The 144,179-nt window shown below is 37.8% G+C and overlaps 7 protein-coding genes across 14 annotated transcripts; 5 read left to right on the top strand and 2 right to left on the bottom strand.

The window, feature by feature from the left end:
- The first annotated feature begins 3,193 nt into the window (after positions 1 to 3,193).
- On the top strand, positions 3,194 to 7,051 carry LOC107827505 (uncharacterized). Of its 2 annotated transcripts, none has more exons than XM_016654650.2 (3): positions 3,194 to 3,841; positions 4,803 to 4,947; positions 5,222 to 7,051. In XM_016654650.2, the coding sequence occupies exons 2-3, from the start codon at positions 4,809 to 4,811 to the stop codon at positions 6,661 to 6,663; spliced, it is 1,581 nt and encodes a 526-aa protein (XP_016510136.2). In that variant the 5' UTR covers positions 3,194 to 3,841; positions 4,803 to 4,808; the 3' UTR covers positions 6,664 to 7,051. The 2 variants fall into 2 exon arrangements, with proteins under 2 accessions (XP_016510136.2, XP_075112784.1); XM_075256683.1 differs by having other exon boundaries at positions 5,219 to 7,051.
- Positions 7,052 to 16,438: 9,387 nt separating this feature from the next.
- Positions 16,439 to 18,605, top strand: LOC107827508 (uncharacterized). The gene has a single exon (XM_016654654.2). It carries the CDS (start codon positions 16,700 to 16,702, stop codon positions 18,086 to 18,088), a length of 1,389 nt encoding a protein of 462 aa, XP_016510140.1. The 5' UTR covers positions 16,439 to 16,699; the 3' UTR covers positions 18,089 to 18,605.
- A 15,295-nt stretch (positions 18,606 to 33,900) lies between these two features.
- On the top strand, positions 33,901 to 37,729 carry LOC107827510 (SNAP25 homologous protein SNAP33). 2 transcript variants are annotated; one of them, XM_016654656.2, is made up of 6 exons: positions 33,901 to 34,059; positions 35,107 to 35,669; positions 36,108 to 36,201; positions 36,361 to 36,491; positions 37,156 to 37,253; positions 37,415 to 37,729. In XM_016654656.2, the coding sequence occupies exons 2-6, from the start codon at positions 35,175 to 35,177 to the stop codon at positions 37,512 to 37,514; spliced, it is 918 nt and encodes a 305-aa protein (XP_016510142.1). In that variant the 5' UTR covers positions 33,901 to 34,059; positions 35,107 to 35,174; the 3' UTR covers positions 37,515 to 37,729. The 2 variants fall into 2 exon arrangements, with proteins under 2 accessions (XP_016510142.1, XP_075112783.1); XM_075256682.1 differs by having other exon boundaries at positions 33,909 to 34,059; positions 35,003 to 35,669.
- Positions 37,730 to 42,759: 5,030 nt separating this feature from the next.
- LOC107827511 (heparanase-like protein 2) lies at positions 42,760 to 48,802 on the bottom strand. 5 transcript variants are annotated; one of them, XM_016654659.2, is made up of 10 exons: positions 48,446 to 48,802; positions 47,247 to 47,505; positions 47,083 to 47,119; positions 46,710 to 46,893; positions 46,000 to 46,148; positions 45,658 to 45,891; positions 44,533 to 44,725; positions 44,281 to 44,406; positions 44,045 to 44,144; positions 42,760 to 43,303 (listed from the first exon to the last, which is right to left on the bottom strand). In XM_016654659.2, exons 2-10 carry the CDS (start codon positions 47,454 to 47,456, stop codon positions 42,911 to 42,913), a joined length of 1,626 nt encoding a protein of 541 aa, XP_016510145.1. In that variant the 5' UTR covers positions 47,457 to 47,505; positions 48,446 to 48,802; the 3' UTR covers positions 42,760 to 42,910. The 5 variants fall into 5 exon arrangements, with proteins under 5 accessions (XP_016510145.1, XP_016510144.1, XP_075112780.1 ...); XM_016654658.2 differs by having other exon boundaries at positions 48,441 to 48,733; XM_075256679.1 differs by lacking the exon at positions 48,446 to 48,802 and adding an exon at positions 48,214 to 48,424.
- A 3,053-nt stretch (positions 48,803 to 51,855) lies between these two features.
- On the top strand, positions 51,856 to 71,728 carry LOC107811425 (uncharacterized). 2 transcript variants are annotated; one of them, XR_012711181.1, is made up of 9 exons: positions 51,856 to 52,426; positions 53,661 to 54,926; positions 62,517 to 64,205; positions 64,432 to 65,514; positions 65,854 to 65,958; positions 66,057 to 66,146; positions 70,249 to 70,384; positions 70,936 to 71,046; positions 71,118 to 71,728. XR_012711181.1 is itself a non-coding variant. In XM_075256677.1 (8 exons), the coding sequence occupies exons 1-8, from the start codon at positions 52,367 to 52,369 to the stop codon at positions 71,655 to 71,657; spliced, it is 4,944 nt and encodes a 1,647-aa protein (XP_075112778.1). In that variant the 5' UTR covers positions 51,856 to 52,366; the 3' UTR covers positions 71,658 to 71,728. The 2 variants fall into 2 exon arrangements, 1 of the variants encoding a protein (XP_075112778.1); XM_075256677.1 differs by lacking the exon at positions 70,249 to 70,384.
- Positions 71,729 to 72,314: 586 nt separating this feature from the next.
- Positions 72,315 to 88,183, bottom strand: LOC107811423 (uncharacterized). The gene is made up of 24 exons (XM_075256678.1): positions 87,728 to 88,183; positions 86,483 to 86,842; positions 85,689 to 85,818; positions 83,970 to 84,145; positions 82,592 to 82,665; positions 82,386 to 82,421; positions 82,194 to 82,284; positions 82,060 to 82,119; positions 81,077 to 81,341; positions 79,960 to 80,159; positions 79,714 to 79,815; positions 79,330 to 79,440; positions 78,069 to 78,134; positions 77,886 to 77,984; positions 76,793 to 77,026; positions 76,327 to 76,449; positions 76,085 to 76,171; positions 75,127 to 75,438; positions 74,790 to 74,977; positions 74,606 to 74,708; positions 74,381 to 74,526; positions 73,418 to 73,497; positions 73,028 to 73,203; positions 72,315 to 72,741 (listed from the first exon to the last, which is right to left on the bottom strand). Exons 1-24 carry the CDS (start codon positions 88,103 to 88,105, stop codon positions 72,586 to 72,588), a joined length of 3,753 nt encoding a protein of 1,250 aa, XP_075112779.1. The 5' UTR covers positions 88,106 to 88,183; the 3' UTR covers positions 72,315 to 72,585.
- A 17,282-nt stretch (positions 88,184 to 105,465) lies between these two features.
- LOC107811424 (uncharacterized) lies at positions 105,466 to 106,178 on the top strand. Its single transcript, XM_075256588.1, has 2 exons — positions 105,466 to 105,882; positions 105,978 to 106,178. The coding sequence occupies exons 1-2, from the start codon at positions 105,466 to 105,468 to the stop codon at positions 106,176 to 106,178; spliced, it is 618 nt and encodes a 205-aa protein (XP_075112689.1).
- Positions 106,179 to 144,179: the final 38,001 nt, after the last annotated feature.

Here is a 144,179-nt window from a genome sequence, read left to right as displayed (position 1 = left end):
CATGAACATCCCTAGCTAGCAACATAAACAGTATATAATCTATGTATACCATCTAAGAAAAGTGAACAGTGCATCCGACATAAAAGAGCGCAGGAACAAACATGTAATATGCCTAGGTTCACCTCAACATCTCATTTAATTGCTTAAGATATGGTTGAATTTTAGTGATTATAAACTCCATTTTTGTCTTTCATGTAGGCGAGGATTATAAATACTTAATTACTTGAGAATTGTGTTAATTCTTACAAAAAATAATTGATTTCTCTTTTCCTGGCGTTTTACTTGTAGCAATTAGCAAAGATATCAAGTATTGAACCTTCTTCAATGATCCATAACATACTGAATTTAATACAAGGACAAACCATGCAGTTCTAAGACAAGAAAAGCCGCTGCTATGATGTGAAATTTTGATGCAGATACTGTACAAGTTAGCAAGGTCAATTGATTTACGATTCCAACGTCATACATTACTCCATCATTGCCACGCTAAAATCTCTGCTTATATTTACTCTATATTTGCAACTAAGATTTAAATGATGGTCAACCCAAAAGAAAATAAAGGTGACAAAGAACGATATTGAATATTGTCACGACCCAAAATCCACTAAGAGTCGTGATGGCGCCGGACACTACTGTCAGGCAAGCCAACCAAATTACTTAATCAAAATCTCATTTTAGTACTATTGAAATCTAGGATTTTCCTTCAAATTTAGCAATTTTAAAGAATATAGTCTCAAGTCAAATTAAATGATAAGCAGTTAATATAAAGTACTTCAAACCATCCCAGTGTGACGACCCAAAGGGTCATCACTTGTTTCCTTACCCTTTCTGTGCCTTTGAGGCCTTGAAAACCTCATTTAGAATTGCCTCGATTTGCGTGCACAGTCCGAGCGTGTAGCTGGAAAACTTAAATATGAATTCTGTGAGAAAAATGTTAAATCTTGATGTTAAATGGATTAAGTTTGACTTCGGTCAATATTTTGGGAAAACGGACCCGGACTCGTGATTTGACGGTCCTGGAGGGTCCGTAGGAAAATATGAGACTTGGGTGTATGCCCGGAATCCAATTCCGAGGTCCCAAGCCCGAGAAATAAATTTTTATGTGAAATTATTTTCTGAAAATAATTAAGGAAATTGGAAATGAAATTTGATTAAAAGACTATAGTATCGGGCCCGTATTTTGGTTCCGACTCCCGGTACAAGCCTTATATATGGTTTAAGAGCTTTCTGTAAAGTTTGGTTGAAATCGGATGCCATTTGACGTGTTTTAGACTTAAAACTCTAAAATTGATGTTTTGTGAAAACTTGGGAGGAAATCAGGGGTCTTGAGGCCTAGTTTGATGTTTATGATGTTGTTTTGGTGATTTAATATCACGGATAAGTTCGTGGGATATTTTTGAGGTTTTTTGTATGTTTGGTTTGGAGCCTCGAGGGCTCGGGTAAATTTTGAGTAGGTTTCGGGAGGTCTTAGACTTAAAATACCAGGTGTTGCAAGTTCAGGAGAATTTTGAGTAGGTTCCGCGATGCGTGATGCGCAAATGCGGTCGCCTTAGTGCGGTCCGCGGTCGTCCATACGCGGTCCGCGTAGCTAACTTCAGAGAGCCAGCACTCTCCAGGTCTACCAGCGCGGCCGCATTCCCTTTTTGTGCGGTCCACGCTGGAGGATTCAGAGAGTTGTATTTTGTTCAGTTCTTCAGCGTGTCCACGGTCCATTTTTGCGCAGTCCGCACTGGGACTTCAGGGGGGGGGGGTATATAAAGACGGGAATTTCAGCTATTTTTCACTTTTTCAAAAATCCAAAACATAAGAGGCGATTTTGCAAACAATTCTTCTTCTTCAAAATGATTGGTAAGTGATTTCTAACTCATTTTCTTCACTCCTTAACATTTTTTTAACTTAATTTCAACTTCAACACAAAGATTTTAATGGAGAAATTTGGAAATTTTGGGTAGAACCTAGGTTTTCAAAATTTGGAGGTTTTGGACCTCAATTTGAGGTCCGATTCCAAAATAAATTATATATTTGAGTTCATGGGGGAATGGATAATTAGGTTTTGATTCAAACCTCGGGTTTTGACCATGTGGGGCTGGGGCATTTCTGACCTTTTGGGGAAAAATGATGAAAAAGCTATAATTAGACATTGGGTTTGATTTGTTTAGCACATATTGATACTACGAAGTCATTATTGTATAGATTTGATTGAGTTGGAGTCGAATTCGAGAGGGAAAGCTGTTGTTGAGGATTGAATTGACTGTGGAAGTTTGAGGTAAGTGTTTGGTTTAACCTTAGCTTGAGGGAATAAGAGTTGAGTCTTATTTGCTATTTGCTAACTGATCGAGTACGATGTATAGGCATGGTGATGAGTATCTATACATTGGTATCCAGCATGACCGTAAGTCTTAAATTGATAATCGTGTATCCTTAATTGATCCTAGGGAAGTTGTGATTGAATATTGGTATTAGTGGTGCCAAGTAGAAGTTAAATAATATTGGTTATAGCTGATTCTCCCTTGCCGAGATGTTTGACTTGTTGTTATTGTTTTCCCCTTGCCGGTAAGTGTTATAAAAATGTGTTTAAATAGTAAAATATAAATAGAAAAAAGGTTTAAATTTTGAAAACGATGAATGTGGATTATATTAGTTTTTTAAATTTGCAATGATTTTTTTACCTTTCACCAAAAAGAGTGAAATATTTGTAAATGTAAGTAATGATGACTTTATTGATCATCTTCAAATTTTGAAAATTCGTCGACGACAATTGTAAATAAAAGATCTATATTTATAATATTAGTAATATTTTGAAAGTTTTATGCTTTGTGCAAAGTTATCATAGTTATTATATTCTTTTTTCGAGCGATTTACCTATATAAATCGAAACGAAGAATAATCCGAACATAAGCCTAAAATGGATTAAATTGACCAATATTTATCCTATTTCGATCGTAAAAATAGTAATTCTATGCTCAAAGTAGTGTGGTATCCGAAAACTTCAAGTCCTGGATCCACCTCTGCACGTAAGTGACTAGTTAATTTCTGAACAAATTAGGCTAATGAATATTGGAAAAAGAATTAGGCAATAAATCATATTGGGAATGCAGCCGTTAATTATTATGCCTACTTAGCCTCGGTTATTTTTTCTAGTTACCAAACTAGCTCGGTTATTTGGCGCAATTTTTTAGATCACCCGCTTTACTATTTCCGGACGCGCCAATAACAGATTTCTCTACCTTTTTATCGTCAACGAATTTCCCCCAATTCCAATCCCTACTATTCTTCCCCTCAAATCGACCTCGATTTTTCTTCTCGACCTTCAAATCAAGTTTTGATTTGTCTAATTCGTTCTCTCCTCTATCAATCTATACTTTTTTCGGCTATAGCCGTTTTGAAAACCAAATTTCGATTTTAGGGTTTCGGATCTCCTCTATTTTCTATAGATCTGTTCAATTCCGAGTTCTTTTTGTAAAATTAATCGTTATTATATCTTAATTTTGTTTTTTCTCCCTTGATTTCTCTTGTTTTTTGAAAGAAAAATAGGGTTGATCTTCTCCCGATATAAATAATTTGCGGATTTGGGATTTCTTGTCCAGTTTTAAATTCTTTGAACCAATTTTTGGTTGATTTAATTAATTTATTTTTTTGATTGAAGAGTTGTATCTGAATTTGGGGATTTAGAGTTAGGGTTTTCATAAAAAATTGCAATTCATACTTTTACCTCTCAATTTTCCAAAAAAAAAAAGAAGAAAGAATTCTTTTTAAATAATTCTACCCGTATTTATATTGCTGTCCTCAAATTGAAAGATTGACTATCTCAGTTTTGACGAAGACCGGCTTCCCGTTCAAGGTACCCGAACCGTCCATCTTCCCCTATTTATTTTGCAGTCGTTAAGGTGCAAAAGTAAATTTGTTACTACATGTAATTAGACAAACTTATGGTTCTCTTTTCCAGCTTTTCGTTCTTTAGGGCCATACTATGATAAAACTAATTTAAGGGGCGTCAATGTTTCGTCCCCTGCCACGTGTCACTAATTGGAGATTTGGTTTGCCATTATTCTGTGCAGCCTTCTTTGCTCGAAAACAGAATGAGCTGTTCTATATGTTATCGCGCTTATCAGTGTGACAGTGTCTAGTCTTGTCTGTATTTGCTACTTGCTCAAACATTTATGTATGTGTTTCCTGTAAGCTGTTGTCTTGTCTGGTAATTTCTGGTCATTAAAGAAAAATTGGTGTTTGTATTCTTTTCCGGGTCAGTATCTTTTAGTGCTTGTAACCTTTCATAGTTAGATGGGTGCTCCGACTATGCTGGACTTACATTTATTAAACGGTGTAACTTATGAGATTGGATTATTTTTATCATGAATGGCTTAGCCTGACATAGCTCAGTTCTTTATTTTTGACAAAGTTGTGACTGTATATCCAAATGCTCTGAGCCTCTGACTAACAACATCATGTCGGTTTTTCTGTTTATTGAGAGTTGATGTGGTGTTTACCTTAGTGTCTTTCTTTTCAGCTAGATAATACAACTATATATTTAATTAGAATGCCTTCCTGTGCTGTATAGAACTGGGTTGGAGTGCTCATTGTTCAGGTTTTCTGTGTTGAATCTAGTGGTGTTCTAGTGCAATTCTGTGGTCTCTGAAGTATAGTTATTATCCCTTTATTTTCTTGAAGTTATTTTGTGGATGTCTTTTGTGATTATGAAATCATATGTATTGTTACATATTTTTAAACACATGGAACTTGAAGGAATTTCCCCTCTCTGCTAATCTTTGACCTTATCTCATATTTTTTAGTTCCTTGTGTAGCTAATTATGGTGCAAAAAAGGTCGTATGGTGAAGAGGAGTTGTATGAGGTTTCATCTAAGCAACCAAGACATGAACCTAGCTGTCAGATAGTTTCCGTTTTGGAACTTTCTCGTGAATCAGTGGCTGTGAAGGCTTATGCTTCAGGTAACAAGAGATTATTTTGTTAGTTTGAGATATTCTTTGCACTGCTTTTGCTGCTTTGTGTACCATATTTTAAAATTCTCAGTCACTGGTGGAGTGCAGCACCCTGCAAGACTTGCCAAGTATTTTTTGAGGTTGGAGCAGTTTTCTCCACACCTCTCTTTACAGGCTTGCTCCTTTTAGGAGCAGATTTGGGATGTTAAGTGAATCTTTTAGCTCCATACTCTTTATAGTGTGGGTTCCGATGGATTGATCTGTATCTCTATATCTTCAGTAGGTGGTGATGAGGAAAACTCTTCAAGTATCAACCCTGATGCTGACAACGAACTTGATAGTCACAATGTGGCTGAAGCTCTTTTTTCTTCTGGGAAAGAAACTGATATGTGCATTTATGGCTCTGCTTCTAACTCTTCCTGGCCCACCAGTTGCACCAGTGAGGAAGACATCAGGCCTGAGGCGCCTTTTCACATATTGATGTCTCCTGAATATTACTATTTTGATCATCCGTTCAGGGGCGCTGCTCATCACGGGGAGATGTATTCTTCTCTATTGAGTGATCCTCCTCAAAAGATGGTCCCTATTGGACCTGATTTTCAAGCAGAATTACCCGAATGGGGTGCATTTGTTAATCAGGATAAACCGTACATGGAGGGCATGCGCGAAACTATGTGTCCTTCATCGCAAGCTGATGAAAATAAACTTGCTGGTACGAGTATCATTCCAATGCCTGCAATGGAGCTATGTGCAGATAATGGGGAGAATATTGTGGAGAGAGGAGGCGAATGTTCATGTGAAGATATAGGTTCCATAAGATGTGTTCGGCTGCACATCATGGAAGCAAGGGAAAAACTAAAGCTAGACCTTGGCGAGGAGACATTTTTTAGGTTGGGTTTTTGTGACATGGGAGAGGTAGTGGCAGAAAAATGGAGTGAAGAGGAAGAGGAATTATTTCATGAGGTTGTATTGTCGAATCCTGCATCTGTAGGCAAGAATTTCTGGAACCATCTTGCTATTGAGTTTCCTTCACGAAGCAGAGAGGAACTTGTTAGCTATTATTTTAATGCTTTTATTTTGCGAAAACGTGCTGAGCAGAACAGATTAGATCCGCTGCACATAGACAGTGATAACGATGAGTGGCTGGAGATTGTTGGTGATGCTGCTCAGGAAGCTAATATGACGGATGAAGATGAGGAGTCTGTGGTTGAATCCCCAGCATATCATAATGATCTCATTGGCAATGGGATCCATGAGGAGCTCGATAAACATGATGAGGATGGTGGTGATGCCACCTGGGAAGATTATAAGGCTTTAAATTTTGGTAGCAGGAAGGTCTTCACTGATGTGCCGGAATCGTGTCCCGGTGAGCTGTTTGATAGTAACAGCAGTTATAAACTTAGTTTGCAGCCTCAAGACCAAGGCCTATCAAATAAAGTGGTTAAGCAAGAAGTCCAAGATGGCTCCTGTACCACTGTTGCAGCCGGGGTTACTTCAGAATCATCACTAGGGCAGACCAACAATGGTAAACGTTGGGCAAATGATATTACTGGTATGGGCAGTGGCATTGAGCATGATCGTGTGTTGGGGCCATGTGGTGGCAAAGAATGGGATGTTGGGTACTTGAGCTGTGCCAGAAATGAAGTTGATTTGTTACCAACCCGCACTATGATTGAAGAAGTCTTTGGGGATGGAGCCTGGATATACAAGAGTCGAGATGGTTAAGGGTTAAGCTATGTTTTGACATTTACATTCATGCTGTAGACAGGCTGGTTTTGTGTGGTTGAATCAATCTGGTGATGCTTCATTTGCAGGTTCCAGTTTTCCTTGTATATTCATAATAATGCTGGTGGAAGATAGTTTTTACTCTTTGCAAGAAATGACATTGCAAGGGTGTTACAGGAGCTGATGGATGCTTAGCTTTTGGAACTGTACAGTAGCCATTATTTGCTTTACTTAACTCCAGTTTCCTGGGAAGCTGTTTTGACTGACCGCAGGTTCTTAGAATTTATTTGTAAAGTTAAACTATGGCCAATTGAGCCATATTTCCAAAAAAAAGGGATGAAGATCCTTGTAAAAATTCTGACATACGTAAGTTTAGTTGTTTTGTACAGTCGCTGATTTCCTCTCTTTTTATGTTCCCTTGTCAGCCTTTGTCTATTTCTCAGCTCTATAAAGGGAAGACCTTTGATATGGGTTATAAGAAATTACCAACTTTAAACATAGCTTCACTGGATAATCTTGTTTCGTGAAGGTATTCGTACCAGAAGTTTTAATGATATAAGCTCTTAGCCTTTTAAAGCTCTGACTGATTAACAACATGCTGTTTTTGCTTCTGGTCGAGTAATAATAGGCTGTTTGGCCAAGTTTTTTCTTGGCCAAAAGTTTTTTTTTTTTTTTTTTTTTTTTTGTTTTTGTTTTGTCAAAAGCACTTTTAGCTAAAAATTGAAGTGTTTGACCAAGTTTTTGGAAGGAAAAAAAATGCTTTTGAGGAGAAGCAGAAAAAAATAGCTTTTCTTCAAAAACACTTTTGAGAAAATACACTTAGAAGCAGTTTTTTAAAGCTTGGCCAAACACTAATTGCTGCTCAGAAGTGTTTTTCAACTTATTAGCCAAACATAAACTGCTTCTTGCCAAAAGTACTTTTGAGAAAAGCACTTTTGAAAAAAAATACTTTTCAAAATAAATTGATTTTTGCAGCTTGACCAAACGGGCTATAAGACCCATCAAAATGCATTCTTTCATGGAAGGATGGTTTTTAACCTCTACACCTTGTGGCATGTGCCTACCAAGCTTTCGAGTGTATCATTAGACTTTTAGAAGAGTTGGTTGTGTTGAGAGTGAAGTATAAACTGCTTGATTGGCTTGACGGCATTAAATACTGAGAGTCTCTATTGAAAAGAAGAAAAGAGCATGTCATGTAATAAATCATCTATTAGTAATTTTTGTCTCTGGTTAGAATTTGAACCTTTCTCTTCAAAAAGTTCCACGCCGTTTCATTGACCACTTGGGCCATACCATATAGTAGAAGCTTTTATTATGGGAATATGGATTTACTCTTATCTATACTTTTAAAAAAAAAATTCAATAATATGTATAGGAGTAGTATATTATAATATGAGTAACAGACACTTGCACCTGTTATGATGATGCACATACACTCAGATGCAACTGTGGGCTATCACGCTCAATGTCAACATGTACATCGGCAGCCCTTAGATGCAGCCGCCGGGTAAAAATAGCACGGTATAGTCAATTTTCGGACTGATCATTCAAAAATAGTCAGCGTTTATCAAGTCAATGAAAAATATCCACTATTTTGCTGCAATAGAGACCGGTTCAGCATAATATACTGGAGTTCTGTGCACCTGTGTATGAACTCCAGCATATTATGCTGGACCGGTATACTTTGCTGGCTCCAGTATAATATACTGGAGACTGGAGCACCGATGCTCTAAACTCCAGTATATTATGCTAGACCGGTATACTTGTTGGAACTTCATCATATTATGCTGGAGTTCCAACATACTTATTCTGGAACCCCAGTATAATATGCTGAAGTTCAAGTATACTTATGCTGGAAAGGGGAAGTAGCAAGTAGTCACGGGTGCTCTTTACTTGGTTATATATAAGAGAAAAAATCTTCAATAATGTATCAAGTCAAAGAAGTAGTGGAAGAGTGCTCTACCCTAACCAATTTTAGTTTTGCATGATCCATCCAAAGGAACAGGTAAAGGAAAGGTCCCACGTAATAACTTCAGTTGTTTTTTTTTTTTAAAAATAAAATAAAATAAATTCATTGACCTTTTTATATGAGTATTTCCTAAGCATTGCTGGTGAGAACTTGCTATGAACACATGAGCCATTATTAGCTGTATAAAGCAACACATGCACCTTTATGATTATTAGCCTTTTATACCCACAAAAAACGAGAAAAGGACTTAAAAAAAATATGAGTGGTGGATTTCTAGTAGCTCCATGTTTCTTTATATATCTACTCTACTTGTGTACTTCTTTCCCGAGGAGAAATTAAAAAATAGCCAGATTTATAACTGGTCGTTCAAAAATAGCACAATTTCAAAAGTAATCGAAATTTAGTCATTTTTCATGTAAAGATAAATTTGAGCGAAAACATTGTTCAAAACCCGGAAAATATGCCAGTATATTATACTGGAGTTCCCGGATAAGTATGCTAGAACTCCAGCATAATATGATGGAGTTCCAACATAAGTATACTAGAACTCCAACATAATATACTGGAGTTCCAGCAAGTATAATTGTCCAGTATAATATACTGGAGTCAGCAAAGTATACCGGTCCAACATAATATGATGGAGTTCATACACAGGTGCACCGAACTCCAGTATATTATGTTGGACCGATCTCTGTTGCAGCAAAATAGTAGCTATTTTTTATTTACTTCGTAAACGCTGACTATTTTTGAATGACCAATCCGAAAACTGGCTATACCGTGCTATTTTTACTCTTGTCCCGTTGTTAAAAAAAGAGAGGCAAAAGCAGCCCACAGTTAAAAAGGTGCAAATTTCCTCGCGACCTATTATTAGGAAAAAAAGATTTTTTTTGTAAAAGTAGATCGTATGTTTATATATATGCGGCTTATAGTTAAATAAAATTCTGCAATTTCCTCTTCCCCTTTCCGTTGTTTTCCATTTCTCTGTAAACATATATGCGTATACGAGACATACAGCGGCGAGGTAGGATTTTCGCTAATGGGATTAAAAAAAAAAAGTTAAAAAAGATTATAGTTAGTGGGAATTGAACTTATGACCTTATAAAAATTTTGAATCCCCTTGACCACTAAGATATGCTTTTGAGCCATATCAAGGGATTCAAAGCTTAATATATAGATGTAAAAAACAGATTTTGCCTTATATATACAGTGTAATTTTTTGACAAAGGGGGTTACCCCTTCTGCCCCTCTAAATTCGCCACTGGAGACATATTTGCGATTTCTTATCAGCGCAAGTATTAATATTTTGCCATCAAGAAGCAAATTATAAAAAATCAAAATCACCTAATATTTTTTGTTTCTACTGAAATTTGAACCATGGTTTTTACTTAGCTCAGATCACTAAGCCACGCTCTTTCATGATTTTGCTACTATATGGGGGGAGGGGGTGACGCAGGGGTGGATGTAGGTATCTACGAGTTCAATTGAACCAATAACTTTCGACGCGAGGAGTAAATTTGTGTATAAATATTTACTAAAATTGCAACAAATTAAATAGTAGATATGAACCCATAACTTTAAAAATATAATAAGATCAATAATATTAAGAATCTTAAATATTAAACTCATAGAGTTTAAATCCTGGACTTGCCGGGAGAGGGGGAAGAGGTGTAACTGCTGAAATAACATGTTATCTAACTTTTCTCAACTTAGAGATACAGTTAAGCATGAACTCTCGAGAGCCTAACCACCAAAGAAATACTACACTAGCTAATTGTTAATATCTTTTATATTAATTTGTTAAAGGATTGACGTGCTTATCATTAATGAACTTTACTTATAATCCAATTCTTTATTAATCATGGACTGGTGTCACCTAGCTATAACCAGATCTCATATTCACATAATATAGTGGACCAATTAAGCTAAAGATTAGCTTTACTTTACTGGTATTAGTGAGTCAGTCTTTAGTTATATATATATCACATTAAATTTGTTTTTTGCTTGCGAGGAAGTGAAGCTCTTGCTTTGACTTGAGGTAAAAGGGATGTGTCACGAGATGGACAATTTTTTATTTTTTATTTATAAATTATGATGCTCGAATCAGTTTGAACACACGTAAACGTGATCATTATTTGTCCGATAATTATTATTTTCTATCTGCACAAATATCACGTAGCTCTATTCACCAAATTTTACATAAATGGGGAAGAAAATCTAATATTGTTTGTCTCTACTGGTATTTAAAAAAAATATTTACGTAATCTATTTCTTCTTGGGAAAAAGAAAGAATTAATTACAGTACCCAATTAGGAAATTCCAAAAGAGTTAATTGTCTTACATGTTGGCCTTTTATTTTATTTCATAACTTTAAATATGTGATATCAGAAACAATCTCTCTACTTTTATAAGGTAGAAGTAAGATCTGCGTATACACTATCTTTCTCAAACCCCATTTATTGAATTACATTGGATTTATTATTATTGTTGTTGTAACTTTAAATAAGTAATATGAATACTGGTTATGTTGCCAAAGAATCCCTATGAGTAGTATAAATAATCCACTGAAATTTTGTAAAATTGAGCTAATTCAAGTCCTACCGTAAATTACGTTAAGAAAATTAAACCTAATGACAAAATCTATGAAACTATGAATTCACTGTAATTTTGGATTTATACTCTATGACAAAAAAGGGGAATTAGTTGCTGAAATATACAGCCTCGACAATATTGTAACAAAGAGTGAAAGAGAAGACAGAAGAAGAGAAATATACAAGAGTTGTTAAAGCTTTAGATATAGGGAATTTTGGATTTTAGTTCCTAGTCTTTGTAGCCAGAGGAAATTATTTTTCTCCAGTATTAATAGTAATTCTAAAAATTCACCCGTTTTCCCTTCCCCAAATGTAGTGGGACACAAAGACGGAGCCAAATTTAAAGTTTATGAATTCTGAAATTTTCACAAAACTCGTAGCTTGTCTCAGTTATTAAATTTGTAATTAGATACAGATATAATATTTAAACAAAATTAAGTAGGTTCGATCGAACTCGCATATAATAAAGTGGTTTCAAGAATACATGAGTGAGCTTGACTGAACAAGCATGAAGCCAAAGTAGGCATCTTGATGTTTATAATGGGTATGGGAGAAAGACAAGGAGTGGCCAAATTAACTTTACTTGGAAGAGTGTCAGTTGTCATATATATATATATATATATATATATATATATATATATATATATATATATATATATATATATATATATATATATATATATGTAGCATCCACTTTTGGAAAAACAAAACACCCAAAAGACTTCTTCACTCTCAAGTGAAGTCACTTTGAGCAATAACATATGCTATATCTTTATGTGCTTAATCATTTATTTTTGGTTAAAAAGCTGTATTTCATTAAAAAAACTACCCATTAGGGTGCTAATTGACAGTAGCATTAGTTCGAGGGATATATCAATTCACCCTCATTGTGACTAAAGTTATCGATATTACAATCCAAAATTTGTCTTGATGAAATAGTTCGTGTGATGTCTGTCCAAAAAATATGTGCGGCAAACATCGGAAGAACTGTTGTTACAAAAATATTTTCAAAAAATCTTCTTGGCTCCCTCATTGGCTAGTATATCAGATACTCTTTTCGTCTCCCTGTAGCTGTGCTTCACCACCACGTTTCCTAGCCTTTGAACGATTGACCTACATTCAAAGATGATTGAGTCAAAAATAAAGTTTCCATTAGTAAGCATTTTACAATAGTCTTCTTTTGCTGATGCTGCATTATGTATATTAGCAGGCTTTTCATTTTTTTTTACACAAATAAAACCTTAATGTGGTTGTATAGATGACCTAATCTTTGGTCCATTGCTGCTACTAGCTATAGCTAGGTAGTCAAGTGGTATGTATATAGTAGTAATAAATTGAGCCACATGGTAGAAGCTCATCAAATTAAACTAGGAGATTCTAATTAATTTCTACAAGATTTTGCATCTCTTTGTCAAAATAAACAAGATGTAAATTAGGATATCAAATTAACATGTAAAATCATAGGACATGCACTTGACACCAGTTGGTTTGGTGCAACCCCTTAGGCCTTAATTAAGGAGAAGTGGTTGAGCTGCTTTCTCACCAGCTATATATATAGTAAGTCAGCTAGAGGAAATGGGGAAAACATTGAGAAAATGTTATTCTATTTAGTGCATGTTTCATACGAGTTACCAGAGACGGATACAACACATTAACATCCAGTTTAGATGAATTTATTACTTTCGATGCGAAATATAAATTTATGTGTAAATATTCATTAAAATTATGTGTCATATGACCAGGAGGTTACGGATTCGAGCCGTGAAAACAGTCTCTTGCAGAAATGCAGGGTAAGACTATGTAAAACAGACCCTTGTGGTCCGGTCGTTCCTCCAACCCCGCGTATAGTGGAAGCTTAGTGCACCGTGCTGCCTTTTTTTTTATTCATTAAAATTATAACAAATAGTAGGTCTGAACTCATAATTTTAAAAGTACGTAGGTTCAATGCTAAAACCTTAAATGTTGAAGGCATTTAATTGAAATTTTTGATCCGCCTCTGCGAATTACCGCGTTCAATTTAAACTATCTCTGATTGGAAGTAAAATAAACAGTAACTGTAATATTTTTATCTTTCTATAACTCCACAATGATTTCAATTTTTATTTTATTTTTGTTAAATGAAGAACCCCACTTCCTTTTATGTAGTTACCACATGGCTTAGCAAAATACTCTCTCTTATTTTTGCAGTGTTTCACACGAATTAGTCAAAATTTGAATTCTAAAACAATTTCACCCATGTCAGCCATATCTTTTGTGGTTATTTATCATTTAATTCAGGTTATCTAAGTATGTTTTATTCTAAATTTTTAATTAATTAATGGTACCTATCAATCTAGAAAAAAACTAAAATTTAGTCAAGAACTCGCCTTTTAAAATCCAAGATTCTTCGGCCAATCACAAGACAATTTTGCCACACAAAATCATCATAGTGCATGTATTGTGTATAGTTCACAAGCTAAAGTTAGGCACAAAATAATGTGCAAGCACATGTTTGATCTTTAAAAAATGTTTGTTTATTACGGTTTTAAGTAAAGAAGGAAATAAAGGGGGGTCTTTCTTGTTCCTCGTAATCACACACATATATTTATATTATTTATAAACGTATAATAACTACTACTCTCAATGTGCTACTGCTTAGCAAAAATCAAAGAAATGAATAAATAGACAAGTAATTCACAGCTAAAGTTGCACTAATATTGCCGGCTAAAATAGGCACAAAAGGTGAGGAACTTTCATCAAAATTGTGATTAGTTTGTCCTTAATATTAAGACATATTCACGTTGCGGTTAGTGCTATGAAAGCCGGCTTAATTAGCTGCTAACAACTTAATTAAGGCCGGCAACTTTTCTCACTTCATCTATTTAGCTCTCTTTGCTGTCAACTTTGTGCTACAACTTGGTTAAAATAGCACGGGCTAACCAGTTTTCAGACTGGTCATTCAAAAATAGCCAGCACTTGTCAAGTCATTGAAAAATAACCACTATTTTGCTGCAACAGAGACCAATCTAGCATAATATACTGGAGTTCAGTGCACCTGTATATGAACTTCCACATATTATGCTGGACCGATATACTTTACTGGAACTCCAGTATTAGTATACTGAAGTTCCAGTATATTATGTTGGAGTATTTTCCGGATTTTGAACAGTGCTTTCGTTCAGATTTATCTTTACATGAAAAATGGCTAAATTTTGATGACTTTTGAAACTGTGGCGATTTTTGAATGGCCACTTATAAATTTAGTTATTTTTGAATTTCTCCCTACAACTTAGAGTTATGATACTAAAATCAATGCAAGTACTATATGTTAAATGAAGCTAAATTCAAAAAAATATTCTGGGTTGGCCTAGAATTAATTAATAAGTAAATAATTAAATGCCTCCAAGGAAATTGTGAGTGCTGGTGATGCCTTTTGTTGCTCATGCTGTCACGCTCCATAGGTTCGATCTAAACTTGTGGTTGTGAGTCTGAATTTTTTTTACATAGAAAAATGTTTTAATTGCCAATCGAAGTAACAACAGTAATGGGAATTGACAGCTTGTTTGGATGGTTGTTCATGTCGATCGTTTAATAATGTATCGTATTGTATTGCATTGTTTAATGCATACAACGTTTAGATAAATTGTATTGTTCATTTCATAATGTCCCACACCAACAATATAAAGATTAAACTTGCAAAATTAGTAAGAAAAAATAGGATATGGAGTAGAATTACTATATAAAAATGTAAGGTCAAGGATGAAATGATTATTTAATAATAATAAGGGCAAGATGAAAAAAAAAAAAGTAAGGTAACGACGCCACCTTATGATCAAATTGGTTGATACATAAAGTGACACTTTTCGACGTTACGTAACTATGAATTTAACGATACAATATAACAAAATTTAAGTAACAATAAAATAAATATTATATTTAAAGTAACAATACGATACAATACAACAAGTAACAACCATCCAAACAAGCTACGACAGGACCATAATAAGGATCATTTCAAGTCTTTGGAAAATTTAACTTGTATATACTAACCTTGCGAAGGATTTTTGTACTATTAATACTTTAATATGTTGTAGTACATAATTTTTAGGTTACCGTTCTACTATTATTTGACAAGAGGGGTTGCTCTGATGGTAAGCAATCTCCACTTCCAATCAAGAGGTTGTGAGTTCGAGTTACTCCAAGAGCAAGGTAAAGATTTCTTGGAGGGAAGGATACCGAGGGTCTATTTGGAAACAGCCCCAGGATAGGGTCTGCGTACACACTACCCTCCCCAGACCCCCCTAGTAAAATTATACTGGATTGTTGTTGTGGTTACTTGTGATTTGACAATGTAAGAATTGTATTAGACCATGAATGTGTAGAAGAAGTTACACTCATAAAATAATGGAAATACAAAAGAAACGAAAAGTTTAATAGTATAAGCCTAAAAGAATAACAGCCAAAGAGTGGAACCTTTAATTTTTAATTTTGGTCTCACTTTGAGTTGTGGGCTTCTTTAATAGCAAAGACAAAGGAAAGAATAGTTATTGAGAACAGTTGTAATTTATTTTGAGCATTGTGTCACGTCCTTAGTTGCTAACTAAGTATACGTGCGGCACTTGACAACTCGCTCACGATCTTGCACAACATGCTCACGTTCTTACTATGTCAAGTTAGTTTCAAGATCGCTAAGAGAATGGACGAAAGAACACAAGAGAATTGCTAAAGGAAGTTTTGTATTACAGAGAACTTGAATTGTTTGCTTGATGAATTATAAATGAATGACCCCCTTTATATACTAGTCTCCTAGGGGCCAGTGTGTAAATATTAATTATTACACAAGTCTTTGATATTTACAAGATAAGGACTTTTTCTAGAATTCTCAAGCCTAGAAGATTCCAAGGACTTTCCTAGCAAATTCATAAGGATCTAGGTTCTTCCTAAGAAAATGTCCATACCTCTCTATAATCTTCTCACAAATACTAGCATTCTTCTTATGTAAGCTTCCACATGACATTAATATATGTTAAATGGCGCTTATATGGCATGATGATATGACGGGTCACGACAATTAGCTAGCTAAGCTCAGTTGTTAGCTCAACACAATAGAAATACTAAATGAGAGGATCAATCTCAGCCGTTGGATTTGGGTTGGCGTAATATTGTCAGTTGAGTACACGTGCTACTACTATCTTTCCCTTTACCACTTCTTTTTATCTTTGCTTCCATGCATGGATTTCTCCTCCAATTTGCCAAACATAGTTTTTTTCTAAGAGAGAGAAAAAACTTAAGAAAGAGAAAGTACTAAAACTACTCTTTCTTTTAAGCTTTTTTCCTTTTTTTTTAGCTTGTTCTCCACATCATAATTTGGATATTTTCTACATACAGAATTGTAGCATTTTGAGATAGGAAGGAACAAGACTAGGTAAAAGTTGGACTTTTTTCTTGATCATCTGATCTGATATTCTTGATTCTTGAATTTTTATTTGATTCAATTTCAATGGGAGAAGATCAAGAAATACTGAAACATGTATGCAAATTCTGCAACAAAAGTTTCAATAGTGGTAGATCATTAGGTGGTCATATGAGGTCTCATATGATTAATTCAACTGATGGAAATATTACAAGAAAAATGCTTCCAAATTTAGATATGAGCACTGAAGCAGGTAATCAAAGTGTTAATTATGTGCTGAGGGAAAATCCCAAGAAAACTTCAAAATTTACTGGGTCAAGTGAAGAAGATACTTTGCTTCAAAATCAGAAGAACAAAATATGCAAAGAATGTGGCAAAAGTTTCCAATCTTGGAAAGCTTTATTTGGCCATATGAAGTGTCACTCAGAGAGAATCTCATCAATAAACAACAGTGTTGAACAAGATTCTTGGAACAGTGCTAATACTAATCAGAAACAAGTTATGGATAGTCAATCTGATACTGAAACAGCAACACCAAATAAGAAGAAGAGATCATCAAGAAAGATGAAAAGGTACATGGCTACTACAACTTCCTCTTCTTTAACTATTGCTTATAATGCTTCTCCTTGTATCTCTGAGATTGAACATGATCAATTACAAGAGGAAGTTGCTATGAGTTTGATCTTACTTTCAAAAGATATGGGAAATTGGGTTGGTCAAAATCATGTCATTGAGTGTTCTGATAACAATTATCAACCCCATCAAAATGATAAAGATGGTGAATTGGTCAAGCTGAAAATGGTCAAAAATGGGAAAACAGAACAAGGTGAGAGCTCCAAGTCAAATGGTCAAAAAAGGGACAAATCACAAGTTCCAACTGATGATGAGAAAAAGAAGAAGATTAAAGTAGACAATGAAAACAGATTTGTTAAAGAGTCTGAAGTTGAATTTGCTATTAAGTTAGTCAAAGGGAGTGATTTTACTGAGGATTTCAATTCCAAGAAGAAAAAATTTGAGTGTACTATTTGCAATAAGAATTTCCATTCCTACCAAGCACTAGGAGGTCATAGGGCAAGCCACAAAAATATTGAAAATAAAGGTGTTGATCATATCAAACTCATCAAAAACTGCAGCAGTGAAAGTGCAATAAATGAAAAGATTGAGACTAATTCTGGATCCAAGAAGTTAAAGAATCATGAGTGTCCAATTTGTTTCAAGATTTTCTCATCAGGTCAAGCTTTAGGTGGTCATAAGAGATCCCATTTGATTGCTGATGCTAAAAGACACAATAACCAAGCAGTTGAAATAGTACAGAAACCAGTACCAGAAATCAGAAATTTCTTGGATCTAAATCTGCCTGCTCCTGTTGAAGAAGAGAACATGTTTGATTCTAGCAGTGAGAATATTGGTTTCCAGCAATGGTGGATGGAAAACAGTCACAAACATGAGCAGCTACTTGGCCTTATTTCTAATTAATCATTGGGAATTTCATCTAAGGTTCACAAGTGTACAGATTCATTGATTCTTTACATGATTGAAGTGTTTAAATTCTCAATAGTAACTTAGTGGTGGCAATATTCAACCCAAATTTGTTAATCTGCCGCAACAACAACTGCAACTCCAATAAATTCCACCGGGTTTGGAAAGGGTAGGACGTACATCGTCTTATCCCTACCCTGAAAGAGCAGAGAAATCTTATCCCTACCCTGAAAGAGCAGAGAAGCTCTTTCCGATAGACCCTCTTGATACTTATTCAACCAGCCCATTTAACAAACTCCATTTTGCTCATTGAACAAGTCCCCCTCCCCCGGGGGGGCTCAATTCTATTATCTTTTACCAATTTTAATTAGGGAATGAAAATTCATATGTACAAGATGTAAGCTTCTTTTTCTATATTGGATTCTTTTTTGTATACATTCTAGCTTCATCTTGAGCTAGACTTAATTGTAATGAAGAGTAATTTTTTTAATGATGTGATAATCTTTTCTTGAAATTGAAGGGGAATTGAGTGAGGTGTTGAAGATAGGACTATACTATGAAGTCATGAGGGAGAAAAAAAAAGCTCCATTATGTATTGTAAACAAAGATAAGTGAGCTCAAAGGTGGTTGTTTAGTGACCTACCAAATAACATGACAACCCATTCTCATTTCCCTTTCTTAGTGTCACAATATGCTAGTGCTTTTCAATTAGTGTCTTTAATGCTATACACAAAACTCTAACTTGAACGGTTATCACGCAACTGAAAAAGGAAGACTTAGTAGATTGGACCACCTCTACACTTGAAAGAAATAAAGAAATATCAGTAGTAAACTTATCTAGTTGATTGATTATATGCATTGTTAGAGTCCTTACACTCCACAATATTCTATATTGTTCATTTACCTAGTCACTTTAACTACTACACCTATTTCGACGTGCAATTTGTTTAATACATGTTGGAAATATATAAGACTTAGGATTGATTACATAATTTTCTTGCTAATCAATAAATAGCTTCTACTCTGCTCTGCTACTGAGTATTAGCTCATATGTCCTACTGAGTATTAGCTTATATGTCATTCCCTATACAGTCAAATCTCTTTATAACAACCTTATTTGTTTCGATATTTTTTGGTTGCTATAGTGAAATGTTGTTACACTGAACCAGTGGTGGATTTAGAATTTTAAAGTCATGGATGTTTGCCGAAAAAAATTCCATAAGAAAAGAAAAAATGAGTTTAGTTATGGGTGCTCACTCAATATTTATTTAAATATTTTTATAATTGTCTATGCAACTTTACCAAATATGATCAAAGTTAATGAGTGCTTAAGCACCCATAAGCGCCCATGTGGATCTGCTACTGTACAGAACATATACTATTGCCAAAATATTGGAGAATCAGTGAGCTGCAGCTTGAGCTAGCAAGCTCATCAATGGCGGAAGCTTCCAGAGAATATTCAAAAGAGTTGAGAAGAAAATGATAACCGCCAATCTTATTACACCCGTCAATCACTATATATACAAGCATACAACTAGTTAACCAACAAAGAATAATTATACAGCTAATGACAGCTAAGTATAACAAACTTAACTAACTTCAACTAGTTAAGCCACGTGTGTATATATATCATAAGACTCCCCCTCAAGCTACAGGGTGTAGAGTGTTGAGCACACCAAACTTGCCTAGCAGATGCAAATGTTGAGCTTGGCTCAACTCCTTTGTGAGTAAGTCTACTAGCTGATCCTTGGTGTTCATATACACAGTCTTGACCATGCCAGTCTTGACCTTGTCTCGAATGAAATGGCAATCAATTTCGATGTGTTGGTACATTCATGGAAGATGGGATTGGCAGCGAGCTGAATGGCTGACTTACTATTACTCAACATAGGGATATGAGCGTGAATAGTGACACCCAAGTCCTTGAAAAGACTAATTAACCAAGTGACTTCCGCAACTGCTGAAGTCATGCTTCGATACTCTACTTCAGCAGAGCTTCCTAGAAACAGTTTGTTGCTTTTTTTTTTTACTTCCAAGAGATAAGTGAATCACCAAATTTAATAACATATCAAGTGACAGACCTACGAGTGTTGGGGCAGACTGCCAAATCAGAGTCACACCAATAGCTGAGCTCATTTGTAGAACCAGGTTTCACCCAAATACCTTAGCCTGGTGAATTCTTAAGATATTTGACCACTCGAAGAGCAGATTCCCAATGAGACCTCTTGGATTGCTGCATGAATTGACTAAGTGTCTGAATGGCATAACAAATGCCAAGTCTAACGATTGTAACATACATGAGCTTCCCTATAAGTCTTTAATAAGGCCCAACATCAGGTAGTAGTGAATCTCCTTTGGCACCTGTTGCTTTGTTATGCTCTACAATTGTGAGTTTCAAGTTGGACTCTATAGGAGTAATGGCAGGCTTGGCTCCACTAAGTCTCAATTCAGAAGCCAGCTCAAGCACATACTTCCTTTGGTTCAAAGATAACTCTAGACTTAGAGCTCTGCACCTCAATGTCTAAGAAATATTTGAGCTCACCCAAATCCTTGAGTTTGAAATTCTGATGCAAGACTTGTTTTGCTTGATTAATTAAGGTTTCACTACTGCATGTAATTAGCAAATCATCCACATGCACCAAAATCACCACCATATCAGCCTATTTGCGCAGAGTAAACAAGGAGTAATCATGATTGCTTTGAGAGAAACCCGCTTCTAATAATGCATCTGTCAACTTAATGTTCCATTTCCTGGATGCTTGCTTAAACCCATACAATGACTTAGCAATCTGCAAACTTTCTTCTCCCCCTACTTCCTAAAGCCTTTTGATAATTCCATGTATACTTCCTCACATAGATCACCTTATAAGAAAGCATTATAGATATCCATTTGATATAGAGTCCAGCCTTTTGAAACTGCTAAGGCAATCACTGATCTCATTGTTACCATTTTGGCAACAGGGAGCAGGTACTAGGGCATCATATTTATTCCAAAGGCTCTTTAGCTTAGTGAAATAGACTAAGACAGAGTCTATACCTTGTGACAAATTAGCTATGGCTCTGTGTAATTGAAAAATTCTCATGCGATTCACCTTGTCAAATCTCTCTTTCAAATCTTTCCAAACAAGGTGTGTGTTGGATGCATAAGCAATTCCACTAAGAAGCTCTCTGGATACCGTGCTTATGATCCACGAAAGGACAATTGCATTACAAGTCTCCCATTGTTCATGTAATTCTGTCATGCACGATCCTTGGTACAGGTGTCAATCACAAAACTTAGTTTTCGCTTCCCCAGAGAGCAATCTTCATTGTCCTGCTCCAGAGATTGTAATTCTCAGATCCTGTAAGTTTTACTGGGATTAAAACTACTCTTGGAGTATAGATGGACCAAGGTATAGAGGATGTGTATAAGGAATCATTGATTCTTCCATTGCTGAAGTAAGATGATTGAAAAAGGAATTAACAATGGATTCGCAAATTTAATGAGATTGCTAATCAAAAATCAGTTAAATAGACCTTGGGCCTAACTCAACCCTAAAAGCTAGCTCAAGAGGTGAGGATTGCCCAAGTCCATATAAGGAGACCACCCATCCCCTTCATTGTCGATGTGGGACTCAACACCCCCTCTCACGCCCAGGACTGGACATCTGGAGCATGGACAATTATAGGGGCCCAACATCAGAAAATTGGGATGGGTTCTGCTCTGATACCATGACAAAATATTCGGGAATCAATGAGATGCAGCTTGAGCTAGCAAGCTCATCAATGGTGGAAGCTTCGAGAGAATATTCAGAAGAGTTGAGAAGAAAATGATAACCGCCAATCTTATTACACCCGTTAATCAACTATATATACAAACATCCAACTAGTTAACCAACTAAGAATAATTATACAGCTAATGACAACTAAGCATAACAAACTTAACTAATATATATATATATATATATCAAAAGAATTATAACATAACATAAAAATTTGTTCCGGAAAGATATATAACAATGTTGAAAGAGAAGTCTGGCAGTATTAGAACATGATAGATGGGCACTGTTTAACAAAAAACTTCAAGACTTTTGTCTTTAGAATGTTATGGCTAATTTATTTTAATCGCTTTATACCATGTTTGGTTGGAGTTAAAAGAGGAGCTAACTGAAAGAGTGAAAGAAAAAGTTCAGTGAAACGATTTATAATTCCTTTGTCTGGTAAGAGTAAAGTAAAAGAGAAAATTGAAATAAAATTGGAGAGTAAGGAAAAAACGTTGAGTGTAATGAGCTATTTCCTTTAAGCTTTATCTTGCCAAAATTGTACGTAAACAGGAAAGTATATCACTTTTAATACCTTTCCGATTACTAACAATTGGATGTAAGCCATCAGGTTTTACTTAAAGTAAGTAAATTAGTTAGTTTCTGTACTAGTGATTAGACGTAAACCATCAAATATTTACTTAAAATAAGTAAATGTTATATAATCAATATGGGAACTTTATACGGAGTTTTAATTTTTTATACATCAGACTGAATGACCCTTTGCAGTTTAAACGTGTAAGAGCAGTTATTTATGCAATTTCAAGCAGGGCCGAACATATATCGGGTAAAATCGATAACCCAAACCATTAATTATTTATTGGATTATCGATATCGAGTTATTGGGTTAACAATTCAATAACGATTTAGAATTTTTCACTATTGGGTAATCGGTTTGGGTCTCGATTTGCCAATTTTGTTAATGGGTTAACCGATAACCCAAGAATTAATAAAATTACGACTTTACCCTTAAGTTATACGTATGCTAGGGCTTCAGTTCATTCTCTCTTATTCTTTCTCAGCCGAACTCTTCAGTTGCTTCATCTTCATTCTTCATAGACCTTACTAGTTACTCCTACCGTAAGTCTTTAGTCTTATACATTAGGTTTTTAATTTCTATAACAAAATTCATCGTCATATTGGTTTTGACTGCTAATGATTCTTTATTTTTTTATTTTCATTTCTTAATTTTGTGAGCTCACGTTGTGTAGCCTATACCTACTACCAGTTTCTCTTCGCACTTATCAATTCTCAATCGACAATCTTGTCAGTTTTGGGTATATTTTTTAACATTATTCTTCTATACAGTACGTTGAGCTTTGACAACAGGACAATATTTTCTTGCCTTCGAGGTATTTTTTATTTCTGTGTTAGTATTGCCCATGTATAGATCAAGGTTTTGCTCTATGATTTCTTTTTTCAGGTTAGGCATTTGACAAACAACATCCAGTTTATTTGGTGAAGCCTATAAGGATTGAGTAGTTGTTGTCTTGTTAACTTGAATTTGAACAGTTTGTACTATATGTTTGGACTTGTTAATTTTAAGGTGAAATTGCTACTACTTTATATTATTATTAATGTATTTGGACAATTGTTGTTGAAGAATTAGTACTATTCCAGTTATGGCTACTCGACAGAACGCAGAAATGAGTAGTATACTATATGTGAATTCTTCTCTTTTTTGTTTAACTCCAGTGAATTGTCTTCTCTTTTTTGCTTAACTCTAGATTGTGCTATCTTATCGGGTAAAACGATAATCGAACCGATAATGATCGATAACCGATAACAGATAACCGATATCTTATCGGTTCGGTTATCAGTTTATCAAATTTATAAACCGATAATCGATATGCTAAACCGATAATATTCATAACCAAACCAAACCGACCAATGCCCACCCCTAATTCAAGGGGCATATATATATATATATATATATATATATATATATATATATATATAACCTAGGCCGAACCGACCGATGTCCACCCCTAACTTCAAGAGGCATTATATATATATATATATTCACGTCTGGGACTTTCATTGAAGTTATACATGAATTGCACAAAATTGCAAAGTGTACTTGCTCGGATCTGAAGTAGTTCAATCTCTTCGATGCAATTTCAGAAATCAAATCTGAAGATCGTCCATTATTCAGATGCAACTTCAGAAATTCAAATCTTAAGTAGTTCAATCTATTGAATGCAACTTCAGATTTTGAATCTTTAGTTCCGAAACATAAACTTGTTCTTCGAATTTCAACAATCCAATACACGATTTAATGCCCAAATCTACTTCAAATAAGCTTTAGTTGAAGCATAATTTTCAGATATTAACAACAACATACCCAGTATTATCCTACATCGTGGGGTTTGGGGAGGATAGCGTGTACACAGACCTTACCCCTACCCTGTGAGGATAAAGATGCTATTTCCAATAGGCCCTCGACTCAGAAAAACATAAGCATCATATTAATGAAAATATAGACAAGAAGGGGCAGTACCCAAAAGCCATATAAAAGGAGAATAAAAACAACAAGACAGTAAGATATTCAACAATGAAATAAAACAAAGGTTAGGTATAAAAATCACCTACCAACAGAAAGCGAGATTGTGTGTCAATACTACTGTTATGAACACTCTAGACTACCTACTCTACTATCCTAATCCTCGACCTCCATACCTTCCTATTAAGGCTCATGTCCTCGGTAAGCTGAAGTTGTGTCATGTCTTGCCTAATCATCTCCCCCACCTCTTCTTTAGCCTACCTCTACCTCTTCATAGGCCCTCAAATGTCAACTTCTCACACCTCCTTACCGGGGCGTCTATGCTCCTCTTCCTCACATGACCAAACCACCTTAGCCGTGCTTTTCAGATCTTGTCCTCAATAGAGACCACACCCACCTTGTCACGAATAACCTTATTTCTGATCCTATCTAACCTGGTGTGCCCGCACATCTATCTCAACATCCTCATCTCTACTACCTTCATCTTCTGGACATGAGCGATCATGAAGAACAAATCTTAATCATCAAAATGTTAAAACAACAACAAATTTAACAAACTAATTTTGTAACTAAGAAGAAAAAGAAGAAACTCTAAGCATAAAGAAGAAGAAAACAACAGTAAAGAAGAAGAGAAAAATTCATGTATATGAATTTATCCAGAAATTAGGTATCCGTTAAACCCTTTTTTAAAAGTAGATGCAAATTCAATGGGTGACGCAAAAATGCCACATGAAATTTTACAACTTCAAGCAATCTCACTTTCTATTTTAGGTAAATTACTTTTTCACTAATTTGGGCTTAGGCCCCTATTCATCCTAGGCTGATCATAGCAAAAATAGCAAGCATTTGCAAAGTCATTAACAAATAGCCACTATTTTACTGCAACATGGAAAGTTACAGCATAATATACTAGAGATTGTTGCACATGTGTATGAACTTCCAGTACATTATGCTAAAACTCCATCACACGAAAAGTTCTAGCATAATATACTGGAGATTGGAGCACCTGTGTACTGGAAGTCTAGTATATATGTTGGAAGTTCAGTATATTATGCTGGAAGTTTAGTATATTATACTGCAACTCTAGTATCTTATGCTAGAATAGTGTTTTCGTTCAAATTTATCTTTACATGAAAAATAACTAAATTTCGATTACTTTTGAAACTGTAGCTAGTATTTTAAAGGGCGTTCCTGGGGCGAGCCCTGGGGCGAGGCGTACCAAAAATGTCCCGGGCGATGGTGGGGTCTAAAGTCCCGTAAGGCGTACACCCGGGTGAGTTTTTTGGTTGAGGCGTAAGACCAAGAGACATCTTTTTAAAAAGGAACTAAAAACATTAAATTTAAAAGTAAACTTTTTAATATTGCTAAAAGCCCTAAATTAGAAGTCTTTCCCAATTCTTTCCTCTAGTCTGCCTCTACCAAGAGCAACAATTTATAACTTTTTTTGCAACAGAAAACTTCATTCTTCTCCGTATGTCAAATTCAACAAGTTTGTTCCTGCCTCCATGTAAAAACTTTATTATTTTGAACTCATTACTTTCCTCTCCTTTTATATTTCACTGTTAGTTTGTAAATATGTATGTAATTAGTTTTTTAAGTTCAGTGCTTCTCTTGCTCTCTTTCAAAATATAATATGGGATTATATGTATGCATGCTTTTATATGTATTGATTAGATTTATATATAATTTCACTTATTTATTTGGGATTTATAATTTCATTAGATAATATGGGATTTCACTTATATATAATTATTTGGGATTAATATGTTATTTCACTTATATAATTTCACTTTATTTGCGACTTCTATATAATTTTATTAGATAATATGGGATATATATATATATTTCACTTATTTATAGTTTTTTTTTCAAAATTTTATGCAATTTTACCTATTTAATAATATATTTTTATAATTATATTATTTTATAAAATATTAAAAATTAAATACTCATGGGGCTTACGCCCCGCGTCTCAGGGCTTACACGCCGCTGAGGCATATGCAAAATGCCTCGCCTTACGCCCGTACTTTTTAAAACATTGACTGTAACTATTTTTCAATTATCACTTGTAACTTTTGCTATTTTTAAATTTCATCCCGATCATAGCAAGGCTGATATTCATTAACTGGACTCTTAACTTGGGCAATAAAAGAGGAAGAAGTGCACGGTTAGCCACTAATAATACATGTATTTACTTTTAAGCCACTGTTTAAAATGTCTTTAGTCTTTAGCCACTGCTTTAATAAACTTTAACTGCCCTGGCGAAAATACCCTTCTGCTCATGTCCTTAACTTTTGAACTTAACTTCAGGACTACATGTCCTTAACTTTTGAACTTATAACTCTAAGTTCAGGACTACATGTCCTTAACTTTTGAACTTAACTTCATGACTGCATGTCCTTAACTTTTGAGCTTGTAACTGTAAGTTCAGGACCAAGTGTCCTTAACTTTTGAGCTTGTTAGTCTAAGTTCAGGACCTATTGTCCTTAACTTTTGAGCTTGTTAGTCTAAGTTCAGGACTTCAGGACCTATTGTCCTTAACTTTTGAGCTTGTTAGTCTAAGTTCAGGACCAAGTGTCCTTAACTTTTGAACTTGTAATTCTAAATTCAGGACCAAGTTCCTTAACTTTTGAACTTAGAACTCAAAGTTCAGGACCAAGTGTCCTTAACTTTTGAACTTGTAACTGTAAGTTCAGGATCCATAACGTAGCAGAAAATCAAACGTTATTTGTATCTCACAAAAAAATAATAATAATTACAATTTACATATAAGATTGATATCAAATGAAGTGCACAAAATTCTTCCAGAATCATCGTAGTTTGCTATTGATTGTTCCAATAAATAAAATAAAAATCGGTAGTAACCCATACTATAAATTTTAAGAACGTATATTTGTATCGATACTCTAAACTAAAGCACTTCTATCCAATAGATGAACCCATAACGAGATCAACATTGCTAAATGAACGTAACATCGTTTCTGTCTTTTGATATTTCTCAATTCTCGTCGATATAGAAGCAACTTGGTATTAGCTACGTTGTGGCGTCACCCAGAGAATGTGGAACTTGAGAAGGTGAAAGTTGTTCACTACTGTGCGGCGGGGTCAAAGCCATAAAGGTTCACTGACAAGGAAGAGAACATGGACAGAAAAAAGATAGAAGAAAGGGTAATACTGTCTTTTCATATTAATTTTAATAAACTAATAGTTACTTTTGCTCAGCATTAAAAATACCGGATAAAAACTAAATACCACTTTAAAAAGTGGCTAATTTTTACAATAAAAGAGAAGTGAAAGTTAGGCCCATTCTCTGAAAATGCAATAAACGCAAAACGTGGGCAAAGCAGCCATTGGCTAAATCCATGGCTTAACGTAAAACCTTGTGCTACTCGTTGATCTCCTCTTTTCCCTTTCTGCTTCTGCAGCTATGGCGTCTACAGTAACTCGCAGATTTACAAACAAACTTCTTAAAAATCCTTCTTCGTTTTCTTCTCCACTTTCATTCCTCAGGAATCCCAAAACAAACACAAAATTTTCAACCTTCTCCAATTCCTATATCAGATCAACTCCTTTTGTCCAGAGTCAAAGTCAGCTACCATTTCTTGGCACAATTCAAAACTCTATTAAACCCAATATATCACTTTCCCAAAATCAAATTAATTATAAAAACCCCAAATTTCATGCTCAGGGATTTCTACCGAGATACTTTTCATCTAGTGATGGTGGAAACCCTAAAACCCCCACTGAGTATCCAAGTCAAACCCCTGAATTTAAGCACCAGGAGATCACAGGCCCAACTGTTGAGCGTGATGTTACTCCACTTGGAAATGAGACCCGTGAAGTGCTTGATAAAATGCTTAAAACAATCTACAGTTTGAGCAAAGGATTTGCTGTACTTGGGCTTGTACAGCTTGGTTTAGGAGCTTGGATCACTTACAGGACTCAGTCCTCCCCAATTCCGGAGATCTCAATACAGAGTTTCTTGGCTTTTGGGTTGCCATTTTCTCTTGCATTCATGTTGAGGCGAGCGCTGAAGCCGATTTACTTCTTTAGGAAAATGGAAGAACAAGGTCGGCTGCAGATTTTGACTCTTACTCTTCAGACGGCTAAGCAATTGGACCTGTTTTTCGTTCGCGTTCAGGGTATTACTTACTCTTGTATTGCTGTTACTTCCCTTGGATTGATCCTTGTTGTATTCTCTAGATTCAGTAACTAATTCTATTCTGCGCTAGTAATAGTATTAATACATGAACAATAGTGAATGCTGAATAAGAGATGGCAAATTTGAATGTTCTGCTCTTTCCATTTGGAAATGAAGCTTTTATTTATTGAGAAGTTTTTGGTTGCTCCGCAATTTAAGTAGTTGCAAGAGATGTTTGATGTTGAATTTGTAAGCTGAATACTGATCAAGATTTTATGGGAAAGCCTTAGCAATGACGTTTGCAATTTAATGTTGGTTACTATAAAATATCATACTTATTCTTTTCTGTGGTATAACCATATGCTATGGAATAGTGAACACATTGGCCTGACTAATAAGATCCGCATCACGTAGAGCCCATTGAAGGGGAAAGCGTGCCCTACTAGGGTGTTCTCCATTCTGCACGCTCGAACCCGACCTCCGGTTAAGGTGGGGAGATGTGATCTCCCCGATCTATCATACTTTTCGATTTTGCTATGTGCCACTTCCATTGATGGAATATTTGGCCACTCCTAACAAAACTGGCAGTTCTAGGACCACCAGATGTCAATGTCATGGACAAGATGGAGAAAATGGTAGGTTCAGTGAAGAACTATGAATCGCTTGTAAAGCAGCTTAAGCTCTATTTGTATGTCAACATCTATGGCACAACATTTACATCTCGCATGCATTGAACAATTATCTTTACATAGCAAAGTTGGGAGCTCCAGACAAGAGGGGTTGTTCTGATGGTAAGCAACCTCCACTTCCAACCAAGAGGTTGTGAGTTCGAGTCTACCCAAGAGCAAGGTGGGAAGTTCTTGGAGGGAATAGATGCCGAGGGTCTATTTGGAAACAGCTTCTCTACCCTAGGGTAGGGGTAAGGTCTGCGTACACACTACCCTCCCCAGACCCCACTAAGTGGGATTATACTGGTTTGTTGTTGTTGTTGTTGTTGTTGTTGTTGTAGCAAAGTTGGGAGCTCGAGTATCATCCTTTACATTTGTGACTTACTATGTTCCTTGAGGAATGAATATGGTAGTAATATTTTTGAAGTTCCGGATGGAGATTTGTTATCAAGATTGAAAAAGAACAGAGAAATCCTTCTCTGAAGGACAACATGTGTCTGTGTAGGCGTAGATATTGGTGAAAATGTGTCCATTTCAAGCATGTCTTCTGGTGTTATGACTGTGCTGTATTATGCTGCAATTGTTGAGGTGAGGATTGCCCAAAATTATATCGGTAACAATAATCAGGATGAGCCTGGCTCTGATACCATGAAAAATGGACCTTGAGCCTAACTCTACCCCAAAAGCTAGCTTATGAGGTGAGGATTGCCCAAGACCATATAAGGAGACCAAGGACCTCAAATCCCACCGATATAGGACAACTCAACAATTATTATCATGTCTTATTCTAGCAGTTAATATAAAATATTCTATCATGAAGTAGGGAATGTATTATGAAATATTATCCAATATTCTCATACCTAAGTTCAATGAATCTAGACATGTAAATCTAGATGTTTATAGAATATGATTCCAGAAGAGCTGGTATCAAGATTGGACAGAGTAATTGAGTGATATCAAGCTTTGCATATTGTTTATTCTAGGTAATTACGAGCAATGTAAGTTGCTTGAATCTTCATTTCTTGCACAATTCTTTAGCGTGTAGAATGCACTATAGGTGATTCGTGCCTTGTCTCAGTGAACAATGTTAGGAGTATATTTTATATGGTAGTAATTTACAAATGGAACTTATCAGTAAAGAATTAGTGGTTCATGGTTTCTTGCTGGTTTCCTGGAAGGTGCTTGGAAGCTGGAAAAGTCATTTTTCTTGAAGGGTTTCTTCTAAATCGACAATTTAACGAGTGAAGTTTTTGTACTTCCTTCCAGTGCTTCCTCATTTCATCTCCAATCCTAATCAAATGTAATGTTTATTAGTTTGTGAAAAAACTAAAATCATGGAAATAAGAAAATTATAACACATAGATTTGAAATTTTCAATCATGGAAATAGTTTCTGAGGTCCCTTTTCAAAGTATAAGTTATTGCAATTTACAAAAGTCTCTCAGTCTTCAAAAAGGTAATGACTGTCGAAACATGTTCTCCTTTTGTACAGACTTTATTTTCAAAACTCGAAAGTTTTCTAATTTTCTTCCCTCAGAAAATGAAAGACTTAGGTCACGTTTGACCATGAGTTTTGTCAAAATAAATTGGAATTTATTTTCAAAACTCATGTTTGACCATAAATTTTGCTAGGGGTGTACAAAGAAAAACGACAAACCGCACCAATCTGATAATTCGAGTCAAACCGAAAAAAAAAACTCGACTATGGTTTGGTGTTGGAAAAAAAAACCCGACCATAATTGGGTTGGTTTGGTTTTAACTAAAGAAAGTCAAACCGAAACCAAACCAACCCGACATTACATATATAGAAATTTTAGATATATTTAATATATAAATATACTTATTGTGATGTAATTTATAAATATTTCTTAAAAAATTTCATAATTTTATCTTTTAAGGTATTATTTTAAGGTTGGACTTAGAACTTTTGATTGTTCCAATAAGTTTTATAGCCATTAATATTAGTAAATTAAATAATGCTAACAAAAGACATTCAATTTAATATTACGTTGAATATCTATTTTTTATTTTGCAATAATTTAGATAAAAATACATAATCTATTTTTATTTTTCTTTATGTTTAGTCATATAATTAATACTCCCTTATTAGTCTATTTATTTTAGCATGACTTAGTACTTTTTGATTATATTATTTTTATAATTGCTTTTTAATTAGCAATATTTATATTACATAATTTTATTGTCTTTATTGTTGAATATTTTAGGATAATGCCATGACACGTCTCATATTTTATATTATTTTATTGGAAAGTACTTTATATAATTGTATCTTACTAGGATTAAAGAAATATTTTGAGCATACGTTATATGTTTTGTTCTACGAAGATTTTACCGGAAAAAACCCCGAAAAACCCGAGAAAAACCGAGATTGAAAAACTCGAGTTTTATTGGTTTGGTTTGGTCTTTAGATTTATTAACCCGACACAATTGGTTTGGTTTGATAATTGTAAAATCCGAACCAACTCCGTCTATGTATACCCCTAAATTTTGCCCATATTTTTGCAAAATCCCAAAATCACCCAAATTGTTGATTTTGGGCCAAAATCCCAAAACTTGGAAATTATATACATGTTTTTCCAAAATAAAGTTGGAAAACATGTTTTGAAAACGTATGTCCAAACACATTTTCATCTTCAAACCAAACTTCACCCAAATCAAATTTTTCAAAACAAATTTGGAATCTATAGCTAAACGGGCTAGCTTACTCTATATGAACGTAATGGTAATAGAAAAATGTACGGTAATTTAACAACCAAAACAGTGAACGTTCAAATGTAACTGAGATTGCAAATTTGGTAATTTAGACCCTTTCTCAAGACTCCTTTAAAGAAAGAGTAAATGAAATGATAATTGGCGTTGATTGTTAAATGCCCAAACCCTAATGTGAATTTATATGCATAATTAGAATGTAAAAAAAAAGAAAACAAATTTAGTGAAAAAGATTCAACAATTTGTATATATACAAAAGAATTTGTATTTACACCGTATAAAGAGGATTCAATTGAACCTCCCCACCATTAATACGAGCTACACATGACACTAGTAACAAGGGTCCGGCACAAGGGACACGTCTCTTTGTCTTCTAACCAACGACTAACACAAGCAAAATGAAATCCATGGCAACAAGGGGAAAGTATCAAACACATCTCCCCTTTTTTAATATCTGCAATACAAATAGAACAATCACTGTTTTTTGCTTTAATTTCTTCCTCGCAAACATCTATTACTACTTCAGCAGCTGAATTTTCCGGCGGACATGGGTTTGTCCGAGCTCCGGCTGCTATTTCCTCAACATTATTCGAATCACAGCACCTAAACTTTTTCTTCAGTATGATAAATAATGGGACAAGCAAAAAGGCAAAGGTAATCAAGAAGATATAAGTCCCGTTGATTTTTGGCATCGGTTTGGTGGTGACAAATTCGCAGAATTTCGCACGTTGGGCCAAGGAGTTTGAAGATATAGAAGAAGAAAGCAAAAAGCTGGTTACGTGTAAGTATTATTAATGATTTAATACGTCATTTTAGCGAACTTAAACTAGTAATTTTTCTTTTTCTTTTTTTCTGGAAATTAAAAACTTTTTATTTTGACGTGGACAGAGACTAGAGGGGTTGTTCTGACGGTAAACAACCTCCACTTCCAACCAAGAGGTTGTGAGTTCGAGCCTACCCAAGAGCAAGATGAGAAGTTCTTGGAGGGAAGGATGCCGAGTTTCTATTTGGAAACAGCCTCTCTACCCCAGGTAGGGGTAAGGTCTGCGTACACACTACCCTCCCCGGACCAGACCCTAATAAGTGGGATTATACTGGGTTGTTGTTGTTGTAAGTGAGATTACCCTCCCCAGACCCTAATAAGTGAGATTATATTGGGTTGTTGTTGTTGTTGTTGAGTCAGAGCTTTGCTATTTATACATTATATGAAGAGGAAACGGTCCAATTTAGCCGAATTCAAAAGTCACCGTCTACGCGTTTTTTTTTTTAATTTTTTTTTTAATCTAGAACACATGTTTATTTATACTTTATTTTTATTCCTGTCAGATTATTGAGATGGGCAGAAGTTTGGTACTACTACTACTATTGTACCTCTTGCTACAAAATTTGAACGTTAATATTAAAATTTTAAGCCCAATAATATATTAGAATGCAAATAATTTCTCCCAAACGAAAGGTATGCTAGTGTCCGCAACATTTTCAATTATATCGGACAAAAAGAAGAATTTTCAATTACATACTTGTTCCATTTTATGTGATGCATTGACACAAAGTTTAAGAAATATAATTTTAAAAAAGATTTGTGATCTAAAACAAATACTCTATATTTGGTGTGTTTATAAATTATTTTACTAAAATTAAAATGAAGAGTCTAAACTAAATTATTAATAAATATAAAAATATTTCTTCCGTCTAAATTAACTGGTCCACTATTGACTTGTCACACTTCTTAAGAAATAATAAATAACATCACAATTTTACTATAAAGCTCCTAATTATTATTATTGAAAAATTAATTTTGACTATTATAAATCTAAACTGTTGGAAAGTAATAAGGGTAAATTATGTATAAAATGACAAATTATTTATTAGTTTTTTAAATTAAGCAAGTAAAAATTAAGTAGTAATTATTTTTAATATAAGGGACAATTGGACGGACTTAAAAGGAAAGTGTATTCATAAATTGCTAAATTAGACGAAGTACTATATTATATAGGCCTGTTCCCCACTTTCAAATTTAATACTCTCCTCTCTCTCTAGATCTTCTCCATATTGTGGTTCTCCGCAATAGGGGCGTTAATCTCGGTGCTCCTAAATCCTTATCCTCAGTGTTCCTTGGATTTGCAGGTAATTTTCATTTTTTTAATGTTTTAATTTATGCATTTTTGTTTTTATCCATGGATCTGTTCAAATCACTAAGCTTATTGTACTGATTTGTTTCTGTTACTTTTTTCTGTGATTTTTATCTAAATTTTCTTTCCGAATTATCACTTGCGGCTATCTTTTTCTACTCTATAGTGAAACAATCTGCACTTTTCTCTGTCGTTTTAATCTCGTTTTATTTCTGGGTTTTAAAGAATAAAGCAGTAAGCCAGATGAATTGGGAAACCAGATTGTTCATTTGATTGGAAAAAAGAAGATCAGTAAAAGTTTATTTCTATAAGAAAAGCTTTTCACTTTAAACTTTTAACGTGTGAGTTATGATGAAGATGCATAGAGAATCGGGCCTGCATATTCCTTGAATTTTTGATATATTATTGAAGGGCTGTTAAATGTGTTCTTGGATGCCCTTTTTCTTTTATGTAAGCCCCTTGAGAACCAAAAGAAAAAAAAAACTTTTTACCGTCCTTTTTCTTAAACTTTTACTATGTGAACCTATTTTCTTTTTGGTCCGTTCCAAAAAGAATGACCCCTTTCTAAATTTGGTAACAATTTAGCTTAAACTTACAATTCTACCTTAATGAGAAACTTTTATCATCCCACAAATACTCTGGACCCATTTTTTAAAAGTCTTCTTTTTCCTTAAATTTCATGCTCAGTCAAACAGGTTCACATGAATTGGAATGGAGGGAGTATTAAATACTAGTTTGTGTGCTTGAATCTTGGACTTGGCTACTTCAACTGACATCATGTCTCTGTTCCCTGTAGATAATTATTATTGTATTTTTCCTCTGCCTGCACCAAATTTAGCCTTGAGACCTATTTCATCCTTTCTGCAGTTTTTGATGATCTATTAGTCTATTGTCAATCTTATCGATGTAGAATACATTAACTTTCACTCTAAATGTAGGTCAGCAGGATGTTCAAGTGAATGTTCCCGTTATAGCTGATTCTTGATAACTAATGTGGCTGTTAAACGTACTGTTAATAGCTATCCCTTGCTTCTTTCTCCAGGTACAGCCTTAATTAGTTGAACACTTCCTAGTTCCTACTGAAGCAAGGTTACCTCTTATCCATTGAAAATGTTTGGGCTTAAGAAGTCACCCTTGCATCTGAATGCCAAAAACCACTCTGCGAATCCTGGATTTCATGGTTATTCTAGTTCAAATCCTTTTGATTCTGACAATGAATCTGATAGCAAGCAAACTATAACACCTGCACGGAGAACTTCGTCAGAGCCTTCTCTAATTACTCCACATTTGAGTACAAACCCTTTTGATGACGATGATGTTAAAGGTACTCATTCATCTGCTTACTCCACGACGTCAACAGCAAGAAACAGATACAAGAATGACTTCCGGGATTCTGGAGGATTTGAGAACCAAACTGTACAGGAGTTGGAAAACTATGCCCTACACAAGGCTGAAGAGACAACAAAGACTGTTAACAGCTGCCTGAGGATTGCTGAAGACATGAGACAGGACGCAACAAAAACTTTGATCACCTTACATCACCAAGGTGAACAGATTACAAGAACCCACACAACTGCAGCTGACATTGACCATGACCTTAGCAGAGTATGGTTTTTTTAGGTCTATTGCAATTTGTAGTTTGCAAAAGAACTTGTTTTGGATTAACATTACCCTTTATATCATCATGGATTGCCAATACCCATCTGTTTTTCTTGTTTCTGCAACTTTTCATTCTTTAGTATTTCATTGAATAACTCAAATATTGTTTGAAATTTATGCTGACTGGTAGGTTACTTCCTTGTTCAATTTGAGATGAAACTTTATAGTCTTTAGGAGGGGATATAGATTTTGTTTAGACTTTTATAGAGCATACATCACTAGTCTGCTTTAACCCGTTCCTCCTACAAGTCCTTAACCTACAGTTGCCCCAAAGCTACCAAATACTTTCTTACTATTTCCTTGATATGGAATATTTTGTATCTGTTATTTCCTTTCGCTGCTGTAGTTATCAATTGGAAACTAAAGCTTGAAATTTGATTACAGGGTGAAAAACTCTTGGGCAGTCTAGGGGGCTTGTTTTCTAAGACTTGGAAGCCTAAGAAGACTCGCCCAATTACAGGGCCAGTAATTACTAGAGGTTACTCATCTGATTTTGTTCTTGTTCATTTAATATGCTTTGGTGTTCTTGAGTAGGGAAATAAATAACTAACTGGACATTCAGATATAGAAGGCTTTAATAAACTGTGGGGAGGTTGTGGCTATTGAAAAAATTGCTGATTACCTGTTACTGTGGCAGATGATCCAGTTCAAAGAAAGGGTAACCACCTGGAGCAGAGAGAGAAGTTGGGGTTGAGCTCTGCACCTAAGGGACGCTCAAGTTCACGAACACCACCACCAGAACGTACAAATGCACTACAGCACATTGAGGTACATGTGTGTTACTTGGCACAAAATAGAGACGGATATTAAGAACTCCTTTATATCAATGGTTCAGAGAATTGATATTGGCTCTAGCCTGTTGCGTGATAGGAAGATAAACTTGCTCTCAAGTTAGTTTTATCACAGTGTGAAGAGTTGCGACCAATAAGTCAACTACTCGTGGTGAAGGCTTTCCTTTTTCTTTCCTTAACTGTGCTCCATCAACAAGTTGAAGTTGCGCAATATTTCATCTAAACTTTCTATCCATTTGTTTTAAAGGGGAGTCTTGAAGCAACGGTATAGTTGTCTCCGTGTGACCTATAGATTACGGGTTTGAACCGTGTAATCAGCCACTAACGCTTGCGTTAGATAGGCTGCCTGCATCACACCCCTTGGTTGTGGCCTTCCCCTTGACCCTGCGTTCTGCTTTGCACCAGGGCTGCCCCTTTTTTCTATCCATTTGTTTGCATTCTCTATCTTAGAACGGTGAAGACCCTTCTTCTGATGCATCCGCTATCTTAGAATGGTGAAAACTGCATGGCTTATTTTCTAAGACTGGGAAGCCTAACTGCCTAAGAAGACTCGCACCAGGCAGTCTTGGAGGCTTGTTTTCTAAGCACCTATGTGTTTTCTCGCATTCGAAACAGCGCTGATCATTTTGAAAATTTGACAGGTTGAGAAGGCAAAGCAAGATGATGCATTATCAGATCTCAGTAACCTGTTGGGAGAGCTCAAAGATATGGCTCTTGACATGGGATCTGAAATTGGGAGGTTAGTGTTTAAGATTGTGAAATTTTCTTTTAGGACTATGAGCTTCCTTGCTCTTTCCTGCCTCCCCCTTTTTCTTGTTATGTACTTCCATGATCATTGTACTAGTGTGTATTTCTCGAATCACTTCTGAACATTTCTGCATATGCTGTTGGATATTGCAGGCAGAACAAAGCCCTGGATCATCTTCAAGATGATGTGGATGAGCTCAATTTCCGAGTTAAAGGTGCCAATCAGCGTGGCCGCCGCTTACTTGGAAAATAACCAGCATTCATCTTTTGGACCTACTGCATTAGCACGAGATATTAACATGCTCTTTTCTTGTAGTTACTTTGTTATTTCAACTCCTCTAGAGTCCTTCAAAGTCTCTCATCTTCCTTCTCTTTTTCTTTTTCATTAATCAAATTCCTTCATCTGTTACTTCTGTAATTTTTGTACACGGTTGACGACGTCAGATCGAGTTAATCAATTAATTTCCAGGTAATCTGACACATCAACAAATTGCTATCTAACTATTTTTAGGAAATAATCTTGAGCACATTTAACATTTGTTTAGACATTGTTACGACCCAACTTGAAAGTTGCTACCGATAAAACTGCAGATTTTACCTCATTTTCTGGCAAAAACTTGCTTTAGTTACTTCAATATTTTTCCACGATCCCTTCTTTAACCACTTTTCGGTGCTAAGAGAACAGAACTTGTTGAGAATGGTTCTAGCCATTAAGGCCTTTTCTGGTGTTCACTAATGGCTTCCAGCTTTCTTAATTGCCAGGAGAAACATTTTACTGATTGTCTGTCACTGAACTGCACAAAAAGCTTTTACTTTCTGCCACTTTATCAATACAAACTTTTAGATTTCACTGCATCACGAAGGATACATGACTTTCTTCGCACGCAAGTTCATTTGCTTGAACCGAATTTCACCTTGAAGAAAAAGGCGATATCACTCGCCTTGAAACCGCTTAAGTATTGTGTGCACTGTTGCATATTCTTGTTCCTTTTTCTTTTGGTGGCTACAACAGCGCCGGTTTGGCCAAGTTTATTTTTGGCCAAAAGTGTTTTTTTTTTTTGCCAAAAGCACTTTTGGCTAAAAATTGAGGTATTTGGTCAAAGATTCTACAAGGAAAAAAAAGTGTCTTTGAGGAGAAGAGCATTTTTGAAAAAAAAAAACACTTTTCAAAATAAGTTGATTTTTGCAGCTTGGCCAAAAGGGCTATAAACCAGTTTTTTGAGGGTGCTACTGATTCTGGATTTTTTAGTTTCTCGCTGTTCATGTTTATGAGTCATTAACACTTGCACTCATTTGCTGTACGACAATAATATATGGAGCAGAGTAACTAGAAAAGGTTCATATAAACACCTAACTAATGTATAACTGAGGCTTATAGCCTGTTTGGCCAAGCTTTTTTTTTGGGCCAAAAGTGTTTGGCAAAAAATTGAGGTGTTTGACCAAGTTTTTGGAAGAAAAAAAAGTGTTTTTGAAGAGAAGCAAAAACAGTTTTCTGAGAAGCACTTTTGAAAAAATACACTTAGAAGCAGTTTTCAAAAGCTTGGTCAAACACTAATTACTGCTCAAAAATGCTTTTCTAATTAATTAGCCAAACACAAACTACTTCTCACCAAAAGCACTTCTCAAAATAAGCTGATTTTAGAAGCTTGGCCAAACGGGCTATTAATCCATTACTTGAATGATTAACATTCCCTGCACCATTCTTGCCATTTTATCACTCTGTTCTGGGGAAGACAAAGTTCATTCGTCTAGAGAACCTAACAAAATCTATGACATTGCAAGATACTTTGCCAGATGGTACAACAAAAAAACGCGTTTCAGAACATATTTTGCCGAGTAGCATTAAAAAACAGTTGCTGAACTGCACTCAAAGATGTGGGGACAAACCAAAAAAAAAACACTAAACTTTAAAGAGCACAACTGGGTTTTCCCCTTATTGCTTTCCGAGATCAGATGCCTTTGGATTCAAAGGAATCCCACTTGAATAAGCTCTCGCAGCTTCCAATATGCAACACAAGACATACGCAAAGGAACTCCCAGTAACAGGGCAAGCTGGACAAAAGAAATTAACTTCCATATAAAGAATTTCCGGTTCTAACACAGCAAGCTTTTCAGCTGTTAGGACTTTAAGAATGTCTTCATGGGTGTTGTATGTTGCAGTAATAGCAAAATTTGGATAAAGAAGAGGGAAGTTATGCCTCATTTGGTCCATTAGAAAACACGCAAAAGATGAGCTAAGTCGAGGCAAAGGTTTTCAGAGTTAGACTTCCCTTCGGTAGTTCCCTTAAACAAACAGAAACAGGAGGCTGAAAGCTTGAGAAGGAACAGGGAAAAAGGAAGTATACTCACCCAAAAATAAAACGAAGGAAAAGGGACGTTCTGGCCAGCATAATGTTAAGAGAGGATGATAAATGGAACTGAGAAAGAGATTCTTTTTATCGGGCTGAGAAAGATATATTATAACCTTCTCTTGACCTTGGTTTTGCCCAAAGTTCTTGAAAGTAGCCTTCCCCTTTCAATTGATATTCTTCCAACATCTCTAATCTAACTGAGGACTTACATATAGTCCCATCACAGAAAGATAACTCCACATGAAACTAAGTTCACTTCAGTTCAATTCTTCATGGGTCCAAATACCTACCTCAACAACATTAGCGAGTACTTCTTAGTGATAAACTTACAGTTTATTCTACAACATATTTAGCCTCAATGGTTTGTTGAAGCTGCTATTCCTATTCCCTAATAAATCACAATATCAACGGTAACAAACTTCTGCAAAAGATACTGCTAAATTCTACAGTGATTATACACCAAACAATGCAGTACCAGTCAAATCCGAATCAAGGTACTCACGCAGCCAATAATTTGAAGAACTTATCCGGATCCGCATACACAGTTACACACACACTCTGGAATCCAAAGAACTACAGAAATTGCCGGCCAACAATGTCATAAGGGCATACATTCCATTAACCAGCTATTCACCAGGCAAATAAAAACCACAATCTCTAATCTATCTAACAAAGTAATTGTTTATCAAGTTCAGTTTAGCTAACAAAATCATTCAAGTCAGAAAAAGGTTAAGCCTTTATACGAAAAATCGATGCTTCCAAATACAAAACTTAGGAGTATCAACGAAAGAACAATAATAATACACGGCAGTGCCTTTTATCACATTGGATATTAGATGCTATAAAAATACAAAACCCTAGGGCTTTCTACAAAATACCATTCATAATTCAAGGGATTCACATCGAACACTGCTGAACTCTTGAACGTTCATAAAATTATTCTATTGTTCAATCAAAAAGGATTAAAAATGACGAAATTTAAGTTACTAGTTCAATTCCATGACGCTCTTGACCTTGGGGGCGTAGAGGGAGTAAACTACGGCCTGCCTCTTGGCGACCTCGAGCTGGGACCTACCTTCGGAGAAAGCAGCTGCGACCTTTGAGGGATCCGAGAGGTCTTTGTTCTGCCGAAACCCATCGATTGTCCGGCGCTTAGTGTATTCCCGGATGTTGTAATCGGGGAACTGACGCGCCGTCTTCAGAAGCGAACGGAAAAGGGTAAGGACTTCCCCGCGTGACGGCGATGCCATCTTTTTTTCGAGAGAATTAACCAAAGGTTTTCAGATTCAGGCCTACGATTGTGTTTGCCGACGCGGCGTAGAGGTTTATCTAGAAAAGTCTCGGGTTTTAACACCAAACCAAAGTGGAATTCATTCTATTTTTCTCTTTCTATGGGGAATATTAAACTTTTGTTTATTTTTTCTAATAAAGACCAAAAAAGAAAAATAGTTTTTTTTATTTAGGGTCAAGAGGGGTTGTTCTGATGGTAAGCAACCTCCACTTCCAACCAAGAGCAAGGTGGGAAGTTCTTGAAGGGAAGTATGCCCGAGGGTCTATTTGGAAACAATCTCTCTACCCAGGGTAGGGGTAAGTGGGATTATACTGGGTTATTGTTGTTGTTGTTGTTGTTGTTATGGTCATGAAAAATAGCTTTAGTATTCCACATTTGACTCCTTACAGTTTGAAAAAATATTTTAGTTTCTTATCATTGTAGTGTACGATTATACTATTTAGCAATCAATTGATAGAGGTTTATTCCGTTAACTAATATTGTTTTAATTTTTTTTTTTTGTAAATTTTGATAAGTAATTATTATCCGACGTTTACACTTGCTTTTGAACTACAACATGACAATTTTATTTTTTATTTAAAGTTAAAAATCCGTCAAAAGTGTGAAATTTGTTGAGTATTATGGCACTCAAATTTGAAATTTAACAATAACCGAGACAATAAATAGTTATTCTTTCCTTATTTTTCAAATTAATCTTGATATTCTTGCGAGGGCGAAACTATGTGTGAAAATTATACTGTGTAGGGTAAGGTATTACTATTTGTTATTGATAAAAAGAATAAACTTTAAACACCCTTACATAGCTCAGTGGCAAACGATGCTCAACCCTTATTGAATTTTCTAGATTTTACTACTATAAAGGAGGAAAAATAAATGAGATACTGTATAGTCGTTCCTTCTTTTCTTTTTTTTTTCTTTCATTTTTTCCTTTTACTCCCTGCTCATGTCCCTGTATTTTGTTGGTGAACTGTGTTCAAAATCAACAACGTTAGTTTAATAAATAAATCGTAAAATAATTTCGAGCCCACAAGTTTCTTGTGTGTCCTTGAGAAATTTAATCCCTTCATTGTTGTCCAAGGTTATGGATTACTTCCTACCAGGATAGAACGGAAAAACTATTCTGTAATACTGGCAATCGAAATTACAGAACTTCAGCGAACTCAACAAACGGAGCAAATCACACTTGACACTTTATTTATTTTGAAAAATAATGCAACACTGTAAAAAAGAGAGGAGAAAATTTCAGATTTTCCATATCTAAAAAATGAGGCCAAACCTCTAAGTTTATAGACAAAGAAATGGTGAGATGAAGAGGTACAATCCAAGAGGTGTCTCTTCCATTTCCCATTCACACCCCTTAATAAAAACCGCAACATATTTTTCACTGGTATGTACATCCAAAGTGTAACACCCCAACCCGTTAGTGACATTGTCCGCTCTGGGCCTAAGCCCTTACATGAGGTGTCTCTTCCATTTCTCATTCACACCCCTTAATGAAAAGGCAACATATTTTTCACTGGTATGCTTAGCACTGAGGTTTGTCCCGCCTAACCGGGATTTGCCTAAACTCAGTTGAACGAGCCCGTTAGTGACATTGTCCGGTCTGGGCCTAAGCCCTCACGGGTTTAAAACGTGTCACTAGGATCTAAGGCTTGTTATCTTATATATCCAGCATCCCTTTTGTGTTTTGCCGATGTGGGACTCTGTCTAAAGTCTGGGGTGTTACACAAAGCTTCATTTATGCCAACTTCCTCTGCTTAATACACACGTACTCAGAGGCAAAAACATAAAATGCATAATCGAATTAATAAGAAGGGATAAAAGGAAATGTAAGTATCAATAGTAGATGTAGATGAGACAAAAAAATAATGGTGTATTGATTCTTATGAATTATTCCATATGAAGTTATAATTGACTATAGGGGACTGGTATTATTGTAGCCATATTAAGTCCAATGAAGGCATGAATATAATTTTTGCCAAGTATAATGTGAGCTTTCAATAGTACTTATCTACAACTAGGAGAATTAAAGTTGGGGAATACAATGAACTTGATGGACAATGGTGCAACTGATATTGGAGATTTGATATTTTCAAGAACTGGAGACAAACTTGGAATATCTCCTGTTTCTGTGAGTTGCAATGGTTTCCCATTGAGGAGCATAGTTCTGCTCTGAAGGTTGCCGCCTTCTGGAGTTAGATGATACTCTTCTCGATATAATGTAACATCTGATGATTTGCTTCCTACCCACGAAACAGTTTCTTTAAGACCGTGCACGAATGAACTTTTCTTGTGATTTTTTTTCTTACCGACTTGCAAGCTGGTATATGCACTGGATTGGATGTTGACCCCATACTGAATCTGGTTGCTTAAATTGATCAGAAGTAAAGTCACACCAGCCTGTACAAAGGCAAAATCAGTAAGTTAATATGTGGTTTGGTCTTTAGCAGTAGTATGGATATGCAAATAATCAAGTAGAGATTTGAAGACAAATAGTACATACACATAAATGAGAACAAAAACGATGAGAGGGAAGTGGACTAAGCGACACCAAACTGGGTCATTTGATATATGCACAGGAGGGAATCAACTATAACCCTTTATTTTTGATGATCCATTTTTCAGAACAAAGCAAAATATAAGTAGCATAGAGCATAAGTAGAGACATTGGCTGCAATTCTTATGTGCAACAATATGAAGGTTGGTTTTTGAACTAAGGCATATGCCTCGTGACAGAAAATATCAACTAAGGGAGATTGCATAGTCTACACTGGAGGCAGTGTAACGTATTGCATCTAGCTATAAGTCCCCCCTGCAGAGTTATAAGTCCCCTCTGCAGAGTTCACAAACCCAAATCATTTGGTTCTTATGTGTTAGAACTCTGAAATAATCCAAAACTATGTTAGAGAAGCACTTGAGTTGTTGCATCTTTGTAGTCTAAAGCAGCTCTGATGTTTGAGCCTTCAAAAATGTCAGATTGACATAATGGCTTATGAAGCAGACGAAAAAAAGAAGTCAGTTAAATGCAAGAATTCCTTATGGGGAACCTTCAAAGCACTTGCTATCAGGATAACTTTCCGACATAGTAATTAATGCATTTCAGATTACAAAAGTGAATCAGGATATAATCGGCACTCTTACTCTATCTTTTGTACAATGGGCATAAGAGCGCAAATATGGTGATGCTTTGCTGCTAATATCAAGAACTTCTTTTCCCATCAGTCTATGCCAAAGAAGTGCACTGTATTGAAGTGAAAATGAATGGATCAGATACTTTTAATTAGATTGTGAAGGACCTAACACAGAAATATAAAAAAATAACAGCCTGCCCCTTTAAATAATAGAGTGAAGTCGAATAAGGTTGTCAAGCACCTCACCTATAATAATCAGGATTTGGAACAAACGTGCTGGTATCAAGGAGCCCATAATTTCCTCCAATAAGAGTCTGTCGGCAGTATACTTTAGTATGGTGCTTGGCTGCTATCCCAAGCTGATCTAAATACCTACAATTCATGTTATCAGCCAGACATGAATGAAAAACCATACCACATGCCTCAATTATGGTCTCTGGAATTGCTTCACTCGACTGCTAGCTAATACTATAAATCAAATTAAGCAATAAAATTTACCAAAAGCTATCTACGAAGGCGTTAGACACATTAGGACCTCCACTGTTGTAGGCTCCACCAGATTCTCCAACCCAAGCTGAAGCCCAAGGACCCTTCATTTTAATGGTTTGAGTAAGATTGCCGAATGTGTCTGATATTTTATTCAAGTATTGAGGATTTAAAATTTTATCTACAAGCTTGCTTCCCTCGGACCCTGAAACAGAACACTTGACATTACTAACTTGATTAGTTCCTAAATCCAGATAATACAAGCAGTGATATCACACCAATCAGTAAAAAATCTACTATCCAGAGCTGTGAGTTTATGAATTTAAAATAAGTCTACAATTTTTTTTTTATGTTGACATTTGATGTCAAAGAAACATCAATTTGATTGGTAAAACTATATCTCTTCTATAATCATTGTGGTAAAACATATTCACATGCTGTATATTGAATATTCTCGTCTACTACTTCTTATAAAAGATGAATCCAGAAAGATACGTAAAAAAGTTAATCGAATATAAGGACTTACATATAGCTGATAAATGTCAGAAAAAGGCCTCAACTCTAAACAACGACAAAAACAATAAACCAGAATAATAACTTTATTGTCTAGAGACTATATAACACAGTTCTAAACAACTTTTCATATAAAAAAATAGATTGGAGAAGTTTCAATCTTCTAAGGACATATAATAAAGTATAAATTAGAAATGTTGAATTTCAAAACTAACATAGTTTAAGAAAAGCAAAAACATGACAAACCTCAATGATATGAGAATTAGAAAAATAATAATTTGAACTCTACATTATCCTCTTTCATTACTATTTACTACCATGTGCAGCGCAAGAAAAATTCAGTCTCTTTGATGATGTAACATGATTGATTCCAGTGTCAAGCCAAAAGTATTTGTATGCGGCTTTTCCATTATCTCAAATGCTATTGCCAACAAAGTAACTCACATGACAGCGAATGGAGACTAAGTGTCATAAGCAAAAGCATTTAAGATTTTATCCGTGATTTTATGAGTTTTATCTAGTGTTGAATATGCCTTAATTTTCCAATACAAATTATATTATAGAAATCAAGGGGATTCTCATATAGCTCCGTTCTATTAAAAAAACAGATTCACACTAGCTCACCTGGGCCAAGATTATAAATATGATGCGTCAAGATGTTGACTATGCCAGGCCCTGAAACCTCAAGGAGCTTGCTGAACCACTCAGGACTATAGAATCCTCCTGGTGCTAATAGAAGAGGACGTTGGTCAAATTTCTTGTATACTTGGTCTATGAGATTGTGCAGATGGATAACATCTTTTCCGTACTGTACAGCATTAACACTTGCACCAATTCCCTGACCACTCAATTCATTTCCTGCAAAATCAGAAAAAGCATGATTGAGGAAGGGAACCTTTCTGGTAAAGGAGAGATTTAAAATTTTAAATAAACTTGCAAGAAGAAAGAAATATGCCAGAAATATACCAAATTCCCATGAGTGTATCTGGTAGCCTTTGGCAACAGTGTATTTCATGAAATCGCGGGCATTGCTGGAATCCCAATTTCCTCCCCATGCATGCCTATTGATCCGTCGTCTCCCATACAACGCATTCAAACCAAAAGTCACAAGTGCTCTGCAGCAAAAGCAGTTGAACTTATATGAACTTCAAGGGAGAACTCTTAGAATCATGGTAAGTTTTTTGACAGTCCAAGAGTTATTTTTACTTTTAGTTTTTTGTATAGTCATAGTCTGCTGTATTTGAGGAAATGCAAATTCAACACCACTCTTCAAAGAATGGCAGTGTATTCCTACATCTTTAGGTTTCTTGAATAGTCATGGATGCACATTCAGGATTAAGAAGTAGTAACATCAAAGTCAAAGATACTAATTCAGGACGCGTCTCTGCATGGACATATAACAAACTACCTATATCTTAATTCACCTTGTATCCGTTCATCAATTAGAATATAGTCATTCATAAAGATGAAAGTGGTCAAATTTGGGAATTAACCAAATTGGAGACGCGTGTTTCCTCAATAGCATCCGTAGATTGGAAAAAGTTAAAGAAGAATAAGAATAGTATTGAGCCAGAACGTGCAGCCTAGGAGCAGATCAGATTATTAGCCAGGACATGGTTAGACACTTATATTGTTGAATGCAATAGGAGAAGATGTACAGAATTAGACAATCTTACCCTGTCTTCTTGAAAAGGTTGTTTAACTCATCCCATCTATGCATATGTAAGCATCCCTTGGAGAATCCAAACAACCCATCCTTCTGCTTGGTGAAGGGATGGCAAGAAGATTTCAAGTTGCCTACATCATATATTACTTGGTCCTGTAAAGAACCTCCAAGTCGTAATCTCAAACCCTTGAAAGCTGTATCACCAATAAATATAAATCAGAGAAGAGTAGAAATCTAAAAGACGAGAAAGAAATCTAGTTTGCTTATGCACTTCAGATTTTAAGGTGAAATGACAGCATGTTTGAGTCTCATTTGCTAACTATGGTAATAACATAAACAACTCAGAAATAGGTTAAAGTTATAGCATAATGGCTTGTGCAAACCTCGTATAGCATTTTCCAGAAAAGGGTGAGATAAATCCTGACAAATCAAAACACATTTAGTAATACTGACCACTCATTTCTTAATCAGAAACTCAATAAGATATATACATTTTTAATATTGGAGAACAACTTATCCCTTCAATAACAGGCTACCAGGATTTTACCAGATTTATAATAGATGCCAAGTCCCAAGGACATTGCTTATAATTGCACTTCTCTTTAGGCCACCAATCAATGGTAGCACAAATATAATTATCATCTGTCCAGGCAATTCTTACAGATGTATCAATCATAAGTTCAGTATCTTCAACTGTTTGCGCTGAAAATGCAGGACACAGCGCCAGAAAGATTAACAACAAGGTTCGGAAGTCCATTAGATGATTAAGCACGACGACTTCACTGTTGTTTGAACCGAGTCATATACTGGCAAGAGGAATCAAACAAATAAATGTTAAAGAGGCTTTTAAAGAGCAACTTATTGTAACTAAAAATGACAAAGGTACAACATATTCATTGGACAACATCATACAATAAGTTAGCAACTCTGTCCTTGAGCAGCTTTATAAAGTAGTTTAATTTTGTCAATCCAAAACCCCTTGGTATTTCCAGGAAGCTTAGATAAAAAAAATTATAAACTAACTTATATATTCCAGTAACCTTCTGGAAATTAAAAAGGGCAGCCCGGTGCACTAAGCTCCTGCTATAGTCTAGGACTAGGAGGTCACGGGTTTCTTGGATGAAAGGGTGCCTTGGCGTAATTGGTAAAGTTGCTGCCATGTGACAGGAGGTCACGGGTTTGAGCCGTGGAAACAACCTCTTGCATAAATGTAGGGTAAGACTGCGTACAATAGACTCTTGTCGTCTGGCTCTTCCCCGAACCCCGCGTATAGTTGGAGCTTAGTGCACCGGGCTGCCCTTTTAACAGTATAAAGAAAAAAATGACTAGAAAATAAAGAGGCGAACCAAATTGCTTTTCTTGCTCAGATGTAAAAGAACCTAGAATGCTAGGGTCAATCAAAGTATAGCCAGATCATGAAACTAATCTATAAGGACAACAATCATAAAGACAGAGAAGCAAATTTCAATTTTGAAGTTAATTTAGACATTGCAGAACCTATTAAAGACTTTTACTTTTTAGTTTCAGAAAAGTCTTGGCAAATTTTTTCTTCACGTCTAAGACAATTACCAGGCTACCAGCAGTACAAGTAAAGTCACTATGTCAGCCACATCAATACAAATATACAATACGCAAATTAACCAATTACACTCAGAAAGCAAGATCCAAATACTACAAGAACAGTCCTTTGAAACAATACACTGCAATATTAAAAACAAAAAGAATAAAGAACCAAACTCACCTCACCTCACAAAATCCAGCATAACGAAACTCACGGAGCGCAAATTCCGAGAAAAAACAAACCGACAATCAGCAGACAGTGTACTAAAACACACAGGTGAATGACAAGAATAGCGAGTGAAATGAAATGGGTTGGTCTCAGATTTCTCAGTTATTAGCTAAAAACTGAAACTTTTTTAGGTGAAGTGTCAGAATCAACTAACAGTCATTCATTCATTCATTCATTCATTTGTTTCACGGAGTTTTTGGTACATATGTACAGAACAGTGGCTCGTGTCAAATGCAGACAATAATAAGAGGAAAGATAAAATATGATGAGGTGGCTAAGACCATACTCCAATTATTTTTGTTGGATTCCAACTTGTCTTCACCTTAAAGTCATCCCTTACACCTTATACTTAGCTAATATTGTGCCAAAAGAAGAAAATTAAATATTTGTTGGTTTGACAAGGAATGACTCTTTTTATGTATTTTTTTATATTTGAGTAAGATTTGCTTCGGTCAACAGCAGCCGTCAGATCTATTTTCATTTAAAAGTAGTTTTTTTGATTTTTCATCCGGTGTTCGGTACCCGCATTGAAGCCCGATTATATTCGGATTCACGTTGCGCAAGGATTTTTTCGTATCTTGAAGGTTTTTAAAAGTAGTTCAAGCAATCATGATTTCTTGCACTAGTTGCATGCTGAAGAATATAAAGAGAAAAATATTATTTACAAACCTATTCACCATCTTCAACATTCCAACTTGCAAATAAAATTATAAACTATACTATTTCTTATTGTCGTAGTAGCGATAACATTTGTTTTGTAGTTTATAAAATTATGGTATATAATCTCTGATGATTTGGCTGCCAAAACATCAAATTAACTTGAAAGGGAGCCTCCGAGTAATAATAAAATTGTCTGTATGATTTATAAGTCATTAATTCGAGTCGTGAAAACAACTATTAGTGTTTGCATTAGAATAAGTTGTCTACGTCACATCCCTTGGGTCAGTGACGGACCTTATAGAAATGGGTGTCAAATCGCTGGAAAAATATTTTGACGCGAAAATTCTTGCTTCGCCATTGCTTGGGGCGCCGCCCTTCCCAAATCCTATGTGAACGCCACATGCTTTGTGCACCAAAACCACTTCTGCATATTTTGAAGTTAAAATAGTGAAGTATAGATTGGTGTTGAAATAAGATGAAAGAAGAATTTATAGGATAGAATTGGCAGCTGAGGAAAGTTAAATAGAAGAAAAATACCTTGCAGAATATAGCTGTTGTTCACTGATGAGGCAGCACAGTGTTAAACGATAAGTATTAGGAAGAAGAGTCTTTTTCTTTTTCTATATAATTGTATTATGTATATTTTTACTACTTTATTCTTTTTTACTTGTCATTTTAGTCAATAACAATTTAGTCCAAAATATTTGTCGCTTTAGAAAAATCAAGAAGCATTAATTGGTTCTTTCAATTTCAATTTTACTACACTAATAAGGCCTTTAGTTATAATTAATTACACATTTACTTATTTAAGAAAGATATAATGGTAAATTTAGTTAAATAATTAAGGCTATCAAATAATTTTCTTAATGATTATCCTTATATGATACATACAAAAAACTGAAACGAGTTATAAGATTTTAAGCATGGGGTATTGATTATATGTGAGTTGTATTTCAAAAACTTTGTCGTAATAGTTTTGGATCCTACCTATGGGAAAGGGAAGAATATTTAATCATTCATTTAATTAGATCACAAAATACTTTTGTATCTGCAGACTGCACATGGCCAAACACCGGAAAGCTTTCACATTTAATTTTCATATTCACCAACAAACAACGACAACAACGACCCAGTATAATCCCACAAGTGGGGTCTGGGGAGGGTTGTATGTACGCAGACCTTACCCCTACTCCAAAAGGTAGAGAGGCTGTTTCCAGGAGACCCTCGGCTCAAAAGAAGCAATAGGAGATGATACATTAGTTATGTAAAAATGCGTAATAAAACAGCAACAATATATAAGAGATATGAAATATGAAATACAGGATACGACAACGAAAATACGAAATAGATGGCTGGTATAGTACAACTAGAAGGTAAAGTCCTGCATCAATAGACGCCTAATGACATTCCTAGTCTAACTCCTAACTGGATAGTCTCCCTCTATTGTGCTGTAGAAATATTCACACTCTCCCCTAACCTACAACCCTAATGCTCGACCTCCATAAATCCCTATCAAGGGCCATGTCCTCAGTAATCCTAAGTCGTGCCATGTCATGTCTGATCACCTCTCCCCAATACTTCTTAGGTCTCCCTCTACCTCTCCGCGTGCCCACTACATCGAGTCGCTCACACCTCCTCACCGGTGCATCAGTGCTCCTCCTCTGTATGTGCCCGAACCATCTGAGTCTCACTTCCCGCATCTTGTCCTCCATGGGGGCCACACCCACCTTCTCTCGAATATCTTCATTCCTAATCTTATCCATCCTTGTATGCCCGCACATCCACTTCTGGGTTTCATCTTCATTCCTAATTTTCATATTCACCATGAGACTATATTGCAAGATCTTCAATTCGTATAGAACTAAATTAAAATCAACACGTACCTGAATTTTACTTTATATATAAAAACCCCTTAAAAGTATTTACTTTCTTCATTTTGTCATCTTGTGATGATTGCGAGCTGATTCCATTTTAGTTTTTTGATACTTTTTTTTTATTAAGATATCCTTGAAGTTAAATATTAGAATGTGTTTTTATTAAATTACTCTAGGAAGCAATTTATTATATTGTTAAATTATTAGTATGAGATAGTTTTTAATTCTCGCATTCAATGCTAGCTATTCAGATTAAAATTTGATCCTTGAAAACTAAAATTTCAATTGAAGCATCTGCTAGATATGAAAAGGAAGGGTACATTGTTCCTTTGGCATATCAAATCAATAAGAGTTGTAGACGGTAGTGGAGTAATAAATATTCATTCATCCTCAATTAGAGGTCTCGATTTTTTAAGCTATGAGTATAAAGTCGTTGGTTAGGGAGACTTTATCTCCCAATGTTGAACTTTCGGACATTAATTTAAATATCGATTTACCTCGTAATGTTAAACTTTCGGACACAAATTCAAACTGAAAATAAACCAAACATAAAATAAAATAAAAAATAAAAAAAAATTAACATAATACCTCGCTCATTTTCTCCACCGGCCTCGAACCCTAGACCATAGGGGCCAGAATTTCAGCAATTCTAGAAAGGGCCCCACCCAGGAACAAGTGGAACCCTTGTGATTGGCTTAAAGTTCAATCATTATGAAGATACGGAGTACTTTTGTTAAAGAAAAGAAATATAAAGGACCTAAATGTCAATATGGACAAAATTTGAGGACATATTAGTAAACAAATAAAGTCACGATGACACCATCTTCTTCCTCACAGAAAATCAATGCCCCCTGGAATAAAAAATTAATTTCACTATTCTCAGCACATTCTCTTATGCAGCTAGGTTCCTCAATGGAGGTCCTCACTCTCCCAAAACCCTAGAAAATTGAAAGAAAAAAGAAATTAAAGGAAGAAAAACACCGATTAAAAGTTCAGCTTTTTGGAGTTTCCAACAAAGTTCATTCCTGGTTGTTTCTTTTCGTCAAGACTCTTCCTTTATTACTCAAATTTCAGTCCCATTTATCGAATTTGGATACCCATTTTCCTCAAAATCATATTTCGATCGATGTTCTGCATCCTTTTTCTATTTTTTAAAATTTAAACATATTTAGAGCTTGTATTTCTTAATAAGATTAGGAAAGGCGTTATTTTTTGTTCAGAAGGATCGCGTTATTTATTTGTTGTGAGAAAAGTTGTTACTTTTTATGTTTTCCTGCTACTATTGCAAATTAGTGATTAATGTAAAGGTATTTTATTTTGGGGTTGGGAATCTATTGTTGTTTAATGGAGAGCAGTGAAGGAGGGGATGATCAAGAAGGCTCTGGTTGGATGCAAGTTAAAAAGGTCTGAACTTTTCACACCTCCATCTCTCAATATTAATTAATTCAGCTTTTAAATCATTTAATGTTATGTTTAAGCTGAAAGATGATGAATGAAAATGGGTTTACTATTTGAATGCAAATCATTAATAACCATGTTTGAGTTGTGTCATTGGCCTAATGTCAAGAGTGTACCTCCTGATAATCTGCTGTTTTAGGTATTCTTTTAGTAGAAAAGTATCAAAGGATTGAACTTTTCCTGAATTCATGTAGATGAATTAGTTGAATTTTAGTTATTTGAGGAAGAACTAATCATTTTCAGTATGTTTCTGAAAAATGGATTGGTGGATTACACTAGAATTGGGCATATTCACCGGCATTTAGTGAAGAGATGGTGATTTAATTGGGCTAGGTTTATATTTTCTTTCTTGTTATTGGTACCAAAGAAAAGCCCTATAGAGAAATGAAAGGCAGCTGAATAGGTTCTCTTTATTGTATTGCTGAAGCTGAAACGGAAATTTATTGAATGAAATACTCTTACATTTGAATTTTTCTATTGCGTGCTTCATCTATAATCTTCCACTTTCTCTTTCTGATAATTCCATTTGTACGTTTAGCGACCATAGTGGTGTGTACATGCTTCTTAAGTACTGGATTTATCTCATCGCAAAAACTGAGATGTCCCTCTATCCCTTCACCTCTTTTCACTGCATGGGGTGGATTCCTCTGTTCAGGGGTGAAAGGCAGATAATGGAAGATCAGGGGCATCTAAGATTCACGATATTAAGTGTTTATTGCTGAATTGTTATTCAAAAAAACATTGTTTAAAAGAACACGAAATGCGATGGACGGCGTCTTGCTTTATCATCCTTATGCCTTATAGCTTACTAAAGTATAAGAAAATTACTCCTTCACTGCAGCTTAAGTGGTTTGAATGGAGTAGAATGTGTGGCTAATAGCGATACATGTTTGCGAAATATGCAAAGAGAAGAACAAAGGAAACAGTAATAAGAGAGCAAAACATGTAAGTACAGTTCTGGCAATTCTGCGTTTAGGAGATTCACCAATAAATCAATCTTTCCTGGGATTTGAATTTTGAATGCCTTATTTCTTGTATGCTCTGTTTCTTGTCATTAGCAGATGCTATATGTATCAAGATTAAACTGCACTTTTCTCATCAACAATAATGTAGAGTGCCTCGCGTTTTTCCCAAATAAAATCTGTGTATTTGTTATTCAATGTGTGGACTTCTTGTGCAGAAGCACAGACACAGTTCAAAGTTTTCACTACATGGTTGGGTTGGAGGATCATCTCAAGGAACTGCTTCTTGCAATCCAGAAAATCGGCCTTCATTGAGTGTAAAAAGTGAAAATCTTAAATCTGTCGTTCAGCATTCAAAAGGAAGTGGACGCTGTATTAGACATGATGATGTTACTTCAATTCCGAAGGAAGATGCAGTGATTGTGCACGATAAATGTGTGGTCAGTCACAGTAGTAATTCTGTTAGTTTAGGTTTCCCAACAGATTCCAATCAAGGAGTCAGTCAGGAACATCCTCAAATAATTAACCATGACATCATACCAAAAATCAAGTGGGGTGACATGGATGATCGAGCTCTAACATCACATTTTGGAACTACTGTCCAAGCAGAAATTAAGTTCGGTGACATTCAAAATCATGATCTGCTTAGTACAAAAGCTGATCAAACAAGTGATCCGTTTGTACACATTTCTCCAACTGATGTAGAGAAAAATAGATTGGTTACTGAGGAAAGCCATCAAGTTGTCAGCTCGAATCCTTTGTCTCCCAAGATTGAAGCTGTTGAAAAAAATTGTGTGAAGTTGAAGGATTTATCTTCAGAAGATGTTAATGCTTCTGCTGCTTCTCCTCTTTCTGGAGGGCAATGTGGACATACCCAGCTTGAAAAAGGTGACACTTGCAACAGTCCTGGCGAAAAGCTTAAAATTGCTGCCAGAGAAGGGCCTAGTGGGGTAACTGTGCACAGTGTCGAATCTGAAGAAGCTTGCACCGAAATCTCTGAAGTGCCTAGTGTTGATCAGAATATAAAAACAGTGGTCGCTTCACAGGATTCTGAGCCAGTGCCACCTGATAAAGGAGGATCGAGAAACAATGGGCAGCCTTACCTGTCGTCTCCTAGTGAAGAGTTTAGGAACAAACGAGTTGATTCAATCATTGAGGATTTATCAAACTCTAACTTGAGCAGTATTGATGCAGAAGGCATTGGTGAAAGTAAAGAAAGGTTCAGGCAACGCCTCTGGTGCTTTCTCTTTGAGAATCTTAATCGGGCAGTAGATGAACTCTACCTACTCTGTGAACTGGAATGTGACCTGGAGCAAACACAAGAGTCTATTCTTGTTCTTGAAGAAGCTGCATCTGATTTTAAAGAACTGAGTTCAAGAGTGGCGGAATTTGAGAGACTGAAAAAATCCAGTTCTCATGCGACTGATGGAACACCTCTGACCATGAAGTCTAACCATCGCAGACCACATGCTCTCTCATGGGAGGTGAGTATTCTAGCTCTCATTTTTCAATGTTTTAAATTGGTAATTGTAAAAAATTAAACAACACATAAACAAATCAATCTCAGCCATTTGGAAGTTGAAAAACTGCAGTTTTGAATGCATGCATACCAAGAATATCTGTTGGCCAGTCATTATTATATTCCATCTATGCTAAAGAAATCATTCTGCATGTCTTTTACCTGGTTTTTTGGTACTGGTAGCGCCCACAGTTTGGGCCAGGGAAGTCCTTCAGCTCGTTAAACGGAGGGATATATTCTGTCTTTTCAAATACGCTTTCCCCAGCAGGCAACAACACAACACTGGGATTCTTGAATTTTCTTTTCATTTATTTTTACCTATTCGATAGTAATTGGATAAAAAATCATGACAACATCGCCCTCTTTGGAACCTTATTTGTGTGTGTGTGTGGGGGGGGGGGAGAGTTATTTTGTTCACTGAAGGCGGATCTAGAATTCGTAAGCTGCAGGTGCCACTGTCTTTAACGTAACCTACCACTAGCAATGGAGATCGAATTGGGGTGTACATTCGGTCAGTTTTATCCGTTTTAGGTTAATTCGGTTCGATTTACAAGGTTTTTGTTTCTTTAAAAAAATCACGCAATTTTGTCCAGTTCGATTTAATTCTCTATTCAAATTCTATTGACAAAAAAAGGTTTTTTTTAATGACCAAGAAATTCGTCTGAGGCCAACCAATTAGGAACAACCGCAACCTTCAAAACTCAAGGATAATGGGCCCGCCTCCCTAATATTCTCCACTTAAATGCTAGTCTTAGTTCGTATGGTGCTGGGCTCGAATCTGTGACCCAAGTCGCAAGTCCCTCAACCTCTGCCACTTGAACTAAGCCCTATGGGGAGTTATGGATATTTTTTTGGAGGTCACTTTTTTCGTAAATGGTAGGCTTAGTTCTTATGGTGCTGGGCTCGAATCTGTGACCCAAGTCGCAAGTCCCTCAACCTCTGCCAGTTGAACTAAGCCCTAGGGGGAGTTATGGATACTTTTTCTAGAGTTCACTTTTTTTGTTAGAAGCAGCCAAACTTTTTTTTGATAAGGTAAATTGTATTAATCAAAAGGGAGAGAACTCCCGTATATAGGAAGTATACTAAAAAGTAGAGTATTTACATCAGAACATGATTCTCTATAAAAGACGCCCGATCTTCTATACAAGTAGGGGCTATATGAGTGCATCAAAAAGCGATCAAAGATAAAAGACTATTCTTAAAATGTGAAAAAGTAGAATTAATCCCCTCAAAAGCTCTCCTATTTCTCTCCCCCCAAACTATCTACATGAGAGCTAACGGGGCGAACTTCCATGCCTTTTGCTTTCTTCTTCTACGGAAACCTGCCCAACTATATAACATTTCCTTTACGGTGCTTGGCATCACCCATTGAATACCATAAAGGTTCAGGATCGCCCTCCACAAAGCCGAGGACACAGGGCAATGCAGCAAAAGATGATCAACTTCTTCCCCTGAGTTTTTACACATATAGCACCAACTAACAGGTGTAGTTCCTCTCTTTCGCAGATTCTCAGCAGTCAAAATTACTTCCCTTGTCGCTAGCCATGCAAAAAGCACACCTTCGTGGGCGCCTTAGGAATCCAGATTGAGGAGTATGGAAAAGAGGCCTCCTCTCTCACCAACATACTCTGGTAAAAGGACTTTACGGTGAACAAACCATCGCCATGCAAATCCCATCTCCAAGAATCACAAGATGGCTGGGGCCTGTCTTGCCCATATAGCAGTGTCAATAAATCTTGGAGCTCCGCAATCTCCCAATCTTGCATATTCCTTCTAAATGAGAGGTCCCATACTACCCCCTTCATGCTCCTTACGAATCTGTTGGACCATCAATTCCTTCTGGTTTGAAACTCTGAAGGCGTGGGATAAGGAGACCCTCAGAGTTTCCTCTCCACACCACCTATGATTCCAAAAGCTGATTCTCCTTCCATCTCCCACCCTGTAAGTGATGTTACCACTGAAGGATTCCCAATTCTTCATGATACTCCTCCACATGCCACACCCGAAAGGTGTTGTGATTGCCTTGGTCCTCCAACCCCCTCCAGTGGAATCGTACTTTTCTACTATGACCTCCCTCCATAGAGCATGCTCTTCTAACCCGAATCTCCACAGCCATTTCCCCAACAAAGCTCTGTTGAATACCCTAAGATCTTTTACTCCAAGTCCACCCCACTTTTTTGGGGAAGTGACTGTCTGCCAATTCACTAGATGATACTTTCTAGTTCTATCTGCCGCATCCCAAAAAAAAACTCCTTTGAAGCTGTTCTAGTTTTTTTGTGATGCTCACAGGAACTTGCAATAGGGACAGGTAATAGGTGGGCATACTCGATAAAGTACTTTTGATAAACACTTCCTTTCCGCCTTTTGACAAGTACCGTTTCTGCCAGCCTGCTAATCTTTTTTCAACCCTTTTGATCACTGGATTCCAAACCATAGTATCCTTATGCAAAGCGCCCAATGGGAGACCCAAGTAAGTAGTGGGAGGGGAGCCTACCTTACATCTAAGAACATAAGACAAAGCATCGATGTTAGCAATCTCGCCCACCGGGAAAATCTCACACTTGTCGAGGTTGATTTTGAGACCTGATACTATTTGAAACCACTGCAGGACTTGCTTCAGGTAGGTCAATTGATCCATATCGGCATCATAGAAAATCAGGGTGTCAACCGCAAAAAGCAAATGAGAGACTCTTCGGGCACTGGGCACCCCGGTCGGAGCTGAGAATCCTCTCAAGAAGCCTTTGGCCGCCGCACGATCCATCATTTTACTCAGAGCATCCATCACTAGAATGAATAACATGAGGGATAGGGGGTCTCTTTGCCTGAGACCCCTGGAGCTGCCAAAGAAACCATACGGGCTACCATTAACCAGGACAGAGAATCTGACTGAGGAAATGCAGAACTTGATCCATCCCCTCCATCTTGCCCGAAACCCCATCCGCATCATAATGAAATCCAGGAACTCCCAATTGACATGGTCGAAAGCCTTCTCAAGGTCCAACTTGCATAGTAAGCTGAGATCTCTATTTTTTCTTCTGGAGTCTACAAGTTCATTTGCCACCAAAGCGGCATCCAGGATCTGCCTACCTTCCACAAAAGCATTCTAGGAAGACGAAACAGACACGTCAAGAACCTTCTAGAGTCTGTTGGAAAGCACTTTAGAAATAATCTTGTAAATGCTTCCCACGAGACTAATTGGCATATAGTCTCTGATACAAGATGCACCTTCTTTCTTAGGCACAATAGTAATAAAAGTAGCATTGATACTTCTCTTGAAAACACCATTCACATAAAAGTATTCAATGGTTTCCATCAACTCCCCTTTGATGGTGTCCCAACAGAGTTGGAAGAAGGCCAGGGAGAAACCATCGGGGTCGGGGGCCTTATCACCAGCACAACTCGACACAGCCTCGTGCACCTCCTCCTCCTCGAAAGCCCTTTCTAGCCACTCATTGTCTCCCTCCCCTATGTGGTTGAACTCTATTCCTTTCTTTAACTATAACGCCCTCGATTTTTGCCGCCAACTAGTCTCCTGAGCTATTGCTAACTCGATTATTTCCCTCTTAACCTCCCCCAATCTCTCTTTCTCAGATTCATCTAACTCCCTCGCCCCTTCCCCTCCCTCTAGTTCCCTAAATTCATGCATAAGCTCCCTCATTTTAACCTCTATCCTCCCAAAAACCTCCTTATTCCACCTAATAATATCTCCCTTGAGCAATTTAAGTTTCTTCGAAAGACGGAATGAAGGTGTCCCTGTTACCCCGTAGCTTATCCACCATTCTTTAACCTTGTCACCAAATCTTGGCACCTTCAACCACATGTTCTCGAATCGGAAGGGAGCACGCACCCCTCTCCCTCTGCATCCATCTAGCAAGATAGGCAAATGATCCGAAGTCAGCCTAGGTAAAGGAATCTGCAACACATTCGGCACCAGCTCATCCTAGGAGGGCGATATCAGAAATCTATCAAGTCTAGACCTTGAGTTGGAATCCTCCGCCTTGGCCCAAGTAAACCTTTCCCCTGACGGAGGAAGATCAATGAGAAAGTGATCATTGATGAAGTCAGAAAACTCCTCCATGGCCCTCGAAATCAGACTACACCATAATCTCTCCTCTGGGAATCTAATAGTGTTAAAGTCTCCCCCTAGAACCCATGAAATGTCCCATTCCCCCATCATATTGGCCAGTTCCTCCCAGAAGAATACCTTGGACCCTTCTCCTACCGGTCCGTATACTCTCCCAAATCCCCACTCGACCCACTCACTCTATCTTTGATAAGAGCTGCTAAAGATAAAACTCCCTTCTTAATTTCCTTTACCTCCAAGCTTCTATCATCCCACATTAGAAGAATGCCCCCGGCACTTCCTGCTGCTGGAACCCAGTCATATTTTACCCAACTACCACCCCAGACACTCCTCACAATCACATCCGACAAAACTTCCATGTTTGTCTCCTGAAAGCAAACTAGGTTAGCACCCCACTCTCTAACTCCCACTTTGATGATGACCCTTTTGTTTGGGTCATTCATCCCCCTCACATTCCGTGAAAGAATCTTAAGTTCCATAAGAAACAATATCCCCCTTCTCCCCACCCCCCTCTAATCGAGCTCCCTTCCTCCCCGTCACACACCCATCCCCTTCTCTGGTACACCACTACATCCCCTAAATTATTTTGCTTAACACCTTGACCTAACTCCCTCCCTGCACCATCATTAAAAGATTGTTGCTCAATCTCCCTCAACAGTTCTAACACCCTATCTTCCTTCCCTTCAAAAGAAACACCTAGAAACTTCCCAAAGTTTAGTAGTTTATCCTCCATCCAGAAAGACATATCCCCTCCTCCCATCCGTGACGAAATTGGACAGGCGTCTTCTATATGAACCCTTTCCTTGCTCCTTCCGGAGGAATACAAGATCATATCATTGGTAGCAATAGGAACTTTAGGTACCGAAAGGATCTCACCATTTCCTTGAGGGGTATCAGCCTCTGAAATTAGCACCCCGCTGTTATAGGAATGACCAGAAACACCAATAGGGTAGCCTGAAGGAGGAGAACATGGAACCCTTGGCGGCATCTTAACTGGGAGTACTGGTCTGACACTAATATCAGTTGGTGCATGCTCAACAATCTTCCCAGAAGAAGAAGAAGCTTGAAGTGTAGCCTCAATACAACTAAGCTCAGGAGCAGCTGAGGGAGCGATGGAGCTGGGTCCATCAGAGGCGGGAGGCTGCGGAATAACAGCACCATCTATAGTCGGTGCTGCCCCTGAAGCAGTGGCCATCGAAGAGGGGCACAGGTCACTAGAGCTCGGTAAAGAAATACCAGTGTGTGTAGCACCATTGGCAGAAGAAGGAAGAACGACTTTCCCATATGCTTAGGAGCCTTATCAGACGCAGCTTGAATAATCTGGGCCCCTTAGGATCAATTCTAATATAATTGAGAAAAGTTGCTGGGCCCATGTGAGGAGGCCCAGGCCTATACTTGCTGAAATCTTGCCTGGCCCTAGGATAATTGGAAGAGGATCGGGTCATTCTACCGTTCCAGCCCGCATCACTAACCCATTCACGTCTTTTCCTCCTGTTGAAATTTTGTCTTCTTCTCCCAAAATCAAACCTCCCGTCTCTTCTCGATCTAACGTCTGACTCCGACTTAGTCCACTGATCCGGTGAGCCCTCCCCTCTCCTCAGAGACTGATTTCCCCACCCCTCCCTTCTATTTGACCTTCCCTTTTCTTCCGCCACTATCTTTGGCATAAAAATAGGGCGAAATTCAGGACTCAACCAAACCCTGTAACTCAAGTAGCCATCTTCCACCACAGTGGAGACAGGGATTTTTCCCCCTTTCCTCACCACAATCCTCACTCGCGAGAGATTGTGTAAGCTGCAAGCGACATCAATAAAACCCCCATAGCTATCCCCAATCTTCTTGAATAATTCAAGACACCAACGGGGGACCCACCATGTTGACCACCAATGATTCGTCGGTGAAACGTGGGTCTAGACACCTATCGTGCTCCACCCATCTGTCTAGCTTTAAGAAGTTCCCATCGAACCACCTATTTCCTCTTACAAGAATTTCGGAAGCTTGAGACTCGTCGACAAAGCGAAAGAGATATTGTGTGTCCCTCAGTTGCGATATTTTCAGCCCGTCCTTGACGTTCCATGCCCCTGCTGCCCAGTTCCTAACAGCCTCTGGAGAACCAACCCATTTGGAGAACATGAGAGTGTGCTCCTAAGATAGCGAGAAATGCGGCTCTTGCCCTACGTCAAGCTTTCAATGGCATCTTCCCCCAAGTTCTAGGACTGGCCAATAGGCAACTTTGATGAAAGACATGTTTTCCAGTTTTCTAGATTCTAGAGAGAAGTAGGAGTTTCTCTCTGTAGAATCCATCATATTCTAGATGCGGCTGCCCCAAAAAAAAAGAGGTGAGAAAAGACCGAAAAAACCTCAAAGGTTAGAAAAATCAAGTCACAGTGGGTGGAAAACAGAACATAGGAAGGGAAAAGCTTTTCTGGTACTGAACAACGTGAACAACGGAAACAGACGCCAGATTCTGGGGTTTAATGGCCGGAAAAAAGAAAAAGTCATCGGATTTTGGTGAAACTGAGACGGGAAGGCTCGGAAAAGCCTCGAGAAGAGGCTGTCGGAAGAAAGAAAATTGAAAAAGTCACCGGAAGATGCCACACGCGCCGGCGCGTGGCTAGATCTCACCGGAAAATCCGGTGCATGAGGGCGCGTGAGATGTCAGATGCCGGCGGACTTTACTGGGGTTTGGATGCGGGAAGCATATCTTGGTGGGGGTGGTGGAGTCTTAGGAAGAAGAAGAGGGTTGGGAAGTCCATCATCTGTAGCAGTGTTAGAGTTGGGAAGTTCGAAACCCTTCAGATCTGCTAGTTACCTAACTTGTTTGGTGCAACTAACTTAGAATCTAACCATATTACCCAGCGAAGATTCACAAAGTCGTAGATTTAGGAGCCATGACAAGAAATAATATAAGAGATAGAACATTGTCAGTGGATTCAGTAAAAAGTGACCAATGATCTCAAGTAAAAGATCCTGGAAAACCAGCCAACACAGAATTTTCAATGGATAGCAACCTAGATGAAATTAATAAATGATTGCGTCGTACTCTATGTAGTTAACTTGCAACAAAGCCATTAAAAACAGATTAAGCGGACTAGTAACTTCCACATCTCAAGTGGCTCGAGCCTAACTTGTTTAATACTCAATAACTTGCCATTCAAAATCTGCAGTCAGTTGCAAGGATGTAGCAGCCAAACTTATAGGCCTAAACCACAAATCCGAAATAACCAAGCCTATTGATCCCGAAATTGAACTCTAAAAAACCTAACCAGTCTTTAGATTTGGATTGTAATATCTTAAATTTGAAAAGCGAAGATTCAACTAAAGTTTTCATAATCCAAACCAAACTACCTGACGCCCACCCTCGTTATCAATGTTTATTATACATACAGATATACATGGATAAATTGATTATCTACTCCTTTTTCCTTGTGACAAACTGTTAAAATGGTATGATCTTTCCTCTAAGTGCAGGTCCGCCGGATGACAACTTCACCACACAGGGCAGAAATACTGGCTTCATCTCTTGAAGCTTTTCGAAAAATTCAACATGAAAGAGCTAGTTTGTCAGCTACAGGGATGGAGAAAATGGCATCTAATTGTTATGATCATTATTGTGGAAGTTCTAGTGTTGTGGAGACATATAATGAGAAAGGTGACAAAAAAAGCAGTTCAAGTGAATCATTAGAGAAAAGTAGGAAGCAGAGTAATGCATCTAATTCTTCTCTGGGTAATTTGAGTAGAGAGAAGAGTCACGCTGATTCGGGAAAGTCTGCTTCTCATGCATCTAGATTACCTCCTAAGGAAGGGGTTTCCTCATCTGTCGGTGGAAAGAACAAGAGAGACAGTGAGAAAAATCTAAAGCCAATAGATCACTTGAAGAGACATTCTGAAAGAGACAAGGAAAAGCGAAATGGAAGCTCCTGGAGATCCATGGACGCTTGGAAGGAGAAGAGAAACTGGGAAGATGTACTCTCCACTCCATACCGAGTTTCATCTCGTTTCTCGCATTCACCTGGCATGAGTAGGAAAAGTGCAGAGCGTGCACGCATTTTGCATGACAAACTCATGTCTCCTGAGAAAAAGAAGAAGTCAGCTATTGACTTAAAAAAAGAAGCGGAAGAAAAGCATGCACGTGCAATGAGAATTAGAAGTGAGCTTGAAAATGAGAGAGTTCAAAAGCTTCAACGAACATCTGAGAAGCTGAACCGTGTAAATGAATGGCAATCCGTGCGTAGTATGAAATTGCGAGAGGTGATGCATGCTCGGCACCAGCGTAGTGAATCCCGACATGAAGCTTACCTAGCTGAAGTTGTGAGAAGGGCGGGCGATGAAAGCATAAAAGTAAATGAAGTTCGATTCATTACTTCACTCAATGAAGGGAACAAAAAGCTCATCTTGCGGCAGAAACTGCATGATTCTGAGTTGAGGAGGGCTGAGAAGCTTCAAGTGCTAAAAACTAAACAGAAAGAAGATATGGCAAGGGAAGAAGCTGTTTTGGAACGCAAGAAACTAATTGAAGCAGAAAAGTTGCAGCGCCTTGCAGAGACACAGAGGAAAAAGGAAGAGGCACAGGTAAGAAGGGAAGAGGAGCGTAAAGCATCAAGTGCTGCACGCGAAGCAAAGGCTATGGAACAGATGCGGAGAAAGGAGTTTCGAGCCAAAGCTCAACAGGAGGAAGCTGAACTCCTTGCCCAGAAGTTAGCTGAAAGACTCAGAGAAAGTGAACAGCGTCGTAAAATTTATCTGGAGCAAATACGGGAAAGAGCTTCAATGGACTTCAGAGATCAGTCTTCGCCATTATTCCGTCGTTCTGTGGCTAAGGAGGGGCAAGGTAGATCTACGCCAATCAGTAACTGTGAAGATAATAACGAAAATAGTGGTGTTGCTCCTGAAGGCTCTACGCTTGCTACTGGCCACATGGCTACCCAACATTCATTAAAACGAAGGATCAAAAGAATTCGCCAACGACTTATGGCATTGAAATATGATTTTCCTGAGCCTTCAATCGGCGGTACTGAAAATGCAGGTTTTGTGTATAGAACTGCAGTGGCAAATGCGAGGGCGAAGATTGCGAAGTGGCTCCAAGAACTTCAAAGACTTCGTCAAGCAAGAAAAGAAGGGGCTGCAAGCTTTGGACTAATAACAGCTGAAATAATTAAGGTGATATATTACACTTCTATGTGAAGTTTGTTTCACTTGCCTTCTAATTCTCAATGACAATGTAGTGCTATTAAGATAAAAAAGTTGTTTATCCTGCCATGAATAACTGCAACATAAAACAATGTTTTGGCTAGAATCAGTTTTTGAAAATATTGTGGCTTCAATAGGTCAACTTGTTTCATGAAATAATAGTAACTTATTGATTCTGGCATTTTTTTGTAACTAGTTTTTGGAGGGGAGGGATGCTGAGCTGCAGGCTTCTCGTCAAGCTGGTCTGGTTGATTTTATTGCTTCTGCACTTCCCGCATCTCACACATCAAAGCCAGAAAGCTGCCACGTGACATTGTACCTTCTAAGGCTTCTGAAAGTTGTACTTTCAGCGGCTGCAAACAAGGGTTATTTTCTTGCTCAGAATCTACTGCCCCCTATAATCCCCATGTTGGCGGCAGCTCTTGAAAACTACATCAAAATTGCAGCCTCATCAAATGGATCTGCTTCTGCCAACCTGGTTACCTGTAAGACATCAACTGACAGATTGGAGTTAATCTCTGAAATTCTGGATGGTTTCCTTTGGACTGCTGCAGCAATCATTGGTCATGCAAGTTCGGATGAACGTGCCCTTCAACTGCAAGATGGTTTGATTGAGCTTGTAATTGCTTACCAAGTTATTCACCGGTTAAGGGATCTTTTTGCACTTTATGATAGACCACCTGTAGAGGGTTCACCTTTCCCTTCATCAATCCTCCTTGGCGTAAATCTGTTGGCAGTTCTTACATCCAGATTCAGAAATGTGTCTTCAATAACATGTAAAAACATTCCTACTGTATCAACTCGAAGTAATGAAAAGAGCGACATCGAACTTGCTGAAGCTGCAGACTTGAAGTCTTCTTCTCCTTTGTGCAATTCCCAGAATGATGGTAAATTGGTATTTCCTGCAGTAAATGGAGGAGTAGCTTCGTCTTTGCCGGATGTACCGGAGGATAGGCCCCTGGATGAATTTTCTAAAATAAAAGAAAATGAGGGCTCAGTTGTAATTGATCGGAACTCTGACAAAGTTGACTTACTTGCTGCTAATACGGAAACTGCAGATGTATTGCAGGAATCTACAACCATCGTGACATATGATACCCTTCAACTGGACGAGAAGAAATCTCAAGATAATAGTAAAGGTCATATCAGTGGAAATGCATCAGTGTTGAAGCAGGCTGTAAAGTTTCTTCTTTCTGCCATATCTGAGACTGGATTAGTCTGTCTTCCGTCAATGTTGACAGCTGTATTATTGCAGGCTAACAATAGATGTTCTGAACAGGTGAACTTCGTGAATTTCATTAAATTTGTTTGTAAAATCCAGCTTTGAGGTTTTCTGCACGGCTGATTGTGTGCAATTTTGTAGTCCATGAATCTTACTGGGTTTTATCTGTAAGCATTAGGATGTAGTCGAACCTCATTTGTTTGCTACTTTGTTGTGTTCTTTACTAAACTTCTTTACCTTATGCATGTAACATTAAATCCTTCTAGTACGGGAAGTAATTGTTTGAAACTGTTCCTATGTTAAAGGAAGATGAAACCTAACCTTGAGTTTACTTGCGTTCATAGTCTGCTTATCTCTGTGTCTACCACTTAATCTTACTGAAACCTTTCTTTGCAGGCATCATTTGTCCTTCCATCCAATTTTGAAGATGTGGCAACTGGTGTACTAAAAGTGTTGAACAATTTAGCATTAATAGACATATCTTTTGTCCAGAAGATGCTCGTAAGTCAATTTGGAATTTTTTGCATCAAACAACTTTCCCTTTCTAAAAGTTTTAGATGTTAATAAAGTGACTCTTTATTCTCTTTTCTGGATCACAGGCCCGACCAGATCTGAAGATGGAATTCTTTCACTTGATGAGTTTTCTTCTCTCTCATTGCACGAGCAAGTGGGGCGGAGCAACTGACCAGGTTTTTTTCTGATGCTTTTGCTTTCATGTTTTGGCCTTCATATTGTAAACCTCACAAGTTTATTGGACTTAGAAAGGTGCTGTTTATGCTAGTCTTGGAAAGCCACCGTGCCTTTTGGTTGGAGGGTTGGAAAGTGCAAGAGAGATTGTCCATTTTCATTTGGAAAGAAATCCTAACTCACGTTTGCTTACCATTTAAGCTGACGGACGATAGGAGAGATTGTCACTGTGTTTCTTGATGGTTGTCATACGTTTCTTAGAAACACCGAATTTTCTTGTATAAATAATATTTCTTTGATAAAGGAGTATAAATTATATAATTAAATTCGCAATTCCTAGATATGAATTGCAACCATCTAGTAATGAGAAGACACAGCGTGAGGCTTTTACTCTGTGAAGGTCTACATTGATGCTCAACATTGTATAAACTTCGCGTTTATATCATCAAATATGGTTTTGGAAAGAAGGATTTCCAGATTTGGGAGTGTTAACGCCGAGTGTCACGTGGGCCTTCATATTCTTGAAAGGGCTAAAAGTAGCGCCTTTGCTTTGTTTGTAATGAAAAGGAAGGAGAGGATCTTAAGATATTTTTTTCCAGGGTAGGACTTTCTTGATCGCCTCATTCTGGATAGACTTGGTTTGTCTGGAACCTTCTGTAACTTTTCTGACATGTAAATATCAAAACAGCAAGTCAGCAATCAAACAGACCTGTGAACTTCTCCAATTAAGATAGATCTTGAGGCAGAAACCTTATGAAAAATAGCTCGGCAGATATTTACCCTCAAGTTGTAGATTCTCTACCTTTTTGGTATACCTGTTGTATCCGGGAGCTTTCCCATTGCTAATAATATCAATTAACTTATTAAAAAAAAAAAATTTACCCTCGCATAATACATAAAAGATCTTAAACATACAGGGTCAATAGCAAAACGGATCTTGGTGATTGGATGGCTCCCTGTTGTAGTTCTGTCCATAATTACCACCTGGCCCTTGTTCAAATAAGTTATGACTTATCCCTTGTGATGTTAAGGTATCTCAGTCTTGTTTGACTTTTTCTGGATTCCAGAATTGAATGAGAATGTTCTTGGATACAGCATTTTATTAGGAAAAATTGTAGTTTCCTTTTAGAGAGCAACAACAACAACAACAACAACCCAGTAAAATCCCACAAGTAAGGGGTTTGGGGAAGATAGTGTATACGCAGACTGTTACATCCCGTACCTTAATATTAGGATAAGTCATAGTAATCCATATGAGCTTGAAGGGACTAAGACCATTCACGAGATTATAGAGGATTTGCGACTATGTTCTTATAAGACCCCGTAAGTTTAAGGATTTGTGACTATGTTATTATAAGACCCCGTAAGTTTAACAACCTTGATACCATTATATACATTTGATATGGTATTTTGAGTGGAACATTTTTTTTTAAAAGTTTGAAAAATATGATTTTATATAGTTATTAATATTACTACTTTCGAATATGCTTTAAATTATACACATAATATGAGAAAGTTTATGAGATTTTCTTTATTGTAAAGATAGAAATTATTTTCTCACAAGAAAAGAAGGTTATCTTTTTACCATTTTAAGAATTAAGCGTACGAAAATTTGTACTCTTTATATGAGATTAGAAAAATTAGAAGTTGAGAAAATATATGTATTTTTTTCATGGATGTTTTAATGGAGTATTAGTATATGTATTAATTTTATATGGTACCATGATTTATTATTTTAATATTTTAATAGAAGTACTTTTGGATAAGGGAAAGATACTTGGTAAAGGTGCCATATACGTGTATGTATATTAGTATCACTTCCTATGACTCATCCACTCCAAAGGGTTGTTAAATTAAGTGGATAAGGATGGTTAAGGGGCTGCCACATGTATTAAGTTAGGCCAAGGGTGGCACTAATGTGCACATGAATCATATCTGGTGTGCTTTGCTTACACGTGAAAGGCAAGCCTTAAGCTTTCATGTTATTCTTTGGCAATTTGAGAGAGAGAAAGGAGATTGCAATCTTTCCTTCTATTGTTGGGGTGGATAAGCATTTACGTGGCAGCAAGTAGGGAATTTAACATTGACTAGGCAAGTTTTGGAGCTAGGTGGCAGGGAGTTTTAGTGTCTTAATCATCAAATTATTGGGGTGGATAAGTAAAAAATTTATTGTCCACATGGAATCATGGCAACTAAAGAAAGATATGACTAATGTGTATTAAAGGACCTTACTATAATTAGGTATGGGCACCTTTCCACGTGGATGTATAACACCAAATGAAGGAATGACTCATTCATTGTACATAGGTGATATGGTGGTTGTGTAGGAGGTGGACAATTCATATGTACTATACAGGAGAAGTGTACCACATGGTCTAAGAGGTTATGAATTATCTTAAAATATTACTTGAGATAGATTAGTTCCTTAGTTAGAATAGAGGCCGCAACAAAAGTTGGTTCTTTCCTATACTATGAAAAGTTCTTTTACTTGAATTGTGGCAGCAAATTCATTAATGGTAGCAACGTTATTCAATTAAGATACGAGCTTTCCTCATTGCTTTGACCTCGTTGTACATAGGTGATACGGTGGTTGTGTAGGAGGTGGACAATTCATATGTACTATACAGGAGAAGTGTACCACATGGTCTAAGAGGTTATGAGTTATCTTAAAATATTATTTGAGATAGATTAGTTCCTTAGTTAGAATAGAGGCCGCAACAAAAGTTGGTTCTTTCCTATACTATGAAAAGTTCTTTTACTTGAATTGTGGCAGCAAATTCATTAACCGTAGCAACGTTATTCAATTAAGATACAAGCTTTCCTCATCGCTTTGACCCCGTTGTTCCATTGTATCGCGTTATTGAATCGGGGCTTTATTCAAAGTGAAGGCAAAAGAAGAGGAGTTTTTGGTATATAAGATTGAGGTACTACGGGATGCATTGGATGAGTTGTCAAACGAATCGGCTCAGGTATGTTAAGGCTATCCCTTCTTTCCTTTTGGCATGATCCATACGATACAAACGAAACGAGTAGACGCACAACTTTCATAAATGACTCTATTCATAGAAGTACTAGAGGTGCCCATGTTCTTGATTCCTCACGTGTTTTAATGTTATATCGTTTGTTCATGGGTTTCATGACATTCCAAGAGATTGTATTGACTTACTTCATTATGCATTGCATTCATTTATACATGTGCATTTACCCATGACCAGAGGTTATGAGTTATCTTAAAATATTACTTGAGATAGATTAGTTCCTTAGTTAGAATAGAGGCCGCAACAAAAGTTGGTTCTTTCCTATACTATGAAAAGTTCTTTTACTTGAATTGTGGCAGCACATTCATTAACCGTAGCAACGTTATTCAATTAAGATACGAGCTTTCCTCATCGCTTTGACCTCGTTGTTCCATTGTATCGCGTTATTGAATCGAGGCTTTATTCAAAGTGAAGTAAGGTAAAAGAAGAGGAGTTTTTGGTATATAAGATTGAGGTACTACGGGATGCGTTGGATGAGTTGTCAAATGAATCGGCTCAGGTATGTTAAGGCTATCCCTTCTTTCCTTTTGGCATGATCCATACGATACAAACGAAACGAGTAAACGCACAACTTTCATAAATGACTCTATTCATAGAAGTACTAGAGGTGCCCATGTTCTTGATTCCTCACGTGTCTTAATGTTATATCGTGTGTTCATGGGTCTCATGATATTCCAAGAGATTGTATTGACTTACTTCATTATGCATTGCATTCATTTATACATGTGTATTTATCCATGGTCAGATGACGTTATATACGCGTATATTATATGTATATGGCGTATGGGAAAAGGGATGATAATTTTGTCCACAGTGGCTGAGATAATATGATGGGATGCCTCCAGAGGCTTGATGATGTTATGTACGTATAGACCTATGCATGATATGACATTCATACGCATATGCATGACATTATAAATATTTCATGATTTACGGAGCTATCCAGACTTATAGGTTGAGTCATTTTCTTCCATGTTCTTTATATACTTATTTACATGCCTTACATACTCGGTACATTATTCGTACTGGCGTCCTTTTGTTGGGGACGCTGCATTCATGCTTGCAGATATAGATAATCAGTTTGACAAGCCCTCATAGTAGACAAGGCTAGCATTCAGCGAAGGATCAGTAAGACTCCACCTCATTCGGAGTGCAGCCGAGTCTATAAGTCATCGTGTCGGAGTTTTGCTACAGACTTATGGGTAGGCCTGTACCCTGTCCCATTTGATGTCAAATACTTTTAGAGGCTTGTAGACACAAGTTCATTATGTACAGTATGTCGGAGGCCTTGACGGCCCATATGTACTCATGTTTTAGGAGCAATGGTTCATTGATACAGTGTTTGCCCACTTATAGTTATACATTACGAGTTGTGGCTATGTTGGCCCATGATAGTTGCAGAAGAAAAAATGAGTTACAGAGTGGTTCGCTCGGGCCAGTATAGCACCGGGTGCCAACCACGTCTCCCCAGGTTTGGGGCGTGTCACAGACCTTACCCCTACCCCGATGGAGTAGAGAGGCAGTTTCCGATAGACCCTCGGCTCAAGAAAACGAAAAAGATAATTTATCGGTACCATCAACGGAAACCATCGAAATAATAACAGTTAATTGTAGTTTCCTGTTAGAGCAGCATTAACGGTTAATGGTTTTTTAGAATTTTGTTGGGAGTCACTGTTTTCACATTTATTTGCTTGTTGTCAAAGTACAGGACTGATTAATATAGTCTTTTCTATTTGGGCATTCTGTGTCTCAGATTGGTTTGCTGCTGCTGGAATCATTGTCGCTTCTTAGTTATTTTTCATTGTTCCATCATGACAACCAAGCTGTTCTTCGATGGGGAAAGAGCCCTACAATTCTTCACAAGGTACGTGAATCTTCTGTTCAACTTAAGACTTCACCTAAAACACATATTTAATTGTGGATTGTGTGGCACAGGTATGCGACCTGCCTTTTGTGTTCTTTAGCGATCCTGAGTTAATGCCAGTCTTGGCGGGGACCATGGTTGCTGCCTGCTTTGGATGTGAACAGAATAAGAATGTCATTCAGCAAGAACTCAGCACAGATATGCTCCTTGCTTTGCTGAAAGCTTGTAGAAGTAATCTTCCATCACCTGATTCTTTTACAGTACCTAATAATCCATCACTAGATGAGACTGGTGCATCTGCTCAGCTGGTTCCTGAATCTAAAAGCCTTCAAGTTGATGTCCCACTGAGATCAAATCGCAACAATCAACGCAATGCTAGGGCCCTTTCCCAGAGAGGTGGTCCATTGCCAACTACTAGAACTGGCAGAATCCGAAGCTTAAGAGACAATAAAGTGTTGAAGCCTTGTGAAGGCAAGGGTCTGAAGAGCAATTCATCTGTACCTGAGAGTACTGCCGCATGGATGTTGCACTCTAGATTATCTACTGATGTACTTGATAAAGCAGAGCAGTTTTTTGCTGCAGTTATCTGCAATGAGAATGGAGAGTTATGAGTTTACTTACTGTATAGTATATCCATTCTTTTGAGTGCTTAATGCCAAATAAGCACAGTATATGACACTAATCTTCTTTACGGCGATATACTAGTTATCGCTTCGGAACTGGTCAAGAAAGATTTAGCCGTTCAATACTTACAATGTGGCAGTTGAAAAGTCTTCACTTGCTCTGCTGACACCCACTTAGAACAAAAATTGAGGATGTAGATTCCTTTAGGCACTAGTAACTAGTAGTAAGATAGATGCAGCAGCTGTTGCTTGGTTTTAGTAGTGATCTTAAAGTAATATATTACTGCGCTACTAAAATCCTAAAGCCTCTCCCTCATTTTCTCTCGAGGAAAGCATTTTTCGAGTGTCTGGTTACAACCATAACTTCCTATCTATGATAACGGTTATTGTATACCGAGTTCTTGGAATGTAAACAAAACAGTTTTGTATATGTTGCCAAGTAGTGTGTGATCAACCAACCCTTAACTGTAGTTTTCATGTCTACTGGGAGCATAGTTTCTCCATCTTCCAATTACTGTACCCTTGGATTGAAGGAACTTGTTCACAGTATAATTATGGACATTAGTCTTGGATGAAGCATGGGAGTAACAAACTGGAGATCTGGGGAGCATGATTACCATGGCAACCTGCGTTTGAGAGCTGGACTAATTATGGAGTGAAAGGTCGAAAGGCGCATTATTAAGCGCAAACAACCCCAATATAAGATCAAATTCATAGATACAGGTATCTCGATCAAGAACCGGTATGACAAGGATTATGATAGTGCAATTCATTTGCTTCTTCTAGTCTTATAATATACTAGCCCACTCACATTTCCTTATTTCTTCAAGAAGAATAAGTGTAACATCCCAAAATTTTTTACAACTGGTTCTCTTCATGACTGAGGTAAGTTATGCAGCGGGCAGCACGTCATTCATTATGACGCCTCACCTAAATCATCATTAGTGCTAGCCTTCAACTCTGAATTTCCTCGTTCTTGGCTTCCATTGCTAATAGAATATGAACTCCCTGGAACATTCACTAGAAGTTCATCCTCATCCTTGTTCTTTTCAATGTCAGAGTGCCGTGAACCCTGAAATACATAGCAAAATAGAAAAAGAACTTACATATGATATAAGTGGCAAAAAGCCGCACATAAGATTGTCACATCAATAGGCCAAACATGATTTAAAGGTTAATTAATTTGCAAATACTTCCAACTCATTTGGATAAATATCTGTACGTTTCCCCCATTATAATTTCCTCAGATCCTTACCTAAATGACAATCTAGCTGACCAGATGAGAGTTCTAATAACAAATGGAGCGTAAGTTAATAAAGCTACACATGATTTAACCAGTGAAATCTAGAAAAGCACACCTCTGCTTCATCCACTTTCTGCTTGGGTTTCTTAGTACTTTTGAGGTTACTCATGACAGCTTTGAGTTTCTTCTTTGCCACAAGTCTGGTCAAACGCCGTTCTGTATGTTGCGCGGCAGTGATATCAGCATGACAAGCAACACATAGTGTCCTCATGTTCTCTAGCCTACATTCACCTGCAAGAATTTCAAAAGACAAGAAGCTATGGGTGTGGACTACAGTGGAAAGAGGAAGCTGGAGGGTGAGGGGAAAGAGAGGAAAATTTGCTACCACAGAAAATAGAAATGAGAAGAGAGAGTTGAAAGAACCAGAGATTATCTGGGTAAATCTATCAAGAACTCCAAGAGGATGACCCTCGAACAAAAAATTTGCAAGTGCCTAATTATTTACCTCCCCCTTGATATACAGGTATTATGTGATCCGCATGCCATGCATTGCCATCAATAGGGTCCTGAACAAGTTTTTGAAATCTGCAAAGTGCAAGAATTAATTGGTATTCCAGCAAATACATCGAGTGCAGCAAAATGGAGTAGATAGTTCTTTTGTGTATTTGCACTAGCCCTCCCACCCTTTTTCAAACTTTCTAGTTTGACCAAGGGTATTGTGATGTACAGGGGACTGTTTAAACAAACGAGAACTGTTCAAGTAGTTAAACTCCCCAAAATCTCCCTTAGTTTAACATATATGCTTGAAGTTAATTATATGTTATATGTGTGCGTGTTTTGGGGGGAAGGGGGCAATTTAAGCACATAAGAACTGTTAGGTAATTAAACATCTCAAGAGCTCCGTTTGTTTAATGTGTAGTATTAAAGTGAAACTGTAAACCATCGAGGTATGTAGTTCCTAGATCAGTAGACTGGCATTACTTTCTATGTTCTTGAAGAACAGAATGTCTTAGGATAGATCCTTCCCTCTAACAAAAACCGATATGTATGTTATCAATAGCTGAAGATATCCATGATGAATTTATACCAAAAACTCAATATACAAATAACATCAGAAAGGAAAAAGAAATAAAACAAAATGGTTGAATAAGGACTAAACAGACAAAGGGAAGAAAATGAAACTAGTACCAGGAGGAACACAAAGAATTAACTTAAAAAAGAAGGCACAGGAAAATGGATTGTTCCTTGTTACGCACAAGCTACACATTTTGCTTAAACATAAAACTGACACTGGCTCGTCAATTTCTCTTTCTTGAGATGGTTAGTAGAAATTTAAATCAAGCCAACGACTGCCTCGACACACATGTATTAATTTTACATACATGTACACACTGAAAAGCAAGCTATTTGATTTAAAAAAACTAAGACCTTGGCATGTAAACCATGTAATTCTAATCTGTAAACTTACAATTTCTTACGCTTTGCCAAATTTGGGGCTACTTTGGCAATATACTCTTCACGACTCTCAAATGACAATGGTCTGATGCGCTCCACAAGTTTGTGGCAGTCTAGACGGCAGTTTGTGCAAATGCCATGCTCAATTTGGAAAAGCGCCTAAAAGTATCAGGGATCAATTAAAGGGTTTCTTGCAAGTGTAAAACTCGTTTTAGTAAAAATACAAGTAAAAACATACATTACGAATTGATGATTTATTAGTTCTAAGGTGATACTCCTCGCAGCAGTTCAAGCTACAGAAGAGATCCTCAAAGTAGTCCGGAGTTTGGGCATTGCTATTCCTGAACACGAAAAGTCAATGAAGCATTAGTGACCCAAAAATTGTCCTCCTCATGTTTTCCAAAATGATACTTTGAACTCACCTGCAAGGAGTTTGACAAAGCTTGCAGAGTGGTTCATCCTTGTCAGACCACCCCTGCATGTATATCTTCTCTTGCTTCCCTTTCCCAGTACAAAGATGGACCTTCCTCCAGACAGCGTTTGGTGGTAACGGATAGCTAATTTCGTCCAAAGGTGTTGTCCTCCTCTTACTTCTACCTTTCAGCAGTCCCTGAAAGAAAAGCCCATTACATGTTAAGCACAGTTCAAAACCTTCCAACCCTGACGAGTCAAAACAGATGTAAGCAGAGGTAGGTCACTAATGAAAGGTCAATGATTGGTGAACAAACCCAAAGACAAAGAAAGAAGCAAATAACATACCCCATTATCGTGGTTAAGGTTTTCATTTAAATAGGACAACTCAACAGATAATGGAAGTTGCAAGGCCTTTCCAATTAATTTCCTTCTTTCGATAGCACTCAACTTGCTCCATTCTTTGAGAAATTCCACTAAAGCGTACCGACAACTCATATCATCCTTGATATTGTTATAAGCTGTTTTCTCGGCTTCCTTTAGAGGAGGCAGTATATGATGAACTTCCTCTGGCCGGAAATTTTTAAAAAGTGGTTTTGGCCTGGAATCAATTCCAGGAATACATGAGTACAGGTGAATCCTTCCTGTATATTGGCTGACCTGAAACCATAGAAGTCCAAGCACACAACAAAATCAAAACTAACTCAATTCCAACAAAGCAAACTGCAATTTACCAACCCCCCCCCCCCCCGGGGGGGGGGGAAGAACTGCTTGTTACCAGTATGTCCGATTAACAATGCATTGTAACGCAATATCCTAAAGCAACATACAATTTCTTATTCTTTTCTTATTGGCTGACCTGAAACCATAGAAGTCCAAGCACACAACAAAATCAAAACTAACTTCTTATTCTTTTCTTACCATTTTTCAAGATCCAAGCAGAACTAAGGCGTTCAAAATACAAACCTTCACCTATGTCAACACCAATTTCTTATTCTTTTCTTATTATTTTTAAGAACAGAAATGATCTTAAAAAAATGCAAAGCAACATAAAGAGTTTAGGAGTCCAAGATAATAACCATCTGCCACGCAAGAAAAGTGAATAAATTCCATTCATATCAAGCAGTAAGCACTCTATTACGAGGGTAATGAGCTTTATGCTGATCTGAAATTTATCAACTTGGAATATTGTAACTCTCGTAACAGCCAAACCCTCCCCTGCACACCTTCCCAATTTCAGCTGGTTTGGAGGAAAAAATAAGTGATATGGAGATAGGAAATTTAGATAAAATCTATATAATTTTACCTCAAAACGGAGCGACTCTACTTGGACAGAGCTGCTTGTTACAAGTATGTCTCCATTTACTTCTAATTCAGGGGATGCACCCTTTCCCTACATTCTCAAATTCATGAGTAACAGAGTAAGTGTGGTTCCACATAAACATCCAAAAACCAAGAAAGGAGTTAGAGTTGTGGGTGCAGAAATAAAGATTAAAAGTATGATAAATTTTTCGTATAAAACGAGAGATCCAGCCATCCAGGTAATACCTCCTCATTAAAGTCCTGATTTCTTGCTTCATTAACATCTATACAATGTGAAGAAGTAAAGTCATCATCCGAAACTTCAGCCCCACAAGAAGATCCTTCATGCCCTAAGGTGGAAGTAGTGCTCTTCCCATTATACAGACAAGCCAAAGAAGGCCAGATCATGCAAAATCAGAAATAAGAGGCATGTCGAGTAAACCAAACAGTAGATTGGTCACATAAAAATGCAATTGAAGCTCTTCAGAGCATGCAATTTTTTGGACTAATTCTTTGATATCACTTAAATCTTAAGCTAAATCAAAGCAAGTAGCTTTCAAAAATCTTTTCAAGCCAAAAAAAAAAAAAGGAGAAGCTAGTGAGATCATGGGTTAAAAATGAGGTGCAGAGTGGACAAAGGTAGCTTCTGTAGATTGTTGGGGCTTTAATGTAGTATAGATATTAATAGGCGCCTGGCCGATGCAATACCTACCGTATAATGGAGGTCTAATTTCGATAAGAATGAACTAGTTCCATCCTGTTTATCATCAACCCAGTGTGTATCACAATGAGCTTCAACAGGATCTGAATCTAGATGAATGCCTTGTCTTTCAGTTACTGTTGGTTTTGCTCGAGCAACTTCACCATTTCCTGCATTCTCAGTTGTTAAATGCTCACTCTTCTTTTCTCTGACATCCATTTCCTCAAGGTAAGAAACATCAGCAACCTATTTGTCAGACCAAGCTTACCATCAATAGACAACAAAAGCATTCGCACCAAAGTTCAAGGACAAAATTATGCTAATAACGCCAAACTGGAGGAATAGACCTTACTGTCACTTTTCAAGAGAAATACAGCTAACAATACTGTCAGGATTACACAGTGTAGGTGTCAGTTGCATATACATTTTGAGTTTTATAAAACAGTACCAAATAACGCCCCATTAAAGGCACCTATATAAGGGGACTAGAGTATGAACAAATACCTTCAGAGGATAAAACAGTCTACAGATCTAAATCTCCACTTGATTAGAGAAATAAACTACATGTTCAGGTTGCCCTGTTTACCTAAGTAGATCTAAGAATATGAGTCTGACTACAAGAAAATAGAGGGAGACCAAGTCCTCCCTCAGCCAACCCCAACAATGAGAAAGTACCAAAACCAAAAAATTACCACTTTCACCAATATGCGTGATTATCTCGCATTTTCTGCACCAGCTTTGTGAAATGATTAAATGATTACTGCCTTTATCTTCTATTTGATATTAGGCACATACAGATTGTATCTTGGCAAAGAGAAAATGATCATTCAAAGGGTTCTTGGTAAATCCCCATATTGTGCTCTTGATTGAAAACTCTCCACCTGCAAGTGTTTGTTATTGAGCTTCCCCACCTCAGTTGACTTATGTCATAAGTTAACTTCTAGATTCAATATTTTCTTCTGTTAAATTGTAGGCTTTTAAATTTAAGTAAAGACAAGAGCATGGCATTTTGCAAGGCTTGTTATGATTGTTAGGGACAACCATGCAATGCACAAAATGAATGAGCATGAAAGTGATCTATGATATTAATCTTTTCCAAGAATACCTCTATTGCCTGTACAGCGTCATACTTCCCATCCATTGTAGATGAAACTTGACGCAAACTCTTATTAAGATTTTGCCATCGAGACTCATCTGAAGTATCCTGGTTACAAGGCATTAAGAAAAATTAGCAAAAAGAATTTCCCAAGTGAAACTTTCACAGAATATATATTAAACAGAAAGTCACCTTTGCAATAAAAATATATACATTTACTCCCTTTGTTTGCCCTTGTCTATGAGCTCTGCATTCGGCCTACAAATGGTTAGACTGCATATAAGCATCAACCAATCAGACAAGAACTAACTACTTCAATCTTTAGAAGATCTTGCAAAAAGAACAGGGCACTGGATGTTGGTATTGATAATGGAGAATAATCTGGAACCCAAGCATGTGACCAACAACAAGGGAAAATCGAAATTGAGCATGGAGATCCATGTTAGGAACATTCACTATCGACAAAAGTGTCTAATATTGGTACACGTCAGTTATGCAGAAAATTTTAAGGGCTACCTTTCCTAGGATCATCATGTTTACCTTGGTGATATAAAAGTTTATGCTCTGGCTTCATTAATGTGCACGAGCCCTGTGTGGCATGCCATTCATGCTTGAGAACAACCTATGTTAAGACAATATGCTTAGTGGGATTCCAGTTCATTGTCTGTAGTATTCAATTGGTGATGGTACATCACACAATCGCAATTTTGTTTAATTCTCAACTCACCAGTTAGAGAAGTGTGCAGGATAAAGTGAAGTATTAGGTTCCAAGGGAAATTATAAAATCGTGGATCAGTTCACTCATTGCCAATAGTCTTAAAGTAATGCTTTATGCACTTTTCTGGGTTGAGCATTCCTGGGAAAGATGTAACGAAGCATTCACTACACGGAAAAGAATTCACACAACTGCCCCAAAGGGTTACCACAGAGATTCATCGCACCAGACAAAACGGGTGTTAAGAGCATTGGTCAGATATACAACTCCATTTATCCTTCACTAGACAGGCACCCAATGTGTGTGCACCATTTTTGAATTCGTAAAGCAGTTCTAAATCTGCTGGAGAAGAAAGAGAAGTTGGGAAAAAGCAAAACATAGCGCAACGGAGCAGAAATAGAGATCTCACTTTTCAATAGGATGACCTATCTAATCTTCTTTCCTTGGGGAGGTGAGATAAGGATACGATTGGAAATAAATGAAAAACAGGGTTTCACTGAAAGAGTTTTACCGATTTACACCTCTGCCTAATAGTAGAGATGGCTCAGTAACGATTTGAGAGCAAAATTCAAGTGTTAAACAACTTAGCCTCTTTACAGAAAAGTTACATATATATTCAAATGCAACCATTGAATTGAATGAGAGCAAAAGAAAAAGAGTAACAAGTAGATTAGACTTCTAAGTAAATAATTTTCTCCACTGATACAATATATTGATATTGGGGTATAACAGATTCACCTGTTGCATGTGAGCTGGTTTTGTTGGCAACTCCAAGAACACCACATGTTGCGCTGATGTTAAGTTAAGTCCAGATCCACCAGAGAGTATTCCAACAAGCGCAATCTTAACCTGGTAATCAAAAACAAAACAACTCAGCCAAACTGTCTTCCTTTCAAGTGCACAACTCTATCCAAATTAATGGCAAAAACACAGAGCAAGCAACACCAATATCCAAAAGAAAGAAACAGACTTGCATCCAATGATAGCCATTTCATCCATGAGATTATAAATGCTGCTTACGCTTTTGATTAGTATCATATAGGCAGGCAAAGCGATTTGTTTCGACTGCCTAAGTTACCAGTAATAATGAACTCCAAATTATCTGGAGCAGAATATACGAACCTCATTTGCTGATTGGAATGATTGAATAGCTAACTGCCTATCACTTGACGATGCATTTGCATCAACGCGAATATAATCAATATTTTTTTGACAAAGAAACTCCTACAAAAGTGACAATAATAATGGGAGCAAGTCAAACCAAGAGAAATTTGATGAGTTAGTTGATACAGCAAAAAGAAGTGTGTAATTTGTCCATGCAAATAGACATGTGAAGTCTATTTTAACATGCATTTCAAGGGATTTCACCTGTACACCATCAAGAACTATATGGTGATGAGCAAATATTATCATTTTATGACAACTGCGGCTTGCTTCCGTTGTTTCTTCACCATCCAATTCTGTAATGATAGGATGTATAGAGAGCCACTCGAAGAATCCTGGCAATTTTGCAATGCCAAGCGCTTCGTCATAGAGCTCTCTTAAAGATCTGCAAGAGCCAGTATCATCTGACAAAAAGACAAAAAGAGCAAGTATATTAAACCCATTAGGAAATACAAATGTCACAAGTAGCTCCTTTTTTATAAGGTAAATAATTCTATTGATATTGGGGAAATCCCCGTACACAAGCAATATACCAAAGAGTAGAAAGTCCACATTAAACATGATTCTTTACAAAAGCCACTTAATCATCAACACAAACCGGGAATTCAAGGGTGCACCAAAAGGAAACTAGAGAGAAGAGGCTATTCCTCAAATATAGAAAATCATTCCCAGCCCCCTCAAACACCTTTCTATTTTTCTCCTTCCATACCACAAAGAGCTAGGGCTGCGACATCCCATGCTGAGGGTCTTATCCATGACGCACACTCAAAAGCTTGTCAAAATAGCCCTAGTTTTGCATCCATTTGCCTCTATTGCAAAAGGTGCTGCAATCCTTTGAGAAACTAAGGTCCTCATAGTTACTTTACCGTCAAAAGGTCCATATAGTACTGTGCATGATGTCTCATCTTCTACCTATGATAACATTCTTCCAGTTGTAATTCCTCCACTTAGCAAATCCACATCAGTTTCAACTGACACTGACATTATTTTCCCTCTAGAAAGTTCAAATTCACCAGAGGACTTAAGTTACATTTAATTTATTTTATTTTTGCTTATTATTCTCTTTGGATATGTCTAATAGGCCATATGTATCCATATTTTAGATTTGGTGACAAATTGTGTTCTCTTCAGTCTTCCCCATTTAAGGAAGCTGACAGATTCATGTATAAGGTACAGATTAAGCCTAATAAACAATAAATTGACTATTGCTAGTTGTTTTTCTCACAAAACGTAACTACTGGGAAAATTGGATGAAAGGGACCAAGGAATACCACCAAACAACAGAATCTAGTTTGAACATCTAGGGTCATTTATAACATACCATCAACTCTTTCAGGAGTTTCCAGTTGCACATCTTCAGTAACAAACTTTAAATCCTCAAAAGCTTTCCCTACATCTTTAGCACATGAGTCATCATTGATTACACCTTCAGCCTCGTTGGCACCACAGTTCCCAGAAGCTCTGCCTTTCAACAAGTCAACGGTAGCCACTGCCTGAGAAATATCTGATTTTTTTAAAGTCAAACTTATAATTTGGCGCCGCAAGGGTGGTAACTGCAAAAGCACATGCTCCTTCAAACGACGTATCTGGATGATACAAATAAATGAAGAATAAGAGCTAAGTCTTCAATATCTGGAGGGAAATAAAGTAGCAGGGAAAAAAGGAAATAATAGTGCAGCATATCTAATAATAATAGTGCAGCATATCTAACTGCAGATGCTGATTATCTCAGCATAGAAAGCATTCTGTAATAATAGCTTGTGTACATGAATACATAATACTCCCTCCGTGCCAAACATGACGACCCACACACTGTCTTGAGAGTTAAAAGGCTATTCCTCAACCACAATTTTTTCAATTATTCTTTGTATTTTTAAGGTCTATGTGTCAGAGAGAACATCACATACATTTCTTACAGAATTTAATGTATTTATGCATATTGAGGAAAAAAATAATCAATAGTTCAGGTTGTTGAGAATTTTAAGGTAGAACTACATCCAGAATCCTTACTTATTGGTTGTCATCAGCAACAACCTGAACTTCACATATTGGAAAAATATTATCAAAAATTACACACTTTACCAAATGAAAGTGCCATCATTAGATATCAATCTCAACTGTACAGCAATCTTCTGTTTGTCAAAAATGAAATAGTGGATAGTAAACCTACTGACAGCAGCGTGACATGAGCAGTTTGACATCATGTACTTACAAGTCGCTGAGAGATTGAAGATGAGGACAAAAACAACGTACATCACGAAATATACAATGAATTGAAGCAACAAAGGAGCTACAAGGCCATACCATTACAGTTTGCTTCAGCAACACATTTAACTCCTCCAAGCGAACCCCCTTTGAGAAATCCTGTGAAGACCAAACCATGAACATTTTCCAGTGGGATTTGCCTCTCATTCAATATTTGAAGGAACAAGAGTCACCTGGAAAACCTTCCCTTGGCAGCCATGAACAAATCTAACCGAACAGTAAGTCTTTGCAAAGTCATATTTAGTCTTTCCAAGTAAACCGGGCCTAGGTGAAACCAAGAAAGAAGTATGAGAAGAGAATTAATGACCATCGAAAATCAACAGAGTAAAAGGAACTCAGAGAAAATGGAGAAACAAGTAACTCACCATAAGATATTTATCTGATGAAAAATGTCATAAGGCCTACGAGCATTTAGGGAAACAGGAAACAGGCATCAGAATGCAATTGACATATGCAGAAAATTGCCATAATCGAAAAGAAACAAAGTACATTAGCAAGTTAAGACTGCCCTCAAAGGATAACTAAACTTCAAAGATCATGCATCAATAAAAGTGTCAATACATGCTACAACCTTGACAAAGATGGAGTCCCAGATAATAGAATTACATGCTTGGCCTTTGTCGCAACATCAAGAACAGTTGTTATCTGTCAAACAACAAAAGAGAACTCATATGCAGTAAAACAAACAAGTATTGGCTATGCACAGTAACTGATAATGAAAAACGTTGATAATTGGAAGTGCATCCGCTAAAAACCCGAAGTTCCAAATTCATGCATCATGCCTCATAAACATCTTGATCCTTTAATGAAGAGAAAGCATCACCCCTTCTTTAATTGAGAGTTTTGTGCCTCTCAAAAGTTTGTTCTATATATGCATCTCTAAGACTCTAACCTACCATAAAAATTTATTTCTTGACAAATGTCGTATCTGATACAGAACCAAGATGGCAAGTCTGAGACTTCTACCCCAAACTTGACAAGGGCTCTCCATTTACTTCTTTATCAGCAAGTATACAAAAGTTGTGGCCTTGTAGTGGGTTAATTCGTTGCTTATGAGTCCATCAAGTCGGTCTTGAGGCTTGTGGTGTAAATGTCCATATCTATGACAACAACAATATACCCAGTAAAATCTCACTAGTGGGGTCTGGGGAGAGTGAGTATATGCAGACAAGGGTAGAGAGGCTATTTCCGGAAGACTCTCGGCAAATTTCCATATCTATGACAACCTCAAAATTTTGGAGTGGAGAGTAAGCAGCTGATAAATCTTTGACCCATCAGTAAAAACTGAAGAGCTTTGACGGTCTTCATACACCATTTTTGAAAAGTATTCAATTAACAATTTTTTCTCTTTAATCTATTTAGGGGTTTTGACTCCGCATCACCAATATCTATCATCACTAGAAAATAGAGCAACTCTTAACACAAATGATCCTGTGTTCAACCCTGATAAACTGCAAAGTGGATTTTCAACTCAGTTTTATGTTTGATTTAGAAAAACCTAAACTGGAAATCAAGAATATAAGCACATGCAGTATAAAGGAAGACTATATGGGTAATAACGTCATAGCTTTTCCCATGTTAACCAAAAGATTTTTGTCTTTTGCGTCCCACTTCAGTCATGTTTTTCGCTTCTAATTCCTAAGTCTTTTCTATTTGATGTTGACTAATTGTTTTTTTTTGAAATCAAACACAATTTCATCCTTTCACCAACTAAGTGACTCGTGAAAAATTAGTATTTAGTGGAAAGGTTCTAATGCCACTAATCAAATGTTTAGAGATCAATACCCCAACTTTTTACACCTCAACCATCAATTGGTATTATCGTAATCAGTAAATGGTTAGACAAAGAGCTAAATATATTGAAGTAAACACTTATTTGACTAGTTACTTAAAAAATAACTTGATCTTAGTTATCTAAAGATTATTTTTTCTCAGAATGGACTTTGTACCTCGTCATTTTCACATGCTTTCTTTGTGCAACGCAAATTATGTGATTCATCCACAACCAAGGTGGCCCATTCTTGTTCCACTATGTTCCTCCTCAAGCGACGAAGCATCGTATATGATATCACCACAACCCTTGGACATTTAGGTAAACGTGCAGGATTGTCTTTGTGACCAAACACTAGATGAAAAAGATGAATACATAAAAATCGAATGTAAGACATAAAACTAGAAAAGGCAAAAAGCCTAGAAGGACATCCTAGTTAGTCATGCTAGCTCTAAATGAATCAATTTACAGTTAGATAATTCCTAAACGAGGAACTCAGCAATATATTTGTTGTTTATATTCAACTCAAATATAGTTAACAACAAAGTTGTTTTCCAGCAGAACTTGATATATAAAAAAAGACCCACAGAACAAAGGGAAATAAATTATTATTTTTAATCAGAAAAAAATCCATCGAAACAAGGGGGAGAAATAGATTCCATAAAGATAATAAAGAAATGATTTTTTTAATGACAAGAGAATCATGTTCAATGCTTTCTTTAGGTTGGGATCAACAAATGATTAATTTTTGTACACAGAAAAATGAGAAGAGGTCTGTTCATGCAGCATAGAGTCTGATTAAGGGTTCAGTGTTTCATTTATAGTCCCTAGAAGCTTGCCTTTCGATACGACCATTCAAAGAGTTAAACTATCCAAATAAGGGTGAGAACGCAACTCTTATTCTCCCAATGAAAGTAAAGTAGGTAAACTAAATGGATAAAAAATTTGCCTAACTAAACCTGCCACCCGGGCCATAGAAAGGGTGGTATCTAAAACCATTCACTGCCATTCAAGACTCAGCCTTTTTCGAAGAAACAATCCATACAACTCATCCAAAAGTTACTCAAGAAAAATATACTATAAGAGCTATATACCCGTTAGATAACTAAAAAGAACTCTACCTGCGGCAAAACTGAAACAAACTTCCATTAGTTCACTCCTAGAGATAAAGGACAGTGGTCAACAGTAAAGGGAGCGGACTCTTCAATTTTGATGTCATACCCGTGTCGATACGATGTGGGTGTAGGTGTGAGTGTGGGTCTGGGATCTGGTCAACTAATTTTTGGGTACTTTGACCTAGCTCAACGGAGAAATTCTAGACAGATACAATGATTTTTGAAATCAAAACAAAAGCTAGAGTGAAATTGAAGAAAATGCAATATCTTGTATATACAAATTTCTATGTCAATCCTTTTCCTTTTATCTCCTTCTCGGATTCTCCTCTTGATTGATATATCTCCTTCTCGGAGAATACCTTGTAAGTTTTTCACATAATTTTTCATAATTCAGATAATTTTTATAACTTTTAGATATTTGAATTATCTTTAGCCGAATACCTGCACCCGTATCCGTACTCGGATGTCTATCCCCGAAGTTTAATATTTAGATCATGAAGTAACCCATATCAGATATGTGCACCTGAGTCCGATCAACTTAGGGTCACTAAATAGACTTACATCAATTCCTTCTTCACTAGTATGTTCCCTCTAATTATCATACACCACAAAGTCCTACTTTAGGATTTGTAAATCAACAAATACATGACAACAACTTTTATATCGTTAATGACTATAACTTCTCCATGCACTCATCCCTAGTCATCACTTTTCATAGAGAGAAAAAGGGGAGATAAAGGAAGAGAATGGTTATTAGTGATGGACAATTTTGAAAACAGTACCCAGATGGATATCAGAAGGTAAACAAGGAAGCCAGCGCTCCAGTTCTTCAGCCCATGGATATCTCAAAATAGCTGGGCAAACTATGAGCATAGAACCTTCATCCATGAAAGAACTTGCAATGGTGATAGCCTGAATACAAAAATGTGAGTTAATATTCGAGGAGAAACTATTTTGTGAAATATCAACCTACAGAAGAAGGTATTGAATTTAGAATATACTAGATTCAAAACACTCAGTTTAAGGCAAAAATGTGCAAGGAGACGCTCACACATTAAGACACATACAAAAAAGAAAGAGAATTGTAGAATTAATTCAATAGATCCTCCGAAGTACAAAAGTCTACAACCAATATAGAAGATTGATTTCATTGACGACCACAACAAGAAACTTAGAACTGAGAGCTTTGGCAACCCAACCCAATCTATGGCACCAAGCGCCATACGGAGGAATTTGCCATAGCCCAGAAGTTGTCATCTTTAGTATCAGTCAAGAACATACTTAAGTATTCCAGTTATTTCTTCCTTAATTTTAGCGTAACTTCTACCAAATTTATTCCTGTCAAATTTGAGTTAGTTGAGTAACGATCAAGCCAAATCAAGTATCAGAACTTGAAAAAAATAGTTTAAGACTATAGCTTTTCATATAATAGCTGAATGGAGAAAAATCTATCCTACAATGAGTTACACATGTTAGAAGTGCACTCAACAACAAAGGTCGCCCGTCTTCCTGAACAGCTAGTTACCTCAGATATACATAGACAGTAATATTCAGTTATCTATTTCAGCAACATTACCTGGATCGTTTTCCCTAGTCCCATCTCATCTGCAATGAGACATCGACCGCCCCTTCTCAATCCAAACCGAACACCTTCAAGCTGAAAAGGATGAAGTGTATCCAACAATCTTTTAGGAAGTTTGCTGATCAAATCATCAACCTTCTCATCAGGAAGATGCTCCGGCCTACAAGGTATCCATCGACCTGCAGCGGATGAATGAGAAAGTCTCTCGACTACATTGAATGTTCCCCAAGGGATCTCTTCACATTCAATGCTTCTAGAGTTCTTTAGAGACTTCAGAACTGCTTCATAGTCTCTAACTTGATAGACACAAGCCTTTCCCCCACTAGTCGTTTGAGTGTAATGCGACAGCGCCACCTGATCAGATAAACTAACATGGTTGAGTTCCTGGATTAATATCTTGGACTGCTAAAAGATAAAGGCTTCAGACAATTTCACAATTTGCAACAAAGGAAACAGATTACCAGTAAAATTACTCAATCCATCAATTACTAGATCAACGGCATAGAAGCTTTGGATTCAATTAAGAGTTAAAGAGAATGTTCCTTTAAATAACGAGAGAGAAATCCTACACCCCGAAATTTGACAATGCTTTCAAAGGGCAAATGAGAGATGATGATGTCATGTCCTACGTCGACCTACATATGCATAGGTCGATAGGCGTGAAACTATGGTGAATGAAGGTGTTAAAAGGAGACGAGGTAGACCTAAAATTACATGGAAGGAAGTTGTCTCGAAAGACTTCTTTAGATCAATGCATACTTAGCTAAAAATATGGCACAATGGAAGAAAAAGGTCCATATAGGTTGTATCTAGTGGAGAATATGATCTAGTCTTGTTAGAAAACTTCTAATATTATTGCTATTATTACAATTATTTATATATATCTAACTTATTTTTCACTTTCACTGGTATGATGATACATGAGTTGAGCGTAAAGGGACAAGTGAGGATTCATATAGCCGACCACAACTTGTTTGGGACTGAGGCATAGCTGTTGGCCAATTATTTGAAGGAATAAATGAACATATAAGCCCACAAAAAGATTAAATATCGACTTACACTAGATGTCAAATAAACAGAAAAAGATAAATCAACTTGGCATACATCAATCTAACACAAAACCGATCCTATCAGTTGAAAGTCTTGCAACCCAACATAGGATTTCACATGAACTACGAGTCCAATGAAGACATAAATGTAGGCTATAACTAACATAGTATTGTGAGAAAAAGTTCTTACACATGAGAGGCAATCTCTGAGTTTTTCCATACATTGTTGTTCACCGGGATAAGTAAATCCTTCCAGGGGCGCGGGAGTGACAGAGAATGAGTCCGGTGAGCAAATTTCAAGCCTGGCCCTAAACTTTTGTGGTGGAGGACTAGGGGTGCAGGGCATGGGAGGTGGGTTGAGGGGAGAGGGAGTTTGAGGCTTATGGAAAGAAACATTACTGGGCAAAAGGGAGATCTTTCTGCATTTGAAATGCTTCCAAGAGTCTTGGTTGGGTTCAGTGAGTCGGGTTCTGCGCTTCGCTAAGGCGGCGAGACGATTGGCTTCGGCTCGCTTTCTCTGCTCTTCAGATATCTCTTCTTCAGCTTGTTCTTCTTCTCCCTTCTCCATTTTTCTCTCCGATGGGTGAGAGGAATTAGTGAAGATGAAAACCGCGCGGCATTCTTGTTTCTTGATTTCTTTATTTCTTTATTTGTTTTCTTTTTATAATAATTTGAACCGCCTTGCGTGGGTTTGGTCATTCAAAATTGGGGAAGTTACATGATATATCCGTTTATAAAACTCAATATACCTAAGTTTTGAAATTATATTAAATATTCTAAAAATATTATACGGTATAACTCCATATATTCTAAAACGTATCACGATATTCTACTTTGGAATACAATTCAAACCTAACTTACTATATATTCTAATTTAGAATAAAATATTCTAACTAAACAGACCATAATATTTTAATTTGAAATATATTATTTAAACTAAAGATACCACAATATTCTAATTTGACAAATCTAAACCTAGCTTACCCTAATATTCTAATGAAGAATACAATGTGTTTTAATTTGGAATATATTATTTAAAATAAAGATACCACAATATTCTAATTTGAAAAATCTAAACCTAGCTTACCCTAATATTCTAATGAACAATACAATATCCAAACTAATTAACATACCATAAGATTCTAAAAAAACATACTACAATATTCTAATTTGGAATATAGTATCCAAACCAAATATACTACAACGTTTTAATTTGAAATACAGCATTCAATGCAAATATACAATAATTTTTAATTTGGAATATAATATTCAAACTAAACATGCTACAATATTCTAATTTGGAATACAATATCCAAATTAAATATATCACAATATTCTAATTTGGAATATATAGTATTATATTTTAGAATACAGTAGGTATACATGGTAAAATAGTTTTATAAAACAGGTATACAAAGTAAAATAAATATTTTAATTGTATATGGTATTAACTGATGTTTTCAATAGACATACCGCGTAGATTATTCTTCAAAATTTTTGATTGGAGTAATGGGGGACAAGTGCACAAATAGCCGCTTGGAGGATCGCAATTTAAGGTATAGCCAAAAATAATAAAGTACTCCTATTTAATATTTAACTACTTCGGAATCAACTTCCAATGTGCGGGACTAATAGCCTGTTTGGCCAAGCTTCTCAGGAGGCCAAAAGTATTTTTTTTTTTTCAAAAACACTTTTTTTTCCTAACTTGAGGTGTTTGGCCAAGCTTATTTGGGGGAAAAAAGTGCTTTTGGGAAGAAGCAGAAGCAGAGAAGCAAAAAAAAGTAGCTTCTTTCCAAAAGCAGAAGCAGAAGCAGTTTTGGCTTTTCTTCTTACCTAAAATACCCTTAACAAAATATAGTATATACCAAAATAACCCTTAAACCTAATACTTAGGATATTAATTTATAAATATTTCTTCTTATTTTTAGGAAAACTTTCTAATATATAGTGACTTTAGGGATGAATGCTTTTATATTTGTTGAAGGAATTTTAATATATTTAACTTATATTAAAAGAATTAAGTACTTTTTAATTTTATTTTCATATTTTACTTGAATAAAATGAATTTTTTATTAATTATTGCATGTAATAACAAAATTTTGAGATTATTTATTTACTTATAATATTAATTATTAAGTAAATCTATTCATGTCCTTATTCGTAATTTGACACTTAAAAGCACTTTCTAAAAAGTTTGGCCAAACACAAATTATTTCTCAAAAGTACTTTTCAGACTGATTAGCCAAACACAAACTGCTTCTCTACAAAAGTACTTTTTTCAAAAGCACTTTTGAAAAAAACACTTCTCAAAATAAGCTGATTTTTCCAGCTTGGCCAAACAGGCTATAATATTGAAAGTCAGGTATGAGATTATAAACTTCAAATATATGTTTGAAGTTTGATGTAACGGAAAAGGGTCTAAAATGCCCTTTTACTATATGAAATAGGACAGGCTAGCCCTTCGTTAAAAATTGGTTTCTATTATGCCCTTGCCGTCAACAAATGGGCTCGTATATGCCCTTCATCACTAACGGAAGACTCATAAAGCCACGTGGAATATATGTGAGGGCAAGTTAGACCTAGTTCGAATTGTACAGGGGCATATGTGAGTCAGTTATAATAGTCATTTCTCAAACACTTCACAACTCCATATCAGTTTACTTAGACACCTATTTGACAACACCTAACTAATTATCATAGCAAATAAACTCAGTCATAGACACAATAAATGAACGACAACGACTTTATTAGATCCTTGTATAAAAACACAAAGCTTCATTACATAATAAAAGACAACAATTAAGCCACAATATCACTAAAATTACATATCATTTCGCACTAATCCAAAGAACATAATAAGACATCCCAATATTACACACATGAAAATCCACATCTTCTTTCGAAATTTAGTATCAAGCACAATTGAGTACTCTAAATCGGTCACTTTCTCCATTAGAACATTTCTTTCCAATTCTAAGGCTTTTATTCTTCCATGATCGACGAGCATCATAACATTCTCAAGATCAAATTTTCCTTTGGAGAGCATTTCTTTCACGAATTAGAGCTTCATTTTCCTTCTTTAAACTGCACATGAGATTTGAAACTCTAGGAGGAAGCTCTTCATCTTCCCATTCCATGAATATTTTCATCCTAGAAACCAAAAATAAATAAAGCAAATCGGAATAATTAAAAGAACCCATCAAAAAATTTACTTACCTCATGCTTCGGACACTTGAAAAACCTTCTCCTAGCATTTAAAAGTGTCCATGCCCTGAAATAATTGGCAGTAAGTCCGTAATGACACCTCCTATTCGACCCATTTGAGCTACTAGGACATTCCGACATTGTCTTTTGTTATGATTCGACCCCTTTGAGCTACTAGGATTTAATGAAGTCATTGTCGTTCATTTGAATGTTTGTGCCTATGACTTAATTTATTTGTTGTGATAATTAGTTTGGTGTTGTCAAATAGGTGTCTAAGTAAACTGATATGAAGTTGTGAAGTGTTTGAGAAATGACTATTATAATTGACTCATATATGTCCATGTACAATTCAAACTAGGTCTAACTTGCCCTTACATATATTCCACGTGGCTTTATGAGTCTTCCGTTAGTGATGGAGGGCATATACGAGCCCATTTGTTGATGGCAAGGGCAGAATAGAGACCAACTTTTAACGGAGGGCTAGCTTGTCCTATTTCATATAGTAAAGGGGCATTTTAGGACCTTTTCTGTTGATGTAATAGCGCGGGCTAACCAGTTTTCGAACTGGTAATTAAAAAATAATCAGCGTTTGCAAAGTCATTAAAAATTAGTCATTATTTTGCTGCAGCACAAAAAGTCCCAGCATAATATACTGAAGATTGGAATTTGGAGCACTTGTGTATAAACTTCCAACATATTATACTGGACCGATATATTATACTGGAACTCCAGTATATCATACTGGAGTTCCAGTATATTATGCTGGAATATTTTTCGGATTTTGAACAGTGTTTTCGTTCAGATTTACCTTTACATGAAAAGTAGCTAAATTTTGATTACTTTTGAAACTGTGGCTATTTTTCAATGACCATTTGTAAATTTGACTATTTTTAAATTTCTCCCAAGTTTGATTTGCCAGAGCCCATCTTCGAACTTGTACATATTGGTCCAGGAGTGTATCTCGGGAGTTTTATAGTACACCTGAATCCATACTCCCTTCCCTAGATCATATATAGTAATATTATATCTTAAAAAAATATATTTATATAAATATGTGTGCATCCAAACTCAAAATATCATATAATGTGATAGTTATTACGTGCACCTCTTCAATTTTTCTATAACACTACTTCGATGGTGATGAGTAGTTATTGGAAAAATTTCTTGAGTATGATCGTACGTAATCATTACATTGAAATTTAAATTTTTATTGACTGTTCTTTTCGTTTTAAATAATTCAAGAATCCTGAAAATAGGTTACAATGTATGGTTTGTACGTGATCTTTTCTCCTTTGTATTCCAATGGAGTGGTAATTTGGAAATAATAACTACCAAAAAATTCAAATTATTGTATCACATATGATATAACCAACAAATACAAGATTAGGAGGAGAAAGAAAATTTTAAAAAACTAAAGATTTTGTAGTTGTGGCAGTCTAAATAAAAAGGAAATTAGAGGGGAAAAAAAGGGCAGAATAAAATAGGTGCTGATCGATAGAACATTTGATTCAACCACATCAGTTCATATTCTACTTCTTTGCCTAAAAAGTTCTATCATGTATAGCCTCTGAAACAACTAGGAAAAGAAGTGGATAAATAATTTTTAAACCGAATAGGTGTACAATTATAAATCACAAATTGAAAAGAAGGTTTCATAAAGAAGCAATCAATTTTGTAAAGCATAAAGGTTTTTTATGTTCCTTTAGTTTCATTCAGGTTTCTGCTTGTAACTTGTTTATTACTATTAATTTTTTTGTTTAATTAATTAAAAATTATAGAAATATAATACTTTTTGGGGTGATTTTGACTCTCACTTGTTCCATGGACAAAACTGGAATATCAAAAGTTAAAAGTGTTTTTAATGAGGCAAATAAGGAGCAACACTTGTTAAACTTAAAGTTCTGTCAATGGGACAAGCGAGATAAAATTTAAGACTATCTACTTTGAAAGCTATTTGTGTACTTCACAGATTTTTACGTGATTCGTTTGTAATGTTATGTCTTATGGGCCAATCAAGCCCGACTATTGAGGTCAGTGGGCTATTTGGAGCTGACTCAAAAGTCCCAATTTAAATGGGCTGTAAAAGTTATAGCGTTAACCTAGATAGTCGTCTACCTAATCTCTTAAACTGTAACGATCCGGTCGGTCATTTGAGAGTAATAGCCCCGATCCCCTATTTACTGCCTTTTCCGTATCTTTTTCTGCTTATGTGACTTGCCGGGAGGTTTTGTTTGTGGTTTCGGAGTGATTTAGGACACTTAGTCCCTAAAATAGAAGCTTAAGTTATAGGATTTTGACTATAATCGGAACTATATGAAGACGACTCCAGAATGGAGTTTCATCGGTTTCGTTAGCTCCGTAGGGTATTTTGGACTTAGGAGCGTGTCCGGATTGTGAATTGGAGGTTTGTAGCTAAATTAGGCTTGAAATGACGAAAGTTGAATTTTTGAGAAGTTTAACCGGGAGTGGACTTTTTGATATCGAGGTCAGATTTCGATTCCGAAAATTGGAGTAGGTCCGTAATGTCGAATATAAATTGTGTGCAAAATTTGAGGTCAATCGGACGTGATTTGATATATTTCGTCATCGGTTGTAGAAGTTTGAAGTTTTAAAGTTCATTGAGTTTGAATTGGACCGTGATTCGTGTTTTTAGCGTTGTTTGATGTGATTTGAGGGCTCGACTAAGTTCGTATAGTGTTTTAGGACTTGTTGGTATATTTAGTTGAGGTCCCGGGGGCATCGGGTGTGTTTCAGATCATTTTTGGATTCATTTTTGACTTATGAGAAATTGCTAAAGTTTTTGAACTTCTGGTGTAATCGCACCTGCGGTAAGGTTGACCGCAGTGCGGACACGTACGTGCGTGAGGTCAAGCGCAGAAGCGGGATTTGAATGGGTGGCCGGGGGCGCATGTGCGAGGGAATGCCACATCTGCGAGCCCGCAGATGCGCTAAAGGATCCTCAGATGCGGAGAGTGAACTGGAAGGGGAAGTCCGGAGAAGCGAACAATTGTCCGCAGGTGCGCACACACAGGTGCAACCACTTGACTGCAGAAGCGAGCCTTGGTGTCTTAAGTCAATTTCGCACCTGCGATGGAAATTTCGCAGGTGCAGCGTCGCAGGTGTGCCTGAGGGTCCGCATGTGCAAGATCATTGGGCAGAAAAAGGGAAATTACGAGGGTTTGATCTCATTTTCACTTTGGGACTTTGAGAGCTCGGATTTGGGCGATATTTTGGGAAATTTTCAGAGGAAGCTATTGGGTAATGATTCTTAACTCATTTATGGTTATATTCCATTAATCTATAGTTGAATTCATCATTTAATGCAGGATATCGGGGTCGGAAAGTCGTAGAAAAGGCATTCTTAGTGATTGTTTGAGCTTGGTTCGAGGTAAGTGGCTTGCCTAACCTTGTGTGGAGAAAATCCCCTTAGGATTTTGTTACCGTTGTGATACTTTTGTGATATGTGAGTGCTGTGTACACGAGGTGACGAGTGCGTACACGGGCTAATTATTGTAAAATTCGGTTATTACTGAGCAGTAACATGTTTTATCTTAAATGAGTTATTCCAGCATGTGTAGTTATCATGTTTAGCCTAATATCACATGTCTACGTGTCTTAAATGCTTATTTGAACTCTCTGCAACATTCTTAGTTGATTTCCTGCTTTTTTCCCTTGACTTGTACGTAGTCTTAAAATGTAGGATTTCTTGCTGACATTGTTATTTTCATTGATTTCGAGCTTTGTGTTTACTTTTGGGACTACGAGGCGGTACCTCGGGAGATCCATTGTCGCATATTTATTTTTGGGACTACGAGACAGATCTCGGGAGATCCCCCGCTGTATGTTTACTTTTGGGACTACAAGGCGGTACCTCGGGAGATCCCCTATCGAGCATTTACTTTTGGGACTACGAGACGATATTTCGGGAGCGCCCCTGTCGTTATCTCTATGTGTTGTGTTGTTATTTTGCTGTAAGATTCTCCTTGTTTGATTCTCAGCCTTTTCACATTATTATATTACTGTCTTACTTATTATATACCAGTAGGGCCCAAACCTGACCTCGTCACTACTCTACCGAGGTTAGGCTTGGCACTTACCGAGTATCGTTGTAGTGTACTCATGCTACTCTTCTGCACAGATTTTATGTGCTAATCTAGGTACCTCTTATCAGCCCCGCTATTAGATGCGTGCTTGCTGCTGCTCCGGAGACTTCAAGGTAAATCTGCCAGCGTCCACAGACCTCGGAGTCCCCCTCTATCCCTTTTATATTGTTCCTTCTTTATTTATTCCAGTTATCGATGTATAGAACAGTTAGACAAATTCATAAATTTTGTGACTTGTGGCTACTGGCTTTTTGGAATATTGTTTTACCCGAGTGTTGGTTATTGTATATGCCAAGCGGTATTTTATCATTTTATAGTTATCTGTTGCAGTGTAGTTGTTGAATTATGTTTTTATTTTTGTTATTCCGCAAATTGTTAGGCTCACCTAGTCATAGGGAGTAGGTGCCGCCACGACATCTTATGGAGGGAGATTTGGGTCGTGACAAGTTGATATCAGAGCTCTAGGTCCATAGGTCTCGTGAGTCACAAGAAAGTTTAGTAGAGTCTTGTAGATCGGTATGGAGACGTCTGTACTTAACTTTGGAAGGCTATGGAACTATTATGGAAATTTCATTTATTTTGATTCCTTGTCATGTGAAATTGTTGACTTCAGAATTCTAAATTTTTGTCTTCTATTCTCTCACAGATGGAGAGGACACATACAACCGTATTAGATGACCAGGCACTCGCGCCCCTGCTAGAGCCTCGAGAGGCAAGGGCCAGGGTAGAGTCCGAGGAAGTCCACATGGTGTAGCCAGAGCACCCGCACGAACTCTTACAGAGGAGCCACTAGTAGCTCTAGTTGGAGCGCAGGCACCTGAGACGCCTGTTACTACACCAACTCTTCAGGAGACCCTTGCACAATTCTTGTGCATGTTCGGTACTCTAGCTCAGGCAGGGTTGATTCCACTTGCTCCTACCATATCTCAGGCCGGAGGAGGAGCACAGACTCCTGCTGCCCGCACCCTAGAGCAGCGGGTCCAGGTCGACTAGGTTTTAGAGGTTATACCAGTACGACCGGTAGCCCCAGTTTGGCCCGAGGGTAGGGCAACCGTTTCTGAGGAGGAGTAGCTCAGGCTCGAGAGATATAAGAAGTACCACCCTCCTACTTTCAGTGGCTTGGCGTTAGAGGATGCCCAAGGTTTTCTTAAGGATTGCCACTGTATTCTCTGTACTATGGGCGTAGCAGAGTCGAGTGGGGTTTCTTTCACTACGTTCCAGCTTAGAGGAGCGCCTATCAATGGTGGCGTGCTTATGAGTTGGGTAGTACGACCGAGGCAGCTTCACTTACCTAGACTTAGTTCTGGTGCGCAGAGTTTGAGTAGTTGCGCCAGGGTTTTATGACTGTGTCAGAGTATGCAGTTCATTTCAGTGATTTGGCTAGACATGCACCAGCCTTGGTTGCTACAATTCGAGAGAGGGTCCGTCGATTTATCGAGGGGCTCCACCCCAGTATCTAGGAAAGTGAAGGGTATGCTTGTTCGGGAGAGAGAGGAGAGGGAGGCCAAGAGGTCTCGAGAGTCGAGCACTTATAGTGGTACTCGTGCACCAGCTGTAATTCGTCATGGTAAGGGCTATGTGAGTCGCCCTCTTCATTCAGCACTTCCTGCCGCCAGTGGTATTCCGGATACTCCTAAGCCCCATGAGCCTTATTATGCACCGCCAGTGTCTAGTGTACCTCTCGCATATGGTGTTTTTAGTGGTCAGTCCAGCCGACCTAGCCCGATCCAGTCACAACAGACACGCCCTTCGAGAGCTTGTTTTGAGTGTGGCGACACTTGCCATATAGTGAGGGATTGGCCCAAACTTTGGAGGGGTGTACCTCCATAGACTTATTAGGCGTCGCGTGCTCCACCGGGTCCTCAGGCACCCCACCTGCTCAGCCAGCTCGAGGTGGAGGTCGGGCAAGTAGAGGTCACCCTAGAGGGGGAGGCCAGATCAGATATTATGATCTTCCTGCTCGTACAGAGGCAGTTGCTTCCGACCCTGTCATTACAGGTATTATTCCGGTCTGTCATAGAGATTTTTCGATTTTATTTGATCCAAGATCCATTTATTCCTATGTGTCATCTTATTTTGCTTTGTATTTGGGCGTGTCCCATGATTCTATGAGTTCTCCTGTTTATACGTCTACACCTGTGGGAGGTTCTATTGTTGTTGACCGTGTGTATCGGTCGTATTTGGTTGTTCTTGGTGGTTTTGAGACCAGAGCCAATTTATTATTGCTCAGTATGGTAGATTTTGATATTATTTTAGGCATGGACTACTGTCGCCCCATTATGCTATTCTTGATTATCACGCCAAGACCGTGACACTTGCTATGCCAGACTTACCATGGTTAGAATGGAGAGGTACCTTAGATTATACTCCCAACAAAGTTATTTCATTTCTTAAAGCTCAACGAATGGTTGAGAAGGGGTGTGACATGTATCTAGCTTATGTGAGAAATGTCAGTATTGATACCCCTACAGTTGAGTCAGTTCTAGTAGTGAGGGATTATCCCGATGTATTTCCAACTGATCTTCCGGGCATGCCGCCCGACACAGATATCGACTTTGGTATTGATTTGTTTCTAGGCACTCAGCTCATCTTTATTCTTTCATACCGCATGGATCCTTCTAAGTTGAAGGAGTTGAAGGAACAGCTACAGGACTTGCTTGAAAAGGGCTTCATTTGGCCCAGTGTGTCACCTTGGGGTGCCCCAGTCTTGTTTGTGAAGAAGAAGGATGGTTCTATGCATATGTGCATTGATTATCGCTAGTTAAACAAAGTTATAGTGAAGAACAAGTATCCATTGCCTCGTATTGATGACCTATTTGATCAGTTATGGGGTGCCAGAATATTTTCCAAGATTGACTTGCGTTCAGGCTATCATCAGTTGAAGATTTGGGATCCAAATATCCCGAAGACTACTTTCAGGACTCGGTATGGTCACTACGAGTTCCCTGTGATATCATTTGGGCTGACCAACATCCCAACAACATTTATGCATTTGATGCACAGTGCATTCCGGCCCTACCTTGACTTATTTGTCATTGTGTTTATTGACGACATTTTGGTGTACTCTCGGAGTCGGGAGGATCATGAGCAGCACCTGAGGATTGTGCTTCATACCTTGAGAGAAAAGAAGTTATATGCAAAATTCTTGAAGTGTGAGTTCTGGCTAGATTCCGTGGCATTTTTGGGTCACGTAGTGTCGAGTGAGAGGATAAAGGTGGATCTGAAGAAGGTGGAAGCAGTGCAGAGTTGGCCCAGACCGTCCTCAGCTACAGAGATTTGGAGTTTTCTCGATTTGGCGGGGTATTACCTTCAATTTGTTGAAGGTTTCTCATCTATTGCAGCACCTATGACCAGGCTGACCCAGAAAGGTGCTCCGTTCAGGTGGATAGAGGAGTGTGAGGAGAGGTTTCAAAAGCTCAAGACAACTTTGACTACGACCCCAGTATTGGTATTGCCTACAGGTTCAAGGTCTTATACTGTATATTGTGAAGCATCGCGGATTGGTCTCGACGCAGTGTTGATGCAGGACGGTAGGGGTGATTGCCCATGCGTTCAGACAGCTGAAGGTGCATGAAAAGAATTATCATATCCACGACCTTGAGTTAGAAGCTATTGTTAATGCCTTGAAGATTTGGCAACACTATTTGTACGGTGTCTCTTGTGAGATCTACACCGATCACTGGAGTTTGCAGCATTTGTTCAAGCAGAAACATCTTAACTTGCGTCAGTGGAGGTGGTTAGAGCTACTTAAGGATTATGATATCACTATTCTATACTATCCCGGAAAGGCCAATGTGGTAGTTGATGCCTTGAGTCGCAGGGTGGAAAGTTTGGGGAGCTTAGCATATTTAGCATCAACAGAGAGGACATTGGCATTGGATGTTCAGGCCTTGGCCAACCAGTTTGTTAGATTGGATATTACTGAGCCGAGTCGAGTTTTGGCTTGTGTGGTCTCCCAGTCTTTTCTTTATGATTGTATTAAGGAGCGTCAGTATGATGACCCCCATTTGCTTGTCCTTAAGGACACGGTTCAACATGGTAATGCTAAGGAGGTCACTATTGGTGATGATGGTGCATTGAGGATGTGGGGCAGGCTATGTGTGCCCAATGTAGACGGATTGGGTGAGTTGATTCTCCAGGTGGCTCACAGTTCGCGGTACTCCGTTAATCGGGGTGTCGTGAAGATGTATCAGGACTTGAGGCTATATTATTGGTGGAGGAGAATGAAGAAGGATATAATGGAATATGTAACTCGATGCCTAAATTGCCAGCAGGTAAAGTATGAGCATCATCGACCGGGTGGATTTTTTTAGAAGTTAGAGAATTCGGAGTAGAAATGGAGCGGATCACTATGGATTTCATTGTTAGGCTTCCACGGACTCAGCAAAAGTTTGATGCAGTTTGAGTGATTGTAGATAGGCTGACCAAGTCAACTCATTTTATTCCTGTGAAGACTACTTATTCTTTTGAGCGGCTGGCTCGAGTTTATATTCGCGTGATTGTCAGGCTTTATGACGTGCTGGTATCTATCATCTCTGACTAGGGTACATAGTTTACATCACGGTTTTGGAGGGCCGTACAACATGAGTTACGTACTCAAGTTGAGTTGACCACAATTTTTCACCATTAGACGGACGAACCGTTTGAACGCATTATTCATATACTAGAGGATATGCTCTGTGTGTGTATGATGGAGTTTGGAGGTTCTTGGGATCAATTCTTTCCACTTGTAGAGTTTCCCTACAATAACATCCTCGAGCATTCAGATGGCCTCGTACGAGGCTTTATATGGTAGACGGTGTCAGTCTACAGTGGGTTGGTTTGAGCCGGGCGAGGCTAGACTATTCGGTACAGCCTTAGTTCAGGATGCTTTAGATAAGGTTAATATGTTTCAGAATCGACTTCACATAGCCGTCCAGACAGAAGAATTATGCAGATCGGAAGGTTCACGATGTTGCATTCATGGTTGGAGATCGGGTCTTGCTCTGCTTTTCGCCAATGAAGGGCGTTATGAGGTTAAAAAAGAAGGGCAAGTTGAGCCCAAGGTTTATTGGCCCATTAGAGGTGTTGCAGCGAGTTGGGGAAGTTGCTTATGAGCTTGTCTTGACTCCCAGTCTAGCAGGAGTTCATCCAGTATTCCATATTTTTACGCTCTGGAAGTATCACGACGATCCGTCTAATGTGTCGGATTTCGGCTCAGTCCAGTTGGTCTATCTTATGTTGAGGAGACGATGGCTATTTTGGATAGGCAGGTTCGAAAGATGAGGTCAAAGGACATTGCTTTAGTGAAGGTTCAGTATAGGGGTCAGCCGGTCGAGGAGGTGACTTGGGAGACCGAGCATGCTATGCGCGGCCGTTATCCTCATCTTTTCACCACTTCAAGTATGTGTTTATGCTCATTAGAGGACATACGGTTATTTTAAGAGGAGGAGGATGTAACGACTCGGCCGGTCGTTTTGAGAGTAATAGCCCTGATCCCCTATTTACTGCCTTTTCCGTATCTTTTTCTGCTTATGTGACTTGCCGGGAGGTTTTGTTTGTGGTTTCGGAGTGATTTAGGACACTTAGTCCCTAAAATAGAAGCTTAAGTTATAGGATTTTGACTATAATCGGAACTATGTGAAGACGACTCCGAAATGGAGTTTCGTCGGTTTTATTAGCTCCGTTGGGTGATTTTGGACTTAGGAGCGTGTCCGGATTGCTAATTGGAGTCTGTAACTGAATTAGGCTTGAAATGACGAAAGTTAAATTTTTGGGAAGTTTCACCGGGAGTGGACTTTTTGATATCGGGGTCAGATACCGATTTCGAAAGTTTGAGTAGGTCCGTAACGTCGAATATGACTTGTAAAATTTGAGGTCAATCAGACGTGATTTGATATGTTTCGGCATCGGTTGTAGAAGTTTGAAGTTTTAAAGTTCATTGAGTTTGAATTGGAGCATGATTCATATTTTTGGCATTGTTTGATGTGATTTGAGGGCTTGACTAAGTTCGTATAGTATTTTAGGACTTGTTGGTATATTTGGTTGAGGTCCCAGGGGGCCTCAGGTGTGTTTCGGATCATTTTCGAATTAATTTTTGACTTATGAGAAATTGCTGAAGCTCTTGAACTTCTGGTGTAATCGCACCTGCAATGAGGTTGACCGCAAGTGCGGACACGCACGTGCGTGAGGTCAAGTGCAGAAGCGGGATTTGAATGGGTGGCCAGGGGTCGCAGGTCCGAGGGAAATCGTAGATGCGCTAAAGGATCCGCAGATGTGGAGAGTGAACTGGAAAGGGAAGTCCGTAAATGCGGTCAATTGTCCGCAGGTGCGCACACGCAGGTGCGACCACTTGACTGCAGAAGCGAGCCCCGGTGTCTTAAGTCAATTGCAAGCCTGCGATAGAAATTCTGTATGTACGGCGTCGCAGGTGTGATTAAGGGTCCGCATGTGCGAGATCACTAGGCAGAAAAGGGGAAATTACGAGGGTTTGATCTCATTTTTATTTTGGGACTTTGAGGGCTCGAATTTGGGCGAAAATTTGGGGAATTTTAAGAGGAAACTATTGGGTAATGATTTTTAACTTATTCATGGTTATATTCATTAATCTATTGTTGATTTCATCATTTAATTAAGGATTTGGGTTGAGAAATTTGGGTAAAAAGTTAGAAAGTTGTTCAACCAAAATTTTGAGTTTTGATTGGGATTTTGATATCAGATTTGAGTAATTTTGGTACGAGTGAACTCGTGACGGAATGGGTGTTTATATTTTGTGACTTTTACCCAATACCGAGACGTGGGCCCGGGTCGACTTTTGGGGCGATTTTCTAATTTCTTGCTAAAGTCTTTATTTCATTAATTAGATTAGTTTGTTATAGTTATATTTATGGTATGTAATTGATTTGGCTAGATTTGGGCCATTCGGAGTCGGAAAGTCGTGGAAAAGGCGTTCTTATTGATTAATTGAGCTTGGTTCGAGGTAAGTGGCTTACCTAACTTTGTGTGGGGGAAATCCCCTTAGGATTTAGTGATGTTGTGATACTTTTGTGATATGTGAGCACAGTGTACGCTAGGTGATGAGTGCGTACACGGGCTAATTGTTGTAAAATCTGCTTTTTACTAAACAGTAACATGTTAAATGAGTTATTCTAACATGTGTAGTTATCATGTTTAACCTAATATCTCATGTCTACGTATCTTAAATGCTTATTTGAACTCTGTGCAGACTTGTACTTAGTCTTAAACTATAGGATTACTTGTTGAAATTGTTATTTCCATCGATTTCGAGCTGCGTGTTTACTTTTGGGACTACGAGGCGGTACCTCGGGAGATTCCCTATCACATATTTACTTTTGGGACTACGAGACGATATCTAGAGAGATCCCCTGCTGCATATTTACTTTTGGGACTACGAGACGGTATATCGGGAGATTCTCCTGCATATTTACTTTTGGAACTACGAGGCAGTACCTCGGGAGATCCCCTATCGAGCATTTACTTTTGGGACTATGAGACGGTATCTCGGAGCACCCCTGTCGTTATCTCTATGAGTTGTGCCATTATTTTCCTGTAAGATTCCCCTTGTTAGATTCTTAGCCTTTTCACATTATTATATCTACTGTCTTACTTATTATATACCAGTATGGCCCTGAACTGACCTCGTCACTACTCTACCGAGGTTAGGCTTGACACTTACTAGGTATCGTTGTGGTATACTCATACTACTCTTCTGCACATATTTTGTGTGCAGATCTAGGTACCTCCTATCAGCCCCGCTATTAGTTGCGTGCTTGCTGCTACTCCAAAGACTTCAAGGTATATCTGCCAGCATCCGCAGACCTCTGAGTCCCCTCTATCTCTTTTACGTTGTTCCTCCTTTATTTCTACTAGTTACCGATGTATAGAATAGTTAGACAAATTCATAAAGCTTGTGATTTGTGGCTACCGTCTTTTGAGAATATTGTTTATACCCGAGTGTTGGCTATTGTACATGCTGAGCAACATTTTATCATTTTATAGTTATATGTTGTAGTCTAGTTGTTGAATTATATTTTTATTTCTGTTATTCCGCAAATTGTTAGGCTTACCTAGTCGTAGAGACTATGTGTCCTCATGACATCTTACAGAGGGAGATTTGGGTCGTGACTTAAATTAAAAATATCCAATTTTTATATAACAATAAAAGAAGAAGAAGAGTATTGAAGTGAAAAGTAGAGAGATAGAGAATTCTTATTGATTTAAGATGAATTACAATGGAATAGAATCCCTCTATTTACAGGGAAAAAGTGACTTAGCCACCAAGTAACAAACCCTAATATCTCTCTAAAATATAAACATACACCTTAAATATAATTCTATTTATAACACTCCCCCTTGAATATCTATTCAACATATAATGTGCTTCATTAAAACCTTAACTAAAATATAACCTAGTGGAAAAAAATTCTAGTGAAGGAAAAAGAGTACACATATTTAGAAATATGCCTTTTGGTTAAAAACCTTGCAAGGAAAATCTAGTGGGACGAAACCTTGTAACGGAAAAAAGAGTACAACGTGTATTAACTCCCCCTGATGAGAGTATTAATTCACATCCTTGAATCTTGTACACTAGCTTCTTGAAAGTTGACATCGGTAGAGATATGGTGAACAAATCAACCATATTAACTTGAATGAATATGTTGCACATTGAAATCATTCCCTATAGATATGAATTGTCTTCATATGATCTTGTTGGATCGTCATTTAAATATCATCACATAGGGGCAAAAACTCTTGCTATCATATTATCATGCATATAGTTATAGCAGGATACATTTATGAACAAATTGCACTGAGGATGTGGTACTTCAAGATCAAGAATTGTATATTCTTTAAGCAATTTAAATCCTTTGGGGATTGTATAAGTATAGTCAAATAAGACATTTAAATAGACTTTAGATGCATATCAACTTTCATGCCATGCTAGACATATAAGATAAATATTGCACACACCATTGACTTTATACTTTCAAGTGTTTGAACTGCATAGCCAAAACTACATGTCTTTCATATGAAACCAATTCTATTTGAATTGTGTCTCTTCCATTTGGCCAATATTTTTGTGTCTGTATTCTACAGACTTAAGATCCTCATCTATACTTAGTGCTATCATAGATGTCGTCGACGAATATTATATATTGGTTCCAATATTTTTTCGTAAAGACATAACATAAAGATCTCTTTATTCATATTTTCAAGTACCTGAACCACTCCTGAAATTTTATGAAGTATTATGTCATCCAATCTTTTAGATCACTTGCCTCATTGTTATGATCATTTTGATCACTTTCTCATCTTCTTTATCAAGAATTTTATTTGAAACCGATTTGTCTATATGCTTTAAGCATACTACAGACTTTGTCTTTCCAGGACTTATTCTAATAGGAGCATTTGCAGTGAGAATATAGTTACTTTCTTTGCGTTAGCAAATGCGTCAGGCATGCTTTGTAATATATTGCAGAAGAATTATTTTTTTATGAATTTTAAGTTCATATTATTTAATTCTAGGATCTAGATGTACATATGATAATTCATTCCACGTAACTTTTTCTCAACTGTTTATCCTGTCTCCCCCTCATATTAGAAAAACTAACTTGCTTCGTCAACTTTGGAAACCCACCTTTGTGCGTTATGATGTTAATCAAAATATACACCGCACATTAATAATAATAGAATGCAATTATTCGGTTCTGACCCTGAACCACTTGTGAGGGGAGAATATAATATACTTTCGTATATAACCTATATCAAATTGATAAAGAAACATATGTTCTCATAAGCAATCGTTTGGATATTAAGTGGAGGCACTCAATAAATTATTTTGCTAAACCAACTGTGATGTAAACCAACTTATCAAGATGAACTGTCTTTAATAGAAAATCTGAAAATTATGCTCTAAATTAAATTATTGAGCAAGTTACCTCACAAACACCAGTTAGCGGGTTAATAATAACCGCACGTGTAACCATCTCATAGATGCATCTTATGTGGTATACATGGCAGGTGAATGTGCCCATATTCACCTTTGATATTTCCAGCATTCATGAGATTCAATCCCAATTTTAGTTGGTGTATTAATTAATGAGAGCAAGCAACATAAGAGAATTCATAAAGAACTTTCTAGTTCTTTAATATTTACCCATGTGAATTCTCTTTTGTTTTTGCACATCATACTTAAATTAATAGGGCTAATCGAATTATGCCAACTGAATAAATTATCAATATTGATAAACTTTAGGATTATACTATGACGTGTGCAATTATTAATAAACTCTAAGTTTATTATGATATGGGTTTTTATATCAATAAACTTCTACTTTATTGTGGCATTTTTTTAATTTGCGTTGTATAAATTGGAGAATAAAGCGGGTAGATTTTCACATACATATTACCCCGCTATAAGTTGTAGTAATAGAATATATTAAATTGTTCCTTTATTTATATTCTCAATATAACCAACCGCTTTTGCGATTAATTTAGAAACTAAATAATTTTCTTTGAGACTTACTATGACACAATATTTTATTGATAATCAATCCTCCTAAATAGTAATAATTGGCTCTTCTAGAGCTTTCAATTAATTTTGTACTACCACATTGGAGCGATGTCAGGGGGGTATGATGATGTGCATGGTGGCTTTGGTTTTGGAGATAGAAACGGAGGAGGAACGTCTCTTCTGGACTTTGCTAGAGAATTTGATTTGGTGATAGCAAACTCGAGTTTCTCGAAGAAGAGGGAGCACTTGGTCACCTTCCGGAGTTCGGTGGCTGAGACTCAGATTGATTATTTACTATGTAGGAAGTCTGATAGAGGTCTTTGCACGGATTGCAAGGTCTTCCCAATTGAGAACCTCTCGACCCTTCCTAGACTCCTGGTTATGGACCTTGATATCATGAGGAAGAGGAGGAAGAGGGTGATGTATAGCCAACATAGGATCAAGTGGGGAGCCTTAGCGAAAGCTAAAGCGCAGGAGTCGAGGGTCAAGCTGGTGACTATGGGGGCTTGGAGGAGTAGTGGGGATGTAAGTTCTATGTGAACCATGACTGCGCAGTGCATTAGGGAAGCCGCAGGTGAGGTATTAGGGATCTCAAAGGGTTACTCTGGTGTTCACAAGAGAGACTAGTGGTGGAATGGAGAGGTGCAAAGAAAAGTGGAAACCAAGAAAGCAGCGTATATAAAGCTAGTGGAAGTGTAGACGAGGAGGAGAAGAGAGCAAATATGGAGCATTATAAATTGGCTAAGAAAGAGGCGAAACTAGTAGTTACGGCAGCCAAAAATGCAGCTTTTAGTTGTTTGTATGAGGAACTAGAGGGCTAAGGTCGGGATAAGAGATTGTTCAGGTTATCCAAGGCACGAGAAAGAAAGGCGCATGACTTGGACCAAGTGAAGTGCATCAAGAACAAATAAGGTAGAGTTTTGTTAGATAAGGGGCTTATCCGTCTGAGATGGCAGACCTGCTTCTATAGTCTCTTGAACGAGGAAGGGGACATGAGCATTGTTCTAGGTGATTTGGAACTCTCGGGGAGTCGTTGTGACTTTGGGTATTGTAGGCAGATTAGAGTTGATGAAGTTGAGGGGGCTATGCATAAGATGAGTAGGGTCAAAGCGACCCAGCCATATGAAATCCCAGTGGAGTTTTGGAAGAGTGCAGACAAGGCAGGCTTGGAGTGGCTCACTAGGTTATTTAATGTCATTTTTAGAACGAAGAAGATGCCTGAAGAGTGGAGGTGGAGTATGATGGTTCCTGTATACAAGAACAAGGGTGATATCTAAAATTTCAATAACTATCAGGGTATCAAGCTGCTTAGCCACACTATAAAAGTCTGGGAGAGAGTGGTAGAGCTAAAGGTGAGGAATAAGGTGTTTATTTTCGAGAACCAGTTTGGGTTTATGCCTGGGCGTTCGACTATAGAAGCCATCCACCTTGGTAGGAGATTGATGGAGCAGTATAGGGAGAGAAAGAAAGACTTGCATATGGTATTCATCGACTTAGAAAAGGCGTACGATAAAGTTTCGAGAGAGGTTTTATGGAGATGTTTGGAGGCTAGAGGTGTACCTATTGCCTATGTAGGCTGATTAAGGACATGTATGATGGAGTAAAGACCTCGAGTGAGGACGGTGGGTGGGGACTCGAACCATTTTACGTTTATGATGGGGTTGCATCAGGGGTCGACACTCAGCCTTTTTTGTTTGCTCTGGTGATGGACGTACTGACGCACCACATCCAATGGGAGGTGCTGTGGTGCATGCTATTTGTAGATGATATTGTATTGATTGACGAGACGCGAGACGTTGTGAACGCACAATTAGAGGTATGGAGGCAGACCCTGGAATCTAAAGGTTTTAAGTTGAGCAGGACCAAGACAGAATATTGGAGTGTAAGTTCAGTGGCGAGACTCAATGGGGGAAGGGGAGGTAAAGCTAGACTCGTAGGTCATCCCTAGGAGAGGAAGTTTTAAGTACCTTGGGTCGATTATTTAGGGGGATGGGGAGATTGATGAAGATGTCACACATCGTATTGGGGCGAGATGGATGAAACGGAGACTCACTTCCAGTGGTTTATATGATAAGAAGGTGCCACCGAAACTTAAGGGTAAGTTCTACAGAGTGATGGTCAGAGCAACGTTGTTGTATGGGCTGAGTGTTGGTTAGTCAAGATTGCTCATGTCCAGAAGATGAAGGTAGCGGAAATGAGGATGTTGAGATGGATGTGCGGGCACACCGGGTTAGATAGGATCAGAAATAAGGTTATTCACGATAAGGTGGGTGTGGCTCCTATTGAGGACAAGATACGGGAAGCGCGTCCTAGGTGGTTTGGTCATGTGAGGAGGAGGAGCACAGACGCTCCGGTGAGGAGGTGTGAGAGGTTGACATTGGAAGGCCTACTGAGAGGTAGAGGTAGGCCAAAGAAAAGGTGGGGATAGGTGATTAGGTAAGACATGGCACAACTTCAGCTGACCGATGACATGCCCCTTGATAGGAAAGTATGGAGGTAGAGGATTAGGATAGTAGAATAGGTAGTCTAGAGTGTTCATAACAGTAGTATTGGCACACAGCCTCGCTTTCTGTAGGCAGTAGGTTTTTATGACTAACCATTATTTTCCTTTATTGTGGATTACCTTATTACCTTGTTGTTTTTATTCTGCTTTTATATGGCTTTTTAGTACTGTCCTTTCTTGTCTATATTTTCATTAATGTGGTTCTTATGCTTTCTTAAGCCGAGGGTCTATTGGAAATAGCCTCTCTATCTTCACAAGGTAGGGGTAAGGTCTGCGTGCACACTACCCTCCCTAGACCCCACGGTATGGGATAAGACTGGGTATGTTGTTGTTGTTGTACATATTCATCAACATCCATATGGTAAATATCTCTTTCAAGGAGAAAGTTATACCATTATGGTCATGGTCAAAATAATTATAGGCAAAATATGTTGCTTCTATTACTTTTGCCATGTAATAATAATACTTTGGCATAATCACAATATGTACGTGATCAATGACCATTCATGCCATAATAATAAAATTATTTTCTTATTTCGTCTCAAACCTATTTCTAGAGATTAGTGTGGTATATTCACTACCACTAGCACATTCATATTCTTCCAAGAATAAATATGTATTCATAAATCACATATTGTCACATACACATTATGAATAGACCATAATCATCTATATGTGCTTTACAAAATCTCATGTCAAATCGATGACACATATTATTTTCACAAGTGAAGGATTATTTTGAGAATCCTTATTATTGTCATTACCACAATGATGATGATTATAATTTCGTCTATTGCCACGTCCACATATATTGATACCTTTACGGTAATAATTTTGTCTCTTTCAGACTTATCACATATTGGTACCACATTCTCTTAAGGAAATGAGAATGAAGCAAATTCAATGGGACAGATTTCAACTTCTTGTGCCCATAACCATATATGAATTTGATTGTCACGATCCAAATTCTCCCTCTATGAATTATCATGACAGCACCTAGTCTCTACAACTAGGTAAGCCTAACATTTGCGGAAAATGAAATGAAAACATAAAAGTTAACAACTAACAATAACAGATAATTTAAATAAACATTTGATATATCGTTCGGCATATACAATAATCAACTCTCGAAATATACACAAACTCTCCCAAGACCCAGAACACCGTAAGTCATAAGCTTCTAAGAATTTCTAAATGTTCTATACATCAGTGTTTAAAGAAATAAGAGAAGAATCGAAATAAGGGAATAGAGGGGGACTCCGAGGTCTGCGGACGTGGACAGATGTACCTTGAAGTCTCCGAAACAACAACGACTGTGCAACTAAAAGCGGAGATGGTAGGAGGTACCTGGATCTGCACACGAAAACATGTGCTGAAGAGTAGCATGAGTATACCACAACAATACCTGGTAAGTGTCAAGCCTAACCTCGATCGAGTAGTGACGAGGTCATGTCAGGGCCCTACTAGTAAAAGAGTGTATATATATAATAAGACGGAACAAAATATCATTGTAAAATAAAGACTGAAATTTATGGAAGGAAATCACAGAAAGGATAATAGTACAGTATACAAAATAGCAACAGGGGATCTCCAGAGATACCGTCTCATAGTCCCAAACATAAATGTGCAAGGGGATCTCCCGGAATACCGTTATGTTATCCCAAAGTAAATATACAAGAGGATCTCCCGGGATACCGTCCCGTAGTCTCAAAGTAAAAGTGCATGGGGGATCTCCCGGAATACCGTTCCGTAGTCCCAAAATGAATATGCAGCTCAAATAATGAAAATAACAATTACAACAGAGATCCTACAGTTTATACTAAGTACAAGTCAAGAGAAAAGCAGGAAAATTCACTAAGCATGCTGCACAGAGTTCAGATAAGCATTTAAGACACGTTGACATGCTATTCTAAGCTAAACAGGATAATTACACATGCTGATATATCTCAAATAAGAAGAAATAGGTTATTAACTAGTAAAAATCAGATTTTACAACAAATAGCCCGTGTACGCCCTCATCACCTCATGTACACGACGCTCACATATCAAAATAATACCAAATCCTAAGGGGAGTTCCTCCACACAAGGTTAGGCAAGCCACTTACCTCGAACTGAGCTCAATCAATCGATAACAATGCCTTTCCCACAAATATCCGACTCTGAATGGCCTAAATCTAGCCAAAATCAATTACATATTATAAATACAACTATAATAGACTAATCTAATTAATAAAATCAAGACTTTAATAAGAAATTCGAAAATCGCCCCAAAAAGCCTCCCCGAGCCCACGTCTCGAAATATGGTAAAAGTCACAAAATATGAATACTTATTCACTCACAAGTCTAACTATAACAAATTTACTCAAATCCAATAACAAAATCCCATTCAAAACCTCGAAATTCTAACTCAAGAGTTCTTCCTTCCTTTTCCCTAAATTTTCACTCCAAATCACAAATTAGATGATGAAATTAAAGACATAATCATGGGATTTAGCCAAAACCAAGTAAGAATCACTTACCCCAATCAACTCCACGAAAATCCCTTCAAGAATCGCCCAAATCCGTGGTCTCTAGATCAAAATATGAATAATGGGTTCAAACCCTCATTTTTGAAATTTTATATTATGCCCAGTGATTCCTTAATCACGATCGCGGAAATAGCCTCGCGATTGCGAAACACAACTTCACTGCCCCAGAGATTAACTCTATATGAACACGAAAAATAGCACGCGAACGCGATATACTGACTGCTCACACCTACGCGATCGTGTCTGTCCTCATGCTACCGCAAAGAGTAACACTTGAACTCCATTGCTGCCTCACTTCCTCTTCGCGAACGCGGCCTAGCCCATGTGTTCGCGATGCACAACCTGAAAACCTTACTCTTAGATGCCCTACGCGATCGCAATGAAGAAAAAGTTTACAAAACAATTCCAGAAAATCTGCTATCTTTCACAAGTCCAAAATGATCCGTTAAGCATCCGAAACTCACCCGAGACCCCCCGGTGTCACGACCCAAACCGATGAGCCACGACACGCACCCGGTACCTTACTCAACCGAGTACCAACATAACATATCTTTTCATGCTATACTATCATAGATAACTGAGCTTGAAGGCTGCAGTGAAATAGGTAGAATACAACATGTAATACAACCTTATACATAAAACATATGGGCCTCTAAGACCAAAATAACCACTTGTATACTAAACATAGGCCGACAAGGCCATACAATCTTTTAAGTACATGACATCTGTCTACAAGTCTCTAAGGATATATCATTATCATAAAGGTCGGGACAGAGCCTCGCCATACCAAACAATACACATCTAAATCATACTGACCAAACGAGCAACTCCGGAGCAAATGGAGTGCACCAACATCTTCCGCTGAGCTGATCGCCCACTTGGAGGACTCTCGACCTGTCTATTAAGACCTGTGGGCATGAACGCAGCATCCCCAGGCAAAAGGGATGTCAGTACGAATAATGTACCGAGTATGTAAGGCACATAAATAAGTACGTAAAAGACATGGAAGAAATATAGAGTAAATGACTCAACTTATAAGTATGGAAAACTCTATAAATCATGAAATAATTTTAGTGTCATGCATATACGTATGAATGTCATGTCGTGCATAGGTACATGTGTTCATAACATCATCAAGCCTTTGAGGGCATCCCATCATATCATCTCAGCCACTGTGGGAAAAATCATCAACGTATACCAGCTGATCAGGTGGTGGTGCGTATATAACGCCATAACCTTTCCCATATCCCATATACATATATATACATATATATATATATATATATATATATATACATATATATATACGCATATATAACACCATTTGGTCATGGGTCAATGTGCATATGTAAATGCATGAAATGCATGTGAAAATATGTTAATAAAATCTCTCGTACGTTATAAGACCATTATGCCTCTGATTAATATTATGAAACAAACTTTATCAACTTACGTATTTTTTGAGACCCATGAGCAGACGATAGAATAAATAGACTTATGGGAGAATAAGAATATACAAATCTCTAGCATTTCTACGAATAGAGTTATTTATGGAAGTTGTGCATTTGCTCATTTCGTTTGTATCGTATGGATCATGCTAAAAAGAAATAAGGAATAGCCTTAACATACCTCATCCGATTCTATTGACAATCCCTCTAACAGACGTTGGTTGCGACAAAACATGTGATGGCGGATCGAAGTAGAAAAAAATCCGTATGATATTCTTTGAGAAAGATTGCACCGTACTCCCTTAGAATCGCATAATCCTGTTGCTATAATATTACATAGTCTCGTATGATTTTCTTCTGTATCAAAATCACGTTGCTAACACTGTAAGGGATCATATAAATCCTTGAATTCCATCCGTTAGTTTGTAGTCTTGTATGAATATGATGAAGTAACTCACATTGCCATGCCAAAATTTGTATCATACTTGCTGAAGCTTTCTTTCTTCACTTTGTAGAGATATAAGTACATAAGTATTCCTTTAAGATGTGAGCAATTTCATAGTGAATTTAGAAAGGTTACCTTTAACCTTTAGGTGGACCATACTTTAAGGGGTGACTAAGCCACCAATTTCTCATAAGGTGCCATCTTTAGATGTGAATTAAGAGTCACATAATTAAGCCTTAGCTTGCTGCCACATTTGGGATGGTGTTCCCACTTAATCTTATCCACCAAACACCTTAATTAATTGCTAATCTTCCCCCAAAAATAAATATCCACTTAATTAAGAATTATCTCAAAATACTTAAAATACTACTTACTTTTAACACACTTTATACACCTTACTATCATGGTCATGTGGTACCTTGTATGGTACTAGTCCATAAATATCGGGTATCAACGCTCGACCCGTATTTTATCCCAACATGCCAAACTTGGACGAAAATTTATTTTCTTTGACTTGCTTCCCCTATCACCTTCATAAATTTACTCATCACCTGTTTGAAATAGCATAATCCTTGTAATCTCTAAATAATCTTTTCCTTGGACTGATGTTAATTACCTTACGACAAATTCAACGTACAATAATACAAGGTGCAACATCGTCATAATTTAATACTGCGAAGCGTAACATCATCGTAATGTAATACTACAAGGCATAGCATCATCGTAATCTAATATTGCAGGACGTAACGTCATCATAATATAATACTCCAGGATGTAAAATTATCGTAATATAATACTACAGGACGTAACATCATTGTAATATTGTGGGGCGTAACATCATTCCCCCTTTTAAACATTCGTCCTCGAATGTTGACTGATGCTCTTATCATTTTCATAACTTATAGTTCTTATGAATACCTTAATACTCTCCTTGCCATTTAGGCAGTTGTTATGTGAATAAATCCAAAGTTCAGGGTATTCCCCCCTTTAGGCCTCTTTCCCACACCATGACTTGTGATTGAATTCCTTCCAATCTCGTAACTGTTGCTACCTTCTATCATGCAGCCTTTACGATACTGACCTTGTAAGTGTGCCTATGCGACTCCTATGTCCTTTTTCCTCCAGCTTTTAGCCAATCTCTAGGCCTTACTTTGTAAACATATACAAGGCTTTATAGGATGCCTCTTTGGGCATCTTCGCTCGGTACTTTGTAAAACTTGTGAATCTGGCCATATCTTATTTCATAGATCTGGTTATCTATTCGTATAACTTTACTGCATCTACATAGGTCATACTATACAATAATTCTTACCTCGACTTTATCGTTACTGAGGTCTGCAACTAACTCCAGGTTACTCTCGTTGCTTATCCTTAAGACTGATGGTCTAATCTCATCTCATACTGTTGAACTTTTCTCCATCTATTGTTGATTCACCTTAATATTGATTCATCATCCACCACTTATAACTTGATCTTTTATGTAACACTGTCGCTAGGGCTCACATCTCATCGGGGACATCTGGAGTGATTAGATTGATCAACCTAGGGGTGATACTATACTCCCATAACCATACTTTATAGCATCCCAATGTGACTCACCTTATATGGGTATTTTATATCCTTACAATTCATGAAATCCTCTTTCCCCTTTTTTTTTTCTTCTTCAAATCATTACTCAAGCGAAAGCCCAAACGTCATCTTTTATTTATCACAGTTATACCCTCATTTTGCTACCAGGGCAGCATCCCATCTCTTCTAAATGCTACTAGTCTTAGACTCATTTGAGTTCATTCAGGCTAAATTGAACTTTCTATAACTTAGAGGAACCATCAACTTTTTTGTTTTCACGGGCTTAGTCCCGAGGACTTATCCATTTTTTTCAACTTCTCACTTGCCTTCTTCTTATCCTTACTCTTGTCTTTCTAAAACCTTATCGTTCTATCATACTTCAGCTTGCGATCGATTCCCTTATGCTTTTCTGGAACATCAAGAGAGACATCGCATTGTCTCTAACTCTTCTTACTCTCTAATTAGACCTTTCGGTATTTAAAAACCATAGGCTACAAGGTATGCCACTGGCGATGCTGCTATCATTCCTGGATACTGAATCCCAATGCTTCTAGTCTTTTACCTGAAGTATGGACCACTCTCATCCTTCTATACTTGAGTATTTCATATGTTGTTCACCTTTACCTTACTTACTTTATAATATCACCTCACATTCTTCTATCTCTCTTTCATAACCTCCCTCCCACAAAGGTATAAATCACATCTACCATTTGAAGCTCTATTATAATACTTGCACCTCTGGTGCCTATACAATCTGGTGGGAGCTCCATACTGAATTCTTATGAGGCTGGTATTTTCCTAACTGGCTTTATTGTAGAGCCGTTATAGAATATGGTTGTTGTGCTATCTCTCTTGAACCTCAAATATTAAGAGTGATTAGACTATGTTCTCAATCATGATTCCTATAACTTCTAGGTCCAATAATCGAATTCTTGATTTACTTCACTGATGTAACTCTTTAGTTTCCTCATTCTTCTGATCGGCCTTTATGTCGGCTTAAGTTATCTCCCGATCTTTGATTCATGGTATTAGTTATTCTGTTTAGCCTTTCATGGGCGCTGAGGAAATGCATGATACAATCCTTTAACAATTTAATCCTTCGTTTATGACCTGGGCTCAAATCTTTGTTTTAGCGTATACCAGAATCTTCTACGATTGTATATGTTGCATATATAAAACTCCGAACCTTTAAGTGCGTTCATAACGTAACCAACTCTGGATCATTGATCGAATAATTTCTTTTGTTCCATTTTAGCTTTCTTTCAACGTAAGCTATTACTTTTTCTGGTCTTTCTGCCCCCTTCTTGCGTCCATACTTAGCTTATCTTAGTGCCCACACATGCCAGAGTTTTCGTGCAACTCATATGATCTTGAATATTACTTTTAATTTTACTTCCCGTTCATTAGCCACGGTAGGTGTCACTTTCCTTTGGAGTGCTTACAATGTTGTTGTGAGACTGTTGTTACACGGCCATTTCCTCTTTAGGTCGTTGTGCTTTGGTTGAAGCCTTCTTCCTTATTTTCTCAACTAGTCTTTCATTGTGGTACTTAGGGGGGGAATCCTCTGACTCTTGTAAGGCTGCGAGCTTATCACATCATATGCCTGCCGGAATTTTTAATGTTCTTCCTCGCCTATAATTACCCGTAGTTACTTATCTCCACGCCCTTGTTCTTGTAGGGTTACTCCTGAACTAATGTTTTGACTGTCTTCATGGTGGAACTTTCTTTTATTTCCATAACACTCATACAATACCTTTTTAACTTCCCCAACTCCTATATAGATTTTTTCAAAGATCACGATGTCATAACTGCGAGGCTGAATTCCCCATATGGGGGTTCCCTATGTTTATCTTGCACTATCTGTTGATTTGTCTGTATTCCCATGTCTGACATAACTAAGCTCTTCTTGAATCAACTACTAATTTCTTGTTGTCCCATTCCCGTATCAATATTCTGCATAATCTTTCTTGGGTCATTTCCTTTGTCTTAACTTACCTATCGCACTAGCTCCTTGTTAATCAATAATATCTCGGGCGGGAACCCTTACTTCCTCTCCCTGACGTTGTATTTGCATAATGCTCTTGTATCATAGCATATCTATAGGCTTTGAATAAGTGCAATCTCATCCCTTTTTCATTTTATCAAATTCTTCCTTTACCATTCCATAATTACTAGAACCACTTAATTTTGACGTAATATCACGTCATTCCATATTCCCCCCCTTAGGGGAGTAATAAGAGTTGGAGCTACGACAATCTGCTTATAGATGCTCTACCTTTTCATTTTTGGCGTCCTTTCACATCATTGATGACCCTTACTCTCTTTGCGATAATCCTTCTGTACTAAGGATAACGAAATTCCTTACTCGCGAGATGACAATTGCTATAACTGGCACATACAGTCTCTTAAGCTTAATTTTGCTCACATTGCTTACTTTAGGGAAGCATCTTCCTGAATGACCATTCTATGAATTTCTCATGAATTTTCTTCTGTTGTCCATTCTATTATTGCCGGTACGAAATCTGAAATTCTCATGATGTCGACCATTAGCAAATCACTAAATCCCTAATTCATGTTTACTTTATCTTGTTCACCAGCCCATATTGATCTCTATTATTCTGGGCTCTAGCTTTTCCTATTGGTAATCATGTTAGAGTTACGAACTTACTTCTTGAAATGAGGATATGACTTTATGGCCTATACTCTTTTGTTGTCTTAAGGCCTATCACCTTTCGTCTCTTCCTTCACCTGACTATGGACCCAGTAATACCGTCATCTTTTTGATCTACCATTGTCATCCATGTATCGCATCTTACTCATAATTCTTCCTTATATCTCTTCTCACTACTCTGCTAGTATTTCTGTCTACCCCTTTCTTGTGAAAACTTCAGCAAGACATTCTTTTGCTTTTTTCTCCCCTTGATTCATCCATCGACTCTTCGAGTTGCTCAACGTGCTTACTCTACTAGGGACGAGAGTCACACTAAGGTAATATTTATCCCTTCCAGGATTTTAGTGCCTATCTTCTAATTTTTTTTCTTCCGATCATGCTAGTATTCACATCTAATTGTAATATTCTAGAGTGCACCATCTGGGTGTCTCACAAGAAGATCTATTATCACATTTGTAAACCCTTTAGAAATGTCAACTAACACAAACGATCCATTCATCATTTTGAGTTACTCTAACCCCAGCCGGATCATGATGTTTTGTACTTTTATTAAACTACACCATTTAGCCCCCATAGGGCATAACTGAGATGGGTACGACTAATTGTACATACCTCTGTTACTGTTGAATATAACTCAAAAAGTTTATATCTCTCTTCCTGAATGGTAAATAAGGATAATCTTCATTAGTTGGGTACCTCGTACCCTCTTTCACCTTGCTTCTTTTACTTGTTAAAACTTGTATTTATCTTCTAAATCTCTCATTGTCCTTCACCATTAAGGTATAGATATTCTTTCCTTAAGGATCTTTTTCCAAAATCTCAACGGGTTCTTCTGACTCAACTCTTTCACAACCGCATTCAATCCCTTACCAACCATATTTCTAAATGTAGGCATCGCTGTATTATGAATAAGGTCGAGTTTAGGAAATTGTGTTCTTACAACTGAGCTCTACCACATGATCTAGAGTAAGAAGAAAGAGTGACAGTACTAAATGCCCTGTAGCCTCCTGCTTATACGTGTGGTGCACGACACACCCGTAAACAAGACTCTACTAGACACAACTTGTAGACTCCCTAGGACAGAACTGCTCTAATACCACTTTTGTCATGACCCAAACCGATGGGCCGCGACGAGCACCCGGTACCTTACTCAACCGAGTACCAACATAACGTATCTTTTCATGTCAAACTATCATAGATAACTAAGCCTAAATGATGCCGTGAAATAAATAGAATACATCATGTAATACAACCTTATACATAAGACATATGGGACTCTAAGACCAAAATAACCACTCGTATAGTGAACAAATGCCGACAAGGCCATACAATCTTTTAAGTACATGACAACCTTCTAAAAGCCTTTAAGGATACATAATTGTCATAAAGGTCGGGACAGAGCCCCACCATACCAAACAATACATATCTAAATCATACTGACCAAACAAGCAACTCCAGAGCAAATAGAGTGCACTAATATTTTTCGCTGAGCTGATCGCCCACTTAGAGGACTCTCGACTTGTCTATCAAAACCAGCGGGTATGAACGCAGCGTCCCCAGGCAAAAGGGATGTCAGTACGAATAATGTACCGAGTATGTACATAAATAAGTACGTAAAAGACATGGAAGAAATATAGAGTAAATGACTCAACTTGTAAGTCTGGATAACTTTGTAAATCATGAAATACTTTTAGTGTCATACATATACATATGAATGTCATGTCGTGCATAGGTACATGTGTTCATAACACCATCAAGCCTCTGAGGGCATCCCATCATATCATCGCGGCCGTTGTGGGCAAAATTATCAATGTATACTAGCTGATCAAGTGGTGTTGCGTATATAACGCCATAACCTTTCCCATATCCCATATACATATATAAATATGCGTATATAACGCCATCTGGTCATGGGTCAATGTGCATATATAAATGCATGAAATGCATGTGAAAATATGTTAATAAAATCTCTTATATGTTATAAGACCATTATGCCTCTAATTAATATCATAAAACAAACTTTATCAACTTATGTATTTTCTGAGACCCATGAGCAGACGATAGAATAAATAGACTTATGGGAGAATAAAAATATATACATCTCCAGCATTTCTACGAATAGAGTCATTTATAGAATTTGTGCATTTGCTCATTTTGTTTGTATCATATGGATCATGCCAATAGGAAAGAAGGGCTAGCCTTAGCATACCTCATCCGATTCTGTTGACAATCCCTCGAACAGATGTTGGTTGCGATAAAACATGTGACAGCGGATTGAAGTAGGGAAAAATCCGTATGATATTCTTTGATAAAGATTACACCGTACTCCCTTAGAATTGCAAAATCCCGTTGCCATAACATTACGTAGTCTCATATGATTTTTTTTGTATCAAAATCATGTTGCTAACATTGTTAGAGATCATATAAATCCTTGAATTCCATCCGTTACTTTGTAGTCTTGTATGAATATGATGAAGTAACTCACGTTGCCATGCCAAAATTTGTATCATACTTACTGAAGCTTTCTTTCTTCACTTTGTAGAGACATAAGTATTCCTTTAAGATGTGAGCAATTTCATAGTGAATTTAGAAAGGTTACCTTTAACCTTTAGGTGTGCCCCACTTTAGGGGGTGACAGAGCCACCAATTTCTCATAAGGTGCCATCTTGAAATGCGAATTAAGAGTCACATAATTAAGCCTTAGCTTGCTGCCACGTTTGGGATGGTGTTCCCACTTAATCTTATCCACCAAACACCTTAATTAATTGCTAATCTTCCCCCAAAATTTACAATTAACCAAATATCCACTTAATTAATAATTATCTCAAAATATTTAAAATGTTACTTACTTTTAACACACTTTATATATCTTACTATCATGTCATATAGTACCTTGTATAGTACTAGTCCATAAATATCGGGCAGTAACGCTCGGCCCGTATTTTATCCCAACATGCCAAACTTGGACAAAAATTAATTTCTTGTGACTTGATTCCCCTACCACCTTCATGAATTTACTCATCGCTTGTTTGAAATAGCATAATCCTTATAATCTCCAAGTAATCCTTTCCTTGGACTGATGTCAATTACCTTACGACAAATTCAACGTACAATATTACAAGGTGCAACATCATTGTAATTTAATACTACGAAGTAACATCATCGTAATGTAATACTGCAAGGCATAAATAACATCATCGTAATATAATACTGCAGGACGTAACATCATCGTAATATAACACTGCAGGATGTAACATCATTGTAATATTGTAGGGCGTAACACCCGGGACCTCAACCAAACATACCTACCAGTCCTAAAAAACCACACGAACTTAATCGAGCCCTCAAAACAACTCAAATAACAACAAAAACATGAATCACTCTCCAATTCGAACTTAATGAACCTGAAACTTTAAATCCACAACTGATTTCGAAATCTATCAAACCACGTTCGATTGACCTTAAATTTTGTACACAAGCAATATTCAACATTACGGATCTACTCCAACTTCCAGAATCTGAATCCGACCCCGGTATCCAAAAGTCCACTACCGGTCAAAATCTCCAAAAATTCGACTTTCGCCATTTCAAGCCTAAATTAGCTACAGACCTCCAAAACACAACCCAGATATGCCCCTAAGCCTAAAAGCACCCAACGAAGCTATATGAATTGAAAAAACTCCATTCTGGAATCATATTCATACAGTTCTGACTACGGTTGAAATCCTAAGGCGTAAGCTTCCATTTGGGGACGAAGTATCCCAAAACACTCCGAAACCAAAATCAAAACCTCCCGGCAAATCACATAAGCAGAAAAAGATACGAGAGAAGCAGAAAATAGGGGATCAGAGCTATAACTCTCAAAACAACCGGCTGGGTCGTTACATTGATCATGACAAGACAAAGAAATTTACCACTTTGTATGGTTATAATTTCTCACAAAATCTATTAGAGTTATAATTAAAGTTTATTGTCTTTTCTTGTATTTAATATGAAATTATAGAATTTAAAATTTTAATAAGGTAAAAATACTAACCTTAAATCTATAATTTATTCTTGAGGGAAGTTCATGGAACAATTGACAATCACTATGCTCAATGTTATGTGCAAGTTGAGCACCATGCACGTATCCCAAAGCCTGGTGACCAAAGTAGATATCTCTACTCAATTGGTTAGAGTCTTGTGCTGATAACGTGTTATAAAACAATAAAAGAAAAAAAGTATTGTAGAGAAAAGTAGAGAGAGATAATTCTTATTGAGTTGGGATGAATTACAATGGAACAGAATCCCTCTATTTATACGAAAAAAGTGACTTATCCACCAAGTAAAAAACTCTAAGATCTCTCTAAAATATGGATATTCACCTTAAGTGTAATTATATTTATAACACCGGCGAATATGTATAATTTATGCATAACTTAATAATCTATATATACTAGCTAAAAGAAGCAAATATTGAATTTGGCCAGTTATGCAATAGGTTGGATTGGGTCATCTTAATGTATAAGCCCATGCTATTTTCACGTGAATTCCGTGCAATACCGAAAGGCATATCGTTAACCAAACATCGTGCAATATTGAAAAACGAAAAAAATAAGCTGTTAATACATTTCTTATATATTAAAATATTTAATCCCATATATAATGAGAATCCTACACAAATATTGACATATATGATTTTTTCTTTTGTAAAGGAGAGTTAAGTGTTTGTTTTTGGGGGAGAGTGTGATGACCCGCCATATCATCATGCTGCATAGGCGCCATTTGGCATATATTAATGCCATGTGGAAGCTTACATAGGAGGAAGGCTAGCATTAGTGAGAAGATTCTAGAGAAGTATGGACATTTCCTTTGGAAGACCCTAGATTCCTATGGATTTGTTAGGAAAGTCCTTGGAATCTTCTAGGCTTATAGAGAATTCTAGAGAAAGCCCTTTTCTTGTAAATATTAAGGACTTGTTTAACAAATAGTATTTACACACTAGACCCCACGAGAGTAGTATATAAAGGGGGACATTCATTTATAATTCACCAAGCAAACAATTCAAGTTCTCTCTAATACAAAGCTTCCTTTAAAAATTCTCTTGTATTGTTTCTAACATTCTCTTAGCGATCTTGAGTGTAATAATGCTGACTTGGCATAGCAAGAACGTGAGAAAGTTGTGCAAGATCATGACCGAGTTGTCACGTGCCACATGTGTACTTAGTTAACGACTAAGGACGTGACAACGTGGTATTAGAGAAAAGGTTGCAACTAAAGGAATTTCGAACAATGGAGAAATTAACACTGCCAACACCAAGACAACATCATCTAGGATGCTGCTGGCAAGAAGGGCCGTAACAAAAAGAGAAATGCACCAACAAGAGCTATAAGGTGCCACATGAGGACGTCTCGCTCTGTAAAGAGTGGGTGATGAATATGAATGCAGGGATAGACACCGTGGAGATCTTTGGCCAATGCTTGGAGAAGGTGGAAGACATCCTTAGCGTTCTTGAGGGGCACACCCTTGAAGAGATTGAGAGTATCCGAAATGACTTGGAGGGACGTACATAGACCGAGATGGAACTAAGGCAAACCATCACTAGCTTAGAGTGCAGAGTCATGGAGGCTTTGAGTACTGTCGATGCTATGAAGGCAAAGATAGAGTCACTCGAGGAGCATGTTGATGCTGGCGTGATCGAGGCATCCAACAATGTTATGATGACGAGGGAGGCCAAGATCGAGGATCCCAAACCCCCGGTGTTAAAAGGTGTTCGTGGATCTCACCATCAACAACAAGCCCGTTCGTGCAATTGTGGATATTGGAGCAACTCATAATTTCATGACTGAGGCTATCACAAAGAGACTAGAATTGAAGCTTGATCGAACCAAATCTCACGTCAAGACCATGAATGCCGAGGTGCAAAATGCTCGTGGGGTAGCTAATGGAGTTAGTGTCAAATTAGGAACTTAGAAAGCTATGCAGGTTGTCAAAGGGATCAAGAAGGGGGAAACAACATTCATGACAACCATTGCAAGTTTGGAGGAAGAGAGGAGATTTCAAGAGACATTGCCGCCTTGCATAGAGAAATTATTTGAGGAAAACAACAATGTCATGCCCGAGGAGTTTCCTTAGCACTTGCCGCCTAGGCGAGAGGTGGATCACAAGATAATTGGATCCAGGGGCTAAGCCACCCGTATTTGCTCCATATCGTATGGCACCGCCCGATTTAGAAGAGCTCAAGAAACAATTGAAAGAGTTGCTGGATGCTGGTCACATTCAGCTATCAAAGGCACCTTTCGACGCACCAGTATAGTTCCAAAAGAAGAAGGATGGATTATTTCACTTATGCATAGACTACCGAACACTTAATAAGGTCACAGTGAAGAATAAGTACCCGATCCCGCTCATTGCTGACTTGTTCGATAGACTTGGGCAAGCCAAGTGTAGACATGTGATTTTTGACCCTCCCCAAGAGTTTTTATATTTTAGCATGTAACTATTTAATTTAGGCATAATATCGCTATTTCAACTAATTTTGACTCTTTTACTTTATTTTATTACAGAAAAATGAAAATTACAAAAAACTAATTTCATTAATGTTTTGTAGTCATTTTTAATCTTGAAAAATACCAAAAATAATTTTGTTTTAACGGTCAGTCTTACTTTAATAGTTATTTTACTTAAGTAGGATTAATTAATAAATGAGATCGTATTTTTAGTCTCGCTCGCAGAGAAAGAATAAAATTTGGGCTCAAACAAACCATCTCTTAAGCTTAATTTTCGGACCTAGCCCATAATTCCCAAGCCCATAATTCCTAGGCCCATACCCCTTAACCTAAAAACCCTACAAAAACTAGCCTAGACCTATACACATAAGGGGGCGATCAACAAAAGGAATACAAAAATGACCTTAGACTCTAAGACCTAGAGACCTAGGGACTTGAAGTCCGCCGTTTCCATCACAACACAGACCCCCCCTGTATTTTCATCTTCCTCACACCCCATCTTCTCACAAGAACGCAATAGCCATAAACGACCCCCCCGTTCTTCATCTCCTTTAGCAAAAACGTGAGAACACACAAGAACCCTACCCTGAACAATCCCTCCTCCACCGTTCTGTTTCTTCTTCGACCAAACACACGACCCCTCCCCGTTTTGCTGCTAAGAATTAGTAGGTCACACACGTAAAACTAAAGAAAGTAGTGATATATTAATAAGAAGAAGATCCGATGAGAAATCCGGCGAATCGCCAAATAATAGCCAGCAATCGAACTCCGACATAAAACATCCATTGTGACATACAAACTTGTCATCCAAGCTTAGTTGAGTTAGATCTGGCAAGAAATCTGGCGACTTTCGAGGTCTCGTCGTAGTTCTATTCGAGCTTCGGTGGTGATTTGGCTTTTGTTCTGTTTTTCGATTTTTGTTTGCATTTCAGGTATGAACCTCGATTTGAAATGATGCAATTGTTGTTGGATGCTATATTAAGCTGAAAATGTGTAATAATTTTTCCTTTCTTTTTTCTGAAAAGTTCATTACCTGATTCAAGGTTTTTCCTCCTCCTCTATTTCATGTCGTTACTCTTGTGTGATGATTCAAATGCTTCGATTTTGGCTACTGTTCGGTTCTGTGATGTTCTGTGATTTTGAATGATAGCTTCTGCTTTAAAATGAAAATGTGTTGTTTGTGTATTGTTCCATTCTTATGTTTATACAAGATTCTTCCAAGCACTGAACACTGTCTGTTGTAAGATATTGGATTGAGGAGGAAACGTTTATATTAATATGTCTCTTGCTTTGATTCTGTTATCTTTTACCACATAATTTTCTTAGTTGCTAATTCTTATCATTAAGTACATTAGTCCTTGTTGTTGGGTGAGGTGTTGTTTGTTAGAAGTGTATAAAGATATGAGCTTTATTGCTATGTAAACGTTGGTTGTATATCCAGTTGTGATTATGAAAGCGTGGGATTGATGAAGCATTTTGAGGTCTGAGGTTTTAGTGGAGAGGAATGTATTGATTTGACGGTGAAGGTAGTGGGAAGTTGTTTCAATGGGAAATTCATTGGAATTTGAGTAGCAGAGTTTGTGCCATGTTTAGGCCGTCATCACCGAGGTAGGTTAACTTTTAGGTGCATTTTAAATTTATTACCGTGGTTGTGCGTTCGCGTGACAAAACTGCGATCTTAAAAAATAAAATCGGAGTATGCGTTCGCACAACTTCGAACAAACTTTCTTAATAACAAAATGGTTGCTAATAGGCCATTAATTTAATTTAGTTTATATAGTCCGAGGTGTGCCACCCACAATTTAATCACTCATGGACCTCGTATCATTCGCGTGACATGATTACGATTTCTAAAAAACAAAACCGGAGTATGCATTCGCTCAACTTCGACTAAACTTTCTTAATATTAATAAAGCGTGATTAATTGTGGACATGCTCGCGTGATGTGATTTTTGACGCGCCAAACAAATGGGTACACGTACGCGTGACCTGTTTAAAGATAATTTCTTAATTAAAAGAGGCAAATACACATAGATTCTAAAATCAGTAATTAAACAATTTTAATAAGACAAGTATGATCAAAGCGACCGTGCTAGAACCACGAAATTCGGGAATGCCTAACACCTTCTCTTGGGTTAACAGAATTCCTTACCCGGATTTCTATGTTCGCAGACCGTAATAAGAGACAATTTCCTCGATTCGGGATTTTAAACCGGTGACTTGAGACACCATAAATTATCCCAAGTGGTGACTCTGATTTGAATTTAAATAATCCCGTTTTGATTGTCACTTAAATTGAAAAAAATTCCCTTATACCCTTCCCGGGGTAGTAAAGAATATATATATATATATATTCTTTACTACCCCGGGAAGGGTATAAGGGAATTTTTTTCGTGTTGGGCTCTTCTGCTTGCAGGTTATTACATTTCAGATCATATCTCATGGTTGGTTCGCTTGGGCCTTCGGGCATCGAGTGCCGGTCACACCTCCCAAGATTGGGTGTGACAATTGGCTAACTCGATAAGTTGTTTGGCTGTTGGATTATGCTGCATGCCTTCTTTTATAGCCTCACGAATGTCCCAACTTGCTAAAGTGATGGCGGCAAGCTCAACTTTCTGGCTCAAGGCATCGGGTACAACGTTACCTTTTTGTGGCTTATACTCCAGCACATAATAAAACTCAGCTAAGAAATCCTGCCACCTAGCTATTTTGGCGTGAGCTTCTTATACGTGTGAAAGTAGCTAGTAGCCACATTGTCGGTCTTAACCACGAACCTCGACTCGAGCAAATAATGTCGCCATGTACGAAGGCAATGCACAATGGCAGTCATTTCCTTCTCTTGCACCGTATAACGCCGCTCCGTCTTATTTAACTTGTGGCTCTCAACTGCTATGGGATGCTTATCCTGCATCAGGACACCCCCAATGGCGAAGTCTGAGGCATCTGTGTGCACCTCAAATGTCTTGGCAAAGTCAGGTAACGCCAAGACTGGCTCCTCTGTTACAGCTGTCTTAAGGCCTTCAAACGCCTTTTGACAATGCTCCGTCCAAATACATAGTTTATTCTTCTTCAGCAACTCAGTCAATGGTGCGGCCTTGGCTGAGTATCCACTGATGAAACGACGATAGTAGTTAACAAGGCTAAGGAAGGATCTCAACTCAGTTACCTTTATAGGTGCCTCCCACTCCTGGATAGCACATACCTTAGCCTCGTCCATTCATATCTCGCCATTGCTAATGACCAAGAAATGCACCTTTGATTGTGCAAACTCGCATTTCTCCCTCTTGATATATAGTTTGTTCTCCCGCAAGACTTGAAAAACCTTCCTTAAGTGCTCCATGTGCTCCTCCAAGTTGTTGCTGTAGATGACTATGTCATCTAGGTAGACTACCACAAAATTATCAAGGTATGGATGAAAAATCTTGTTCATAAATGTGAGCACGTGATTTTTGCCTCACATGAATTACTCCTACAGATTCCCAAAATTAGATCTTTTTAATTATTTGCTATTCTAGGAATTATTGTAGAATTTTCCTGATTGTTTGCATTTTTGTGTGCATATTTAATTTTGTTTAAATCATAAAAAATATACAAAAAAAAAATTGCATATGCGTTTAGGATATAATTTATATATTTTTATTATTAATTAGTACATTAATTTGTTTAACAAAAATAGAAAAAATCATAAAAAATAGTCATGTTGCATTTTTCACTCTTTAATTTCGAATTTTGACAATTTTCTTTATATTTGGTATTTTATTAGTTGTGGTAATTAATATTTAGAGATAATTGAGTTAATTTGGTAGAATAATTTGGTTTAGGGATTAATAAATGTTTTATTTGTAATTTTAAGAAGAAAAATACTTTTGAAATAAAAAGAAAAGGAAAAGAATAAAAAAAATCAGAAGTTGGGCCAATTTAATTTAAATCCCAGACCCAAATCAAATACCCACCAAAATCAGCCCAAAACCCATGTTTCACCCGGTCCAAACCTTCAGCCTGTAAAGCCATTGAAACGATGTAGTATAAGGAGAATACTACGTCGTTTCACGATCAATAGATCTCAAACCGTCCATTCCCCCCACATCCAACGGTTAAGATCTCGCCCCATCGCCCGTTACCTGACCCGACCCGTCTTCCCCATATCCGGTCCAACCCCACTAATAACAAAACGACCCCGTTTTCATTAAGGATTTAATCAGAGCCGTTGGATTCCAATCATCCAACGGCCTAATTAAATCGTTAATTTAAAATATTCAAAAACCCAAAATCAGACTCCTTATTGTCTCTCACTAACCCTAGAGACACCCCTGTCTCCCACTGCCTCACACCACCGCCCTCCGCCCACCGAAATTCGCCTCACGACGGTTCCGGTGGCCCAAACAATCCCAAATTAACACCATCGACTCTCCTTCATCTCCCCGTTCCGAATCCTCAACCCGTTACCTTCGAATCGTCTCAGAACTCATCGAATATTCGATAGAAGTTCGGACCCCTAAACCCTACCCTACCCAATCGACCCCAAATTAACACCACACAACCGCCTTGACCCCCTTATACCTAATCCATCACTAGTTTCCCTTGAATACCCTTGAAACCCCTCGAATCTGGATTTGAAAAAAAAAAACGAACCCTAAATCCCAAAAATCCAAATTGTTAGGTATTTGAAGGTTTGAGGTCGAAATCGACCTTAGTTGTGTGTTCTCAGTCGAGAACACTCGATTAAGGTCTATACCGGCCACAAATTTGAAGATCATTGAAGGCTTAGTTTGAGACGGTGTTCAGTTAATTTTGGTAGGTGTTCCTGTTTTTTTTTAATTTCCTTTTATTATTATTATCTTCCTCTACTCCTTTCTTTTTATTTTATTTAGTTTCTTTAGAATGATTGGTTGGTCGGATTTGTTCTATGTTTTTTTAGTTTCTTTTTCGAATTTAAAGATTGTTCGTTGATTTTGTTTGGTTCATTCATGTGCTTATTTAGCTGTTATTCATGTCATCTAGGTTTATGATTTCTTTTGCTTAATTATATTAATCTTAGAGTCCTTCATGTTCTAGGCTTAATCAGTTTAATTAGATATCATTTTGATTTAGTCACCTATGTTTAATTCTAGCTTATTTATGTGAGTTTTTTAAAAAAACAGTCATACAAATAGGTTTTTGAGTCTGAAATCCATGAAGTTGTTCTTCTTCTGCTTTGCATAAAGCACTGAAATTAGGTTCTAATTTGGGTCAACTCGACCCATAAGATTTCCTGGGTTCAAGGGAGGGTAATAACAGAAATTTTAGGAGTTAACTTAGGTAGCCTAGCCTAAGAATGTCATTAATTTAATTAGGAGGCTGCTAACAAGTGATAGAGTCTAGGAAAATGCACTATTGATTAAAAGCACTAAGCTAGTGGAGATAATTAAAATAGAAAAGGGCATTGGTAATGAAAATTGCATTAACTGATTAATTTTGAGAAACTAAGTTAGTGGAGATAATTAAAATAAGGGAAGGGACACTTGTAATGGGGATTGCACTAATTGGTTGCCTATTTAAAGGCTGGATAATAGAGAAAGAGGGAGAAGAGATAATTTCTGAAACGGCTAGAAAATACATAAGAAATTCCTGCAGTCTTTGATCTAAAATGGTCCTAGTTCTGTTCTTTTAATTCGTTTGTTAGTCAAAAATTTTAGATCTTAAAGAAATCTTGATTCTGGGTTTTAAAAATGGTTTAATTCTGGGAAGTTGAGAGATTGTTTGGAGCTGTTTGATTTATTAGATTACTGATCCATTGAGGACTGATTGCTGATCTGCTGTTGCTGCTTTCAGAATCCTGATTTTCTTCTTGTTTCCTTTTGTTTACCGGGTATTTCATTTGGAACTTTGAATGGAATTGATGCTTGTTTAAGGTTGTTGTGTGAGGATGTAGATTCCAGTTGAAAGAAAGCAGTCTTGTTCTGCAGATTTACTAGTTCTCCTCCTTTAAAGTTGTTGCATTCTGTTTTAGCTTCTTCCTAGCCAAGTCTTATTATTCTTTCTAATCTGTAACTAATCAAATAATTGTTCTTACACTTGCATTTTAGGAATTAATATTTGAATGCTTTCAATTCAACAATACCAGATGTTAGATATGTGTATTAACTAAGTAGGCATTAATCACTTGCTGGATTGTGAGTTTGTCTGTTGTATTTTGAATGCATTTGAGAACTGTATATGTGTAGTTCGGATTATTCATGATGGATTTAGTTTTCCACGCATCATAGTTCAGTTATGTATAGTTTGAGATTTGACATATTGATATCAGGTTATTTACGTTGGGTCTGTTGGGTTAAATTTGTAAATGAAGCTTGAGTTGATAATCAGATTTGAGACCTTTTGTTTTTGGCTTGGTTTTAAGGTTTGCAAACAACTTTCTTAGAATTCCATTGCACATTGCTTTGCTAAAATGATGGGTAATTTGAACCAAAGTTTTATTGATGAAGTAGGCTTTTACGTGATCAATTGGATTCTTAGGTGCGGTTCATTAAAAATAGAATTTGCTTGGATAAAGTATCACTATTCGATTAAAATGCGTACCAATATGGAACTAGGTGTGTCGAGTTTCTTCTTCCATGATTAAGCTCTTATCCTGAGCTTCTTGACAAGCCGACTCCCTCTTGCCTATTTGGTAGCTGATAATTAGGCCTTAAGACAGGCCCAGTTTGTAAGAAAATGACATAGAGTATACCTCTCGTCTTAGTCCATTTCAGATTCATGACTTAGGTTCAGCCTAATCGAAAAATGGTTACAATTTCCTTAAGCCTTATTTAATAGGTAATCCCTTTTAGTTAATTGAGGTGAGCCACTTTTAAATTACATAAATAGTTGTGTCCCTCCAAATGTAATTCGAATTCTTTTTTTTTAAAATTAGAGTTGAGGTGCGCCGTGTCAAATAAAAATGACAACAGCATGGCCCTCGTGTAATTAATCTTGTTTTGATCCTTAGAATTCGAGGCGTGCCATCTAGTGAAATTTCCATGGCCCTCGCAAAACTTAAAAATGCGTAGTTGCTTTTGACGCCTCATTTTAACAATTTACCTTCCTAAACTCGGGTGCACATTTATGTGACCCAAATCCGAATCTCAACGTTAGATAAAATATGTTGCGGACTGCGAGTGCATTTATGTGACGTAGTTCGAACATATTTTAAATGACGTTGCACTCTTTCTTTAATTAATTAAATAAAAGCGGTTAAGAGTTAAAATTGCACATAGGTCTAAAAATGTTTAAAATCAGATAATTAAGCTGATTGTAATAGTTGAACGACCGTGCTAGAGCCACGTAACTCGGGAATGCCTAACACCTTCTCTCGGGTTAACAGAATTCCTTACCCGAATTTCTGGTTCGCGGACTGTAATACAGAGTCAATCTTTTCCTCGATTCGGGATTTTGAACCGGTGACTTGGGACACCATAAATCTCCCAAGTGGTGACTCTGAATCTTTAAATAAATAAATCCCGTTTCGATTGTCACTTTAAATTGTGAAAAAACTCCTTTATACCCTTCCGGGGGGTGTAGTGAAAAAAGGAGGTGTGACAGCTCTGGCGACTCTGCTGGGGACAGTAACCCAGAACTTCCGGTTCAGGGTTCAAGAATTCGAGCTTGTTAATGCAATTTTTATTTGGCTTTACTGTTGATATTACTGTATTTTGTGAACTTAATATGAATGTTGCTTTTACCGCTTTGATATGGTTGAACTGTATATATAAACTGCTACGAAACCCTTCCTCTTTCTGAGACTTCTAAATCATGGAGAAGGGTGCACTTCGTGTGGCTTCTCTTCTGTCTAGAGTCTTATCCCATTTTAGAACGAGGTTCGAACAAGTTACAAAGCCGATGAAACTTCTGTATTCCCGGTACGCTGCCCCCCGACTCGAGTTGTCCGCTCGGGTAAGCCAGGTCTAGAACAATAAACCCAGGTTTTAAACCTAGAATAACTCAGCCTTATGCCGGATCCCTAGTAGGAATGTTTGATGCATCATGTGCATTTGACTTAGGGGACTCAACACACGGGTTGGGTCCGTCTAGGACAGGTGTACCCATAATCAAAAACCATACTGATGTATATTTTACGTGCTACTTGTGCATTTATTTGCTTTGGGTTCGCATATTGACCGGCTTTTGAATGATGAGAGAAAAGTTGGAAAAGAAAATAGCGGTATAAGGGTTGAGTGAGTTAATCACCTGTTTTGAAAAAAAACAATGTCCAAATAGTACTGAAACTCCGCCAAAATTATTTTTTGAGAAAAATGAAATGAAAAAAAAAGAGTTTTGTTTTCAAAAATAGTTTTATTTTCCCGAACTGTGCCAGTTTGACTCTCACCGGATGTGGGATACGTAGGCAACCCTCATCGGGTCCAACTTTCCCTTTTTGCAAGAATAACCCAAAAACAACAAAATTTTGATTTGTGTCCCAAATAAGTCGGGTGATGCCATTCTTGTTTAAAATAAGCCGAATGTCCCCAAAAGGGCGCCAGAAGGCTATTTTTGCAAGAACAACCACCTTGGGTCATTTTTAACGGTTAGCCTAGCAGGCACAACCTTAAAATCTTCTTCCCCGAAGTATTGAAAGGCCGTATTTGCGAAGCCGAGTTTGTTTTTGAAATGAATTCTTTTTGAAAAAATGGTGTTACTTTTTCTTTTTGGGTCAAAATAATCACCTTAATAAATGTGTAGGATGAGCACAAACAAAATTGAACCCTTCAGAGTCCTTAATGAGATCCCCTTAAAGCTTCACATATGGTGGAATGATCTAGAAAAAGGCAGTAGAGAAATAGTGGTAAAAGTTCTGGGAGGCCTTGTCGGACTATTGAATGTCAAGCCAAGGTTGGACATAATTGAAGCTTTAATACCTTTTTGGAACCCAATCTGACTTTGAGCTTACACCTACATTGGAGGAAGTTGCGGGTTATGCAGGCCTTAACGGAAACCTTAGAAGTTGATACCCATTGGCACCAAGACCGGTATCCCCCCACAGATTTCTGGATTTGCTAGGTATTAGTCGGGATATTCAGGACGGGAACTTATCTGAAGGGTATTGCATGCTCCAGTTCTTGTATCATCGGTATGGTAACCCTCGAGGTTTTGAAGAACCGAACACTGGTCTAACCCATGCCAGATATAAAGACAAATGGGAGGCAAGGCGAGGTTTAGCTTTTATGGTAGCCTTCTTGGGTGTTGTGGTTTGTCCTCGAAAAGATGGTAATATAGAGATAGATCTTGTGGGAATGATCGATGTTGCAATCAAGAAAGCCAACAACACTGTGGTTCCTCTAATCTTATCTGAAATCTACCGAGCCTTGACTATCTGTCGGGAAGGGGGAAAGTTCTTCCAAGGCTGCAATCTGTTGTTGCAATTATGGATGCAAGAACATCTCTGCCACCGGGTTGGGTATATGAATTACGTTTTGACCGGTTTGAGCTGCATTGAAGAATTCGAAAGCCGGGTGGCAGGTATTGAATTCCCCGAAGGAACTAAAGCTTGGCTTACACATTTGAGATCCTTGACTGCTGATAAAATTGAGTGGGCATTCGGATGGCTTCCTATCACCAAAGCAGTGTACACGTCAGCTAAAGTATGTTATATCCTCTTGATGGGCATCCGGAACATCCAGCCTTATGCTCCCTTCAGGGTTTTGCGCCAATTAGGAAGATTTCAAACTGTCCCCAATGATGAAGATTTGAGTAAATATGCCATTGAACTTGGCCCAAAAGCCGCATTCCAGAAGGGAAAATTCGCCAGATATGGAATGAATGTAGGTTTCTTGAACCTAAGACCATGGTGCGAGATTTAGCTAGAGGTGAAGTGGACCCTAAGTACATTGCCTGATTCGGCAAAAGATTCCAAATCCCCGAGAGGCCCGCAAAGAGACCCCATGTCCAATAATTCACCGATGGGTCACAAGTGCAATGGGACCGGTTGACCAAAAAAACGAGTATAGGGCCAAAATAAGCCAATTGGAAAGGCGAGTCATGGAGCTTCAGTTTGAATAGCTTAGATCGAGAAGATTAAAATAGCTGCCAGAAACTCGGAAAGAAGCCGGGCTGATAAAAGACTCATAAGCGGTCTGAAAAAGAAATCCCTCGAGTATCAAGAAGACCTGGAAAAATCTAAAGCTGGTCTAGCAAAAATCCAGGCAAAATGGACAAAGAAGGCAGAAAAGCGGGCACGGTTTGTGAAACAAATGAAGAGGAACTATGAAGGGACCATCACTATCCTAAGAAGAAATATAGCCACTCTCGAGAATGAGGCAGTCAAGCAGGCTAAAGATTTCAAAGCTTATAGGGATCACTATTATGATCTGATAGCTCAGATGGAGGAAGGAATGCAGCAGTTGCAAAATTAACACCTTCATGACTCTCAAGTGTTAGAAGCCCGGAATCAGCAGATAGGGCAGTTGCTTCAGGAAAAAGGCAGAATTAGAGAACGGATCAGAACCAACGCTGAATACATTACCATGAAGTGCCAAGCGTGCGAGGACATGACTCATACCACCTTTTTCGCTGCAGCATTTAGGCCCGCGGCGAGACCGAATGATGTCCCATGGGCACCTGGAGCATTAATGTATTCTTGATTTTACTTGAGTTTGTACCTTTCTTTTTCTGTTGGAGTCTGTTGTTTTCCTTTTTGAGTCTTTTAGCTTTGAATCGTTGTAATGCAAAGACTTTCCTTTTTATGAGAAGAATTGAAAATATTTTGTTATTCATTTTTACACTTTATCCCCAGAACTACGCTCGGTTTGATTCATGCGGGGTCATGATACGTAGGCAATCTCCATAGGATTCGACCACAACCAAAAGAAAAGAATAAAATGGAAAAAGAAAAAAAGGGGAATAAGGATAGGTGTGAGTAACAATAAAAGGGAAAGGTCATAAATAAGAAAAGCTGGGATGACACAAGCAACCGAGCAAATACATGATAGAAATGACTAATTGCTTAGGTGCATTGCATTCCTATGTGCGGTTGCCTATTTGTAAAGCTCTAATCACTAACAAGTTTTGTTGTTGTTATCCAGAATTCAAGCAGTTAGTTCACCTAAGCATACTGGCAACCCACCCATACCAAACTAGACCCAAAGGTGAAATAATCATGTCTATCCCAGATGTAGACACCAGTGTCATCGATCCTTCGAGAGAAGAAGAAGAGTTGGATGTCAATGCCATGAAATAAGAGATGTACAAATTGAAATAACAAATGGCCGAAATGTATCAGGCCTGGGCTAAAGGACAACCACCATCAGCTTACCCGACTAACCCTACCTTCACCCCACCCCCAGCTCAGTCTCAAGATCATCCTGTCACTGATCTGTCCCCGAGCTTTCCTATTTACCAACACTACCGGGACACCACTTCTCATAGGCCACAATCTCTACCCCCTAAACCAATTCCATACCCTCCTCCACCAGTAACTCCTATCTTCGTAGCACCTCGATCAACTACACTCCACAAATCTCCTAGCGAGCCTATGTTCCAGGCCCCGGACAACCAATACTACCCCTTGGAGCCCACTTTCAAAGCTCTAGAAACCCATTCTTATACTCCTCGTTTTGACTTCCTGATAAAAGCTAATAAACCATCCAAAAATCCTGAACAGGAAGAGATGTTCAGGAAATTCAAAAGCTTAGAACAATCATTCAGGGACATGCGGGGATTGGGAGGTCAAGTAAGTGTGGCTTACAAAGACCTAGGTCTGTTTCCAAATGTGCAATTATCGGCAGGTTTCAAGATGCCCAAGTTTGATCTATACAAGGGGCACGGTGATCCAGTAGCCCACTTAAGAGGTTTTTGCAGCAAGATAAGGGGAGCATGAGGAAAAGATTAATTGTTAATGGCTTACTTCAGTCAGAGTTTGAGTGGATCAACGTTGGAATGGTATACCCGCCAAGATCACGGAAGATGTACACATGGGATGATCTGGCACAAGCGTTCGCTTGTCACTTCCAGTATAATTTTGAGATCATTCCAGATCGACTGTCCTTGACTAAACTGGAGAAAAAGCACAGCGAAAGTTTCAGGGAATATGGTTTTCGATGGAGGGAGCAAGCAGCAAGAGTAGACCCCCCAATGAAGGAAAGTGAGATGGTGGATTACTTCCTACAGGCTTTAGAACCTACCTACTATGGCCATCTGGTCTCAACTGTGGGGAAGTCATTCAACGAAGTGGTGATGATGAGGGGCATGGTAGAAGAAGGCCTCAAGGCGAATAAAATTATGAGCTATTCGGCTATCAAAGCTACTACTCAGGCTATTCAGGGCGGCATAGGAGGGATTAGGAAAAAGAAGAGATAGGATGCGGCAATGGTTGATTTAGGAACTTGGTCCGGACCCAGAGGCTCACCTTACCACTATAATCAACCTCGATCCCACCAACAAACTTACCATCACAATCCAACCCAACACTATTATCCCCTACCAAAACCTCATTTTTCCGTTCACCATGCACAAGCATACAACCAACCTCCTGCCCACATGCAATGGCGTGCTCCCGCTCCACAAAATACTTATCCACATCCACGAGCCTACCAAAACACTCTCGGACCAAGTTTCCGGCCTAGTCAAGCATTCAAGGGTGAAAGGTTGTAGAAAAAAAAACCTTTACTCCGTTGGGAGAGTTATACGCTAGTTTATTCCACAGGCTAAAACAGTTGGATATGCTGAGGCCGATACAGTCCAAACTGCCAAATCCTCCTCCAAAGAATCTTGACTATACTGTTAGCTGTGAGTATTGTTCTGGTACTCCGGGTCATGATACAGAGAAGTGCTGGCACTTGAAAAGTGCAATACATGAGCTTATTGATACCAATAGAATTGAAGTTCAAGCTCCCGAGGTACCCAATGTTAACATGAATCCAATGCCAGCTCACCAGGAGGCAAATATGATTGAAATAGTGCATGCGGAGGGAGAGCCCAGGAAACCGTCACAGACCATCATGATGATTTGGTCTAAGATAGTTAAACAATCAGCAGGTGAGGAGTCGGTGCTTAAGTCGAGCAAAAGGAGTGTTGGGCCATCTGTGGCAATTGAGAAGGGATCTTCAAGTAAGGTTGCAACGAAGTAGGAAGGGGTGAAGGTGATTGTACCAGGATCTGCCAGCAAACCTGTCATAATCGTGGAAGGTGACCGCGTAGATCTTGTTATTATTAAGCCGGTAACCCAATTGCCAATAATCAACAGCAAGGCCGTTCCTTGGAATTATGAACAAGTGGTAGTGACGTATAAAGGGAAAGAAATTAGAGAAGAAGTTTGTGAAGCCCATGGTTGACTCGTTGGGGGAGATGCTTTGTCGCCGAAGAGTTAAGAAAAGCCAGGGTCCCCAAGGACAACCCGGTATTGGTAAAGAAAGCTGTGACGGAAGAGGAAGCGAAAGAGTTTTTAAGGAAAATGAAAGTGCATGACTATTATGTTGTAGAGCAGTTGAGGAAAATGCCTGATCAGATCTCATTGTTCTCACTGCTGATCCATTCAGATGAGCACCATCAGTCGCTGATGAAAATTTTGAATGAGGCCCATGTTCCCGATAAGATCTCAGCAAACCATCTGGAGAAGATAACAAATAAACTATTTGAGGTAAACAGAGTTACTTTCTCCGATGATGAGTTGCCCGAGGAAGGTACTGAGCATAATAGGGCCCTTTATCTAACGGTAAAGTGCGAAGATTCTATGGTTACCAGAGTTCTGGTCGATAATGGGTCTAGTGCGAACATTTGCCCTCTCTCCACGTTGAACAAGCTAAAAGTGGACAATGATAGAATTCACAAGAATAACATTTATGTTCGGGGGTTTGACGGTGGGGGAAAAGATTCAGTAGGTGATATAATACTGGAATTGACAATAGGGCCCGTTGAGTTCACTATGGAATTCCAAGTGTTGGATGTGGCAGTTTCTTACAATCTTTTGCTGGGGCGACCCTGGATTCATGCCTCCAAGGCAGTGCCATCTACTTTGCATCAGATGGTTAAAGTTGAATGGGACAGACATGAAATTGTGGTGCACGGTGAGGATAATATGTGTGCCCAAAGTGATGCCATCATACCTTTCATCAAAGTTGAAGACGACAAAGGGCCATGGGTATATCAAGTCTTTGACGCAGTATCAGTTGAAAAGATCCCAGAGGGGAAAAGCATTCCAGTTCCTAAAGTAACAGCCGCATCAGTCATGGTGGTTTCTGAGATGTTGAAGAATGGCTTCATACCTGGCAAGGGTTTGGGTGCTTCGTTGCAAGGCATCATACAGCCAGTGTCTCTGCCCAAAAACTTGTATACCTTTTGTTTGGGGTTTAAGCCCACAGATGTGGATGTAAGATGAGCCAAAAAGTTGAGGCAAAAGGTGTGGTTCCTTCCAAAGCCCATCCCGCGACTGTCCAGATCATTTATTAGGCCTAGCACCAGAAATCACCCCAACAACAACGATTCCCGGTTCATTGATTGATGTTGATGGAGATTTGGATAAGGGGTTCGAGAGGTTGTTCAGTGATGATAACATGGTGGAAACTAGAGAAGGATCAAGTCAAGCGGATGTGCAATTCGTTGGGCCAAGTGCAAAGATCAGTAATTAGGAAGCTACTCCTCTTCCTACTCGGAAGGAGCTTTGGTAGTGGACTTTGATTTTTTTTTCCAGTTTATCTGGATTATTCTAGGGTTGTAATCCAGATTCTATGTTCCGTCCATTTGGATGTGTTAAACCTTGTTATCTTTAAAATTCAATGAAATGAAATTTCCCTTTTCTTTGTCATTACTGATAATTTCCTTTTTGTTTTTCTTTTCTTTTCTGTACAGTTCTTTTTATGCTGGCTCTAATGACATGGCATGCATAAGGAATCCTCAACCCAATCTTAAAAATCAATCTGATTCCAAAATAATAGTTCAAGAAGTAGATTGTGACTACGAATCAGAATAGGATGAGGATGAAGCCTTCGAAGAGATTAGTAAGGAGTTAATTCACTTCGAAGAAAAACCCAAACCCAACCTGAATGAAATAAAAGCAGTCAATTTAGGGGACGCAGATAATATCCGAGAGACTAAAATAAGTGTCAACCTCGAGCCAAAGATCCGGGAAGAGTTAATTAAAGCACTCATCGAATACAGAGATGTTTTTGCGTATTCATATGATGACATGCCGGGTTTAAGCCCCTATTTAGTAGTCCACAAATTGCCCACTGATCCAGCATTTCCTCCCGTCAAGCAAAAGTTGAGGAAATTCAAAACTAATATGAGTGTGAAGATTAAAGAAGAAATTACCAAGCAGTTAGATGCAAAAGTTATTCGGGTCACTCGATATCCTGTTTGGTTGGCTAATGTCGTGCCTGTGCCAAAGAAGGACGGTAAGATTAGAGTATGCGTCGATTACCGCAATCTTAACAAAGCAAGTCTGAAGGATAACTTTCCACTACCCAATATCCACATTTTGATCGATAATTGTGCCAAACGTGAGATAGGATCTTTTGTGGATTGCTATGTCGGCTATCATCAGATTCTAATGGATGAAGAAGATGCAGAAAAGATGGCATTCATCACGCCATGGGGAACTTATTGCTACCGGGTAATGCCATTTGGTTTGAAGAACGCTGGGGAAACTTATATGAGGGCAATAACTACCGTGTTTCATGATATGATACACGAGGAGATTGAGGTATACGTAGATGATGTGATCATAAAATCAAAGCATCAGGCCGACCATGTTGGGGATTTGAGGAAATTCTTCCAGAGGCTTCGCAGGTACAACCTCAAGCTTAATCCTGCCAAGTGCACATTTGGTGTTCCATCCGGAAAGCTGTTGGGGTTCATAGTCAGCCGTCGAGCCATTGAGTTGGACCCGTCAAAGATCAAAGCCATACAAGAATTGCCACCTCCGAGGAACAAGACTGAAGTGATAAGTCTGTTAGGAAGGTTGAACTACATCAGCAAGTTTATTGCTCAGCTCACAACAACTTGTGAGCCTATTTTCAAGTTGCTGAAGAAGGATGCTGCAGTCAAGTGGACTAATGAGTGCCAAGAAACATTTGATAAGATAAAAAGATACTTGTCAAACCCACCTGTTCTGGTCCGCCAAAAACAGGGAGACCTTTGATTCTTTACTTGACAGTCTTGGAAAATTCATTTGGCTATGTACTGGGGTATCATGACATCACCGGCAGAAAGGAACAGGCCATTTACTATCTTAGCAAGAAGTTCACGGCTTATGAGGTTAAGTACACTCACCTGGAAAGGACATGTTGCGCCCTAACTTGGGTGGCTCAAAAATTGAAACATTATTTGTCATCCTACACTACTTACCTCATTTCGCGCTTGGATCCGTTGAAGTATATCTTTCAAAACCCTATGCCTATAGGAAAACTTACAAAGTGGCAGATTTTGCTCACAGAGTTTGACATTATCTATGTGACTCAGACTACGATGAAAGCCCAAACATTGGCGGATCATTTGGCTGAGAACACGGTCGATGAAGAGTACGAGCCATTGAGAACTTATTTTCCCGATGAAGAAGGTGATGCATATCGACGAACTGGAGCAGATTGAAAAACCAGGTTGGAAACTTTTCTTTGATGGGGCTGCCAACATGAAAAGAGTTGGAGTTAGGGATATGCTTATTTTTGAAACAGGGCATCACTATCCTGTTACGACTCAGCTTCATTTTTATTGCACCAACAATATGGCTGAATATGAGGCATGCATTTTAGGTTTAAGGCTAGCTGCAAACATGGATGTCCAGGAAGTCTTGGGAGACTCGGACCTTCTAGTTCATCAAATTCAAGGAGAATGGGAAACACGGGATTTAAAGCTCATACCGTACCGACAATGTTTGCATGATCTTTGTCAACGGTTTCGATCAGTGGAGTTCAGGCATATTCCGAGGGTCCATAATGAGGTTGACGATGCTTTGGCTACCTTGGCATCAATGTTGCACCATACAGACAAGGTTTATGTCGATCCTCTGCATATTCAAGTCCGAGATCAGCATGCTTACTGTAACATGGTAGAAGAAGAACTTGATGGTGAACCTTGGTTACACGATATCAGGGAGTACATCAGAATGGGGATATATCCAGTGCAAGCCACGAGGGATCAAAAGAGAACAATTCGACAATTGGCAAGTGAGTTGTTCTTAAGTGGAGGAGTTTTGTATAAAAGAACTCTAGACCTTGGATTTTTAAGATGCATAGATGCCAGACATACTACGGCTATCATGTCTGAAGTACATTCGGGAGTCTACGGGCCACATATGAGTGGATATGTGCTGGCAAAGAAAATTCTCCGAGCAGGTTATTATTGGCTCACCATGGAGCGAGATTGTATCAGTTTTGTGTGCAAATGTCATCAGTGCCAGATACACGGAGATTTGATTCATTCTCCACCATCAGAATTACACACAATGTCAGCACCATGGCCCTTCGTTGCTTGGGGCATGAATGTCATTGGACCAATTGAGCCAATAGCATCCGACGGGCACAGGTTCACTCTGGTAGCCATCGATTATTTCACCAAGTGGGTTGAGGCTAAAACTTTCAAGTCTGTAACCAAGAAAGCAGTGGTTGATTTTGTTCACTCAAATATCATCTGTCGGTTTGGAATCCCAAAGGTGATCATCACGGATAATGCTGCTAATCTTAACAACAATTTGATGAAAGAGGTATGTCAATAGTTTAAGATTACACACCGCAATTCCACCCCATATCGTCCCAAGGCGAATGGAGTAGACGAGGCAGCCAACAAAAACATAAAGAAGATACTTCGGAAAATGGTAGAAGTTTCCAGACAATGGCACGAAAAATTACCATTTGCGTTGTTGGGTTATAACACTACTGTCCGGACTTCAGTAGGTGCAACTCCTTATTTGTTGGTATATGGCACTGAAGCAGTGATTCCTGCGGAAGTTGAAATCCCGTCCCTTCGGATTGTCGCTGAGGCTGAGATTGATGATGATGAGTGGGTCAAAACCCGTTTGGAGCAGTTGAACTTGATTGATGAAAAAAGATTGGCAGCAGTGTGTCATGGCCAGTTATATCAAAAGAGAATGGCAAGAGCATACAACAAAAAGGTGCGTCCCCGAAAGTTTGAAGTAGGTCAGCAAGTGCTGAAACGTATCCTTCCACATCAGGCTGAAGCAAAAGGCAAGTTCGCCCCGAATTGGCAAGGTCCATTTATTGTAACCAGAGTATTGTCCAATGGTGCTTTTATGTTTAACAGATATCAAAGGAAAATACATAGACATGGCTATAAATTCTGATGCAGTCAAGAGATATTATGTATGATTTCTTTGGTATAATTGTTGATTGTTTGTATTTGGCATTGTTTCGAAGATTGAAATGACGAAGAAAATTTGTTCTGCTATCTAAACAATTTACCCTTTGTTCCCCCTTTTGAGCCTTATTTATTTCTTTCATACCCCTCTTTTGGAATCAATAACGAAAAAGAGAGAAAAGAAAGAAAAGAAAAAAGAGAAAAGAAAAGAAGCGAAAAGAGAAAGTACAAGAAAACAAAGAAATTCGGGTGTGAACTACGTTTGACCTGATTCCTGTTAAGGATACGTAGGCAACCTCACGGCTCGGTCATAGTAAAATAAAATATCAAAAGATCCTCAAGCAAGAAACTGCGTAGAAGTTGTGATTGTGGTAAGAGATCAGATTCCAAAAGTTGTAATTTTGACCCATTTAAGTTGCTTTGAGCCTTTTTGATACCCTTTTCTTTCCAAACATGTCCAAAGAGCCCACATTGCCATCCAAAGAAAGACCCCCCGATCAGTCTTCGAGAGATTTCAAATCAAGCAAGTAAAGAAAATTCATATCAGGGGCAACACTCCGGTTTAAGCAAGAGAAATCAAAAAATGAGAAAGTCTTATTGGTGAAAACCCTCATGGGCACCATGAGGCGACGAAAGCTGAGAGAAAGTAAAAATGAGAGAGTCTTATTGGTGAAAACCTTCGCGGGCACCATGAGGCGACAAGGAATTGAGGAATAAACAAATGAGAGAGGTTTGTCGATGAAAACCCTTCAGGGCACTGCAAGTCGAACAAGGTCCGTAAGTTGGCGGAAATTAAAAATTGGGTTGTGAAAATCTTGGAGCACAAAGTAAAACAATTGGAAAGGAGATTGGTTAAATAGATTGGGCTGATTAATCCAAAATACATACCATGATCATTGGTGCCAGTGACTCCACTCAGATAAGTTTCTTTTCCTATCTCCAACGGTCATCCAAATTTGGATTTTCTTCTTTATTCTTAATTCTCAAAATAGTTGCATTTCATTGCTGTTAATTTTACTCCTCTAAAGCTCTTCCAAGGTTAGCCTTGTTTCAACAAATAAGAAGGAATGTCAAAGTGTACTACCAGATTCAAAATTGCACAAAGTAAAATACGGCTAAGACATGCTAGAGAAAGTATGATGAAAAGTGGGACATAGAGTGTGAGCAAAGGTTAAATCGGTGGAATGGTTCAGTAATGTCGTGGGAGATGTATGGTTTCGAATAAAAGGGTCAGAAGTGAAAAACAACAGTTGGGGATCCTGTGGTTGAGGATCAGTCGGGAGGTCAAAACAATTCTCGACCAGTTCAAGGCAATCGGTCGAAGCAAAGCATGGCAAAGAGAAAACCATCCCCAGCAAGAATGCCACAACTAACCACCACGTTTTAAATTGACAAGATTTTCTTTGATTTGAAACAGGGGAAAAGATGGCATTTATTTCAGGAAGCCCTCCCTAAGGAAAGCAAGTACCAGGCAGGTTTGATCACAAAATTCTTAGGACCCTCCTAGAAAATGGAACCTAGGTTAAAATCCAAAACAATCATAAGTAGTAAATATAGGACAAATGTGCACCAAAAGGAATATAAGTTGGCTTCAAAGTTCGCATAAGAGTTTTCAGGACTCACCTGAATAATGGGACGTAACTTTAAGCATTCCATTAGATAAGTAAGTGTTGTTATAAGAGAGTACAATTTAGCGTTGAAATTGTCATTCGTAAGATAAGCTTTAATTCAAAATTTCAGGACCCTCCTGGATAATGGGATGTAGTTTTAAGACTGTCTTAGATAACAAGATTCAAAGGAAGTCATACCTCTAAAAATATAATGTAGCTTTGAAACTTGCATTTTACTAGAAATTTTCAGGACCCTCCTGGATAATGGGATCTAGTTTGCAGATTGTTAGAGATATTTGGTAAAATGATCCAATTAACACCAACATATGCGCCCGACTACCAAACTGGGGCAGAAAATTTCCTTTTGTTTTTTCTATTTTGTTGAAGTCAGGTGCCCGTTTGAAGAACAGGGAAAACAACACGGATGTTAAGGATAAAAAGCAGTTCAGGATCAAGCAATCAGGAGCCCACCTGGAGAACAAGGGAAAACAAATCAAGTTTCAAGGAAGATTGAATCAAGTATTGGTAATCATGCACCCACTTGGAGGAACGAGGGAGAACAAGTCAAAGAAAAGTCGTTTTAAGAATAAGATGAACCAAGTTTCAGAAATCAGGCGTCCACCTGGAGAACAAGGAAAAGTAGTTAAAGATTCAGTAATCAGGAGCCCACCTGGAGAATGAAGGGAGGCAGCAATGTTTAAAGGAAGATAGCAGTCAAGCGCCCACCTAGAGAGCAAGGGAATACAATTCAAGTATCGGTAGTCGGGCGCCCACCTGGAGAGCAAGGGAATACAATTCAAGTATCGGCAGTCAGGCGCCCACCTGGAGAGCAAGGGAATACAATTCAAGTCAAGCAGTCAATCAATCAGGAGCCCACCTGTAGAATAAAGCAAATCATTCGTTGGTAATCAGGAGCCCGCCTGGAGAACGAAGGGAAGAAATGCAAGTCAAACTTCAGTAATCAGGAGCCCGCTTGGAGAACGAAGGGAAGTAGATTAAATATTGGTAATCAGGCCCGCATGGAGAACAAAGGGAAGCAGTTTAAATGTTAGAAGTCAGGATCCCACCTGGAGAATGAAGGGAAGCATCAATTTAAATGTTGGTAGTCAGGAGCCCATCTGGAGCACGAGGGGAAAAAACAATTCAAGTTCAAATAATCAGGAGCCGCCTGGAGAACATGCAACAATAGTCAAAGGAGGACGTTTAAAGGTTCAACAATCAGGTACTCGCCTGAAGGAAAGGGAAAGCATCTCAAAAATACGATTCAAATCAGCAGCAAAGGAACTTCCGCTGGAAAATAC

This window comes from Nicotiana tabacum, chromosome 6 (assembly GCF_000715075.1).
Source record: "Nicotiana tabacum cultivar K326 chromosome 6, ASM71507v2, whole genome shotgun sequence".
NCBI classification, from domain to species: domain Eukaryota; kingdom Viridiplantae; phylum Streptophyta; class Magnoliopsida; order Solanales; family Solanaceae; genus Nicotiana; species Nicotiana tabacum.
Note: the sequence above shows the minus strand (reverse complement) of the source record. Positions and strands in the feature narration are given on the sequence as shown.

Excerpts from the sequence above, each read along its gene's own strand:
- LOC107827505 (XM_075256683.1), top strand. The coding sequence starts at position 4,809 with ATGGTGCAAAAAAGGTCGTATGGTGAAGAGGAGTTGTATGAGGTTTCA. Across the intron at positions 4,948-5,218 it reads TGTGAAGGCTTATGCTTCAG|TAGGTGGTGATGAGGAAAAC; the intron begins GTAACAAGAGAT and ends CTATATCTTCAG.
- LOC107811424 (XM_075256588.1), top strand. The coding sequence starts at position 105,466 with ATGTCAGGGGGGTATGATGATGTGCATGGTGGCTTTGGTTTTGGAGAT. Across the intron at positions 105,883-105,977 it reads CTTGGAGGAGTAGTGGGGAT|AGACTAGTGGTGGAATGGAG; the intron begins GTAAGTTCTATG and ends TGTTCACAAGAG.
- LOC107827510 (XM_016654656.2), top strand. The coding sequence starts at position 35,175 with ATGTTTGGGCTTAAGAAGTCACCCTTGCATCTGAATGCCAAAAACCAC. Across the intron at positions 36,202-36,360 it reads AGGGCCAGTAATTACTAGAG|ATGATCCAGTTCAAAGAAAG; the intron begins GTTACTCATCTG and ends TTACTGTGGCAG. Across the intron at positions 37,254-37,414 it reads ATGGGATCTGAAATTGGGAG|GCAGAACAAAGCCCTGGATC; the intron begins GTTAGTGTTTAA and ends TGGATATTGCAG.
- LOC107811425 (XM_075256677.1), top strand. The coding sequence starts at position 52,367 with ATGGAGAGCAGTGAAGGAGGGGATGATCAAGAAGGCTCTGGTTGGATG. Across the intron at positions 65,515-65,853 it reads ACAATAGATGTTCTGAACAG|GCATCATTTGTCCTTCCATC; the intron begins GTGAACTTCGTG and ends CTTTCTTTGCAG. Across the intron at positions 65,959-66,056 it reads CTTTTGTCCAGAAGATGCTC|GCCCGACCAGATCTGAAGAT; the intron begins GTAAGTCAATTT and ends TCTGGATCACAG.
- LOC107827508 (XM_016654654.2), top strand. The coding sequence starts at position 16,700 with ATGGGAGAAGATCAAGAAATACTGAAACATGTATGCAAATTCTGCAAC.
- LOC107827511 (XM_016654659.2), bottom strand. The coding sequence starts at position 47,456 with ATGGACTTCCGAACCTTGTTGTTAATCTTTCTGGCGCTGTGTCCTGCA. Across the intron at positions 44,726-45,657 it reads TATTTATAATCTTGGCCCAG|GGTCCGAGGGAAGCAAGCTT; the intron begins GTGAGCTAGTGT and ends GTTCTGTTTCAG. Across the intron at positions 43,304-44,044 it reads CCCATTGTACAAAAGATAGA|GCTGGTGTGACTTTACTTCT; the intron begins GTAAGAGTGCCG and ends GCCTTTGTACAG.
- LOC107811423 (XM_075256678.1), bottom strand. The coding sequence starts at position 88,105 with ATGGAGAAGGGAGAAGAAGAACAAGCTGAAGAAGAGATATCTGAAGAG. Across the intron at positions 84,146-85,688 it reads ACCTTCTGATATCCATCTGG|TGTTTGGTCACAAAGACAAT; the intron begins GTACTGTTTTCA and ends TTTTTCATCTAG. Across the intron at positions 80,160-81,076 it reads AACTCCTGAAAGAGTTGATG|ATGATACTGGCTCTTGCAGA; the intron begins GTATGTTATAAA and ends TCTTTTTGTCAG.